At 38.5% G+C, this 144,179-nt stretch overlaps 1 protein-coding gene across 1 annotated transcript; it reads right to left on the minus strand.

The window, feature by feature from the left end:
- Positions 1-127,886: 127,886 nt before the first annotated feature.
- LOC149234769 (uncharacterized) lies at positions 127,887-129,179 on the minus strand. The gene has a single exon (XM_089368376.1). The coding sequence runs from the start codon at positions 129,177-129,179 to the stop codon at positions 127,887-127,889; it is 1,293 nt and encodes a 430-aa protein (XP_089224502.1).
- Positions 129,180-144,179: the final 15,000 nt, after the last annotated feature.

The following is a 144,179-nucleotide window of genomic DNA, read 5'->3' on the forward strand; positions in this document are numbered from 1 at the left end:
ATTCTATTTTTTATGGAGCTTCATCTCACAAAGCTATGCCCCGCATCCTTTCGTTATGCAAGTTCGGAAACGACTAATCCTACGAGTTTAAAGGGTTAGACCTACAGGTTTAAAGGGAGGACCTAAAAATTTAAAAAATAAATAGCCGCCCCTTGCTTGCACTCCGAAAGGTTTGCATGCCCCCAGGTATAAAACAGAGTTTCAAGGTTACCCCTACTTTAGTCCGGCAAAACAATTGTTTTACCGAGAGAGGCCTACCTCTTTCAGGTTACCCAAAGATTGCTCCATTCGCGGCCACGAATAAAACACTTCCTCGGCGATGTCTACCGAAATAGACAAAGGTGAGCGACGATGCCCGCCAACTCACATAACTTTGACAAAAGAATCTTATTCTAGAACAACCCCTCTTCCACTCACGGACGGGGTACAGACTAGTCATATTCTCCCGTGGAAACCTACCCTATACCCAAAGTTTTCCTGCCGAAGCAAGCCAGGACGCATGCCCCCTGGGTTCCAGTCATATCCTCCCGGATTACTCGCGCTCATCAGGAGGACGGACCGTGGGTTGAGACATTTCTTGCGTGAAGAGACCATTTAGGGATGGTATATGACTATTTGCGATGCGTGATCCGGGAAATGAAAGCTGGTCCACGAGCTTGACCACTCTTCCTTCGTGCGGAAAACACATTACTCTAAAGAGTGAGGAGACGATGGCTCCCATGCAATATATATAGTCTCGTCCAAGGAGTAGGTTATAATCCAAGGGTCCTTGAACGACCATCACGTTCATTTGAACGGTCTTCCCTTTCAATGTTATGGGCACATTGGGGAGGATCCCTAAAGGTCGACTGGTTCCTTTATCAAAGCCTGATAGATTTCTCATTTCAGGCAAAAGCGCTGGCGAACCAAGCGCTTTCCAAGCAATAGAGGAAAGGATACTCACAGATGCCCCCTCATCAATGATAGTGCCAGCCATTACCATTCGGTATATTTGAACGATAATTCTGAATGGTATGCTTGCTGGCAACCGGGGTCTGCCTAGTTGGTTCCAGTCGAAGGACACAACCAGGTTGCTTGGTTGTGGGACCGAATAGACTGCCGGGTATGACTCTGACGAAGTTCCTTCCTGCGATAAAGGAATGGGCACATTACCCCCTTGTTCGTCGGAGTCTGTGTTGATGAAGAGAATTTGGACGGTGTCGTCTTTATTCTCCTCTATGATGGTATCATTCGAAGATAGAACCTCTGAAGGCAAAACCGGGTTAACTGCCGCCTCAACCTTTTGACTTTCGTCAGGTATGGATTCAGACGGTTCATCTTCAATGATAGGTGCTTCGGCTGACCACCTGAGAGGGCCAACCGGGTTCTCAACTGGTGAAGGACTTGGCAGGAGTTTTTGATATCCAGGAGGAAGTTGCGCTCGTAAAATCGGGCGATCTTCCAAAACTCTTTTAGCCTCGTCTAAGAAGGGACAACGGTGGATGGCATGATTGCCTTCACACAGTTTGCAGGGAAATCTAGCTTTCCCTCTTTGTCCTGTGACTTCACTTTCACTAGTTGACGGTGAGCTGTCAACATGGCTATCAGAGGTTGACGCCACCGAATTGTGCAAACGGGGAGACCAGTCCCTTAGTATCCGAGGGATGCAGGGACAATCTCTGTGGAAGTGGTCTCCCTTGCATATGACACATGGCGATTTAGGCCTAGTCAGTGTTGTGTGTGGATTTTTGTCAGACGCCACTTGTTTTCCCCCAGTCGCTTTTGGCTCCTTCTTCTTCTTCTCTTTCTTCTTCTTTTCCTTCTTCTCCTTAGGAACTTGGTTTTTTGTTTTACCAGTTCCGTTAAGCGAAGAGGAAGGAGGAGAGGAAGAATTAGATGAAGTAGAAGGCTGGTGGGCGACTCTGGTCTGGTCTAACCATTGATTCGGCTGTTCAGGAATAGTGGTGTTCTAAACGACATTGGTTGAGAAGAGCCAGACCGGCAAGCCAATTGTCAGTCCTGGAAGCGACAATGTGGCCATATGAGGCGCACCAACATCTCCCCAAGAGGAGAAGGGACTAGGATTTCCACCAAGGGGAATTCCTTGGTTGGTGTGCTCCATTTTCTCAACCTAAAGATCAACGCAAGAATAGGGGTGATTGTTCCGTTTAAAATAAATTTTAACGACGCTTTGGACACAACTTGCTTTTTCAATTTTAAAGAGTCGAGAAAAAGCTAAAGATGACTCTATTCTCCTTCGATGTTTTAACGAGCCCGAAGTGACAAATGCTCGGATGGACTTTTTCTGTTATAGAGTCTGAAAAAGGCCAAAAGGAACTGCTCTGGAGTTCTAGGTAGAGGGTGTGCCAAACTTTTCGCAAAACCGCAGAATACTTTTTAGGGTACGGGCGGTCGATCTTCCTGAATGCTGTGTTCAGTGCATTGCGATCAGTAGGGCGGCCGACACGGCTTCCTAAGGATAAAGGTTTTATGCCTATAGGGGTCTCCCAATATATACGCGACGGTACGTGGGAGCACAATCCGTACTGGCGCTATCGTCCCTCAGGAGGAATCACCCACCATCAACGAGATCGACAGTCACCAGGCTTTACGACGCCAGAACACGTCTCTAGCCTAGACCTCTATGTTTTGCGTTATGTTGCAAAGCGTTGTTAAGTTCGTTCAATTTATTTTAGGTTGATCTTTTTAGAAGTTTGCCTTTTGGGGTTCACCACGAGATGTATGATGCAATTCCTAAATGAAGTCTAAAGATGATAAGCAAGCTTTATATCTTTTCAACTATGAAAATCCTAGCTACAAAGGGAAAAGAAAGACACCATCTTTTCTCAAAGAGCATTCAGCACACTCTAATGCACTTTTCCTAAATCAATCATGCAAACTATCAAAATGCAAATGCACAATGCAGGTGTTTGTTTTCCGCTTTCTTAGTATTGATGCCTACAAAGAAAGCTTTTTGTACAACTTTGAATTTGCTTTTAAATGACAAATACAAACAAGTTTACTTTTTCGAAATCAGAGAGGGTAGAAGAGATTACAACACTTAATGATTTTCGAAATGAATACTTGTTTCGACACTTAAAAGAGACAAACTCAAACCAAAAGCAAAAGTAAATATATAATCAACTGTAAACAGCCAATGAACTCTCTCCTAAGATCACAATCAGCAGATCTGAATCAAGGGATACAGGATGACTATTTCACTCATGCAAAGGAAAACTGCAAATGACGCCACAAACACATAAAAACACTCACAGTCTTTTTGTACAAAAGGAGGCGGAATTTAAGCAGAGAAAAGGAGTTATCAGGCTGGTACCTATGCTGGTTACAAGCTGCAAAAATCAGAGATCAAAACAAGGAAAAAGAGAGCAGAGAACCCCAGTTGCACAAGGCCCAACTGGATCAGCGCAACCTCAACACAGGGGTTTTGACATTCAGCGCAGGTAGCCTTCACGGGACCTGCGTTGAAATGCAGAACCTCTTCACAGGGTCTGCGCTGAAGGAGAAACGAGAGTTTCTCACTGGGTTCTGGGTCACAGTTTGCTATTTAATCCACAGTTTCAGGCCAAATAAAAGCAACAAGCAAGGTACAAGCAAAGGGATGCTTTGAGGAAGTACTAAGATCTATCACAAAGGATCATCAAATCATTGTGAGTCCATTGTTCAGATCATAGACAAATCCAGTGATTGGATCAAAGCAGCAACTGTCTACTTTGCACCTGAGAATAGCAGATGCAGTTCGATTGTTGTTGTTGAGTCTATGAAACAAACAATGATGGAAACACAAATAAAATGACTAAACAGATCTCCCCAGCGGAGTCGCCAATTTGTTGTGGGGAAAAATGCCTATGCAGGACGATCCTATCCACCTAAGGTGTGACAGTGCCTTAGCAACAAACAGAGACAGCTATTCTAGTATTCTTCCTTTATGAATTAAGAATGAAGAGAGAAGGATGGACTAACCGGTGTCTTCCGTTTGTCCCTCGATCCGGTTTCTCTTCTCTTTGGGAGTTCCCAGCTACTTGCCTTCTCGCTCGCCCAGCTTCAAGAGGTTTCTGCAAGATCACAAGAAGAGAACACTACACAAAGACATAGATTCATATTCATAACTAGTTCAGGATTAGAAATAAACTAAACATACTAATGCAATCATACATCAAAGATACACCAGTATATAGGAGAAACCAAGATAGCTTTATTGATGAATAACAAGGTTCAGGAAGAGATACAACCCAGAGGGCTCCAATCCAGCATCTCCTTCCCAGCAAATGAAATTCCTATCTTCACCCCCTTCAAAGCATTAAGCACCCAATGATTCCAATCTCAAACCAACAGCAATTCTTTGCAATAACAAAATTCCAGCCTCTAGATCTCATGGAGGAGAGATCCATATATTGATGTTTGGAGAGAGGATGAGTCAGCTTGAGATTTGACTAGTGTCCTCTCCCTCTGTCAGTTCTTGATTCCACTTGGAGGTTCTTGCTTCCACTTGGAGATTGGGAACCTCTTACTCATCACTAGTCGAATTCACTGAGGCAAGTGTCATTGAGTAAGATTCTGGAAGCTTCCTGGGTCTTGACACCTCTTGGAATGAACTTGCCATTTGTCAACTCTCGCTCAGCGCACCCTGGTAGTGCTTCTACCTGCATTGCAGTGTAGGTAGCCAGTGTTGGCTTTGACATTCAGCGCAGACAGCTAGTGGAGCCACTGAATTGATCCTGAATTGGCTTGTTTTTGAGCAGTTTCTGGTGGAGAACTTCTGTGAATTACTGTGGTTTGTTAGCCTTGTTCCTCTAGGGGTAGGAACAACATGTTTAGGGACTTTGGATCCCTTAGATTATGGACATTTCATGCTCAATGTTGTAAGGCACAAAAATGTCTATAACAGAAAGGACTTGTCTCCTTATAACAATATGTTAAAGTTTGTAGAGGTGTACATACTTTGCCCCACTTTGGATTTGAACTCATGATATCTTAGAGGATGCATTTGACATATTAAAGGTGCATGCAATCATAATATCAAATTCATATTTAAACTAAATATGCATTATATTTATAAGGTGGAGTCTAATTCTTCTACATCTTTGTCTTTTTCACTAATATAGTTCCCTGTGAGATAACTATTTTTTGTACTTGAATGCATTTTTGAATGCATAAATGGATTCAAAACCTCCTTTAAAAAATCTTAGGGCATTCAAACTCTAAAAATTTAACAACTCAAATATACTATTTCAACAATTTTTGGCTACATTTTAAACAAAAGTCATCAAAAAAATATACTTGAGAAAAAGAAAACCATGTACTCAAGAGATATGTTGACAATGCTATCACTTTAAATTTAACTCTTAGTAACATATAATAATTAAAAAATAAATTTGATGAAATGATGAAAGTCATCCTATTGCATGCACTCACTTATATAGGATGTGAGTAATACTGATTTCAAATTGCATTATTTTAACATTTAAAAAAAATAGGTATGCAAACTTTTGATATCAAGTGCATTTTATTGACAATGTTAATTGCATCGAAGTAGTTATATTGGAGTGGAAATAGAAATAGAAATACAAATTGATATAGAAATTGAAATTGAAATTGAGATTAAGACTATAATATGTTTCCTACCAAATGGCATGTGTACGTACTTTATTGAATAAAGTTGGTTGTTAACCTTGTTCACAATTACTTAAAATGTGTTTTCTAATATTTTTGGCCTTCATATGTTATGACATTGGGACTCGTGTACAGGTCATGGTTTTAAGAATAGAACTTTACCCTTTGCAAATCCACCAGTCAAGAACAAGTGCAAAGATATGAAGCCTCTAATTCTAAATTTAGAAGAATCATATGGTTCTTGTTATCTTTATTGTCTATATAGTAAAAACATATCAGAAGAACACGAATGAAAATTCTAGTTCTAAAATCACAACAATGTTGTGATTTGTGCTATTTGATGAGCCACGGTGTTGCAACAAGAATGTTGCAACTCCCAAGGCTACCAACTTTAATTATCAACCTGGGGTTCATAAAAAATTAAGAGGTATCAACACTATATGTGCAATATACAATGTGTCCTTCCTTTGATGTCATGATGTAATGGAGTGAATGTAATAAAATCAAATCCTAAACTAATTGAAGAAAATGAAATGCTCGAATTGGAAACCTTAACCTATTGCAAGAAAGAAAATACAAGGAAGGAAACCTATTCTAATTGCATAAGTAAATCTCATGAAGTAAATTTCAATCATTACATTTCAAAGGGTTTAGGTCCATTAATAGATTTCATTGGATGTGGAAATCATCATTGTATTATCCATTTCATAAATCTGTCCATTAGCCCAAATTACTAAAATGTTTTGCATGGGTAAGGAGGCAAGTACTAAGTAGTCTTTAGTCTTCCCTAATCATTTATTTAGAGACTAGGGGTCTTGATTCAACCCTAAGGGAGAATAACCAAACTTCTTGAGCGATCTGGGCAAGTATATACATGTTGGAATGCTACTACAGGAGATCCTGTAGTTACTATAGGACATTGCATATTTACTATAGGAAACTATAATTCACCGAATGACCAAAAAAATCAAATCCAATTTGGATGGGAAAAATTTTGTTATTTACTAGGATGTATTAGGTATTCATTCCAAGTGGAATCACTCAAAAATATCTCTGTTAACCCATGCTAAAAAATAGAAGAAAATTACTAGTCTAAAATGTAGAAATTCGAGAACTAGTGAGCTAGTAAATCTATAAAATGCCTAACCTAATCAAGTGAAAATTTAATGGGGTGATTTTTGTTATTAAATAGATTTTTTTTGTGATCTAATGCAAGTGAATTCAACTTAATTGAATCTCATTAGAATGCTCTAAAAAATAGTTGAAATTTACTGTTTTTTGCCACAAAGGACTTTTAGAAATCTAGATTTGGGAATAAGCTAACTAATCCAAGTAACTCAATGATTACTATGACCTTCCAAAGTTGTTCCAATGACGAAATGATTCTTGTGATCCTACAAAATAAATTAATTCAACCATTTAACTCAATCCTACAACAAGAAATCATTAATACTAAATGCAGAAATAGGAAAAAGACAAGAACAAGAGATGCATGTGAATAAGAAGTGAAAATAAGAAAAGTAAATGATACAAAAGGGATATGAGGTTCTTGGGATGGTCAAGCCCAAGGAAAATTAGAGTCCTATGGAGAAGACCAACATTTAGAAGCTGAACATGGTACAATCTTTATTATTTCCATCAATACAATTACATCCCTACAAAAAATGACAGTAGAGCTACAAAAATACAGGTTCTCTCCGCAAGAAGACTAGTACAAATCCACCCCTAGAGGAAAATTCGACTTGGTACTTATAAAAAATGATTAGGAAGAATTCCCCATGAAAGGAGGAAGATTTCCCCACAAAAATCCCTTAATTAGTGGATCTGGTTCCTAATACTAGGAATCCGCATTAAATGACAGGGAACACATTCCTAGATTTTCTCAATCATTGGAGCTCCAGAATCTGTGCAATTATTTCATAATATCTTCTTGATTTATTACTTAATATTGATCCTCCTGTAGTAGGGAGCAAGTCCCTAAATTATCTCCTCCTCCAAATCTTCATAATTTTCCCAATATTCCACAAAAATAAATAATATTAGGCACAAATATGCCATTATCCATAAACCTTCCTAATGAACATATTAAAGTTAAAAATACATTATCTAATGAAAAAAGAGAGGTTTAATGTGTTGAAGGATGGTCAGACACCCCTACTGAAAGTGTTTCTCACTCTGTGAGCAACTTAGTGACCTCATTGTGCTTCATTCATGGCTCTGGTGGCCTCTCTCTTATGCATTCCTCAGTCCTTTCTCTTAAGAATCTTGGTTGTAAGTTCTGCAAGGACAAGTACAAAAATGTAGTTGTTCTTTTCATGATTTTTTAACAGTATTCCAAGAAAAAAATATAACTTTCCTCTTTGCAAGTGAACTTCATTGGCTTGTATATCCATTTCATTCATATCCTCTCCCTTGAAACCTTCATTCCATTTTCACTCATTTTTCCAAAACTGTTTGTGCATAGAAAAATCATAGTGTTTGTTGAGACCATTACCCTACCTTCTTCCCCTTATTCAAGATGGGTTATTGAATATTTTTCAGTTTGGCAAGGTCTTCCACATACATTTCCAACCTCCTGTTGCCTTTTTCCACCATTTGGACACCTCTGAAACCTTCAAAATGCCTTTAGATGAGAACTAGGGCATCCTATAGTAATTCTTGTAGTAACTATAGGAAACCTTGTTGCAGCATGTTTAAACCTGTTTTGAGCATAAATGATAGTCTGAGCCTAGGGTATGCCCTCAACTTGACTTCCATGCCTTTCTCCCCTTTCTATAACATCTTTTAGGCATTGGACAAAAGCTATAATAGATTAGAGACCTCTTGGAAAGCCTCTTTTCATCACTGTAGTTTGAGCTCTATTTTGATGGTGAATGCCTTCTTGCCTTTTGTTACCTTATTCTTCTGTTTTGTGGCCTAGATGATTGCCTAATGGCCTTGGAGTTCTCTATTTTGATTAGGTCTCTCTTAGGCACTGTCATTTTGGGTTTTATCACAATTTGTTCCTTTCTTCCTTCTTGTAGCAGCATTTTGCCTTCCCGTAGCAGTCATTCCTTCTCTGTATGGGAGTGATGAGAAATGATGTAAAAGGTTTGGAGGATGATGCTAAGGCTTAGAGGGAGTAGTGTAGGTTTGTGAAAATGGAGAGGATGTGCTCTGTGTTTTTTTTTTCAAGAAATTTTCAATGTGAGACAAAGTGTAGGGTTTGTTCTTGAAAAATAATAATTTTTTTCTTATGAAATGGGACGGATGAATGATAGATAGAGAGTGGATGGAGGGCTTGGAGTGTCGTGGTGATTTGGCTTTTGCACAAATTTCCTCTTTTAATTGTTGTCCCCATTCCTCAAAATCATCACCCTTCCTAATTTGGTTTTTCCACATTGGATGAGTGAAGGAGTTAGTTGTATTAACTAGTTGAAGGTGGTTGAGACTGTTGATCCATCCTTAGCTTATAAAACCTCATATCTCATGCAATGACAACAAATTTATAACTATAATATTCTCAAGAGAAGAGGTCAAGAATATTGCATACATGTACCTGATGGTTATTAGAGAGGCATGCATGTTGCTACTGAGTTGATGATCGATCCATGGTCCTCTGGAGGTGATAATTTCCTTTGTTTTCTTCTCCATAGATCTTCATAACTTTGTGATTCTAAACCTCTATCTTCCAGTTACCATGAACAAACTATCTTAGTCAAATCCAACCTTCTTGGAGTGTTGGGCCCAACCATGGGTGATGTTCACCTTCCCAAACTTTTCACAACTATCATACCCCTTACCAACACTTCATTTCCCCTTCAATGCCTTCCTATAGCCTTCATCTAGTTTCCTGTAGAAAACCAGGACATCCTGTACTAACTACATGAAACCTTGTAGCAGTTTGTTTAAACCCATATCTCCCAAATGGTATACTGGATTGACCTGAAATATTCTGAGCATGTTCCCATCATCCTTATCCACCTCCCCATAAAAATCAATTGGCCAATGGATGCACGAATCTCGAGAAAAATGAAAAATGGTTGTAGGTGATGGAGGTCGATTTCTCGAAAACTACACACTGGAATTTTCTAAAATTTCTTGGGCATGTTACCATCATCCATATTCATCTCCCCATGAAAAAAATTTGCAAATGGATGCACAAATATCAAGAAAATTCAAAAATGGATGTAGGTGATGGAAGTCGATTTCTCGAAAACTGTACACTGGAATTTGTTGAAATTTCCTAGGCATATTACTATCATCCATATTAATCTTCCCCTAAAACAAATTGGAAAATGGATGCATGGTTTTCAAGATATGACAAAAATAATTTTCTTCTCTATTTATTTTTGTTTCCTATAGTAACTACAGGATCTTCCTGTAACATTTTAGGACAACAAGGAAAACGAGTGGTAAAATATTGGGAATGATGAATGGATGGTGGAAATAGATGAGGGTGATGGATTGGCATGGACTTGGTCCTTCTAAATCATCTGAGAAAAGGAGGAGAAATTCCAAGTTTGACTTCCTTTGACTAGGCTTTTGATCAACTTTTCTTTTGGTGGCTAACTTGTTTTTATTGCTTGCAGAGGTTGGAGAACACCTGCATTCACGAGAGAGAGATACATGGAGAAAAGATTTTTATTTTTTCTTCTTTTTTCTTTTAGGCCTACTAGCCACCTCAATGAGGTTTACAACTAGTGGGTCTGCTTAGGTGCCTCAAAGGAGGTTTTCACCTAGGATTTGTTTTTTCTTTTCTTTTTACTCTTTTTTCCAACCCGTTGACTGTCTCATGGAGGTTTTCAATCAACGAGCTAATCTTAGGCACCTCAAAGGAGGTTTTCACCTGAGATTTTATTTTTTCCTCTTATTTTTCATTTTTATTTTCTTTTCCTATCCTACTCTACTTGAAAAAACAAAATCATTTTCAAGTGTAGGAATACTTCCAATGGAGCCACTTGCATAACTGGATGATAGATAAAATCAAGTGTAGGCTCGAAACATATTCTTTGACGTGTACTTGAATGTGAGATACCAAATTCTTTGACTTTGATGATATCAAGTGCAGTTGAAGAAGAGAGTATTGCTACAACTTAGTGACTGTCTGGAACCATATTTCAATATGGTTGTGATGCCCCTAGTCCACTTACTGATTTGGATCATCTTGGATGTCATATTCTTCCAGGAAATTCAGATATTCTTCTTTTTGTTAATTATTCTCTTGAACACATAGAGGATCTGATGGTAAACATGAGGGAACTTTCCCAATCTCTGATTCTAATGTTTGGTCTTCATCAAGTGCAACCCATGATTCTTTGGTCTTCTCATTTGAATATTCTTTTTCTGCATGTTTTCCTTCAATGATATCAAGAGAAACTCTTTTTTTGTGATAATATTCCTGGGCTGAGATGAATACCATTTAGATCAAGGGGATATGTTTGCAAGTGTTGTACCTCAGCATTGTAAGTGGGCTAAGCTACTTCATTGTGTGGGTTCGGAAATGGTGGTACAGGTAGTTGAGTGGGAGTGGATATTTGAGATGGATGTGGTTGGGGTTGTGGTTGTGGTGTAGGTGGATGGTAGGGATAACACAGAGTTGAGTATGTAGGATATTGAGGAAAATATTGAGGATATTGTGGATGGATCCCATAAGTTCCTTGCCAACCTTGTTGCAAAGATTGGTTTTGGGGTTGAGATGGAAAAGGTTTCCAAGTAAAGGGCATGTTACAATTACTTTGAGATGGATGTGCATTAGCTCGAAATTGTGAATTAGGCTCTTGCATCATATCAGGTTGAATAGACTGCCATGGTCCTCTTCGAGCTACATAACATAGTTGCATTGGCAATTGACTTGCTCCATTGTCCTCTTGGTAAACTTCCTTCAACCTTGGTAATGAGGGGCAGTATTTAACATCACGTGATTCTGCATAGACAACACAAATATCAACATCATTTTTTCTCATTTTTTATTCTTAACATTTCTACTTGTTCACTTAGATTGCTAAAAATTTCTGTTTTAAAGTTATCAAACAAATTTCCAAGTTTAGCTTGACTTACCGATCTTCATGCTGATTGAATTACCCTTGCCCTTCCTCTTGATATGTGTTTGCATGTTTCACAAATTTCTTCAAATGATAATTGGTATACATCATCTTTACTCATGAGATCAAGGAGATCAATCCACTCATACCTAATTGTTTTAAGAGGGTTTCTATTATGTCGGATCCTAAATGATGTAGTTTTTCCCTCTTAACATTGTACATGAACCTCTCTATTAGATCCTCTAGAATCTCATATTCTTTTTTATTCATTATAAATATTTCTTCTTTAAGATCATGATCTTTATATTTTTCTAGAAATATATTTTGCATCTCACTCCATGATCTTATTGAATTAGTCCATAAACTCATGAACCATTTAAGAGCTCTATCCTTCAATGTTGCCAGAAACAATCTCAATTTTTGAGTGTTTAGTAAGTAACCATAATATCTACAAAGGATTTCAAATTCAAAGAGAAAGGTTTCCGGATCCTCTGACCTTAGACCATGAAATTTTGGAAGAAAAGATGGAGGGATGTTCTTCATGTGCACACTACCATCAGTATCTTGAATAGGAAATATGAGAGGATCTTCCTCATTGTCATCACCTCCATCCATTTCTTCTAAATTATTTGCCATCTCTTCTTCTTCTACATACAAAAGTGGATGGTTATGTGGCTCTTACTGCACCATGTGATCAAATAGGGGGTGGGTTGGTGTGGGAGAATTTTTTTGTTTTTATGATTGAATGAAAACACTAATGCGATGCACTTTTCTGTTTTTGAAATGAAATATGCCTAGTGAAAATCTTTTTTTTGTTTTTGAAAAATGTAAAAATAAATTAATCAACTAGGGAAGAAAACAATGCATACTTTGACACCTCCCCAGCAATGGTGCCAAAAAGTGATGAGCCTCGGTATTGCAACAAGAATGTTGCAACTCCCAAGGCTAGCAACTTTAATTATCAACCTAGAATTCGTACAATCTTAAGAGGTATAGACACTATATGTGCAACATACAATGTGTCCTTCCTTTTATGTCATGATGTAATGGAGTGAATATAATAAAATCAGATCCTAAACTAATTGTAGAAAACAAAATGCTCAAAATGGAAACCTTAACCTATTGCAAGAAAGAAAATACAAGGAAAGAAACATATTCTAATTACATAGAGTAAATCTCATGAATTAAATTTCAATCATTACATTTCAAAGATTTTAGGTCCATTAACAGAGTTCATTGGATGTGGGAATCATCATTGTATTATCCATTTCATAAATCTGTGCGTTAGCCCAAATCACTGAAATGTTTTGCATGTGTAAAGAGGCAAGTACTAAGTTCTCTTTAGTCCTCCCTAATCATTTATTTAGAGCATAGGTCTCTTTATTCAACCCTAAGGGACAATAACCAAGATTCTTGAGTGAATCTGGGCATGTATATACATGTTGGAAGGCTGCTACACGAGATCCTGTAGTTACTACAGGAAACTACAGATTTACTACAAGAAATTGTAATTCACCGAATGACCAAGAAAATCAAATCCAAATTTGATTGGACAATTTTTTTTATTGACTAGGATGTCTTAGGTCTCCATTAAAATTGGAATCACTCACAAATACCTCTGTTAAGCCATGCTAAAAAATAGCAGAAATTACTAGTCTAAAATCTAGAAATTCGAGAACTAGTGAGCTAGTTAATTTATCAAATGCCTAACCTAATCAAGTGCAAATGTAATGGGGTAATTTTTGTTATTAACTAGAATATTTTTTGACACAATTCAAGTGTAATCAACTAGATTTAATCTCTTTAGAATGCTCTTAAAAATAGCATAAATTTACGGTTATTTGCCACAAAGGACTTCTAGAAATCTAGATTCGGGAATAAGCAAACTAATCCAAGTAACTCAATGATTACTATGACCTTCCAAATCCATTCCAATTATTAAATGATGCTTGTGATCCTCCAAAATAACTTAATTCAACCATTTAGCTCAATCCTACAACAAGAAATCATTAATACTAATTGCAGAAATAGAAAAAAGGCAAGCACAAGAGATGCATGTGAATAAGACGTGAAAAGAAGAAAAGTAAATGATACAAAAAGGCTCTGAGTCTCCTAGGATGGCCAATCCCAAGGAAAATCAGAGTCCTATGGAAGATACCAAGATTTAGAAGCTGAACATGGCACCGACCTTCATTATTTCCATTAATACAATTACATCCCTGCAATAAATGATAGTGGAGATACAAAAATACGAGTTCTCTCCATAAGAGGACTAATAAAAATCCACCTCTAGAGGAAAATTTGACTTGGTACTTATACAAAATGTCTAAGAAGTATTCCCCATGAAAGGAGGAAGGTTTCCCCACCAAAATCCCTTAATTAGTGGATCTCATTCCCAATACTAGGAATCTTCATTAAATGACAGGGAACACATTCCTAGATTTTCTCAATCATTGGAGCCCCAGAATCTGTGTAATTATCTAAGAATATATTCTTGATTTATTATTTAATATTGATCCTCCTGTAGTAGGGAGAAAGTCCCTAAATTATCTCCTCCTCCAGAACTTCATAATCTGCCCATTTGTTGTTAAAGAAGGAAAGTTGTTGAGCGATATAATTTTAAAGGAGGGAGTAGTAATTGACCCCAAACGAGTATCTGCCATTGAAAAATTAACCTTACCTATAAATAAGAAGGAGATTCAAGCTTTTCAGGCAAGATTAATTTTCTAAGGAGGTTTATTCCAAATTATGCAGAGATTGTAAAATATATAACTGACATGCTCCAAAAGGACCATGAAGTCAAGTGGACTGCCTCTTCTAGGCATGCATTTGAACAAATAAAAAGGGCTATCTCTAAAGCTCCCACCTTAGCCAGGCCTGATTATACTAAGCCATTTAGTATTTTCTCTTTTGCCTCTGAAACAACCCTTGCTATCATTCTATTACAAAAAAATGAGGATTCCCATGACCAACCCATAGCCTTTTTCGGCAAGGTTATGAGAGATGTTGAGCTTAAGTATGAAATCATTGAGAAGCAAGCCTATGCCCTTATTCAAGCCCTGAAATCATTCAGAATGTATGTCTTACATTCACCTATTATTTCTTATGTCCCTAATAGTGCTTTGAAAATTGTCCTAACCCAACCAGACATTGATGAGAAAAGAGGTAGATGGATCACTCAAATTCTGGAGTTTGATCTAACTATCAAGACTACCAAGCTAGAAAAAGGTCAAGGATTAGCCAAGCTTCTAGCTGAATCCAACTGCAAAGTACTTTGAATCAATTCCGTTTTAGAAACTAAAGGGGAGAATCCACAAGAACCTTCCCTTCATCCTAAAGGGGAGAATCCACAAGCACCTTTCCTTCATCCTAAAGTGGAGAATCCACAAGAACCTTCCCTTCATCCTAAAGGGTAGAGTCCACAAGAACCTCTACATTCAAAGCAGATCAGTCCTATATACATTGATGAAAAATTCTTGTTGTCAAACTGGTATCACGATATTGTAAATTTCTTGATCCATTTTGAGTGTCTAGCATCATTCTCCAAAACCCAGTGTAAAACTCTTAAGTTAAAATCAGTCAAGTACTACATTATAAATGCAAATTTATACTAGAAAGATCCACTAAATATTTTGTTATTATGTTTAGCAGAATCAGAAACTAAAGGAATCATTGATCAGTTTCATACACGATTTTGTGGGGGACATTATGCTTGGAGAGAAACAGCATACAAGATTTTGAGGGGAGGATTTTATTGGCCCACATTGTTCTTACAAGTAAGGGAAAAGATCAGATGTTGTGTTCCTTGTCAAATGTTTGCTAGTAAACAAAAATTAGCAGATCTTCCACTAGTTCCATCAATAGTTTTAGCACCTTTTTCTCAATGGGGATTAGATTTTTTTGGAGATATTCACCCCACTTCAAGTAATCACCATAGATGGATCCTCCCTGCAACATACTACTTTACTAAATGGGTGGAAGCAATTCCAGTCAGAAATGCTACTGATTCAGTAGTAATTAAGTCTATTGAGGAGAATATCTTATCTAGATTTGGTTGTCGAACTCAAATTGTCACTGATAATGCAGCAGCTTTTTCTAGTGTTAAAATGATTGAATTTTGCCAGAAATATCAGATTATGTTACATCATTCAACTCCATACTACCCTCAAGGTAATGGCCTTGCAGAGTCATCAAACAAAAGTCTGGTAAAGGTAATCAAAAAGACTCTAGCTGATCATAAGAAGAGCTGGGATTCACATATGATTTATGTAGTATGGGAAAACAAAATTACTCCAAAGAGAGCAACTGGAAAATCTCCATTTCAGTTAGTCTATGGGAAAGATGCAATTTTCCCTACCAATTTGGCCTTCCCTATTTTAAAATTCCTGTAGGATTCAACAGATGAACCTGATGATTTTTCAAGAAGAAGAAATCAGATTATTGAACTTAATGAAAACAGAGATGAAGTTCAACACAAATTGAAGAAATATCATAATAAGATGAAGGCCCTATTTGACAGAAGAGCCAAGGAAAGGGACTTTAAGGAAGGTGATTTAGTTCTAAGATGGGATGCCAGGAGAGAAGAGAAAGGAAAGCATGGAAAATTTGACAATCTATGGTTTGGACCATTAGCAATCGCTGAAGTGAAGGGTAACAACACTTTTGTGCTGCAGAATCTTGAGGGGCTATATTCCACTTATCCTATAAATGGAAGGTTTCTCAAACATTACATTCAGTACAAAGAAGTCGAAATAGTTTTCACTGTAAATACTCTGGTTTTCTTTAACCTTACAAGATGTCAGTGTGATTTTCTTTACATCAAGGACTCCATAGCCTAAGGAGAAGGCACATGGATCTGCAGGTTCTCTGCATTCTACAGGAGAAAGCAGTCCCCATATGGAGCCAATGTTGTAGTATTTTTTGGTTTTGATAAGGTAGAAAAAAATAGTCAAAAAATAAAAAATATATTGAAAAAATGTTAAGTTAGGATATGGACATAACAATACTGAATAAAATGTTTTTGAAAATATCTTGATGACGATGTCCATATCAAAGAAAATGTTATGTTAGATGTCCTAAAAAATAAAGACAAAAAGAAAATGTTAGGTTAGAAAGAAAAGGAAACAAATAAACTCTGAAAGTGAGCAAGTCTAAATGCCACTACTATTTTTCTGCAAAATAATGGTTGTGTGCAGCTTATCATAAATGCCACAACCCATGACAATCAAATAGTTTAATCTTGACTGCTTCATGCTTTAAACTTGATGTTATAGTTAGAGAATAAAGATCTAGCCAAACTGTTTAATCTTGGCATATCAGTAGTTAGGTAGAGAATAATAAGGTGCTCATTAGTTTAATCTGAGCCCTTGGATGTTACAAGGTTAGAATTACATAGTTTTCTTTGTAAAATAAAAAGAAAGGAAAAGGGTTTGCTAGCTTAAATGCACCCATTAACTGAAGAAAAAATGATAGGATAAGCAAAGGGTAAGTAGAAGAAAGGTTATAGAAGTTTGATGATTGATTGGACAAAATGTACATTTATCATGTTTTACCATATGTTTCTATGTCCATGAGGAAATTACACAAAGCAAATGAAGGTCTACAAGATAAATTAATTAACTTCCCTCATCCTCATTCATACCTACATTTACTAATTTCCCCTTCCCACCTTCATACAATTCATATTCATCCATTTTCCATAAAAACCCCTTTCCTAAGGTCAAAATCCTTTTTGCCTAGGAAAAGTGAAAGCCCCATGTTAAATCCCCTTTTACCCAAAAACCCACAAAAAGATGTTTACCCTAAGTGTTGATATATATATGTAAAAAACAAATAACTCATAAAAAGCATTATACTTAGTCTATTTCCCCTTTCCATTCATATTTCATATTAACTCTAACTTATAGTATTAAACCCCTAAAAGTTCCATTTCCCGTATATATTAACTCCCTTTATTAAAATACTCCAAAAACATTCGTTTTATTATAAAAACTATGTATTTAATAAAACATCGCATCGGCGGATCGCAAGCCTTTCAACATGAATGCACTCTCCTCGCATTGTGATATGCGATTACGATGGACCCAGACCTGACGCAAAAATATTTCATATTTCATTGCCATTTCGCATCTGCCTCCATCACAAGTCCCAACTAAAGCATTACCCTCCGCCATTGTGATCTCTGATATGTGATGGGAACCCGGACCCAACGCAGTATTAACCATGATATATTTTCCACATCGCGTCTGGCCCCTATCGCATTCCTTTGTGATGGGCCTTTCCTTCGCTAAACTGCGATTGTGATATGCGATCAACCCAGACCCGATATCATTATCCGTCCGAATTCATATTATTTCAAGTCCACCATACCGTGTTTTGCGAAGAATTTCTTTGTTAAAAGGTTTTTATGATTTAAACGAAGAAATAACCTAAACCTCCATTTAACCGCTAATCTCAGTTTTAACCCATAATAAAGCCATTGCCGCCATAATTAATCATTGGGACCCTCCGCGCTGCTCTTTTGCTCCACCACCGTTCGATCAAATCCATTCAAATCTATTGACCCTCAACAATTTCGGGTTGGCTCTCTGTCCGAACATTACCCACCCGAAAAGAGGTATTCCACTGACCTCCCCTTGCTACGTGTCAAGCTCAAATTGTATCGGGTGACCCCTCTATTGGTACCATTCCATTACCATATTTTTCTTCTAGAAACACCATCATTTGTTTACCTTTTTCCTCCATAGGCCCCTTATATCCCTCGAAATTGATTAATTAATAGCATTATAGTTGTTAGTTTGCATTAAAGTTAATTTATGAATTCTTATGTTAGAAATTAGAAATTTTCAATAAAAAGATTACAGGAAGTCATAACATCCTATAAATGGTTTATCATCTGACACATGGCATGACAGGCAAGCCAAAGCAATGGATAGGAACGAGACATGGAATGTACATGCATGGTGAAAAATCGATTCTATAGCAAATCAAAAGCTCCTGGTTATGCGGTCCACGCTGGTCAAACCCCAGCCTTTTAGTTACAAAGGCAGTAAAAGCCATGGTTTCCCAAACCGGTTTCGTTTTGTTTTTTTGGAAATCGGTTTAGATTAGAAATGACCAAAAATCATTCCAATGTAAAAGCAAAAACATCTTCTTAATGAATGTACATTCGATTCAGATAGGGACAGGCAGATAAAGACTGTGTATTATTTTGTTTTCAAAGACAGTTACGATTATTATCTTTGTGCATCATTTGAGAACAGAACTTTTGTATGTGATTGCAATCTTCAGCACTTAAATATAGTCACGATTTTACTCTAGCAGTGTTTATGCGTTAACACTCTCACTGCTTGAGTTTACTTCAGTGTACCATTGAAACGTGGACGGGCCCTTCGTGGATTAGTATACTGTTAATTTCATTTCCTTAGCAGTTTTTGAATTTGAATAGAACGCATAGTGTTTAGTGTTATTTCCATGTTTATGATTTTGTCGATTTGATTAGAAATTCTCACAAATGGTATTTATGGTGATAGCTTGAAGATTTTATCGTTAGATCATTGAACCATATCTTGTAAGAGATTTGATCCATCGTTATATTTTAAAGCATCTCCATAGACTCTGTTTTTCATGCATTTAAACTTTAGTGTGCTTTTGATATTTTTTTATGAATGCTTAAGTGTTAACTAGACAGGGCTTTTGTGCATAGCATCCTTGTAAGAGGATTAAAATCTCAGTCTAGCAATACGCTGTATCCTTAGGACAGTTAGATAAGTTAGGTGATCTGAGTGTTAAGGTGAGAGGAAACATATTTTAACCTCCTGTAAAGGAGTGCTGCAACCTATCACAATAAACACTTAGTTAGGAATCCTTTATGTCTATAGAATGTAGACACATGCCTCGAAGTTTACTGACCCTGGTTGATAATAAATCTAGTCTAATATAGCACCCTATATTGGCCACTACATTTTGGTGTCGTTGCCAGGGAGGCGTAGTTAGAGGATTTCGAAAAAATCAAAAAAAAAAAAAAATTAAATAAACAAAAACAAGCAAAAACATAGATTTAATTTTTTAGAAGTCATGTTTACTTATGCCTAGATCTAGAGATAATAAAGGTAGATTCATAAAAACCCCCATCCAAAAACTAACCTACCATCATGAGCAGACCCTTTAGGAAACATTGAACACACAACATCAGCTAAGGAAGTCACCATACAAAAATTAGAGGATAAACAGAAATCAGGGCAAAGGCTCACACTCATCGAGAGGCAAATTCTATTAGCACACAAATCACAGAAGAAACATTTCCCTGAATCCCCTATAAAAGGAGAAAGTAGCACAGTAACTCAACAATCTTTCCTTGAACTTCTCTTTGAAACAAGTGACACTGAAAAGGAAATTAAATCAACAGAGGAACCTATCAAAATGGCTGAAGAAGGACATGGATCAGAAAGAGGGCCACCAAATCAAGGTCAAGAGGAAGAGTCAACCTTTAAATTTCCTATCCAAGAACCAGAAGAGGATGGCGAAATAAAAATGAAAAACATACCTCCATCTGTGCTACCAAACTTTTATGGCATGGCTTCAGAAGACCTAGATTAATTCTTGTTTGAGTTTGACATTGTATGTCGAACATATGGTTACACAGATGATGCCCATAGGCTTAGACTCTTCCCAGCAACATTAAAAGCATCAGCATTAAGATGGTTCATGGGGCTTGGTGAACATGCGATAACTGATTGGGATGGCATGAGAAGAATATTCCTAAAGAAATACCAACCTTATTGTAGATCGAAAGATTCCAAAGATGATATCTTTAGGATGAACCAACAAGAGGATGAAAATTTAGAGGAGTACTTAGAGCGGTTTGTTTACAATTTACAAAAATCAAAACACAGAACCATGCCTCTTGATCTTATTCGAACAATATTTTATAAGGGCATTCGAGAGGAATACTTAGGTGATCTTAATTTGATGGGGAAAGGTGATATTTCCACTTTACCTTTTGAAGAAATTGCTGAGTTATGTGAAAAGTATTCTAGGAGCAAAGCCAAAATTGGAAAGAGAACCATATCATCCAAAGCCACAAAATCTGCTTCAGCAAGTGTCACAAGGGCTGAAATAGGGAACCTGTTAGAAGAATTCAAAACAGATCTATTAAGTACCTTAGGAACTCAAATTGACACTCTAAAAGCTAAGAAGAGACAAGAAGAGGAAGATCAAATGATGGCTATCTTTTGTCCAAAATGCTAGAAGAAACATGCCTTAAAAGACTGCCCATTAGAAAACATTCAAGTTTGTGCCTTTTGTACTGAAAATCATGATATATTTCATTGCTCTAAAGTCAAGGTTTTGCATAATTGTAATGTGGCAGCTAACACAGATATGGAAAATGTGTATTACATGGGCGCAAAGAGACCATGGCAGCCAAAACCAGCACCTCAAGGTATGTTCCCAAACCAGAATTCGTGGAATGTACCCATGCCATGGCAACACCAAAATTACCCACAACAACAATGGAGACCATCTCAGCAATACTCTCAACAATATCACTCATATCCTCAACCATACCAACCATATTCGCAACCATATCAACAATATCATCAGCCATATTCGCCATATCCTCAATCATATCAGCAATATCCTCAGCAGCAAGTTGTTTAAACACATCAACCCCAACCCACTCAACAAGCATTGCCTGCTCGTCCACTAATAAATCCACCACAATTACAACTTCCATCTAACCCACAACCTCCTAGACCTACTCAAATCCCTGCTCAACTTGTACCAAATCCAAATAACAGAGCAGAGAGACCAGCCTACAATGTAGATGAGGGAACCTCATATCCCACATTACCCTTGCAAAATATCAATTTAAGGTCTGGTAAGATACTTCACAAAGAATCTCCAACAGTTGATAAACAAGAAGAAAACGAAGAAAATGAAAATGAAACTCCCATTCAAAGGAAATCAAATGATGACATCAAAAATAAACAAATGCAACCGTTGCATCCACCACCTTTTCTAGACCAATTGGTCCAAACAAAACTTCCCATGTCTATACCACAGTTTGATGCTTTAGATGAACTAAAGAATTTCTATATAAAAATTCCACTACTACAAGCCATAAAAGACATTCCCATATATACTAAAGCCATCAAAGTACTGTGCCTTAAAAAGCCTACTAGGAAAAGAGTTGATCCACAAACCATTCATGTTATTGGACATTTAGCTGGCCTTATGACAAACACCATTTCGATGGAAAAGTATGTTGATCCTGGTATTCCCAGAGTCACTACAATCATTAACAACATACATATTCCAAACACCTTAATTGATCTTGGGGCCGCAATAAATGTGATGACTCTTGAAACCATGAAAACACTCCAGCTCACAAATTTGCAGCACACAACAATTGTTCTAGAACTCGCTGATAGGTCTAAAGTGATTCCTGAAGGGATTTTGGAGGACATAATTGTTTCACTGGACTCTTGGGAGTATCCAGTGGACTTTTTAGTTCTTCAGCCAAAATCCAATTTAGGAGGACACCCTATCATCCTTGGTAGACCATGGTTAGCAACTGCTGATGCATTCATAGGATGTCGATCGGGTAATATGATCATTTCACGAGGAACTGAAAGAAAACAACTCACTCTTTACCCATCAGCACAATCACCAACAGTAGCACACAATTTATGGCTTGATGATAAATACAATGACAAAGAAGAAGTTCAATATGTTTTCAGCATCAACCAAATTTATGATTTTCAAGAACATAATAATGATGATTTGGTAGAGTTGTTCCTTTCTCACCCTGATGTTTCCGAAGATTTGAGAAATGACCAATACCATGCTGCAAATGAACTTTTGGCACAAAATTTTCAGGAAACATGCACCATTCAATCTTTGCAAACAACATTTCAGAACATTTTTCCTACCCAATCTATCACAAACACACAGAGCAAGACCATAGAGATTAGTCCAGGAAAAACTTTGAATATTGGCACTCACCTAGACTCATCTCAGGAGGAAAAATTGATTCAATTATTGAGAAAATACCAGAAGGCATTTGCTTGGGACTACACTGATATGCACAGAATCCACCTTGAAACATGCACTCACCATATTTATACACATAGTAATATCAAACCAGTGAGGCAACCGCAGAGACGAATGAATCCCATGCTTCAAGATATTGTTAGAGAGGAATTACAAAAACTGTTGAAAGTCAATTTTATCTATCATATCTCTGACAGTCAGTGGGTATCCCCATTGGTAGTAGTGCCCAAGAAAAATGGTAAGTGGTGGATTTGCGTTGAGTACCGACAATTGAACAAAGCAACCCTCAAAGATTATTTCCCACTACCATTTATTGACCAAGTGCTAGACACATTAGCTAGGAAATCATCATTCTCTTTTCTTGATGGTTTCAGTGGCTACAACCAAATCAAGATAGCCTTAGAGGACCAGAAAAAAACCACTTTTACTTGTCCCTGGGACACTTATGCTTATAATGTTTTGCCATTTGGACTTTCCAATGCTCCAGCTACATTTCAGAGAGCTGTATTAGCTATTTTTGCTGATTTAGTTCATTATTGTGTTGAAGTTTACATGGATGATTTTTCAGTGTATGGTGATTCATTTGAGCATGCATTAACGAATCTTGAAAAAGTTTTGAAGAGATGTATTGAAGCTAATCTGTCCCTGAGCAACGAAAAGTGTTCTATGATGTTAAATGAGGGGATAGTATTAGGCCACTATATTTCTTTTCAAGGCATTAAAGTTGATCCATCAAAAATCCATATCATTGTCAATTTGCCAATTTCGAAGACTCAAAAAGAGGTAAGAAGTTTCCTTGGGTATGCAAGCTATTACAGAAGGTTTATTGAACATTTTAGTAAAATAGCTTCACCTCTGTTTAAACTTCTAGAAAAAGATACACCTTTCAACTGGAATGAGAATTGTCAGCAAGCATTTGAAACACTCAAAGAAAAGTTATCAACCACACCAGTCTTAAAAGGACCTAACTGGAACCTACCATTTCACATCTTTACAGATGCATCTGATACTGCAGTAGGTGCTTCATTAGGCCAAAAAGAGAGTCTTGTCATTATGCCATCTATTTCATTAGCAAAAATCTAACACCTGCAGAATTAAAGTACACAGTCACAGAAAAAGAAATGCTTGCCATCATACATGTTGTGAATAAATTCCGACATTATATAACTGGTTATGAGGTTTTTGTACATACTGACCATTCTGCCATTAAGCATTTAATGAATAAACCAGTAACTAGTGGCAGAGTTACCAGATGGTTGTTATTATTACAGGAATTTAACATCACAATGTTAGATAGACCAGGTAAGGAGAGTCAGGTGGCAGATTTTCTTTCTAGACTGCAAAACCAAGGTGAGGTTGTTCCGGTTGAAGATTCTTTCCCAGATGAAAATTTATTTGCAATTTCAATAGTGAATCCTTGGTATGCTGACTTGGCCAATTATTTGTCCACGGGAAGAACACCTCCATACTTTACTCCAAAGGAAAAGAAGAGGCTATTCAAACAAAGTGCTCGATAATCATGGGTTAATGGCGATTTATTTTACACTGGATATGATATGATTATTAGACGATGTGTAAGAAATGATGAGATAATTGATATTTTAAAATCTTGCCATGATGAACCGTGTGGTGGGCATTTTGCAGCTGAACGAACAACATTCAAGATTCTTAGTCTTGGATACTACTGGCCATCTATTTTTAAGGATTCCAAGAAGTACGTGAAGAGTTGTGATAGCTATCAAAGAATGGGTAGGCCAACAGCTATAGATGAGATACCACTTCAGCCTCAAGTACACCAAGAGCCATTTGAAAAATGTGCTCTAGATTTCATAGGACCCATTAATCCAACTTCCAATGGCAAGAAGTACATCCTAGTATGTACTGATTACGTAACAAAATGGGTTGAAGCCAAAGCACTAGTCCGGGCAACTGAACAAACAGTGGTAAACTTCCTTTTTGAAGAGATTTTTGTAAGGTATGGAGTACCAAGGGAGATAGTGACTGATCAAGGTACTCAGTTTACTTCAAAGTTAGTTAAGGACATCACAAAAAAATATCAAATCAAGCACAGAAGAAGTACACCTTACCATCCACAGGCCAATGGCCAGGTGGAATCCACAAATAAAACTTTGGAAGGAATTATCACTAAGACCGTAGCAATGAACAGAAAGAATTGGGAAGAGAAGCTCAAAGATGCACTCTGGGCTTATAGAATCACGTGGAAGAATACTACAGGATTTACACCATATCAGTTGGTGTATGGCAAAGAGGTAATGCTTCCTATTGAGTTTCAAATACATACTTTTAAGATGGCTGCAGATTTGGGAATTGATCTTAATGAAGCACAACAAGAAAGAATTCAGTAGTTGAACCAGCTGGATGAAATGAGGTAGTAAGCAGAGGAGACAACACTCCTCATGCAAAAACAAAGGAAGCAGTGGCATGATGCACATATCAAGAAGAAACAGTTCAAAGAAGGAGACTGGGTTTTACGCTTTGACTCTAAATTCAGAGATCATAAAGCCAAATTTACCACACATTGGATGGGCCCCTACGAAATAGTTCAAGTTTATGACAATGGATCAGTCAAGCTTATTACCATTGATGGAGAAGGCCACCCGTTTATTGTCAATGGCCATCGCTTGAAACTTTACCATAGGCCCATCAGCAAGCAAAATTTTCTTCAAACTGTATCTCAGCAAAGGGAGGTTGAGATATTGCAGCCTTCATCTATAGTATCTCTAGCTTAGTTCATTTCATTTTAATTTAGAATTTTTTTTTTTAGAAAAAAAAAAAAACAAAAAAAACAAAACAAAAAAACAAAAACATTTTAATTAAAAAAAAAAAAAAACATAATAATGGTTTAGATGTGAAAACCAGACTTTGGCACACTCTAACCCAGAATTCTTACTTGAAAACCAATTCTTTGGCTGGTAAGAATTCCTTTTCTTTTTGTTTCCAGTTTGATTCATCGATTGAATAATGACTTGAGGACAAGTCAAACCTTTAGTGGGGGAGAAGCATCAGCATTTTTGTTTTTATCTCATCTCCTCATTGTAAATTCTCAAAGAGTTTGTTTCAGCACTTCAAAGAAGTTGTTTTTGTCTTTGTTCTAATCAGAGGGACCTGTTTAAGCACTATGCAGTGGGACCTATTCAGAAGACCATGTTACCAGCACCAACATTAGAGGGACCTGTTCAACAAACAATAAAAGGGACCTGTTAGAGACTGCTATCTCAAGTTACTTCAACAAAGCTTCAACAAAGTTTCAACAGAGATTCAAAGGTTGCTCGTCACCAGGGCTCCATCAAACACCAAAGATCAAGGAAGTTGCACACATATAGTTCTTTTCCAGATTTCAAAGAAGCTGCACAAACATTCTCCAGATCTCAGAGGGACCTGTTGTATCCAAATTCATCTCAGAGGGACCTATTATGGAGAACAAAGATTAGTCATATCTGAACAAGAAAGACCAGTCCTACCTATGCATGCCAACTCAACTCTTGATCAACCAATAAAAGTGTAATGTATTGTTGTAATTTTTATTTTTAACATTTAAATTCTTAGATTATTTTAGTGTTAAATGTGATGACTATGACTGCTTATGATCAATTTTAAAAACACCCACATATCCATCACCCTTGTCATATTCCTAATTCCTATCATTTCCCAACACTCTAGCCTATCCCCATACTCTTCCTATGATTTTTAAATCCTCTACTATACCACCCTTCCAACCTTGTTATTAACTCCTTATCGGCCATCAAAATTTACTATCGGTTCAACATCTCCCTATTCGGCCAAGTACCAATGAGCAAGGGACAGGTGGTGAACTATTGCAAAGCCAAATGTTACACGGTTTCATTCATTGTTTTTGAATCGGCTAAGTTATAACATGATTGTTCGACCAAGTCGACTCATGCAAACAACTATCCGTTATTATACTCCAGTACTCCATACATGCTTACGACGTTCTCATGATGGTACTCATACAACTCAGTACAGCTACTCCTCTGTCATTGAAATATGAATACGTTCTGTTATTATTATAGTGAATTGGGTCAAGTCGGTTGTTAAAATTCCATTTCATTCTCAGTTGTAAAAAGGGCATTCCATACTAGCAATTCAAGTGCTGTGATTTCAAAAACAAAGGTCGAGAACAGCAAGTTCTACGAAAGGAAAGCACAGTAATTGGGCTCACAAGTTTCCATCGCCGCCATAATTCAAGGACAATCATCCGGTCACTACTTAAGCCATTGAAGGAGCTGATCTCAAAGAACAGAGGGCGCCACCAGGTCAGTTGTGTGGAGCGAAAAGCAGAGGTAACAAACCAAAATACCCTTGTTAAATTAGTAAGCATAAATGAAGAGGGTTAGAGCAAGAGTTTCTCTGTCAAAATGACTAATAGAGTAGATCCAAACACATTGGATAGTTCTCAGTACCACGATGACTGTATTGCAATTTTAAGAGAAAAACAATGGCTACCCTTCTTGGAGAAGTTTAATGGGAGCAATGAAGAAGTAACTAAACAGTTTGCCTTTAAATTTAATGGGGAGAAAGCATTGATAGGCAATTTGTCATTTAGGATCTCAGAAGACACCATAGCACAATCCTTGGGGATCAGCCCGGAAGGAGAAAAATACTTCAAAACAAAACAATTCAAAGAAAAATCATGGACCCAATTCATGTCCAGGTCGAGGGTTTCATCTGTTAACTAGAAATATGTGAAGAATTAATATCTCCTCCACAATATTAAGAAGATAATTATGCAAGCCTATTCCTAAGGAGAAAATCATGGAGGATTTGGTTGGCATATCTTTTACTGCCTTTGTAACCAAAAGGCTGGGGTTTGACTAGCGTGGACCGCATAACCAAAATGTGTGGTCTAAAATGCGGATGCAAATTAGAGTTTAATTTAATGTCAACCCGGGAAGGTAAACTTAGAAGTTCTTATCTAAAATATATAGATCTAGAAAGATTCCTAATTTGTCCAAGATCTTAAAGTCCCCTTACAGGAACATATTCATTAAGATCTCTTTCAATAACTAATCAAGCCTAGATCTAACAATTGTTTGAGATCTATGATTCTCTTACAAGAACATATTCTACAAGATCTCTTCCAAAATTAGATCATCTAATTAGAACTTAAAAGTGGAAATGAAGTAAACCTAGATCTAATCATCGTATGCGATCTTATGGTTCTTTTACAAAAACACTTTCAAATAAGATCCTTCCAATATTATAACATTTAATAAAACTTGAAAGATGAAATCAAACAAAAACATAAAATAAATTATAAACAAATAAGCATGCAAGTGAGGCCATGGGGGCCCTCCATAACTCCACCAGCACACCACTTCAATGGAGACTCAGATGTAGAAGCAAAATTGAAGTATGATCCTTTATTTCAAAATTCTAAGATTACAAAAACTTCCAGATTACAAATGGAGGAGATTGTACTCCTATTTATACAATGGGATGAGTAACAAACTCATAATGATCATCCACTAATCTACTTTCCCATTATTACAAAATATGATCCCACAAATCTCTCAAGCATTTTTAACTACTTTCCCATTATTACAAAATATGATCCCTTTGAATCCTGCATAAATCTCTCACATATCTTGGATAAGATATGCCAACCAAATCCTCCATGATCTTCTCCTTAGGAATTGGATGAGATATGCCAACCAAATCCTCCATGATTTTCTCCTTAGGAATTGGATAAGATATGCCAACCAAATCCTCCATGCTTTTCTCCTTAGGAATAGGCTTGCATAATTATCTTCTTAATATGGTGGAGGAGATATTAATTCTTCACATATTTCCTGCACATGACATATACTTTAATGAAATTGAAGTATGATCCTCACAAAATTCATGCAGGTCTGAAAATAAAAAAATGGAACACTTGGAAACAAATTTTGAGGATCGATTTATCAAACATTTGGAGGATTCTATAAATGATGATTATCTTGTTTCAATAGCTTCAAGTTGGCATAACATATTTCTGTTGAATGCTTTTATATCACATACTAATATGCAAACCACAACAGATCTTTCTAATGCCAATCTTTTTGCCGATATTTCATCTAACCCAAATGGGGAGTATTACTTTTCATGGTTATTTTAAGAATGGATTGATTTTAATATCATGATTAAGTCAATTTCAACACTTTGATTGTCCTTAATATGTTTTATTTGGTATGAAACTTTTGCGTAAGAATCATGAAGGAAATGGCCATTTCTTCTTGAACACATTTATGTTTTCTTTCTGCCAAGTTTTTTTACAGGTTACAGGATAATCAAGTGATCATAAGGAGATTACATTGTGACGACAATTGGTCTTCCAAAGACTACAATTCATGAAAAATTCTAAAGACAAATCCAACTCCACAACCACTACCTTGCACCTCCCTTTTTGGAAGCACATGCAGCACTTGAATTGCTAGTATGGAACGCCCTTTTTACAACTGAGAATGAAATGGAGTTTTAACAACCGACTTGACCCAATTCACTATAATAATAACAGAACGTATTCATATTTCAATGACAGAGGAGTAGCTGTACTGAGTTGTATGAGTACCATAATATGGACCCAATTCATGTCCAGGTCGAGGGTTTCATCTGTTAACTGGAAGAAGGGTATCCCTAGGAGCTGGTTGATGCATCCATGGGACGAAATGGTGTATATCATTCAAAAATTTGTTACATGTGAGGGTCGTTACAGCATAGTCTTTTTATACCACATCAAACTCTTGTTACATTTAAAAGGGCAGTGCACCATTAGTTTACCATATTTCCTCTTGCAGAGCTTGACCAAGATGTCAAAAACTATCCAAAAGAAAAAGGGTAATGAAGATAAAAGTTTATGTCATTTTGGGTTAATTAAAATTCTAATTGAATTTGAATTACAGAGAAGGGGAAAAACATGGAAGGAATTTCTGGCTGCCAATCAAATCAAAGATGAAGAGGATGAGCAAGAACAGCAAGAGCACTCAGGATTTATGCTTGACATTGATGAAGAGATCCCTGTGTGCAAATAAAGCAATGTCCCTCCACCCAGTAGTAGTGTGAGGACGAGAAAGATGAGACAAGAGGCTGCCCAGAAAATGGAGCAAGATAAAATTTTCACTACATATACAAGAAGATCTAGGAGAGCACAAAAGACCCAGCCACAAGAAGATCAACCAGAATCAAATGCACATGCACCGATGGACATCGAGAGAAATGCTCACTCACAGCCTGGACCAGAAGCCGAAATGGAGGTTGAGAGCAACAATAGGCAAGGAAAAGAGTCACCACCTGCAATTAAGAAACAAAGAAGGCTGGAAAAGCAAATTGAAAGGTTAAAAGAAGAACTGATGGAGGCCAACATGCTGGAGAAAGTCATCAAGAAAGAGAATGAAATGCTGAGAGCACATAGTAAGGAGACTCAGCAGAAAAATGAAAAGTTGAAGGAGCAAATCAAAGAACTCAAGGTTGAACAAACTGACATTTGCAAGTGGGCAACCAAATGGTATACCCAAAAGAAAGCCCTCAAGGAGAAATACAAGAGTTTGAAACATGAGCTCCACATTCAGAAAGATGCCCAAGCTAAGAAGAACATAGATGCATTGTTAAAAGTAGCAGAGGTACAGGCAGGAATAGAGTATAGATGCAGCACATCAGGATTAGCATGAGGACATGCTAATTCATTGAGCTTGGGGAAGATGTTGGTACCATTCCATTACCATCTTTTTCTTCTAGAAACACCATCATTTGTTTACCTTTTTCCTCCATAGACCCCTTATATCCCTCGAAATTGATTAATTAATAGCATTATAGTTGTTAGTTTGCATTAAAGTTAATTTATGAATTTTATGTTAGAAATTAGGAATTTTCACCTTATTACAAGAAGTCATAACATCCTGTAAATGGTTTATCATCTGACACGTGGCATGACAGGCAAGCCAAAGCAATGGATAGGAACGAGACATGGAATGTACATGCATGGTGAAAAATCGATTCTACAACAAATCAAAAGCTCCTAGTTATGCGGTCCACACTGGTCAAACCCCAGCGTTTTGGTTACAAACGCAGTAAAAGCCATGGTTTCCCAAACCGGTTTCGTTTTGTTTTTTTGGAAATCGGTTTAGATTAGAAATGACCAAAAATCATTCCATTGTAAAAGCAGAAACATTTGCTTAATGAATGTACATTCGATTTAGATAGGGACAGGCAGATAAAGACTGCGTATTATTTTGTTTTCAAAGACAGTTACGATTATTATCTCTGTGCATCGTTTGAGAACAGAACTTTTGTATGTGATTGCAATCTTCAGCACTTAAATATAGTCACGATTTTACTCCATCAGTGTTTATGTGTTAATACTCTCGTTGCTTGAGTTTACTTCAGTGTACCATTGAAATGTGGACGGGCCCTTCGTGGATTGGTATACTGTTAATTTCATTTCCTTAGCAGTTTTTGAATTTGAATAGAACGCATAGTGTTTAGTGTTATTTCCATGTTTATGATTTTGTCGATTTGATTAGAAATTCTCACAAATGGTATTTATGGTGATAGCTTGAAGATTTTATCGTTAGATCATTGAACCATATCTTGTAAGAGATTTGATCCATCGTTATATTTTAAAGCATCTCCATAGACTCTGTTTTTCATGCATTTAAAATTTAGTGTGCTTTTGATTTTTTTTTATGAATGCTTAAGTGTTAACTAGACAGGGTTTTTGTGCATAGCATCCTTGTAAGAGGATTAAAATCTTAGTCTAGAAATACGTTGTATCCTTAGGACAGTTAGATAAGTTACGTGCTCTGAGTGTTAAGGTGAGAGGAAACATATTTTAACCTCCTGTAAAGGAGTGCTGCAACTTATCACAATAAACACTTAGTTAGGAATCCTTTATGTCTATAGACTGTAGACACATGCCTCGAAGTTTACTGACCCTGGTTGATAATAAATCTAGTCTAATCTAGCACCCTAGATTGGCCACTACACCCTCCCAAAACCGCCCATGCCTCATAAGCGATGTGATGAAAGCCAAAACCACCTCCCGCATAATGACAAAATGACCACTGTTCACTTTGCGCCATAATTCATAAAGTATACTGTTGTTCCATTTAAATGAAAAAAATCACCATTTTGCTTTGTTTCGCCTATTTTCGCAGTGAAGCCTCCATAAGCCTTTGCGACCACTAAAACTATTTTTTTACCTTGCGACATGCTCTGGACTCTTTCCAATATCATTTCAAGCTCAATAAATCCATTGATGTCCTCTTCTGTCACCTATGTTTCTTAACAATTTCTATGTTTTGCAGGTAAAAACTTCTGTTCCAGGCTTACAAAGAAAAAAATCTTGCATACAATTTGAAGACAAATACGAAGATCTTACTGTTAAAAAACACAGTAAAAACCTGAAATGCACAGTAAAGGTAAAAGAAACACAGTAAAGGTTACTCGGCAGGGTCAAAGGATATTCACAGAGTTTAAATAGTATCATATGAAAGATCAAATGAAGAAATCAACCAGCGTAGAGGATACAAAAAATCAAGCAGCTTAAAGGGAAAAATATCAAACAACAAAGCCAACACAACCTGAATAAAAGGGACAGCAAGAAGCAGTTCAATAGTTGCCCCTATCTTCTTGCATGAAGATCTTTCCTTTCATAGAATAAATATTAATCAGTTTTAGGATATTTTCTTAGTTTCATTATTGTATAAATAACTCCCTTCTCGAGTTGTTAAGGGTTTGAAGTTCAAAGTTTATTATTCATTGCTTGTTAAGTAGTGACTGTTCATTCTACTTTGAACCTGGTTGCACCTTTGAAGGAAGCTTTTATAGACACTTGATGTACTCAGTTTTTCTGGAACCTTAATACAAAGCAGAGGATTCTGATTTGGTTTTACACAATTTGTGTTATCCTGTAAGTTTTTCCAGTTATCAATCATTATGTTTTTCTTCATATGCTTATGACTTATAGAGATATCTAGGTAGGAATAATTGTGTCTCAATTTATTCCTATAAGCTCATGAAGTGATCATCTATTAAGAGAATGGATTAATGAACTATCTGTTTAGCTAGTCCCCTCTAATCAATAAATCATCAGCATACTTTGTAAGCTTAAGTATACTGCCTTGAATCTTTGGAACGTAGTTTAGAAGGTTTTCATACTTATGATTGTTCTGTTTTAAAGTTTGGAAACTATGATAATCATATTATTTTTAGTCTTCTTCTCACCACTATTTTGATCTATATCACTGTGTAAAGTTTTATAGCAGCCCTTTGCTAAGATATTAATATTATCCAAAGGATTAAGTATTTCAATTCTAAATCTGTCTTCATTCATTGGTCTTCCAAAACTAAAACCAAAAACCCCAAAACAATTATTTTAGATGCTCTGGCATTGGTAGCCGACCTACTACTATCTCAGAGGTACAACATATTCTATAGTATTTTTCGCAGTCTAATTTTTTTAGATGGTAGGAAAAAATTATTATATCTCACTTAGAAAACCAGTAATGCGAGCAATTATTATTGGTGGTGGTTAACCTAATGTAGGTTGATTCATTATTGTAATTTAAAGTAAGCAGATTTTCATTTTTATTAGATGTTTCTAGGTTTTGGTAAGTCCCAAGAATACAAATTCTAAACCAAATTGAAATAATTTTAAAACATACTCCAAACCCAATTTACTTTTTTTAAATTTATTTTTTAATTAAAATTTACAAATTAGAATATTTCAATTTTTTTTTTTTTTTACACGGAATCTTATCAAAGTGTCGTCCTCGAACATTCCAGTCCAACTTGCTTCTAGAATCACAAGTATTTTCTCATGTGACAAATTCACGGATTTTACGGAGAGCATAAGTTGCCATCTTTCATTGCTCATGTGACAAATTCATGGTTTGTACGGAGAGCATAAGTTACCATCTTCGTAAAAGGCGGTGCTGCTTTCCAACTTGAATATTTGGAAGTAACCAAATAGTTACGTCAACATTCATAAATTGGATGATCCAACACTACAAAGGACGTTTTACTTTAATCAATTGGCTTTGACATAACAACAACATGTGAACTCAGGGATTTTAGCAGTCAAATTAATTTATGTAATCTGTATGTGAATAGGAAGAACTCCTCCTCTTACCATAAGCTGAAATGATGAGTGCTATGAAATTGGAAATTGCGGGTCCACTTGCACAAACCTTGAGAAGACATGGACAAATGTTGTTGACATGGATAGAGAAGTTTTTATGGACTTAAAGAGACAATCAGGGATGGATCTGCAGAAGAAGAAGAGGGTGGCAAAGAAAAACAAAATGGTGAAACATAAGATAAAGTGCCTAAAAAAATATCAGAACAAATGATAAAAGGAGAATAAGAAGCAAACTAAAGAGATAACCTCCGTCCAATCCAAAAGAAATGAGCCCAAGCCTCTCCGAAGAAGCCAAGCACTAGGGGAGCCATGACTGAACAACTAAAAGAAGAATATGCCCTGCTTCAGGAAGGTAGAAATTTGCTACAGGAAGGCAGAAAGTTGCCACAGGAAAGTGTTGAACACCTATATAAAAAATCAGGGAGGCCACAAGGGCCATGAATGAGGCACAATGAGGTCACTAAGTTTCTCAGAGGATGATCAACACTTTCAATAGGGGGGTATGATGGGCCTCAAAATTAGACATAAATTAAGGCCCATCTAACCATCCTTCAACACATTAAACCTCTCTTTTTCTATTAAATAACATATTTTTAACTTTAATATATTCATTAGGAAGGTTTATGTATAGTTGCATATGTGTGCCTAATATTATTAATTTTTGTGGATTATTGTGAGAATATTGGGCAGATTATGGAGATTTGGAGGAAGAGATAATTTAGGAACTTCCTCCCTACTACATGAGGATCAATATTGAATAATAAATCAACAAGATATTTTGAAATTACTGCAGAAATTCTGGAGCTCCAATGATTGAGAAAATCTAGGGATGTGTTCCCTGTCATTTAATGCAGATTCCTAGTGTTGGGAATCAGACCCACTAATTAAGGGATTTTAGAGGAGAAAGATTCCTCCTTTCATGGGGAATGCTTCTTAATCATTTTGTATAAGTACCAAGTGGAATTTTCCTCTAGGGGTTGATTTTTCTTAGTCTTCTTATGGAGCGAACTCGTATTTTTGTAGCTCCACTTCCATTTCTTGCAGGGATGTAATTGTATTAATGGAAATAATGAAGATTGGTGTCATGTTTAGCTTCTAAATCTTGGTCTCCTTCATAGGACTCTGAGTTTCCTTAGGCTTGGCCATCCTAGGAGCCTCAAAATTGTATCGTTTACTTTTCTTCCTTTCACTTCTTATTCACATGCATCTCTTGTTCTTGTCTTTTTCTATTCCTGCACTTAGTATTGATGATTTCTTGTTGTAGGATTGGGTTAAATGGTTGAAGTAAGTTATTTTACAGGATAACAAGCATCATTTCATCCTTGGAACAAATTTGGAAGGTCATAGTAATCATTGAGCTACTTATATTATTTTGATTATTCCCAAATCTAAATTTCTGGAAATCCCTTGTGGCAAATAATAGTAAATTTCTGTTATTTTTAGAACATGCTAACAAGATTCAATCGAGTTGATTCCACTTGCATTAGATTAAAAAATAAATAAATTATAATTAATAAAAAAAATTACCCCATTGCATCTGCACTTTATTAGGTTATGCGTTTGATAGATTTACTAGCTCATTAGTTCTCGAATTTCTAGATTTTATACTAGTAATTTTCTGCTATTTTTTAACATGGGTTAACAAGGGTATTTTTGAGCGATTCCACTTGGAATGGAAACTTAAGACATCCTAGTCAATAAAAAAATTTGTCCCATCCAATTTGGATTTGATTTTCTTGGTCATTTCGGTGAATTATAACATCTTGTAGCATCATGTAATTTCCTGTAGCACTCTTTCAACGTGTATATACTTGCCCAGATTTGCTCAAAAAGATTGGTTTTCATCCCTTACGGTTGAATCATGATCCCCAGGCTCTAAATCATTGGTTGAGAAGGAATGAAAACCACTTAGGACTTGTCTTTTTAGTTAATATATTTTACTTTATGCAATTAGAATAGTTTTTCCCTGTAATTTCTTTCTTGCAATAGGTTAAGGTTTTCATTTCGAGCATTTCATTTTCTGCAATTAGTTTAGGATTTGATTTCATTACATTCACTCCATTACATCATGACAACGAAGGAAGGACACACTATATGTTGCACACATAGTGTCAATATCTCTTAAGTGTAGGAATTTACAGGGTAAGTTCCTCAGAAAGAACACCAAAAGGACACCACTCACAACCAGATCACAGATCAATACACCAGTATTTTTGATGTGGTTAAAACCCTCAAAGAGGGAAACAGTCCACGGCCTGCGCCAACGTGGCTACTAAAGCAATTTATTAATCAAAGAATGAAAATTTACATAAGCTTCTCTCATGCACGGATTACACGAACAATGACCCTCCATGCTCTTTAAATAGAACTCATGGACCAATCGGGTGTCAAGCCATGGATCACGTGTCGGTAATACCGAGGAGACAGTGAACCGTCGGATCACTACATATCGTGACCATCGGATTTTAAGTTACAAAATGTACAACGGTAAAGAAACACACTTTACCTAACTCTATACTAGACCAAGTTGAACTTAACTATTTCCTATGTGTCGGAATATCCTAACATCCCCCCTTAAGAACAACTTGGGATAGGATTGAAGGATTTACAAATATGACACAATAGGAGAAGGAAGGAGGCACTAGAGCCTATCCCCCCTTAGTGACAACTTCCTGAACTCCAAGCATATATCGAAGTTTAGTGAACTTTGCCTCTGTGAGAGCCTTTGTGAAGATGTCTGCAACCTGATCATCTGTTGAACAATATTGCACTTCAAGAACATGGTCATGAATGAGATTTCTAATGAAGTGCATGTGTAGTTCAATGTGTTTGCTGCACTGATGCTGGACTGGATCTTTGCATAGCTGAATGGCACTTTGATTATCACACCAAAGTGTGGTTGGATGTTGCTGCTCAAAGCCAAACTCTGATAGGATCTGACGAAGCCACAAGGCTTCCTTACTAGCTTCCACGGCACCACGATACTCTGCTTCTGCTGACGAAAGAGAAATGGCAGCCTGTTTCTTACAAGCCCATGTAATAGGTCCTGAACCAAGAGTGAAGACATAACCGGCAGTAGACTTCCGATCATCAGGGTCACCAGCCCAATCAGAATCAGTGAAACCAACTAATAGAGGAGCTGCTTTGGCACTGTAATGAATCCCAAACTGTACTGTACCTCGAACATAACGAAGTATTCTTTTGGCTGCTTTCCAATGACTTTCACGGGGGTTTTGCATAAAACGAGCAACAAGGCCAACAGCAAAGGAAAGGTCAGGACGAGTATGGGTTAAATACAAGAGTTTTCCTACAAGTTGACGGTATAAGGTAGCATCAACTTCAGGAGAAGTACAAGAGACTGAAAGTTTGACTCCAGACTGAAAGGGAGAAGGGGTTGGCTTACAGTCTTCCATGTGAAAATGACGAAGAATATCACAAGCATACTTGGACTGGGAAAGGGAAATACCCTCCTTGGATTGCAAGACTTGAAGACCGAGAAAATAGTGTAAGTGTCCTAAGTCTGTCATTTCAAATTTCTTTTTAAGGCTGGACTTCACATGGTTTATAAGGTTGGGATCACTACCAGTAAGAATAAGATCATCAACATAAAGAACAAGGATGATAAGAGAGTTGCCCACTTTCTTGGTGTAGACAGTATTGTCAGAATAACACCTAGAAAAGCCAGATTCTAAAAGAAAGCTATCCATTTTGGCATACCAAGCCCGAGGAGCTTGCTTGAGACCATAAAGGGATTTCTTAAGTCGAAATACAAGGCTGGAGTCTGTTTGGATGAAGCCAATGGGTTGTTCCATATAGATTTCTTCATGCAAGTCCCCATGCAAGAAGGCAGATTTAACATCCATCTGATGGACTTCCCATTTTAAAGAGGCAGCAAGGGAAAGAACAAGGCGGATAGAGTTCATTTTGGCAACAGGGGAGAAGGTTTCAGTGTAGTCAATGCCTTCAACCTGTGAAAAGACCTTAGCAACAAGACGAGCTTTATGTTTATCAACTTTCCCATCTGGTCCATACTTGGTTCTGTAAACCCATTTACATCTAACAAGTTTGCGTCCCTTTGGTAGAGGAACAAGATCCCATGTATCATTTGCCAACAATGAATGATATTCTTCATTCATAGCTGCTTCCCAATGTGGATGGCCTGAAGCTTCTGCAAAAGTGTCAAGATCATGATTTACTGGAGCTTGAGCCAGTAAAGAAGAGGCTCTTTCAAACTGAGAACGTGTACGTCGCTGATCTGTAGGATCACCGGCAAGATCACCTGCTGCATCCCGAGTAGCACGGACCCATCTTGGAAGTTGAGGATCCTGAGAAGGTCGGGGAGGATTGTCATCCTCACTTTCATCATCTGAAGAAGAAATGTTTTCAAAAGTAGAAGAGATAGGAAGAGGTGGCACATCCGCCGGACTAGGCTCGCAGGCCGATTTATTTTCATCAAATTTTACATCTCTTCTAATGATAACATTTTTGGACTTAAATGGAATAAGTCTATAACCTTTTACATCTTCAGAATATCCAACAAAAGTACATTTCTCACTCTTAGGTTCTAAAGCTTTATGCTTTTCATCTGGAATATGGGCCCATGCTTCACTTCCAAAAACACGAAAGTGACTTACATCTGGTTTAATGGAACTCCAAGCTTCTTCTGGAGTGATATTCTTTAGAACCTTAGTAGGAGTGCGATTGATTATATAATTTGCACAATTAATTGCTTCGGCCCAAAAACTAAGACTGAGTCCTTTAGATTGCAGCATACAATTAGCCATTTCCTTTAAGGTGCGATTTTTCCTTTCAGCTACACCATTTTTTTGTGGAGTGTATGGAACAGTATGTTGCATTTGAATTCCATTTTCGGTGCAAAAGTTGATGAATGTGTTTTTAACATATTCTCCACCATTATCAGTTCTTAGCTTAAGAATTTGATGTCCAGATTGTTTTTCAACAAAGGCTTTGAAGGCCAAAAAAGTGTTAAATACTTCGCTCTTGAGTTTTAAGAAGTATACCCAAGTGCGTCTGGAGAAATCATCAATGAAAGTTAAGAAATACTTGCAGCCAGAGAATGAAGCAACAGGAAGTGGACCACATAAATCACTGTGCACAAGCTGTAAAGGGGCTGAGGCGTGCCAAGAGGCACGTTTTTCAAAACTGTCCCGATGATGTTTTCCGAGTACACATCCGAAACAAACACCATCTCTGCAAGATACCATAGGAAGACCTGTCACCATATTTTCTTTACATAGATGCTGAAGGGAGCGATAGTTTAAGTGACCAAATCGCTCATGCCAAAGTTTGCTCACTTCATCATTATGAGCAACAAATACTGAGGGAAGATTTGATGACCCAAAGTTGTGAAACTTATACAACCTTGTGGAATCATCAGCAATACCAGTAGCTAGAATCTGTTTAGGATCTCTCAGATCCTTGATTACAACATCATGAGGTGAAAATTCAACAATTTTACCTTCACCTGAATGAGTTATCTGATATACAGATAGAAGGTTGCAGGATAAGGTTGGAACACATAATACATCATTAAACTGACCATTGTCTAGATGAACAGTTCCAGTCCCTACAACATTAAGAGATCTATCATCACCAACATATATATTTTTGGTGTTACAATCATTTAAAGAAGAAAACATGGCTTGGTTTTTGGCCATGTGATAAGAGGCTCCAGAATCAATGAGCCACTCATGAGAATGAGAAGAAGAAGATACATTTAATGCATAACCAGACTGAGATGATTGACAACGACATGCAGAAAGTGCCATTCCTGAAGATGAAGTTGAAGTTGAAGTTGAAGAATGCTCCACATGGATGTTATGTTTCTTCATTGCGGCTTCCAAGGCTTCCATCTTCTTAAAGCATTTAGATTCTAAGTGGCCATCTCGATTACAAAAGTTACAATGTCTATCAGTCTTCTTCCATTTGTTTTTATTGGTCTTATCATTTTGCTGAAATGATCTTTCATTTTGAGGCTGAGTTTGCTTAGGACCCTTGTTTGGTTTAGGACCATTCTTTTTAGGATATGACTTCTTAGGATTCTTTGAATTTGGTTGCTGCTGGGCGGCTAACGCTTTCTTGGAAGAGTTTCCAAGATTAAGAAGACCAAGGTGTAAGAGTTTTTCTTGTTCTCTTATTAAAGAATCACAAAAAGAGTCAAAAGAAGGGGCCTTGTAGTCTTTTCCTTGACAAATGAAAGCTTCCCTTGTAGAATGGAAGGTGGAAACAAATACAGAGTAGGCTGGTCCCAACTTAGTAAGGATGGAATAAATAAGGTTACTATCTTCTTTCTTAACCTTAACACCTTCCAAGAGATATCTAAGGGTCTTGAATTTGGACAAGAAATCTTCAATGCAAGAAAAATTATTAGGATCCAATGTAAGCAACTCATTTTCAAGTTGATGGGCTCTAATTTCATTTTTAATCCCAAAAACTTTAGTGATTTGTTCCAATGCTTCATGAGGAGTTTCAAGTTCTGCAATATGGAATCTAAGATCAGGAGAAATAGACATCCCTATCAAACCATGTGCTTGATCTTGTCTATTTTCCTATTTTGCAGCCTTGTCTTCATCTTTTGGTTTCTTCTCTTGGCCTGTAGCTATTCTGTAGAGACCTTTACTTCTAAGAAAATCTTCCATGTAGGCTATCCATTGGAAGTAGTTAGTGCTGTCAAGAATGACTTGGCATGGACTTTCCATTTTTTTTTTAAAACTGAAGCTGAAGATGCTGAAAGTAAGTGTTCCAATGGATAGATCTCGAAAAATTAGGCTGTTTTAAAAAAAACGGCTCTGAAAAAGGCTTCCAGATGAAGAAGTTATGGCTTTTTGAAAAAAACAAATTGTTGAAGTTGCCGGCAAAGTGCGCGAATGTGCGGGAATGAAAAAATCCGCCCCCACAAAATGGAGACTTGAACCCAAGACCTCTACTCTCTTAAAATAGATTTGAACCAATTGATCTATACAAAAAATTTGAGAGCGAGAGAGAGAGAGAGAGAGGGGGGGGGGGGGGCCTTGGTTTGCGTGCTTGCCTTGAGAAAGCTCTTTTTCCCTACAAAACACAAAACACAAAACCCAACACGGACATGCAAAGAAAACGAACCTTATGGCTCGAAGTTAGCTTTAGCCAAAAAACTAGATATTTTCAAAAATGAACCTTGCGGCTCAAAGTTAGCTTTAGCCGAAAAACTAAATATTTTTCTCAATGTTTCTGATTTTCCGAGATCACACTAAGGTGCAGGGAAAAGAGCATACGCATGAGAAAAATCCTTCCTTTCTGTTTCTGATTTGCCCAGATCGCACAGAGTCGCAAGGCAAAGAGCATACGCAGAAATGAGAGGTATAGATCCGGTTAAAAAAAGCTAAATAAACCGAAACCGAAATAAGCAGAGAGAAAATAACAATAAACTGTAGATAAACACTGTATACCTCCAGATCTTAAAAATGACGCAGATAGGGCTACCGGAAACCTTTTCGCGTGAAACGAAAGGGGTTCCTCACTGGAACAGATACTCCGAACATAACAGAGCAGTCCTCTCAGCCCGAAAGCAGTCAGAAACAGTAGATCTAGGAAACGACAGCCGCATGCAGTTCTACCGGCTTCAGATTTGGATCACCAACAGACGCGGCCCTCAAATAGCTCTGATACCATGTAGGAATTTACAGGGTAAGTTCCTCAGAAAGAAAACCAAAAGGACACCGCTCACAACCAGATCACAGATCAATACACCAGTATTTTTGACGTGGTTAAAACCCTCAAAGAGGGAAACAGTCCACGGCATGCGCCAACATGGCTACTACAGGCAATTTATTAATCAAAGAATGAAAATTTACATAAGCTTCTCTCATGCACGGATTACACGAACAATGACCCTCCATGCGCTTTAAATAGAACTCATGGACCAATCGGGTGTCAAGCCACGGATCAAGTGTCGGTAATACCGAGGAGAGAGTGAACCGTCGGATTGTAAGTTACAAAATGTACAACGGTAAAGAAACACACTTTACCTAACTCTATACTAGACCAAGTTGAACTTAACTATTTCCTATGTGTCAGAATATCCTAACATTAAGTTTGTATGAATCTAGGGTTGATAATTAAAGTTGGTAGCCTTGGGAGTTGCAACATTCTTGATGCAATACTGAGGGTCATCAATCGAATTTTGCTTCCATTTTAAACATGGACTAATTCATGACACTCGAACCAAGTTGATCTTTTCTAGATACTTTCTTTGATTGATTATATGTTTCTCCCCAATATTCTAAACTTCGTTCAAATTTTTTCTCTACATTCAAACCCCCATCTTCTCCAAATATCCCTAGCTTGCTATTCAAAGCCTCCATGAGGAGGTTTACATTGCAGTTGATATCTGCAACTTGTTGTTCCAACCGCATAAACCTCACCTCTACAGGATCACAAGGTTCGTTTACAAATTTGTCGGCCATGATTAGGGTTTTATGATTTTTAGCCCCACCGATCTAGATCCATGCAATCTCCACAAAATACCCAAAGAAACCTTCTCTAATACCAAATGATCCATAAACTGTCGTGGATGTTCCACTGGACAGTTCATCATTACAAATTTGATAATAATCTGTTAAAATTATGAATTTGAACACTATTACAATTTTATTAAACTTCTAGATATGTAAATTTAACTGTAATTAGTGCATGGATGCGAATGAAAATTATGCAGAAAAGTAGAGAACGACAAAATAATCTCACACATATACATAAGACAAAATATGCTCTGGAAAACTTGTTCGAGAGAAAACCCAGCTGGAAGGTGAGACCACTTCCCTCTCTTTCTCTGTCTAGAAATGTGGCTGCATGTACAAAGAAGTAATGCTTGTGGCTCATGGGTTGGTACAATGCACAAATCCTCTATGTATGCTCTACCTCCTATCTTTGCTAGCTATATTTTTTCAACTATGGAACAAAATGCTCTCGAAAGAATGGAATGTCTCTTCCTCTTAGTGGCCTGATTATAACAAAACCCGATAGCTTACTAGTGTTTAAGTTTGACTACATCAACTCTTAACTAGAGTTACAATATAGTCTCTTCTAGAGTCATTTACATGAAAAGCATGTGGCTAGCCCCTTTTCCATAAATAATGGGGGCTGACGCGGTATCCTCCCGAACTATAGGTGTGAAAACAGGAAGGTCAACTTCTCAGTGACATAACTTTTGCATACAAACCCCGATTGACGCGCTTCTTGTGTTCTTCGAAAGATCTATGTGTAGAATATCATTAAAATGTGTGGGGCTAAAGAGACAACTTTGTACCCAAAAAACGTCGTTTGATGCCTCAAAATGCTTCCAGAAGGTTTCAGAGCCCATTTTGCCAAATTGGGCCCCATCGGTAAAAATGGTCCCTTGAGCTTATTCCTCCATTTTTTCCACTCAGAATTCATCAAGATGGATGACAAACAATATAATGATCCAATCTAAATCACGAACAAATATTTCTTCTTTAGAAAATGACATGCGAGCTTGGTCGTAAGGTGGTGCAACATGAAGGTTGCAGTGTAGTTTCTTAGCGCATTATATAGCGAGCTTGTCATCTCTTTGGTCTCCTTGTCATGTGTTGGTCTGCATAGTGATTCTTAGCTCACTCATTCAGGAACTTGTCATATTATTTGGTCTTCTTTCCTTGGGACAATAACTGGTTGCATTGATATAGACTTGGCCTCTTTTTCTAGTGTAAGGATCGCAAAATTTTGTATGGTCATAAATTGGTTTTTTTGGGTAGACTCTTTGTGGTTTGAAAGTTGGCAACATTATTTTTATTTTGAAACATGTTTGTTGTCTTTGCGTAAGTGTGTAGGGAAATTATACAAGCCAATTCTAGCCTAGGCCCTTATGTAATAAGGAGTATGCAAGTCTTTAGTTAATTTATGGCCATTGAAATATGGGGTATGAAAGTCTTTAGTTAATTTCTGGCAATTGGGACTTTATTGGTCTGGTCGACGTATACAACATGTTGAGGGCGGTTCGAATTCTCCATGGATACTTTGGAAATTCATGTAAATTTGTTTTTTAGTAATATCAAATGTTAATTAAAAAAAATTAATATAGTTATTCATTGTTTACAGTTTTTTTACTTCATGTCGCTCTGTCCAAGGTGGACCCCTTTCACGGGCTTCGAATTTTCATGCGGTTTCTTTCTCCATAGCTTGGGCATCCCCACAAAAACGGATGTGTGGACTGAACCATGGGAATCAAACAAAATTTAACAAACATGATAGAAAGATAATACACAGAGTGGTAAAATTCTAATAATTTATAAAAATTTTGTGTGGTAAAAATAAGATGATTTGTTTAAGAAACCTATTAAGAATTTTAATATGAAAGAAAAATTTTACAATCATATTTACAAACTCTTCCATGTTATTGGTTTTGATAAAAATGAAGTAAGTTATAACTATAGCAAAATTAATTTTTTTAATGAATATTATTTATTCTTGTCATATCTCCCCACAATAATTATGTGAAAAATAAAAAAATAAAAAAAATACAAAACTAAAGTTTTTACCCGGCGATTTAACCCAGGAAACATTTCCTTTGGTTTTCCCCTTGTCTCACACCAGCTACATTTACTGCGCCACCTCAGCTACATACGGATCTGGATTACTCTTGGGTTAACTTAAATGTGGACGAGTACTGTGACAGCACCTCTCACACTGCTATTAATTGGCAACTCACCCGGAGCTTGACACCTCATCCACCACCTCGAGGTTGGCCCAAAATCATCTACGGGTATTAACTATGTTGCGTTGTTGATTTGATTGAACCTGCAGCGATACACTTTCCTCGGGATTCCTAATCGAATTGAGGGTGGAAAACCCCACCCATTCCATTGAACAGCTAGCTTTGATCCATATGACTTTTCAGTCTCATACCACCGGGTTTGGTGCTCATTCGACTCATTTGGCCTATGCTCTCGGTTGTGGTTCTATTGTTTGCGAGTTTAACAGGTTTGGGGTCTTCTCTGTATCACCTTACAGGGCGATGCTCCTGTGGAGACTCGGCAGATCCTTCCTACCAGATAGGTCTGGTTGTTTCCCGGATTCTCTTTACTTTTATTCCTGGTTTTGTTTCAATCTATATTCTCCTGTTGTCTCATGAACTGTTACTAATTTCCTATTCGGCTCTCGCTATCTGTAGGTTCTGTCATGCCACAAATATGTTCCGCAGCCGATGGTGGTGAGTTGGCTCCTTCTCCAGGCATGGCGCGCGTTGTTCCTCTCGGGTAAGTCCACTCTTTCGTGTCTCTTTTTGTTTTGGACTAAGGGTGAAGATCTTCAGTTATTTTCAAGTGACTATCTGCCCCTTTCCTCTTGTCAGGTTGGGTTGCCAGCCCTCGCTTGAGAAGGGTTTCCGCTCTGGCTCTTCTCTTCTGGAGGCTACTCCCTACAGTTTACAACCCAGTACAGGGTTTTCATTTGCATGCATCCTGTTCAAAGTTTTACTGTTTTAGTCTGGTTTTCTTTTCCAATTTCCATGGCTTACTAGCCTGGACAGAGGTCTTGTAAAATTATTATGCCAACATCGCCTCAGCTTGAGGTTGTATGGTTTGTGAACCGTTATTTATCTCCCTGTACACGTATGGATAAGTTTTGTGACCTTCGGTCGAGTGATAGCCAGCTGATTCCCTGGCTATGAGTATTTATTTTCTGAATTTTGCTATGTGGACTATCATTCGGCTCCTGGACTTGGCTACGGTCATTTCTCTTGTCTTTATTTCTGTTATATATATATATATATATATATATATATATATATATATATATATATATGTAATCATGGAGGTTTACTCAGAGGAATGTATGCACATATAATTTATCTGGTTATTTTCACGCTGTGTTTGATTCTACACTGATTGGATAATGGATTTTAGCACTCGTCATATCTATATGCATTTCTGTTTGATAACATTCTAGATAGTTCCCGAAATGGAAGGATAATTCCCTTTCGCCTTTACAGTTTATCACTTATTTGAATCTACGTAGGGTCCTTGTTTTGGTTAAAGAATGACTTAAAAGCTATCGTTGTTTCATTATTCTGTCTGTTCATTATATAATTCTAATCACAGATATTACTCACCAACTTATTTGTTCGACTCGACTACCAGTTCGGTACGCCACAGACCTCCCCTGCTATGAGTGTTTATTTTCTGAATTTGCTATGTGGACTATCATTCGGCTCCTGGACTTGGCTACGGTCATTGCTCTTGTCTTTATTTCTGTTATATATATATATATAATCATGGGGTTTACTCAGAGGAATGTATGCACATATAATTTATCTGGTTATTCTCTCGCCGTGTTTGATTCTACTCTGTTTGGATAATGGATTTTAGCATTCGTCATGTCTATATGCTTTTCTGTTTGATAACATTCTAGTTAGTTCCCGAAATGGAAGGATAATTCCCTTTCGCCTTTACAGTTTATCACTTATTTGAATCTACGTAGGGTCCTTGTTTTGGTTAAAGAATGACTTAAAAGCTATCGTTGTTTCATTATTCTGTCTGTTCATTATATAATTATAATCACAGAAATTACTCACCAACTTATTTGTTTGACTCGGCTACCAGTTCGGTACGCCACAGACCTCCCCTGCCAGTGCCTTAGGGTAAAAGTTCATAGCGTTATTAACACCGTTTACCCTGAGTAAATCTTCATGAAATATGTTTACACCCCTAGGCATTTTTCCTGGGCATTGAGTTGGTTTACTGTTCCTTATATACATCCCTATTTACATATTCAAGTATGTATATAACTCAAGGGTTTGAATCTGGTGGGTTAACAACCGAGTTCTTAACCGTTATAAATATATTCCTGGGTACTGTGATCCTAATTTCTTGCTGAAAGTAAAGGTTACAACGATGACAACCTACATCAAGTCTTATGTTTGTTCTTTTAAGGGGTTATAACGGAGTTCTGGAACCCGCCTAATCTTACTGTTCATATAATTTTGCAAGGACCATGGTCCTTATATGTATTTTCTTATTTTTCTTCTTTAAACAGTTGATGAGGATTGTCATAGCTTAGTACTGTGTATCAATTAGTCCTTGAATAATGCAGATAGCAGCAATTGTTAAATGAATTTGTTTTTCCCCCAGTCTTAGTGGTGTCTACTATTATTATTATTACACTGTCTCAGTTCTTTTTTTTAAGTCATAGCTACACAGGAATTTCCTGTTTCCAATTTTCAGACGACACAGACTTACTTATTCACAACAGTTAGAATTTTCCATACCTGTCTATTCGAAGTGTCAGAAATACTGCAACAGAACTGCTCACCTCTGCTCCCTGTGTTGTGGTGATCCTCGTAGTCCTACAGAAGCAGAACCTTCTCTTGTCTGTCGCTTCTAATTTGCCACCCAACCTCGAGATTCGTCTTTCGGGACCAGAATCTCTCCCTCGTGCTCTCTTGCAGGCCACTGCCCTCAGCAAGAAATTCTGCACCTAGTGCTAGACTATCTGGTCCTCACCAGACTTAGTCGCTTTTCTTTTTCTTTTCCTCTGCCTATCCCAATAGCACAGAGCCTTCCCTTTTCCCTCTTCTATTTTCCTTTCTCTCTCTCTGTCTGTCCCAACAGCATAGAGCCTTCCCTTTTTTTTTTTTCCTGGAAACCTTTCCAGTCAGGGAAAAAAACAGTTAGGGTTGGGAATCATGGCAACTGTCTTGCCTCTAACTTCCCCCTTGAGAAGTGGCCAGTTTCTTTATAATAAAAAAAACCTTTTCTTTAAAAAAAATCCTCTTTAAAAGAAGAGAACTAATATTATTTAAATTCAAACGATAATGTTGTCAATCCAGTTCATCATTTACCACAGTAAAATTAAATAGTTACATTTAACCTGGGGCATTACATCTCCCCCTCCTGAAATTGGACATCGTCCCGATGTCCGTTGACCAGAAACAGCTCCGGATAAGCTTTCTTCATGAGCTCCTCATCTTCCCAAGTGGCCTCATCAGGCCCAAAGTGCTGCCATTGCACTTTAACTTGGGTAATAGCTCGCTTCCGCAATTGTACTTCTCTCCGGTCGAGGATGCTCAGCGGCTCGACCAAGACTTCTCCTTCCGGTTCGACCTGCACATGCAATATTCTAAATCAGTTTCTTTTAAAGGAAACTTTTAGACTGATCTACTAGAATAATCCTTACCTATATATCCTGCCATCGGATCACATGTTTAGGATCATAAACGTATTTTTTTAACACAGAGACATGGAAGACATTGTGGACCCGGATGTGACTTGGCAGGGTGAGCTGGTAAGCCACTGGCCCAATTCTCGCCAAGACTTGGAATGGTCCACAATATCGGGGTGCCAATTTGGCACACCCGCTCCATTGCAGTGTACTCTTTCTGGCTTGGATCCTCACATAAACATGGTCACCGACTTGGTATTCTTTGAACCTCCTCTTCCAGTCAGCAAAGCTCTTTTTCCTATCCTGGGCAGCTTTTAAATTAGAGCGTACCCTTTTCACCATATCCTCCATTTCCTTAAGAATTTCTGGCCCTAATATTAATTTGTCTTCAGGCCCACCCCAGCTTGAGGGTGTGCGGAATTTCTGTCGGTATAAGACCTCAAAGGGACTCATTTGTAATGAGGAATGATACTGTTGTTGTATGCAAATCCAACCAAGTGCAAATACTCCTCCCACTGCGTCGGTTGCTGCATTACATATGCTCTTAACATGTCTTCTACCACCTAGTTCACTCGCTCTGTTTGTCCGTCGGTCTGGGGGTGGTACGTTGTACTGAAGTTCAGCTGTGTCCCCAATTCTGCAAATAATGTCTTCCAAAAGGCCGATGTGAATTTCACGTCACGGTCTGAAATTATTGTCTTCGAGAGTCCATGCAGTTTAAACACATTCTGCATGAAGATATGGGCAATCTGTACAGCTCTGTAGGTGGATTGCACAGGTATAAAATGTGCTGCTTTACTCAACTTGTCTACCACCACCATAATAGAGTCGTTATTCTTCTTTGTCTTAGGCAGCCCTGTTATAAAATCCATGGAAATGGTTTCCCACTTCCATTCTGGAATGGGTAGTGGTTGCAATAACCCCGCTGGATGTTGATGCTCTGCTTTAATTTGTTGGCACTCCAAACACCGTGCTAAATACTCAGCTACATTCTTCTTCATACCTGGCCAATAGTACTCTTTTCGAAGCGCAGTGATCATTTTCTGATACCCTGGGTGTCCAACATAGTGACTGATGTGAAATTCGTCCAAAATCAGATTTTTAAGACTATTTTGACTAGGTACATATAGCCTCTTTTTATAATACAACATTCCAGCATTATCTACCTCATATCCTTGCTGATTCTTCTCGCTGGTAAACTGTTGTACTTGCTGTTTTGTTTGCTGGTATTCAACATCTTGTTCTGCTGCCTTTTTTATCATTTCCTCGAAGGGACTTTTCCATTTGCTGAAGGAAATTTCATACAAACATTGTACCTTCCGACTTAAGGCATCAACCACCCGATTTTCTCTCCCCTTCAGGTGTTTGATATCGAAGTCAAAACCACTTAGGAAATCTACCCACCGTGCTTGTCTCGCGTTTAAAGTGGGCTGGCTAAAATAATTGGTCAGACTGTGGTGGTCTGTCAGTAATAAAAATTTCCTCCCCATGAGATAATGTCGCCACATCTTCAAGGCGTGTATAACAGCTGCCAACTCTAAGTCATAGGCAGTATATTTCTGCTCATGTTCTTTTAGTTTCCTTGACTCATAAGCTATTACTTTCCCTTCTTGCATCAACACACCTCCCACGCCCTCTTTGCTAGCGTCAGTGCACACCACATAGTCCTTATTAGGATCAGCTATGCTCAGAATGGGTTCGGTGGTAAGCAGATGCTTAAGCTGTTCAAAACTTCTTTGACACTCTGGGGTCCATTTGAATGCTCTTCCTTTTTTCTGTAGGGAGGTGATAGGATACACTACCCTTGAGAAACCTTCCACAAAGCATCTATAATAACCGGCTAACCCCATAAAGGACCTGATGTCTACTACATCTTTCGGTACGGGCCATTCCATTATGGTCCTTATCTTTTCAGGGTCCACTGCAATTCCTTTTTTTGTGATTATATGGCCTAAATACTATATTTCTTCCTTGAAGAAATCACACTTGCTGAACTTAGCATATAACTGGTGTTCTCGGAGGGTTTGTAGCACCAATCTAAGGTGCTCCTTGTGCTCTTCCATGGTACGGGAGTATATCAGTATATCATCGATAAATATCAACACAAATTTGTTCATTAAGCACATGAAAGTTGCAAGGGCATTAGTTAACCCAAAGGGTAGCACCACAAACTTGTAATGCCCATACCTTGTTCTAAAAGTTGTTTTAGCTATGTCTTCCTCCTTAATCCTGATCTGGTGATAACCTAATCGCAAATCGATCTTGGAGAATACTGTTGCACCCTTCACTTGATCAAAAAGCTCATCAATCTGAGGTAGAGGATACTTTTTTTTGACTGTCAGTTTGTTCAGCTGGCGATAATCTATACACATGCGAAGGGTCCCATCTTTTTTCTTAACGAATAACACTGGAGCTCCCCACGGAGACACACTGGGGCGGATATAGTTTTTGTCTAACAGCTCTTGTAGCTGCATTTTTAACTCTGTCAACTCAGGTACACTCATTCTATAGGGTGCTCGAGATACCGGTGCTGCCCCTGGTATCAATTCGATAGTAAAGTCTATATCCCTCTTAGGCGACAGTCCGGGAATCTCTTCTGGGAATACATCCGAAAACTCTTGTATTACAGGGATGTTATCCAACGTGGCTGTTTTATCCTTCGAGTCAACATAGCCCACTTGGATGGCGTAAATCTGACACCCCTTCCTAATGCATTTTGCTAACTGGGATGCAGTTATTGGCCGAACCTGCACTAGCCGCTTAATTCCTTGCATCTCTTGCCTAACTCCGAGTTCATCCCTATAATATATAATCTTAGTTTTGCAATCAACCAATGACCAGTGCTTTTCTAACCAGTCCATACCGATCAGAACATCATATGAACCAAGGGGGAGCACATTTAAATCTGCCATTACTGGTTGTCCTGCTATCTGTAGAGAACAGTTATTGATTTTTGCAAGTACTCGCCTCTTGGCTCCTGTCGCCAGCTGTACTAGCCATGGATTCTTGAATTTAACAGGTTGCAGTTTACAATGCTCTACAACCTTAGGACTAATATAACTTAATGTGGCTCCAGGATCAATTAAAACAGCTACAGTAAGGTCTGAGATTTTACCTTCGAATTCCACCATGGTCGGCTGGTATTCCGCCTGACGGTCGTCCAGGGCTGCATTAATCCTCGGTATGCTACGTCCTACATCGCCGACTGTCGATGCTTCATGAATTTGGGATAGTTGTTCAGTTCCCTTTCGCTGCGGACAGTTTTTGACGTAGTGAGGCCCTCCGCAACCCCAACACTGTACTGGGGGTCTTGCTGTCCCTTCGCTGTCCAATCTGGCAGGCTGTTCGCTGACTCTGGACTCGCTGGTTGGCTTGGTTTTGAATGAGTTTTTCTGTATAGATCTGTTGTTCTGCCCCTTGCCAATTCCCTTGCTTCCACTATTGTGATTTCCTTTACTGTTCCCAGCTGACTTATTACCTCTTTTATCATTCCATCTTTTACCTGGAACTTCCCCTTTCTGTTTACTCTGCTGGTAACAAATCCTGGCTTTACGTATGGCTTCGTCCATTGTCTTGGGATTGTCAAACTCAATCCTTTCTCACATATACAGGGGTAAACTGCTGACAAATCTTTGCACCTTAGCTTTTTCCTCTCTAATATAAGGCACATAACGAAGCAAGGAAGTAAAACGGGTGATAAATTCGTCTATGGTCTGCTGTCCCAACCGCAAGTCATGGAATTCCTTTGCCTTTTCGTCGTAAAAACGCTCAGTCAGGTATCTTTCTTTGAAGTACCTTTGAAATTTCTCCCAGGTTATGGTCTGTTCACTTACTCCCTTTACGATCTTAACTTCTTCCCACCACAGGGTGGCTTTTCCCTGCAGTTGGTAAATGGCCAACTGTGCCTTAAGATTATGATCGTATTCGTACAGCTGGAAGTATTTGTTCATATTTATCAACCATGCCTCAGCTGCTTCCTCCTGTTCCCCGTCGAAGTGTGGCGGTTTAATCTTCTGGAATTCCCCTTGCAACTCTATTCATTGCCTCTTTGAAGTCTGTTGTTCAGATGTATTATCAGATCATTCCTCCCTCTCTTCTGACCCTTCAGGTTCTGTATGACGGTTCTGTTCTTCCGACATTCTCTACTGTTCCACACTAGGATTAGCTGGCGGCTGGTTCTGTCTGTCAGACAAGCTTTTTATAATTCTTTCTTGTTCCATCGTTAGTCATGCATTATCTTCACGTAACCGGGCCATTTCATTTTTCAACTCCTGCACCGTCTCCAAAATAGCCTGGTTTGTATTGCGAGCTTCCTCTCCGAGCTGTACCCATAGCTCAAGATTACTCTCAGGGCCAGGTACAGGTCCCTGACCCATCGCATATCTGCATGACGCACTGTCCCCTCTTCTCATGTTGTCAGTCTTCTGGTTCCCTATCTATAACATGGGAAAAGTAAATCAACACTTTAACTTCTTCTTTTTTTGAACTGCTCAACTAGGGACAAAATAAATGATAAGAGCTACTCTTTGTTTTAAAAAAAAAAAATCAATTTGTTGTATGTATTGTTTTGATTTCAATGTCACTGTCAATTTCAATTTTAATTTCAGTTCCCAGAGGCCTTAGTTTTGTAACTGGGCTCTGATACCATATGTCATATCTCCCCACAATAATTATGTGAAAAATAAAAAAATAATAGAACTAAATTTTTTACCAAGCGATTTAACCCAGGCAACATTTCCTTTGGTTTTCACCTTGTCTCACACCGGCTACATTTACTGTGCCACCTTAGCTACATACGGAACTGGATTACTCTTGGGTTAACTTAAATGTGGACGAGTACTGTGACAAAACCTCTCACACTGCTATTAATTGGCAACTCACCCGGAGCTTGAAACCTCATCCACCACCTCGAGGTTGGCCCAAAATCATCTACGAGTGTTAACTATGCTATGTTGTCGATTTGATTGAACCTGTAGCGATACACTTTCCTCGGGATTCCTAATCGAATCGAGGGTGGAAAACCCCATCCATTCCATCGAACGGCTAGCTTTGCTCCATATGACCTTTCAGTCTCATACCACCGGGTTTGGTGCTCATTCGACTCATTTGGCCTATGCTCTCGGTTGTGGTTCTACTGTTTGCGAGTTTAGCAGGTTTGGGGTCTTCTCTGTATCACCTTACAGGGCGATCCTCTTATGGAGATTCGACAGATCCTTCCTACCAGACAGGTCTGGTTGTTTCCCGCATTCTCTTTACTTTTATTCCTGGTTTTGATTAAATCTATATTCTCCTGTTGTCTCATGAACTGATACTAATTTCCTATTCGGCTCTTTCTGTCTGTAGGTTCTGTCATGCCGCAAATATATTCCACAGCTGATGGTGGTGAGTTGGCTCCTTCTCCAGGTATGGCGCACGCGTTGTTCCTCTCGGGTAAGTCCACTCTTCCGTGTCTCTTTTTGTTTTGGACTAAGGGTGAAGATCTCCGGTTATTTTCAAGCAACTATCTGCCCCTTTCCACTTGTCAGGTTGGGTTGCCAGCCCTCACTTGAGAGGGGGTTTTCGCTCTGGCTCTTCTCTTCTGGAGGCTACCCCCTACAGTTTACAACCCAGTACAAGGTTTTCATTTGCATTCATCCTGTTCAAAGTTTTATTGTTTTAGTCTGGTTTTCGTTTCCAATTTCCATGGCTTACTAGCCTGGACAGAGGTTTTGTAAAATTATTATGCCAACATCACCTCAGCTAGAGGTTGTATGGTTTGTGAACCGTTATTTATCTCTCTGTACATGTATGGATAAGTTCTGTGACCTTCGGTCGAGTGATAGCCAGCTGCTTCCCTGGCTATGAGTGTTTATTTTCTGAATTTGCTATGTGGACTATCATTCAGCATCCTGGACTTGGCTACGGTCATTGCTCTTTTCTTTATTTCTGTTATCTATATATATATATATATATATATATATATATATATATATATATATATATATATATATATATATATATCTATATATATATATATATATATATATATATATAATCATGGGGTTTACTCAGAGGAATGTATGCACATATAATTTATCTGGTTATTCTCTCGCCGTGTTTGATTCTACTCTGTTTGGATAATGGATTTTAGTATTCGTCATGTCTATATCCGCGAGATGATACGGGAAGGATACGGCCTTTGCAGCATCACTCATACAGAGGATTTTTATCATGAACCTACTCACATATTCTATATATTTTTGGTAGTCTAATTTTATTTTTTAATGTGTAGGAAAAGTTATCATATTTTAGTTTTTTGTAAAAAATTTCTGGTGTTGGAAATGCAGAGAGGAGAAACACAATAATTTCAATTTTATCAAATCAATTCATTGTTGTTGGATTTACGAATTCACATTTCACTTTGCAGTCATCATCCACATGTGTTTCATCACAGTGGGATTCACCATCATCTACTCCGTCCACATTACAGTGGAATCCACATTTATATGCTCTTGCTCTGCTTCACATAGAGACTCCTTCTTCTCTCTCTGCAATAATTATTGCATCTTCTTCATCCATATGCATGCTTGCATAATGGGTTTCAATTTTATGGTCTTGACAACCATCATCCACTTTTGAGTGGAATTATCCAAGCTCTGCTGTCCTCTCAGAGTTTTTCTCATCTACTCTGAGATCTACGACTGACTTCTTTGCTTGTGACATAACCTGTTGCTGCATGTCACTCGCCTTTGTGCCAAACTCTGCTTTGAGGATCTTCCATGCTTCCTTGGAAGTTGTAGCTTTTCCTACCTTGCACAAACACTTTTCATCTAATGTCTGTTTTATAAAATTCAATGCTAAAGCATCGCATACTTCATCATATGGGTTATTAGACTCGTATTCAATTAACTCTTTAGCTCAAAGAAAAGTTAACATTTTGATAACCATGATCAAAATATTTACCTATAAACATAGGAGGTTGTAGCAAATCAAAGCTACACCAATCACCCTCAATTTCTTCTTTGTCTTTTTCTAGACTTCTTAGTTCCTCGGTTGCGGCTTGAACCTCTCTAAACATGGCAACAATCTTTGCCTCTTCTTTTCGATTCTTTTTCTTAATCTTCTTCAATTGTGTTTTGCGACCCATGACTGATGTATTTTCTCAGTCTTATAACTTATTTCTTGATTGCATGAGTCTATCTTCAATATCTCCCCCAAAAAAATATATAATTTTTAATATGCGTCCCCATAAGGCACAATCTTCACCCAAAAAATTGTCATACTTAACAAAACAAACAAGGAAAATTTGTAGATTGTCGAACTTTGCAAAACCTTAAACTCCTTTTCCAAATAAAAAAACTTTCAACAAAACCCTTTTTATAAAAAACCATTTTTCAAAACCTTTATGCTTCAAAACCCTTTATAACTCCTTATGTAAAAACTTTACAATTTTTTTTTCATAAAGCCTCTTTATCCTTTATGAACCCCTTCTAATAAAAAATCATTTATATCAAAACCTTTTATAACACATTCACTTTAAATCCCTTTTAATATGCTTTTAGAACTTCGAACCTTCACCTTTAGACTTGTCCACTATGTCTTGTTGACTTCTCATGCGTGGGTGTCGTCACTTTTCTTAAGATAAATTGAATGACCCCCATGACTTTCATGCTCGATAATTTTCATGGGCTAACCACGATATGACTTTCTCAATAAAAGCTTCAAAATTTCATAAGTTTTGTGCGATTAATGTGACAACTTCATTGTGGCTTTATGAGGCAACCCACAGATCGCGACTCCAGTGGTTGCTCGGGATGGTGGCCATGACATCTAAAAAATTTCTACTCTCTTCACACAGTGAGACATGATGCAACTCTACAAACTGCGGCTACAGTGGATGCTCTTTTTGGACTATCCTCGGATCTTGTCACTTAACTTTTCAAATCTCATTGTGATACCAATTTGTTGGAAAGGCAGAGAGGAGAAACACAATAGTTTCAACTTCACCAATTCCATTAGCTGCGGCTAGATTCACAAATTCACATCTCACTTTGCAGTGATCATCCACATGTGTCTCATCATAGCGTGATTCACCATCATCTGCTCCATCCACATTACAGTGGAGTCCTTGAGCATTTATATGCTCTTGTTATGCTTCACATACAAAGGCTTTGCTTCCTCAAACCTTGTTCGGATACCAATTTGTTGGAAAGGAAGAGGAGGAAAGACACAAAATTTAACACACACAAATCATAGGAGTTGTTGCTCTTCTCTATTGATCACACAAAACTTGATTATTACAATGAACCCGATAAAGGGTATTTTAACCTTTTCGACTAGCGACTTGCCTAAAATAACTTGACATGCACACACTTACTAAATTCAACCTTTCCAAATATTGAAAGTGAACTCAAACTGTTAATATTGAACTTGCCTTAACTCATAATGACTCAACTCGACTCAGAGTCTAAATATGGACTGCACTCCATGCGGGAGTAATTATTATTTCCAACACTTCCTCTTAATTATGACCGTATGACTCAACATAACTCAAACATGACATAAATTGACTCAACATGACTTGACATGACTTGGCAAAATATTATCTCTTCTTAACTCCATTGTTGAAAAATGGTTTCAATGCATTCATATTTGGCTTCAAAAACATCTATGTCCTTTCCTGCATCATGATCATCATATTCTCTTTTAGTTGGATTGTTATCCTGTTTACATGCACATTCAAAATCAATGTTAAAAATATCTTGTTTATGCTCTTCAGTTAGAGCTTTTTGCTCTACCTCTTCCTTCTCTACCTTATCTTCCACTCCTTTACAAACCTTTGCTGCTGCAAACATGTTGTCTTCCACTTGGCTTCTAGACACAAGTGGCCTTCTCTCACCAAATAACAACATATCAATAAGATCTTTTTGTTGCATCATGTGCAACCACTAATTATCAGTTAATGGTTCTTCATCAAATTTAACATCAACAATTCCAATTGTTGGGTGCACCAAACTACTTGCTCCTCTATTGATAGCTTTAATTATTCCAAACTCAGTTGTTGCTTGTTCACACAATGCTTCTTGAGGAGTTTTAACTGCTTCATATCTTACTGCAACAGTGGTAGCTTCAACCTTTAGAAATTCCTATTGGCCACCTAAGTTTATATTTCCTTTTAGCAATGGCCACACTACTCCGAACAATCAATCGACCACAAGGGTTGAAACCCTATTCCTCTCTTTACAGCGAGAGTTAAAACTAAAAAATTGATGGCTCAAGTCTTAGTTACAGCTGTGGCTGTTGTGCTTCTTTCCACGTCAACTTCTCCCAACAACTTTGCAGGATAGTGCTCATTCACACACTCAACGACGAAACAACTTTCGACTCTTATCACTCACATAGTATGGTTATGCAAGTTGCGACTGCAGATTCTCACTCTTCCTCAAACCTTGTTGCGATACCAATTTGTTGGAAAGGCAGAGGAGGAAAGACACAAAATTTAACACACACAAATGAAAGGAGTTGTTGCTCTTCTCTATTGATCACACAAAGCTTGATTATTACAATGAACTTGGTGAAGGGTATTTAAACTTTTTCAACTAGTGACTCACCTAAAGTAACTTGACATGCACACACTTACTAAATTCAACCTTTCCAAATATAGAGTGAACTCAAACTGCTAATATTGGACTCGACTTAACTCACATTGTCTCAACTAGGACTCTAAACTCGGACTCTAAATCTGGACTGCACTCCATCCAAGAGTAATTATTATTTCCAACAAGTGGGAGTAATCATTATTGGTTGTTATTCGCTTTCACTCTTGTTAGATACCTCTGGTATTGGGACGTGGGATGTTACTCTATTTCTTTACGTCAAAGAAGCACGAGCTCTTAGCCAAGTTTTAGGACATACTCCATATCCAATTTACTTTAACTTTTTTTAACAAAAAGTTAAACCTATTATTTATACATGAAAGTGTTTTTGGATTTATTTTCTTATTAAATTTGTTCAAAATTTAAATAATTTGAATGTTCCACCTTTTTCTTCAAAACACTAAATCTTATAAAAGTGTCATCCTAGCACGTTCCGGTCCAACTTGCTTCTAGAATCACAAGGATTTGTTCATGTGACAGATTCACGGTTTGTACGGAGAGCATAAGTTTCCATCTTTCCTTGCTTGCCAGCTTCAATATTTGGAAGTAACTTGTAATATCCCCAGGATTTTGTAAATATTTTATTTACCATAGTTAAAAGGAAAAGAAACAAACTGATGGATGATGGTATTATATGTTGTATAAATTGACATTTTATTATTAGTAAATAAAAAGAAATGAGTTCCTGGTCACGGGAATATCATGTAACTTCTGAGGAGGGAAGTTATGTTCTTTTCTTTCTTTTTTTTTAAATAAAAATAAAAAGAAACAGTTGCAAATCCTAACTGCCTTCCCCTCCACCGTGGGTGACTTCCGAGGAAAAGGAAGGAAAGGGGAAAACTGTGCGGTAGAGGACCGACAGTGAGCAGGAGAAAGGAAGCTTGCCAAGTCTGGTGATGACCAGATGGTAAGGGCGCAGAGCGCAACCAATTGTCAAAGACTGTTTGTCTTTGAGTGAGCCAGGGGGGAGATTGGTCTCGAAGGACAGTCTCATGGTCGGGTGGATGGCTAACTGCAGAAAGCAGAGGTGATTTATTCTTGGAATTACTTTTGGACAGAAAAACCAGGTACGAAGTGTTAACCTGAATTTCATTAATATTTATAGTGAACTGAAGGATTTCTTTCTGTAAACCAGTCTTAACAGAGGACTTCAATTAATAGTTGTATTAAACTGGAAGTTAACTTCTGTGAGTTAGTCTCATCAGAGGTCATTAATTAGAGTCAAAGTGAACCCGAGGGTTTATACATTGGGGTCATGAGATGATAGCGGGATGGCAATAGGTACAGGGTTTACCTTAGCATAGAGTCATAATAACATCCCTCTGTTTCTTTATCTAATTAAAAGTGGTACACGGGTTTTGCATTAGCCAACGTAGTGTTTCCACAAGTGTAGATACAGACAAAGAAAACTCTGTGGTAAGGAATGTACACCGATATCTAGAAACAGTGCCATGCAATGGAAACCAATCAGAAAAGAAACTGTCCGCATTAATAATTACGTTAAAACAGTGTAGCAAGAAACTATGCATGACATAGAAAGATCAGGAAGGATAGTAATTATTCTTATTTTGAAACTATTTCACACGCAACATTGAATGACAACTGACGTTTCTCATAACCAAAGACAAATTCTGTGAATGATATAAACAAAGACCTACTGCGAGATAAAGCCATGATGCGCTATAGCCAGGGCTGAGCTACAGTGCTGTGGGACAGCCATTCAGGAGCAGCATCTGAGCCTGGTTAGGCTAGACAAAAATCCTTAGGTACGGCCAGGTTTCATACCCTGGTATTCCAAACCCTTAAGTAAGGTATTTTAAGCAACAAAACCCTAAGGAACCAAATAAAGAACCTAGCAGAGTGTTATTATGCCTGTGGCAGTAAGCGGGTCCGAGACCGAAACCAAATACAAGATACATTCACAAAATTGTGCATTATAGACAGATAATAAATCACAGATATAAAGTCTACAGCTGGTCGAACCCGACATCCATGGAAGAAAACTTCACATTCCATCTATCATAAATATATCCTCAGAGCATGCGGTATAAGAACAGTAAAAGAATAAACGTCAATATTTGAATTCAACACTAGCGTATTTTAGTTTACATTCCAATAGCAAGAGGGAAGCATGCCGCAACATGGCTATGCACAGCCGTGCCATAGCCCCAAGGGCCGAGTCATGAACTAAAACTATGGCTTAATGCCAAATTCCTATAACAAAGGAAACAAAACTACACACGTAGAACCCGAGCTCGGCCTCATGAACTTCCATTCAAACTCGACAGGGTCACAGTCGAGGAATACCCCTTTGCTAACCTTCCATCTATAAATGAATGAAGACTTTTCATTCGAGGGCTCGGCCGAAGGAAATGTGCATACCTGGAACCCTGGACCCTGTGCAAGGAGGGTTTTCCTTAAATTAGAATAGGCGTCCAACCTGATGCCAAACAAACCAGGACATGAAAACAAAGAGACTGCGTCAGTATTGTGAAATAGAAAAATTGTGACAGTTTAGAAGAGGGAAGACAACTGCAATGAGTCAAAAATTTTACCTGAGTAGGGTGGAGTTGTCGTGTGCCAGACCAGCTCCTTCAGAGCTGCAACAGACTATCACCCTCGAGACCTGAACTCTACAAACAACGGAAGGCGGAACAAGGTCACGGTTAATGCGGAACGAGGGCGGTGCTAACCTGGAAAATCACATAGAACAATGTCACCGTAAAGTTTGTTCACCTGAAGGGAGTAGTAGACCCGGAATCGCCAGCAGTGAAACCAGAACTGAGAAGTTGACACTTCGGGCGGCATGGGTTGAGCCTACCAGAGTTGGCTCCGCGAGGAGCAACCTTTCCAAATGAGCTCCACCACCCTAGACCGAGGCATAGGTTGAAATCCGCAAGTCTACGACAGCCGTTGGATAGCAAGGAGAGATCCCCACCGTCGATGATGGCGGGACTACCCACGACGCTGGGACTCAATCTGCCAGCCACGTACAGGACGGACAGCCAGAGTTAATGGCACCTTATCCATGCCATGTGAAGGCGGAAGAGTTACCAGACGTTCTGATGCCGCGTGGACAGCATTTGCATGTCACCCAAGCGGCAAGTAAATGAGCCTCGAAACTTTTACGTTGGGACTGGGAAAAAATCCATAACCGCATACAAACATGTGCCAAAATTAAACATTAGGATTTCCAATGATGTATAGAGTTATGTCAATGAGTCATGTGAGCTGGTGAGGGTAATACATACCATAAAAAAAAATTGTTTTACCCGAGTCGGAGTCATTACAATTGGTATCAGAGCCCAGTTTCAAAAATTGTGGCCTTTGGGAAGTATATCTTCATATTAAAATAAGCAAGGACAGATAAAAGTAACAGCATTTTATTCCAGTTCAATTTTACGAGTTATGTTGTTTTTAAAAAAAAAAACAGTTAAAGCATTAATCATCCTTCTGTCACTTTCCTTAGGTTGAGTACAGGGAAACAACAGACTACCAAGATGAGAAGAGCAGACAATGTCTCACACAGGTTTCCGGTGGGTCAAGGGCCTGTAACAGGTCCTGAAAATAACCCAGAATTATGGGTACAACTTGGGGAAGAGGCCCGCAATACGAATCTCGCAATACTTGAGACTGTACAGGAGTTGAAGAATGAAATGGCCCGTCTACGTGAAGATAATGCAAGGTTAACTTTAGAACAGGAAAGGATTATAAAAAGCCTATCTGACAAGCAAAACCAGCAACCACTGAATCCAAGTGCTGAGCAGCAAAGGGAGTCTGAGGAGCGGGGTCACCATACAGGACCCGAAGGGACAGAAGGAAGGGAGGAGGAACAAGAGGAACGGTCTGATAATGCTTCCGAGCAGCACACCTCCAAAAGGCAACGGATAGAGTTGCAAGGGGAATTCCGCAAGATTAAACCACCGCATTTTGATGGAGAATTGGAGGAAGCTGCTGAAGCATGGTTGATTAATATGAATAAATATTTCCAGCTATACGAGTATGACCACAACCTCAAAGCACGGTTGGCCATTTTCCAATTGCAGGGAAAAGCCACCCTGTGGTGGGAAGAAGTTAAAATTGTAAAAGGAGTAAGCGAGCAGAATATTACCTGGGAAAAATTTCAGAGGTACTTTAAAGAAAGATACTTGACTGAGCGTTTCTATGATGAGAAGGCTAGGGAATTCCATGACTTGCGGTTGGGACAACAAACTATGGATGAATTTATTACTCGCTTTACTTCCTTACTGCGTTATGTGCCTTATATTCGAGAGGAAAAGGCAAAAGTACAGAGGTTTGTCAGTAGTTTACCCCTGAGCATGAGGGAAAGAATCGAGTTTGACAATCCAAAGACCATGGATGAAGTAATACGTAAAGCCAGGATCTGTTACCAGCAAAGTAAACAAAAGGGAGAAATTTCGGGTAAGAAATGGAATGATAAGAGAAGCAGCAAAATGACTGTAAACAATAAAGGGAATCGTGGTAGTAGTAACAAGAGTTTCGCCAAGGGACAGAACAACAAAAATTTACAGAAGAATTCGCTTAGATCAAAGCCTGCTAATGAGTCCAGAATCAGCGAACAACCAAGGAAGATGGATAGTGATGGGACAGCAAGACCTCCGGTGCAATGTTGGGGCTGCGGTGGGCCTCACTACGTTAAAAACTACCCACAGCGAAAGGGGACCGAACAGGTTTCCCAAATCCACGAAGCATCTACAGTCGGTGATGTAGGACGCAACCTACCAAGAATTAATGCGGCCCTGGAAGATCGTCAGGCGGAGTACCAGCCGACCATGGTGGAATTCGAAGGTAAAATCTCAGACCTTACTGTAACTGTTTTAATTGACCCCGGAGCCACATTAAGTTACATTAGTCCTAAGATTGTGGAGCATTGTAAATTGCAAACTGTTAAATTTAGGAACCCATGGTTAGTACAGCTGGCTACAGGGGCCAAGCGAAGAGTACTTGCTAAGGTCGATAACTGCCCCTTACAGATAGCAGGACAGTCAATAAAGGCAGAATTGAATGTACTTCCCCTTGGTTCTTATGATGTCCTTATTGGTATGGATTGGCTAGAAAAACATTGGTCCCTAGTCAACTACAAAACAAAGACTATCTATTACAGAGATGAACTTGGAGTGAAGCAGGAGCTGCAGGGGATTAAGCGATCAGTGCAGATTCGGCCAATAACTGCCTCTCAATTAGCGAAATGCATTAGAAAGGGGTGTCAGATGTATGCCATCCAAGTGGGCTATGCTAACACGAAAGATAAAACAACCACTTTGGACAACATCCCTGTGATACAAGAATTTGCTGATGTGTTTCCAGAGGAGATTCCCGGACTGCCACCTAAGAGAGATATAGATTTTACTATCGAGTTGGTACCAGGGGCAGCACCGGTATCCCGAGCACCCTACAGAATGAGTACACCTGAGTTGACTGAGTTAAAAATGCAGTTACAGGAACTGCTAGACAAAAATTACATTCGCCCCAGTGTGTCTCCTTGGGGGGCTCCAGTGTTGTTTGTTAAGAAAAAGGATGGGACCCTTCGCATGTGCATAGATTATCGTCAGTTGAATAAATTGACCATCAAAAACAAGTATCCTTTACCCCGGATCGATGAACTCTTTGATCAAGTGAAAGGAGCAACAATATTTTCCAAGATCGATTTGCGATCAGGTTATCACCAAATCCGGATTAAGGAGGAAGACATAGCCAAGACTGCCTTTAGAACAAGGTATGGACATTACGAGTTTGTGGTGCTACCCTTTGGGTTAACTAATGCCCCAGTGACTTTTATGTGTTTAATGAACAACATATTTCATCAATATTTGGACAGATTTGTGCTGATCTTTATTGATGATATACTGATATATTCCCGCACCATGGAAGAGCACAAGGAGCACCTCAGATTAGTGCTGCAAACCCTCCGGGAACACCAGTTATATGCCAAGTTCAGCAAGTGTGACTTCTTCAAGGAAGAAATACAGTACTTGGGCCATATAATCACGAAGGAAGGGATCGCAGTAGATCCCGAAAAGATAAGGACTATAATGGAATGGCCAGTACCAAAGGACGTGGCAGACATCAGATCCTTCATGGGATTAGCCGGTTATTACAGACGATTTGTGGAGGGATTCTCAAGAGTAGCGTATCCTATCACTTCCTTACAGAAAAAAGGAAGAGCCTTTAGATGGACCCCGGAATGTCAAAAAAGTTTTGAGCAGCTTAAGCACCTGCTCACCACCGCCCCCATTTTAAGCATAGCTGATCCTAACAAAGAGTATGTGGTGTGCACTGACGCAAGCAAAGAAGGTGTAGGAGGTGTGTTGATGCAGGAAGGGAAGGTAATTGCTTACGAATCTAGGAAACTGAAGGAACATGAGCAGAAATATTCTGCCTATGATTTGGAATTGGCAGCCGTCATTCACGCCCTGAAAATGTGGCGACATTACCTTATGGGAAGAAAATTTTTATTATTAACAGACCACCACAGTCTAACCAATTATTTCAGTCAACCCACCCTAAATGCTAGGCAAGCACGGTGGGTGGATTTCCTAGGTGGTTTTGATTTCGAGATCAAACATTTGAAAGGAAAAGAGAACCGGGTGGCAGACGCTTTAAGTCGAAAATTACAAAGTTTATATGAAATTTCATCCAGCGAGTGGAAAAGCCCCTTTGCAGAGATGATTCAAAGGGCAGCAGAGCAGGATATGGTGTATCAGCAAATAAGACAGCAAGTACAACACTCTACCAGCAAAGGAAAACAACAGGATTACACTGTGGATACTGCTGGAATGTTGTATTACAAGGAAAGACTGTATGTGCCTAATCAAAACAGCATTCAGAATCTAATTTTGGATGAATTTCATAGAAGTCATTATGCTGGGCACCCGGGATATCAGAAAATGGTCACAGCACTTCGGAAAGAATACTATTGGCCGGGTATGAAGAAGAATGTGGCTGAGTATTTGGCACGGTGTTTGGAGTGCCAGCAAATTAAGGCAGAACATCAACACCCGGCGGGGTTGTTGCAACCATTACCCATTCCGGAATGGAAGTGGGAAACCATTTCTATGGACTTTATAACAGGGCTGCCTAAGACAAGGAAGAATAACGATTCTATCATGGTGGTGGTAGACAAATTGAGTAAAGCAGCGCATTTTATACCTGTGCAGTCCACCTACAAGGCGGTACAGATTGCCCATATTTTTATGCAAAACATATTTAGATTGCATGGGCTACCAAGGACAATAATTTCGGACCGTGATGTGAAATTCACATCAGTTTTCTGGAAAACATTATTTACGGAATTAGGGACACAGCTGAATTTCAGTACAGCATATCACCCCCAGACCGACGGACAAACAGAGCGAGTAAACCAGGTGGTGGAAGACATGTTAAGGGCATATGTGATGCAACAACCCACTAAGTGGGAGGAGTATTTGCACTTGGTTGAATTTGCATACAATAACGGCTATCATACCTCACTACAAATGAGCCCCTTTGAGGTTTTGTACGGGCGGAAGTGTCGCACCCCCTCAAGCTGGGGTGGACCAGAAGACAAATTAATGTTAGGGCTGGAAATGCTCAAGGAAATGGAGGATATGGTAAAAAAGGTACGGTCTAACTTAAAAGCTGCTCAGGATAGGCAAAAGAACTTTGCTGACCGGAAGAGGAGGTTTAAAGAATACCAAGTCGGTGATCATGTGTATGTGAGGATTCAAGCAAAAAGGAGTACATTGCAATGGAGCGGGTGTGCCAAGTTGGCACCTCGATATTGTGGGCCATTCCAGGTCTTAGCAAGAATTGGGCCGGTGGCTTACCAGCTCGCCTTGCCAAGTCACATACGAGTCCACAATGTCTTCCATGTCTCCGTATTAAAAAAATATGTGTATGATCCTAAACATGTAATCAGGTGGCAGGATATACAGGTGAGAATTATTTCCGGTAGACCAGCCTAAAGATTTTCTTTTAAAAGAAACTAATTTAGGATGTTGCATGTTGCAGGTCGAACCGGAAGGAGAAATCCTGGTCGAGCCGTTGAACATTCTCGACTGGAGAGAAGTACTGCTGCAGAAGCGAGCTATTACCCAAGTTAAAGTGCAGTGGCAACACTTTGGGCCTGATGAGGCCACTTGGGAGGATGAAGAATTCATGAAACAGGCTTACCCAAAGCTGTTTATAACTGAAGGACATCGGGACGATGTCCAACTTCAAAGGGGGGAGATGTAATATCCCCAGGATTTTGTAAATATTTTATTTACCATAGTTAAAAGGAAAAGAAACAAACTGATGGATGATGGTATTATATGCTGTATAAATTGACATTTTATTATTAGTAAATAAAAAGAAATGAGTTCCTGATCACGGGAATATCTTTTTTTTTTCTCAGTAAAACTATGCTATTATATTATATTATGTACAGATAAACATTACAGACAGAAAAACATGTTGCCCAAGGCCGACTGTGGCACTGTGGGTTGGCTTCTTGCAGCTCCCAAATAGCCCTTACAGGGGCGACGTTTCCCTCCGGAGTTGCAACCAGTACATCAAAACACATAATAGTTTTCATTCCAGACCATGAACACCCACGCAGGGGCTTTGAAGCAAAAACTGCCCTCACAGGGGTGACCAACTAGCTGAAACAAAGCATATAGAAACCTGGACACGAACCTTAAAAACTCAGACATAAACATGTGACTTATCCCATACCCAGACACAGATAGCGAACGAGACAGAAGACTTAAACAGAACCTGAACAAAAAGATGGTCGACACAGCCTGCCGCGGAGTGCTACTCCTCAGGCTTCTCCTCAATGATTGGAACCCATCCATAATACTCAGGGACGCCTTCCCCTTCTTCCTCTGCAGCGTTCTTGGAGGACGACGCTTCCGGCTTCTGAGATTGGGCGGGAGCCTGCTCCGGAGCTCCTCCCGTTCTTTCCTCATCAATTGCCGGATGTTCAGCGAATGGCGTTGCCCTGCTGCCCTCACCGTCTTCATTTTCCTTGGTATCCTTAATGAATAGGACGGAGAGGTGAGCACTAATGCTTCCAAGAGTAAAAACAGCAGTGCCAAATGCTGGAAGGGAGGGTGGTTCTGAGTTGGGGCCGCCCGCGTCCATGAATTGGGAAGCCTGCATGTGGGTAGCCCCGGCTCTTCTGTGACAGTAGCAACAGCAGCAATGGTGGTGGGAATCCGCTGCTGGATGGCGTGAGGAGCTCCCTCGACCAGAGCCGCGTCTACATGGCATTCTTTCCCTTGGCTTGACCATTTTGGCAGAGGAGCTGGCGGTGAAGAACAGAGCTTCAATCGCTGGAAGCCCCTGCTCGAGTCTCCTCCCAACGCAGCGAAGTATTCTCTCCTCGCCTCTTGGCAATAACACAATGTAACCCGCAACTCTGTCACCAGGGGGGACAGGCGCGAAATATTCCTTAGCAGCCGCAACACCTGTAACATCCACAGCGTCTGCCAGAAGGAGGAAATTGCCCAAACCAGCCTGCGCAGCGAGCCTCTCACTCTGAGTATGGTTCGTCCCCATGCCCATCTCAAATTTAACCAACTCGACATTCTCTTGAACCTTGGGCGCCATAAATGCGCTCTGCAACTGCTACAGTTCACCTTAGGTTTCATTGAAGACTCTGAGCTAATGCCTCGGTATTTAATACCTCGGCGGCGTTCTGTGTGTCCTCCCTTATATCACCTCGAGGCGGCACATGTTGGCCATGTGGCCTCCTTTCCTCTGCCGTGCGAACACCCGCATCCGGGGAGTCTGCATCTTTTTGGATGAGGCTTTTACAATCCTGGGCTTGGAGATGATTTTGTATGATGTCCGTGGTTCCTGAAAGAAGGACCTGGTCATTTTCTACCCCAATATTGGCCAAGAGATCAGCTATCTTATTGCCCTCTCTTCTTATGTGATTAAAGGAGACGGCTCTGTTATTGCGCAGATACTGTTCCATGATGTTTAGCCTCGCTTCTAATCTCCAGCTTGTGGCAATTTTCCTGGCTTGGGAGCCCATCTGAATGTGGGTGGCCATATTGATGAGAAGCTGGGAATCCCCTTCCACAATCAGGGGTTGGAGACTGAGATTTTCCGCTAGTAAGAGACCTTGCCAGAGGCCCTCTAGTTCAGCGGAGTTGTTGGTGTCCCACCCCATGTTTCCAAAGTAGATCTGTAGAGGAGTGCCAACATGGTTCCTCAGAATTCCTCCGAATCCAGCAGCTCCCGGATTGCCTTTGGAAGCCCCATCAAAGTTGAGTTTGAAGGAGTTAATAGGGGGGGCTTTCCAGCAGCTGTTGTCCTTGATGTTGCTATCAGAAGGGCGAGGCTTGAAACCTTCTTGTGGCAGCCTGATCACGGGAATATCATGTAACTTCTAAGGAGGGAATTTATGTTCTTTTCTTTCTTTTTTTTAAATAAAAATAAAAAGAAACAGTTGCAAATCCTAACTGCCTTCCCCTCCACCGTGGGTGACTTCCGAGGAAAAGGAAGGAAAGGGGAAAATTGTGCGGTAGAGGACCGATAGTGAGCAGGAGAAAGGAAGCTTGCCAAGTCTGGTGATGACCAAATGGTAAGGGTGCAGAGCGCAAACAATTGTCAAAGACTGTTTGTCTTTGAGTGAACCAGGGGGGAGATTGGTCTCGAAGGACAGTCTCATGGTTGGGTGGATGGCTAACTACAAAAAGCAGAGGTGACTTATTCTTGGAATTACTTATTGGACAAAAAACCAGGTACAAAGTGTTAACCTGAATTTCATTAATATTTACAGTGAACTGAAGGATTTCTTTCTGTAAACCAGTCTTATCAGAGGACTTCAATTAATAGTTGTATTAAACTGGAAGTTAACTTCTATGAGTTAGTTTCATCATGTCAGGCCAGGCAGTAACTCCATAAAACAAAAACTGATTCGTATATTATTCCATAGGTAGGTCATTGTTATATACAATAGGGAGTGATTGTTCAGTTCATCTCCCGATGACTGTTCAAATTCCTAATTTAATTATTTACATAAAATTCACCCAATCATGAAGATTAGGTGTCAATATTCCCCCCCTTAATCTGAAGGGATGTTGGTGAGTCCAAGCATCATTCTGAACCGTTCACGCTTTTCCCTTCCAAGTGCTTTGGTGAAGATGTCTGCAATTTTCTCATTTGTGGAACAATGACGGAGATGGATTGTTTTGGCCTCAACATGATGTCGAATCAGATTATATTTAGTATTTGTATGCTTCGTTCGATCATGGAACTTTGGGTTCTTGGCCAACTTTATTGCAGAGGTGTTTTCAATCATGAGTGGAGTTGATTGTACTTGTTTTACCTGCAAATCTTCAAGAATTTTCTTGAGCCACACAATTTCTTTTGTTGCTTCAGCTGTTGCCACATATTCTGCTTCTGTTGTGGAATCTACTGGAACTGATTGTTTGCGTGATCTCCAGGAGAGAGCTCCTGATCCAAGACTCATAGCATATCCTGAAGTTGATACCCTAGTTTCTTTGTCTCCATCGAAGTCTGAATCAGAGTATCCAATCAAACTGAAGTCGTCCACCTGTGTATACTTGATTCCAAAGTCTTTAGCTCCCTTCAAGTACCTTAGAACTCTTTTAGCAGCAGACCAATGTCCCTCACAAGGCTTTTGCATAAACCTGGAGAGGATTACAACAGCAAACAAAATGTCTGGTCTGGTTGTAGTTAGGTAGTTGAGACTTCCTACAAGCTGTCTATACTTTGTTGCATCCTCAAATTCTTTTCCTTCAATAGATGTGAGCTTTAAGTTTTGTTCCATTGGAGTAGTGAGAGGGTTGCACTCTATCATGCCAAACCTGTTCAACAAATCTCCAATGTATTTCTTTTGAGAAAGAAATATGGACTTTGGATGTTGGGTTACTTCAATGCCAAGATAGTAATGAACATAACCCAAATCAGTCATTTCAAAACTTTTCCCCAATTCCTTCTTTATGGATACAATGTAACTTTCATTGTTCCCTGTCATCAAAAGATCATCTACATATACCACGAGATATACAACTGTTTTTCCAACTTTCTTGAAAAATAAAGTTGCATCATCAAGATCAAAATGTTTGAAATTGAGTTTCAGAAGATGCTCAGTTAGTTTTTCATACCAGGCTCGCAGTGCTTGTTTGAGGCCATACAAGGACTTCACAAGTTTGCATACTTTATGTTCATGTCCTTTCACAGCAAATCCTTCAGGTTGGGACATAAAAACATTCTCTTTTAGATCTCCATTTAAGAAGGCAGTTTTTACATCCATTTGATGGACTTTCCAACCGTTCTGAGCTGCTAGTGCAAAGAGTGTCCGGATGGTAGCCCATTTTTCCGTGGGGGAAAAAGTCTCCTCATAATAGACCCCTTCCTTCTGTGCAAAACCTTTTGCCACAAGCCTAGCTTTGTGCTTGTTAAGTGAGCAATCAACTTTATACTTGTTCTTGTAGACCCACTTGCAACCAATTGGTTTGGTTCCAAATGGAGGATCAACCAGCTTCCAAGTGTCGTTCTTTATGAGGGCATCATACTCCTTTTGCATCGCTTCTTTCCATTCATCATGAGAAGCAGCTTCTTTGAAGAAGTTGGTTCAAAATCTGTAGACAAGTTCAATTCACAATCATAAGAAACATCCATATCAACAGGTGAATTAGAGTCATCTACATCACCTCCAATTTGTCAGTTTGAATTTCTGGTTCCTGTTTTTCCAATTTCATCAGGATGAACACTTTCAAGTGTCTTCGTCAGCCACTTTGGGGGACCTTTCTAAGATGGTCTAGGCTGCTCTATTGATTGAGTTGGGACTAAATCAAGATTGAGTCTCCCAATTCTATCAATTACATCACTTAAAGCATCATCTGTGGTTCGAGTTTCATGCGGGGGAGAGTGTTCTTCAGAAGAAGATTCCACATGTTGATCTAGAATAGGAATCCCCCCTTCAAGATGTGGAATCTGATTATCAAATTTTTGAAATGATTTTGTTTTTGCGAATCTATCCAAGTGATCAAGTTGCCACTCAACAACATTGTCAGATTTGGATGATTCAAGAAAAATTACATCTCTAGATACAACAAACTTTTTATTTACTTCATCATAGAGGCGGTATGCTTTGGCGGTGTTTGAATACCCCAAGAAGATACACTTACGACTTCTAGCACAAAGTTTGTTTCTATGAACCTTTGGTATCAAAGCATAACAGGTGGAACCAAATACCCTGAGATGTTTTACCGAAGGAACATGTCCATACCACAATTCATAAGGAGTCTTGTTTCTTATAGCATAGATGGACATCTATTCTTTATATATGCATCACATATAACAGCATCAGCCCAAAACATTATCTTTACATTTTTGAAGAAAATCATGGATCGTACCATATTCAAGATTGTTCTATTCATTCTTTCAGCTACACCATTCTGTTGGGGATTATAAGGCACAGTTGTTTGATGTTTGATCCCATGTTGGCGAAGATAGTTTTCAAATTCATTTGATGTATATTCTTTTCCATTATCAGTGCGAATAGAACCAATATTAGATTGTGCATCATTTTCAATCCATTTATGAAAATTCTTGAATTTTTGAAAAGCATCAGATTTGTTCTTCAATAAATAAACCCAACACATTCTGGTGTAGTCATCAATAAATGTCATGATATATTTATTTCCATTTGCAGAAGGAACAGGCATTGGACCACATAAATCTGAATGAATGAGTTCAAGCTTCCTATGTGCTCTTGAATGTGAATCATGAAAAGATTGTTTGCTATGCTTTCCTAGAATGCAAGCATCACATTGCTTAAGTTTCCTAGGAATTGTAGGCAAACCAGCAACACCATTTTTCTTCAATAAGCGGAGACTGTCATAGTTTAAATTTCCAAATCTAGCATGCCATAATAAACTTGATGGAAGTGTACCTTCTTCATGATGAGAAGTATATGAGAAATGTTGTGCATGAGCAGAGGTTCCTTGCAGTTTGAGAAGCCTTTCTTCTTCTATTCCCCTCATGACAAGTGAGTGGTCAGATGCTTTTCTTACCTCAAGCTTGCCATCAAACATATGAATGGAGTGACCTTGCTGGCGGATGTGGACCAAGGACAACAAGTTTCTCTTGAGCTGTGGAAGATATAGAACATGATCCAGAAGAAAGTCTGGAAGACCAGGCAGTTTAAGCCTGATTGTGCCAAGCCCCGATGGCTTGATTTTTGATTGATCTGCAAAGTATACTGCTCCATCAACATTGTCAGTGAAATCTTCAAAAAAATCTTTTCTATGATTCATGTGGCAAGTTGCTCCTGAATCAAGCAACCAATCATTTTTCCATGAAGCAAGTGAAGCATTAAACAAATCTTCATTTACTCCAATGTTACATTGTGCCTCAACATAGTGAGCGGATTCAGGTGCTTTACCTTTGTCTGTATCATCAGTTTTACATTTCTATTGGTTTCTTTTCTGCTCAATTTTGTCCCATGGTAGCTTGCATGTAGAGGCATCATGTGATCCATTTCTTGTGCAGCGAATGCAGTGCAGATCTGCCTTTTCTCCTTGAGAATGTCTACCCCCCCTGCCTCTAAAATATCTTCCTCTTCCTCTTCGTCCACCTCTTCCTCTTGTAGAATCTTGAGCAGGATGCTTTTCTTTATGAGCAAGGCACACAGTCTCTTCAGAAGATTCATGGGTTGTCTTCTTTCCAAAAGCTTTCTCTCTTTCAGCAAACTTTTTCACAAGAGAGTCAAAGGTTATATCTTTGAGATTTCCATTTGCTTGCAAAGACTCAAGATAATTGGAATAAGTAGGATAAAGTGCCTTGAGAGAAGCAATAAGAGGGATATCCAGCTCAACCTTAGTGGAATTGATATCATGCATTATAGACTTTACTTCAGATGCAAGAGCAAGAGGATCATTATTTTGCAGTTCAAGAATGAAGAGTTTAATCATGAGTTGAACAACTTCAAGTGCAGAATGTGAGTCATAGAGTTCTTTCAGCTTTTGTAAGGCTTCAAAGGTAGTGGAATATGACGAAATATGGCGACTCACCTCTTCATTTACAGATGTTGCAATTAATGCATAAGCTTTGTTGTTCTTGTTTTCCCAAATGACGAGCTCTTTGTCTGAGGTAGGATGTACTGGGTCATTGTCTCCTTCTCCAACACACACTCCTTTCCACAACTCATTGAAGATGAGGGTGTGTTTTATCATCCGGGACCATTCAGGATAGTTCTCCTTGCTAGTGAGAACTATTCCTACCATGGATATGATTGAATGCATTCTGTAAAAAACTTTTGCTGATAGAAAAAAATACTTCTGCCAATATACAGTAAAATGTACTCAAAAGGGCATTCTCAAAGGGTATTATTGTCCACTAAGACTTCTAAGATAAGGTTTTCATGTACCCATTGAATCACTGTCATCACAACTTCAATACACAGAGAGAAAATGACTTTCAAAATGTATACGGCTACCAATAAAAACATTCAATGTATATGCAGTATACGGCCTCTTTTAAAAAGGGCTCAACGCATTATGGATGTTCTGCCTCCACCAAATATTCTGCTACAAAATTTGTTTTATTTTTTTTTTCGTTCAAATGTATGCTTTCAACTGTTAGGCCACCCATTAGATTGAATAGGTTTGTAGAACATCATCAAAACTATTACATACAAAATCCTTATGTAGCACAGCGTACTCAATTTATTCTTAGGTTCACCTAATAACCACCTTCCAAATGTTTGTATCTGGCTTACTGCTGTATCCTTTTCACATAATAATGCAAACTAGAGCGACAAGTAATAGATACACCTATTCATACTTTAAAAAAGCCAGCCTATAAATAACCAACTGCTCATATTCATCCTTGAAGACCGACAACCCCGCAAGCAAGTCTGCCACCAACATTTTCAGATATCAAAGCCGGCGTTTAATTATTTGAAACCAGGCAGGCAGTGTTCAAATATTATTTGAAAGGATATATCATGCAGCGTTCAAATATTATAACAGGCAAACCAGCTGTTTTTCTAGCAGATCGAGCTCTCTATTTATCAATGTTTTGCGCTGGAATAAAATAACTAAACAACAGAAATTCGACCTTTGAGTGGAGCGCAAGCATCCATAAAGAAGATCACACTGACAGGGCCTTACAGAATTTTTTTTTCGAGGTCTCACCTTCGTCTCGGGCACTGAATACGTATTTGAGGTTCTCTTCACTTCTTGTCATTGTCACATTTGAGCTTCAGTCCTGCGATGGCTGAAAACAGAGGTTCCCGAAAATGGAACTCCAATATGATAAGCATCGTGGGTAAGCCAAAGTCAGACCAGCGTTATGGAATATGGACAGACCAGCGTCAGACCGGCGTTTAATTATGGAATATGGACAGACCAGCGTTATGGACAAAGGCAGCGCTGGTGCGCCAGAAAGCGTTATGTCAGGACAGGGGCAACGCTGGTGCGCCAAAGAGAATTATGGACATATGCGTTATGTGGAAGAGGCAGGAAAGAGGAGTTACAGGAGAATAAGAGCTAAAACAAGGAGCTGGCTCTGATACCATGTCAGGCCAGGCAGTAACTCCACAAAACAAAAACTGATTCGTATATTATTCCATAGGTAGGTCATTGTTATTTACAATAAGGAGTGACTATTCAGTTCATCTCCCGATGACTGTTCACATTCATAATTTAATTATTTACATAAAATTCACCCAATCATGAAGATTAGGTGTCAACACATCAGAGGTCATTAATTAGAGTCATAGTGAACTCGAGGGTTTATACATTGGGGTCGTGAGATGATAGCGGGATAGCGATAGGTACAGGGTTTACCTTTGTATAGAGTCATAATAACATCCCCTTGTTTCTTTATCTAATTAAATGTGGTATACGGGTTTTTCAATAGCCAACATAGGGTTTCCACAAGTGTCGATACATACAAAGAAAACTTCGTGGTAAGGAATGTACACCGAAATCTAGAAACAGTGCCATGAAATGGAAACCAATCAGAAAAGAAACTGTCCGCATTAATAATTACGTTAAAACAGTGTAGCAAGAAACTGTGCATGACATAGAAAGATCAGGAAGGGTAGTAATTATTCTTATTTTGAAACTATTTCACACGCAACATTGAATGACAACTGACGTTTCTCAGAACCAAAGACAAATTCTGTGAATGATATAAACAAAGACCTACTGCGAGATAAAGCCACGATGTGTTGTAGCCAGGGCTGAGTGATGAGCCCCAATTTTTGGTACAATTTGGGCTCATTTGGCCTACTTACCTTGCTCAACCATTCATCTTTTATCACTTATGCATTCATTTCTTAGTATATTCGTGTTGTTTGTAGGAAGAAGGGCAGGCATTATATCTATGTGGCTAATACATGATGATTTCAGGTTTTTGGCATTAAAGAGAGCAAGAGACCACGCAAATGGAGACAAGGAGACAGCAAAGGTGACATTGCGGGTTCATAGGGAGGTTTTCCACAGTCTTGATGACCTTCCTCGTGATTTTCACCTTAACTCCGAGCTCCAACAGCTCTCCCCACCGAGCTTAAAGGCAGCCAACACGTTCTACAGGATCAGCAGTTTACAGCAGTTTGACTTTCAGTTGGACAGCCAAGATCCACGAATGGAGGAAGCCAGCTTGATCTTCATTGTGTATAAATATGAAGGTCGTAGCCTTTGATAGGAGCTTTTTGAACTTTTGAACTGATATTGTAATTTCTGAGCACGAGCTACAGCTCGGTGTTTGTTTTTGTAAGCCAGTTTTGGCATGACATTAGACTCTTGATTATGAATAAAGGCAAGCAGATTTGGATCTAATTCTGAGCTTTTAAGGGAGCTATAGCTCTCAGGTTAGGGCCCAACCTGAGAGCAATAGACCTCCTCTTCGTTTTATTGTTACTTGTTTCCTTGCAGCACTTTATTTCCTCTGTTTTGATATGCATTTAGAATCTACAGTCTGCTGATTTGATTTCTTGTATGTGATTGAGTAGGATTCATTTACAGTTCAAGTTCTTTCAGTTGCGTAGATTAGAGTAGGAGGATTGTAATTCATTAGAGCTCAAAAAACGTTGATAGTGCACTCGCTGCCATCTTTGTCTAGAGATTGGGGGTGTGGGATGTACCAACCACCAAAAACGCAGTCTTATGCTTTCATGCAAGCTGCCACATAGTCATTGCAATCATAGATCCTTCCATGCATTTTTCTCTAGAGCCATACTTCTTCATTCTAACTCCATGCACGACTTCTCTTCACGATTTACATTGCTGTTCATTGGTTAAATAGCACAGGTAGCACAGGTTAATGAACTCTCGTTTTTGGTGCAAGACATAAGCAATTTGTTTTATTTACACTGCTCAGTATCATCCCATTTCCTTCTTCTTCTTCTTAACCCCGCCTAAAGCCACCTACTCGACCTCTGTTCAGCTCGTTTACCTTCCAACTCTTCCACTGCCCACGTAGCTCCATTTTCTTGACCTTTCGTTGCTGCCATCCTTCTATCCACCAACCAACTTCGTGCACTCTTTCTCCATCTTATTTCTCTGCCCCTGAGTCATCACAAGCTCCATCTCCATCTTACCTGTCCACCCATACCGCTCCATCACTTCACCATCACCAAAAACTCCCACGGTAGAACATCCTGTAGAAGTTAGCAGACTTCCTGTAGAATTCCTGAGTTTCCTGTAGGATCCCCTGCAGACATCCTGTAGAAGCCTGCAAACTCGGTTGCTGAGCACCTGAACGTTGTAGACTTCTGTGGACTGATGCTAGGGATCCTCTGGGACCTCTCCTAGCCCTCCTGACCTTTCCCAAGCTTTCTCTCCCTTCGCACCACCTCTGCACAGCCAAACCCTAATAAGAAACAAAATCATAATCACTCCATCCACTTAAGCAAAAATACAAAAACAATGTTCTTTTCAATGGAAGTAGTTTGAGTTCATGCATTTCACATCACTAGAGGTAATGGCATCATTTTTAGACCTTTGCACTCTCACTATTGCATCATAGAGGTTAAACTAGTCAGATTAGGGTTTACTAGGGTTTCCATGTTTTGGTTGGCTTTCAGCTCATTTTTGCAAAATAGATTAATTTCCTTTGAGATAGCCTTCGTCCATCATTTAGAAAGCTTCTTCTGAGAGCATATAGAAGTTGGCTTGAGCCCTAGCGGACTTGTGTCAGCTGACCAAGTGACAGCTGCGACAAGAGCTAGTACTTGTGCATACAGCACCGTCGCTTCCAAGTTTGTACGAACTACCGGGTTGATAAAATTAGAGATAGGAAGCTCCAGGAGTTGTAGCATTATTGCTACAATACTGGAGCCCACCACTGAGCTACAGTGCCGTGGGATAGCCATTCGGGAGCAGCATCTGAGCCTAGTTAGGCCAGACAGCAATCCTTAGGTGCAGCCAGGTCTCATACCCTGGTATTACAAATCCTTAAGTAAGGTATTTTAAGCAACAAAACCCTAAGGAACAAATAAAGAACCTAGCAGAGTGTTATTATGCCTGTGGCAGTAAGCGGGTCCGAGACCAAAACCAAATACAAGATACATTCACAAAACTGTGCATTATAGACAGATAATAAATCATAGATATAAAGTCTACAGCTGGTCGAACCCGACATCCATGGAAGAAAACTTCACATTCCATCTATCACAAATATATCCTCAAAGCATGCAGTATAGGAACAGTAAAAGAATAAACGTCAATATCTGAATTCACACCAGCGTATTTTAGTTTACATTACAGTAGCAAGAGAGAAGCATGCCACAGCATGACTATGTACAGTCGTGCCATAATTCCAAGGGTCGGGTCAGGAACTAAAACTATGGCTTAATGCCAAAATTCCTATAACAAAGGAAATAAAACTATACATGTAAAACCCGAGCTCGGCCTCATGAACTTCCATACAACTCGACAGAGTCACAGTCGAAGAATACCCCTTTGCTAACCTTCCATCTATTAATAAATGAAGACTTTCCATTCGAGGGCTCGGCCGAAGGAAATGTGCATACCTGGAACCCTGGACCCTGTGCAAGGAGGGTTTTCCTTAAATTAGAATAGGCATCCAACCTGTAGCCAAACAACCAGGGCATGAAACAAAACAAAGAGACTGCGTCAGTATGGTGAAATAGGAAAAATTGTGATAGTTTAGAAGAGGGAAGACAATGGCAATGAGTCGGAAGTTTTACCTGAGTAGGGTGGAGCCGTCGTGTGCCAGACCAGTCCTTCAGAGTTACAACAGACTATCACCCTCGAGACCAGAACTCTACAAACAAAGGAAGGTAGGACGAGGTCATGGTTAACGCAGAACAAGGGCTGTGCTAGCCTGGAAAATCACATAGAACAATTTCACCGCAAAATTTATTTACCTGAAGGGAGCAGTAGACCCAAAATTCGCCAGCAGTGAAACCAGAACTGAGAAGTCGGCACTTCGGGCGGCATGGGATGAGCTTACCAGAGCTGGCTCCGTGAGGAGCTACCTTTCCAAATGAGCTCCACCACCCTAGACCGAGGCATAGGTTGAAATCCACAAGTCTATGACAGTCGTTGGATAGCAAGGAGAGATCTCCACCGTCGATAATGGCAGGACTACCCATGGCCCTGGGACTCAATTTTCCAGCCACGTACAGGACGGACAGACAGATTAATGGCACCTCATCCATGCCGTGAAGGCAGAAGAGTTACCAGGCATTCTGATGCTGCGTGGACAGCATTTGCATGTCACCCAAGCGGCAAGTAAATGAGCCTCGAGACTTTCATGTTGGGAATGGGAAAAAAACCAAAACCGCATACCAACATGTGCCAAAAATTAAACATTAGGATTTCCAATGATGTGTAGGATTACGTCAATGAGTCATGTGAGCTGATGAGGGTAATTCATACCTTACAAAATTTTTGTTTTACCCGAGTCGGAGTCATTACATAACTAAATAGTCACGTCAACTTTCATAAATTGGGCAGTCCAACACTACAAAGGACATTTTACTTTAATCATTTGGCTTTGAGGTAACAACAGCGTGTTGACTCAGGTTTTTTAGCTGTCAACTTAATTTATGTAATCTATATGTGAAAAAGAGAGCGTTGGCTTTCTATCCGAAGGTGAGTTGAAACAATCACAATTGTTGAGTGAAAGTAGTAGCATGTACATAGATTATCTGACATCTATATTTTTGGAACTTTGTTTTATATGCATTTCTGGCTATTTACCACGTAAAAGTATGTCTTTATTTGGTAATACCTACTTCAATGCCACTAAAATGCGGTACTAAATACTTGCTCCAATGTTTTTTTGTTTTTAATTATGAGCATGGGTAGGCTTATGTTTGCGATCCAGGAGATTGAGTCAATGGGACTGTCATTATGCTACTATATCTACAAGCCATGCAAAATGGATAAATGGCATTTTGAAACCTAAACCTGGACTGGTATTTATATTGATGGTTCCCTATTTTGATTGGGAAACACCCTTATTTTGATGGACAAACACCTTTCAATGCAAACATCAACTATTTATCACAAAGGATTTTGATGATATAGACAACTTTCCACCAATAAGAATCGAAATTGGCATAAGTTCATACAACGTTCATAAATCATACTCACATATGGACGTCCTTTTTAAATGATTTTAGGAATTTTTATTTTTATTGTTTATATAGCTAATAGTTTTATTCAGAATTTCATACTAGTTGAGCCGAGAGGCTTATCCTACAGTCTAGTATGAATGGATGTGTAAATTTTTTTCATTTGTTCGTGCCCCTTTAAAATAAAAATTAAGAATTATATTCTAAATAGAAAAATAATTTTGATTATAATTAAAAAAAAAAAATGAATATGTTGAAAATTTCAGATTTTTAAATCTTATACTTTTCACAGATATTTCAACAAGAGATTTAAATAAAGTATTTGAAAATCTATGTTAACTAATTTATAAAAAAATAAGTTTTATGATTAAAATTTTTATTTGGTCATATATATACTCTATTTAGCATTCAAAAATACAATTTAAACAATGAAAAATAACACAATGTATTTTTCACTCTAAAAAAAGTTTTCACGCGAAGAAATTTGATCCCTCTTGACTCATGTTACATCCGTACTTAAGATGGATCTACGTTGGTTTTTAGATCCATATGTTGTTTCTCTGCTTGTCGAAAGCTTGTTAGATCCATATGTTGTTTCTCTAGTTGTAGAAAGTTGCCTTTTTGTTGTTGCTTGGTCCTTATGGCCAGGACTTATTTGTGCATTTTGTTGTTGGCAACTGATGCTTGGTCCTTAGGGCCAGGACTTATTTGTGCATTTGAAATAGAAAAAGAGGCTATATTACATAAAAATACTATTAGAAAAACCATGAGTTGTCAAAACCTAGAGCCCAAAAATCTTGTCTTAACTCAAACATAACTCAAACATGTCTTAACTTGACTCAACATGACTTGACATGACTTAACTATGTATGCTAGGCTTACAATAGAAATTGACTCAATCATCACTCAAACATACATGCCTGTTGGTCTATGTCTTAGCTAAGTTTAAAATGACTTAACTTTTACAATTTTGCATTTTCTTTTTCTCTACTTCCATATTCTATATCATCAAAATTACTTTATTCTCTATTACGTGTTCTTGCCATAGGTTCCATATTGCTTTACTTGTTGCTACTGCAATGTTTCTTGGACTTGTCTTGAATTTGCTTTGAGTCGGTTTTCTATAGCTTCCTCTTCAAGGATTCGTTCAACTATGGACTGCTGCCACAACTCTTCATCTTCAAACTGCCTTCTTCGCGTTGTTCCTTGCGCTTCATATTCATGAATTTTTTTCTGCCATATTTCTTGATAGCAAAATCTTATCTCTTCTTAACTCCATTGCTAAAAAATGGTTTCAATGCATTCATCTTTATCTTCAAAAACATCCATGTCCTTTCTTGCATCATGTTCATCATATTTTCTTTTAGCTGGATTGTTATCCTTTTACTTGCACACTCAAAATCAATGTTAAAAATATATTCTTTATGCTCTTCAGTGAGAGCTTCTTGCTTTACCTCTTCCTTCTCTGCCTTATCTTCCACTCTTTTACAAACCTTTGTTGCTGCAAACATGTTGTCTTCCACTTGGCTTCTAGACACAAGTTGGCTTCTCTCACCAAATAACAACATATCAATAAGAGTTTTTTATTGCATCATGTGCAACTACTAATTATCAATTAATGGTTCTTCATCAAATTTAACATCAACAATTCCAATTGTTGGGTCCACCAAACTACTTGTTCCTCTATTGATAGCTTTAACTATGCCAAACTCAGTTGTTTCTTGTTCACATAACGCTTCATGAGGAGTTTTAACTGCTTCATATCTTACTGCAACAGTGGTAGCTTCAACCTTTAGAAATTCATATTGGCCACTTGAGTTTATATTTCCTTTTAGAAATGGCCACACTACTCCGAACAATCAATCGACCATAAGGGTTGTGATCCTATTCCTCTCTTTACGGCGGAAATTAAAACTGAAAAACTGATGGCTTGAGTCTTGGTTACAGCTATGGTTGTTGTGCTTCTTCCCACATCACCTTCTCCCAACAACTTGGCAGGATAGTGCTCATTCACACACTCAACGACGAAACAACTTTCGACTCTTATTACTCACATAGTATGGTTATGCAAGTTGCGACTGCAGATTCTCACTCTTCCTCAAACCTTGTTGCGATACCAATTTGTTGGAAAGACAGAGGAGGAAAGACACAAAATTTAACACACACAAATCATAGGAGTTGTTGCTCTTCTCTATTGATCACACAAAACTTGATTATTACAATGAACTCAGTGAAGGTATTTAAACCTTTTCAACTAGCGACTCGCCTAAAATAACTTGACATGCACATTCTTACTAAATTCAACCTTTCCAAATATAGAGTGAACTCAAACTGCTAATATTGGACTCGACTTAACTCACATTGTCTCAACTAGGACTCTAAATCTGGACTGCACTCCATCCAAGAGTAATTATTATGTCCAACAAGTGGGAGTAATCATTATTGGTTGTTATTCGCTTTCACTCTTGTTAGATACCTCTGGTCTTGGGACATGGGACGTCACTCTATTTCTTTACGTCAAAGAAGCACGAGCTCTTAGCCAAATTTTAAGACATACTCCAGATCCAATTTACTTTAACTTTTTTTTACAAAAAGTTAAACCTATTATTTATACATGAAAGTGTTTTTGGATTTATTTTCTTATTAAATTTGTTCAAAATTTAAATAATTTGAATGTTCCATTTTTTTTTTGAAAACACCGAATCTTATCAAAGTGTCGTCCTAGCACGTTCCGGTCCAACTTGCTTCTAGAATCACAAGGATTTGCTCATGTGACAAATTCACGGTTTGTACGGAGAGCATAAGTTCCCATCTTTCCTTGCTTGCCAGCTTCAATATTTGGAAGTAACTAAATAGTCACGTCAACTTTCATAAATTGGGCGGTCCAACACTACAAAGGACGTTTTACTTTAATCATTTGGCTTTGAGGTAACAACAGCGTGTTGACTCGGGGTTTTTAGCTGTCAACTTAATTTATGTAATCTGTATATGAAAAAGAGAGCGTTGGCTTTCTATCCGAAGGTGAGTTGAAACAATCACAATTGTTGAGTGAAAGTAGTAGCATGTACATAGGTTATCTGACATTTATATTTTTGGAACTTTTTGTTTTATATGCGTTTCTGGCTATTTACCACGTAAAAGTATGTCTTTATTTGGTAATACCTACTTCAATGCCACTAAAATGCGTATGTCTTTATTTGGTAATACCTACTTCAATGCCACTAAAATGCGGTACTGAATACCTGCTCCAATGTTTTTTGTTTTTTATTATGATAATGGGTAGGCTTATGTTTGCTATCCGAGATTGAGTCGGTGGGACTGTCATTATGCTACTATATCTACAAGCCATGCAAAATGGATAAACTAAACCTGGACTGCTCTTTATATTGATGGTTCCCTATTTTGATCGACAAACACCCTTATTTTGATGGACAAACACCTTTCAATGCAAACATCAATTGTTTCTTTTTTTCAAGAAAGAAAAAGCGTAATATATTATATAAGGAGTATAATGATCGTAATATATTGGCAGGCAGGAAGCTGCAAAAGAGATGGATAACGGATAAAAAATCTGTGACAAAAAATCCTGATAAAGAGGAAAGAGATCCCCGAAAAACATAACACCGATGATCGTTCATAAAGACAGTCAATCTCTGTAGACGGGGCCTCATAAACAAAATTTTGCAATACATACAGTTGAGAACTTAGATCCTCCTTGGGGGATACAACAAAATACCAAGAAGGCGATTGATCTAAATAGAAATGGGAACAGCAAGGTCAAAATAGACAAAACATCCATGACACTAGCAAGATGAATTAAGCTTCAGGAAAAGAGAATTTTGTGATAGGGATCACTTGCTTGTCTGAAATTACCTTCATGTGCCAAATACCTGGAGCTGAAAGCAGACCATCCTTTGATAAACTGTCAGCCTGCTTGTTCTGTAACCTGTAAATGTGTTGAATGGAACATCCTATCATCCTGTCCCAAAGAAACACAATCTTGTTCATCCAGCCTGCCAGTTGAGGATTGCTAATATGGATCTTTCCCGGGACAAAATCAACCATTAATTTGGAGTCCCCAAAAATTGAGACGGACTGAATATTAAAGGAGAGACAGAAAGAGAGAAGCCCAGCTAGAGCCATCACCTCCGCTTTACATCCAGATCCTTTTCCACCATTCGACGAAATAAGAAAGTGAGAATTTTCATCCATGATGATATGGATTCCGCAGCCACAGGAGTTTTTTTTGAGCCGCTCCATCAAAGAAAGCTCTCGAGTAACAGTGATGAAAATGATCATCCAAGTTGGGGGTCAATCTTTTTTCCTTGGGAGGCTTCTCAGGTAAGGAATCAAGGAAAAAATATATGCTTTGGATGATTCCCAAGAAAGGCTCTTTATCACAAAGGATTATGATGATATAGGCAACTTTCCACCAATAAGAATCGAAATGGCAATAAGTTCATACAATGTTCTTAAATCATACTCACATATGGAAGTCCATTTTTAAACAATTTTAGGAATTTTTATTTTTATTATTCATATAGCTAATCATTTTATTCAGAATTTCATACTAGTTGAGCTGAGAGGCTTATTCTACAACCTAGTATGAGGGGATGTGTAAATTTTTTTGTCTCTTCATGCCCCTTTAAAATAAAAATTAAGAATTATATTCTAAATAGAAAAATAATTTCGGTTATAATTAAAAAAAATTGAATATGTTGAAAATTTTGGGATTTTTAAATCTTATACTTTTCAAAAAAATTTCAACAAGAGACTTAAATAAACTATTTGAAAATCTATGTTAATTAATTTATAAAAAAATAAGTTTTATGGTTAAACTTTTTATTTGGTCATATATATACTCTATTTAGCATTCAAAAATACAATTTAAACAATGAAAAATAACACATTGTATTTTGCACTCTAAAAAAGTTTGCACGTGAAGAAATTTGATCCCTCTTGACTCATGTTACATCCGTACTTAAAATGGATCTACATTGGTTGTTAGATCCATATGTTGTTTCTCTAGTTTTCGAAAGCTGCATTTTTGCTGCCGCTTGGTCCTTATGGCCAAGACTTATTTGTGCATTTGGTTGTTGGCAACTGCCTAGTCCTTAGGGCTAGGACTTATTTGTGCATTTAAAATGGAAAAAGAGGCTATATTACATAAAAAATACTACTAGCAAAACCATGAGTTGTCAAAACCTATAGCCCAAAAATCGGTAAGGGTAAATTGATTCTATGATCTCAATTTTACATGAACCACCATAACAATATTTATAAGCATTATTTTATTATAATTTTATTTTAAATAATTTGACCTCTCCAATTTTATTTTTTATTTTTAATCTAACCAGTCAAAATGTTTACATAACATTACAGCATCTCTTCCATACATGTCTGGAGTGGAGAGTGCCTTTAGGCACAATTATTAACGAGCCTAGATCCATCTTAACTCTAAATCTACCAAGCCTCAAGAGAGATCAATTGTTTTTCATTTTAAAAGAGGTTTGCACCTGAAGAGATTTTATCCCTCTGGACGCTTGGTAGTCCCAGAGTTAAGATGGATCTAAGATGGTAGAACATTTAATCCCTCTTGGCGCTTGGTAGTTCGAGAGTTAAAATGGTAGAAAATTTGATTCCCTTGGTAGATTTGGAGTTAAAATTAAATATCATCATAGGCTTGGATGTAGATTCAAAGTTAATATGAATCAAACTACAGAAAATTTGATCCCTCGGGCCTTTGTAGATTCAGAATTATGTTAAGATACATCTAAGTTGGTATGTATATATATATATATATATATATATATATATATAGATATATATAATTTATTTATTTATTATTACATAAAAATATTATGGGAAAATTAAGTTGTCAAAACTTGAGCCAAAAAACTACTAAGATTAAGTTGACTATTTTACTTCAATTTATTTTAATCATTAATTTTATTTTTATTTTTCTAACTTTTATTTTTAATTTGTCTACTCCTATATTGATACAAACATATGGTTACAGAGAGGCAGAGGCCTCGAGAGTTCTAGCCCATGAGACGGCATGCTTACAAAAATCGCTTGAGAAATTGACCAGAAGACCTGCATAATGACTTGCTTTGAGACTTGATATAATTGGAAACTGTAACTGAAGACCGGGACAGATTGATAGGAACCAATCAAAACTTAGTACAGCGCAGCCGCTACATGATCGGAATCTGACCCATAAACAGATTGAACCAAGACAGTGACCAAAAAAACAGGAGAATGCCGCCCACGCAGGGGAAACCGGCAAGTCAAAAATTGAAAAAGACCTGATTCTGAGAACTAAAAACATGAAATGACTATATATCTAGAAGGGATTGAGCGTCTTCTTTCAGCAGTTGAACAAAACCAGAAGGTGCAGACCTGTTCAGTCTTCATGCGAGGTTGGAGGCGATTCTTCAACAATGCGGCAACCGAATTGGTCTGGGTCTTCAAACTCAGAGGGTTGGCCCTCTTTACTTGAAGGACCACCACCTGCAGGAGCGCTCAGACCGGCATGGATGGTCGAATCCAGTGTTGCAGAGCCACCTGGGTCCTTTCTTTTAGTAGTCGCAATCTGCGAAGATTCATTCTGGTCTTCCATCCTCGGTTCCAAAGGAGACCCCGAACCCACAGTGTTCTCACACAACTCTACGGTGACTGACGCAATGAAGGAGGAATTGCCTAGAGTGCAGGGGAAGCGGAAGTGAGCTGTGTGAGAATTGGAATGGTGAGAGCGCACTTCGGTGATGAACTGCCCTCGTCCCCTGCCACGACCACTTCTGGTCACAGGATATCTATCAAAGCAGAAATCCAAAGCCTCAGACGAAGGGTCCGAGGTTGTGGAGGAAGGCTGGCGGGAGACACGGCCTTGGGAGCTGCCTCTTCTGCAGCTCATCCTTGAGCGCACTCTGGGCATTTTGAAGTATGCTGGAGGAGCGGAACAAACAGCCGTAGAGGGGACTGAGAGGGGGCGATAGAGGAAGATGCAAAAAAGATTATTTGAAGCATGAAAGCCCTGATAAGTATCAACGCCTTGATACAGAGGCAGACAATACCCTGGACTATCTCGAGAGCGAGGAACTTCAACCTTGCTGAACCAGCATGAGCGCAAGGGAGGAGCAAGAGTGAATAACAAGCAGAGCGTCATTGCCGATAAACTTACATACTGGCAAGAGGGAAGGAGTTGCGTTAATGCAGCATTAAAGTTGATGGTCTGAAACATTAACTCTTTCCTCATGTGATGCCGACTGGCGATGGTGATGAGCCACGCGCCCATCCTCCACGCCGCCTTTGCACTGCCTATACACCCACATCCCGGGTTTATTTTTCTAGCTTGATATAACAAAAGATTACAATATCTCTTCCATACTAGATTTGAAAGTACAACTTAAAGCAATAAATTAATTGTATTTAAATATATTAATGTTTATTTAAAAGTTTGAAGATGAAATTAGTAATAATAAATAGTATAATTTTTTTTTCTTAAAAATATTAAGTTTGTTTAAAAAAAAATTACATAATTTGGAAAATTGATATGTGATAATATTTATTTTCTATTAAGTTAATTGGTTTCCAGAACTTTTTATTTTTATTTTTATTTTTTTAATAAATATAATTTATTAAATCTTTTAATAAAATGTAAAATTAATTTACATTATATATAATTTTTATTTTTACAATAAATAATTTATTATTATTATTTATTTTTTTATTTATAATATAAAATAATACAAAATTAATACTATAAATTTTAGAATTAAAAAAATATTATAATATTATGTTATTTTCATTTTAATTTTCAATTATAAAAATAGAGATAGATTAAAACTAATATTATTATTTTTCACAGATAATATCCTATACTTCATAAATAATTTAAAATGAGAACTACGATGTCATTCAACCCAATATTTCTAAAGATGAGATGATACGCGAAGTATATGGCCTTTGCAGCTTCACTCATACAGAAGATTTTATATCATGGCCCTGCTCACATATTTTATAATATTTTTTTATGTTTTCTTATGTTGTATGAGTTTTTGGTATGTGAGTATTTATGATCGGAAACGATTAGAAGTTTTTCCTAAATTTCCAAGAAATTTCAAAGTTGAGAGTTGGATTAATATAATTAAAATTTAATATATATTAAAAATAAAAATAAAATAATTTATTAATTTTTATCCAAAATTTATTAATTAAATTTTGTTTTGCAGATTTTATCTTGCAATAAAATATGTAAAACATTCAATTTTGAAACACTGCCAGAAAAAATCAAAATATTAATCCATCAATAATTTGTCAATAAAATTCCTTGCCAACAAATGCAACAGTATTTTATATTCAACTTCGAAATTCAGGTTTGGAAATCTATGAAATGAAACCGAGTAACACGCTACTCAGCATCATTATCATTTGTTGAATCTTATCATTAAAATATCATTTGTTGAATCTTATCATTAAAACTTCAAGATACACTTCAAGAAAGTAGAATTATTTGTAATTGTTGAACTTCAAGATTTGCAACAGAAGCTTCCAAGGAATGATTAGCAACTGTCTATATTTTGTTGAAACCTTTGTTAAATCTCCACCTCTCTGTCACTTTACAGAGCCCATGCAGTGCATCCCTGACCTGTCATGCATCACTTAGAAAATAAACAAATGGTACCTTATCTGCTCAAAATAGGTACCGAAAGACGTAAATCTGCTCAAAATAGGCACTCGAAAATTGTTGTAGTGAAGCTTCACAAAAGCTCCAAAGTACACTTTGAAGCTCTTCGATTTTGGAACGTTTCCTACCAGCTCCCAAGCTCCAATCCCTGGGAGGGCGTGCTCTCCAATCCCTGGGAGTGGTACCCGTGTTACTATGATATTTTCCGTAGTCTAATTTCCTACCAGCTCCCAAGCTCCAATCCCTGGGAGCGCGTGCTCTCCAATCCCTGGGAGTGGTACTCGTGTTACTATGATATTTTCAGTAGTCTAATTTTATTTTTTAAACAGTGGGAAATTTTATCATATCTCACTTTTTTGTAAAATTAGTAATGGGAGTAATCATTATTGGTTGTTATCGTAAATGTGGGCTAACCCATTATTGTAATTTAAACTATACCACTCCTCACTTTTTTGTAAAATTAGTAGTGGGAGTAATCATTATTGGTTGTTATCCGTAACTGTACACTAATTCATTATTGTAATTCAAATTAAACAATCATTATTGGTTGTTATCCGTAACTGTACACTAATTCATTATTGTAATTCAAATTAAACTATAGCACTCGGAAATTATTAATGTAGGCTTTAGATGCTTCCCAAAATTACTAATGTAAATTTTCATCCCTACTAAATGCTTATGGATCTTGGGATGTTAATTTGTTTCCTTACTTTAAAAGGAATAAGAACTTAACCAAACAAAAATAATATTAAGACATACTCCCTAGCCAATTTACTTTACTACTCTAATTTAAGAGTGTTTTTAGATTTATTTTCTAATTCAAAATTTACATGATTTGATTCTTCCCCTTTTGTTTTTTTTGAAAACACTGAATCTTATCAAAGTGTCGTCCTAGCACGTTCGGTCCAACTTGCTTGTAGAATCACAAGGATTTGCTCATGTGACAAATTCACGGTTTGTACGGAAAGCATAAGTTCCATATCGTCGTAAAAGGCGGTGCTGCTTGCCAGCTTCAATATTTGGAAGCAACTAAATAGTCATCTCAACTTTCATAAATTGGACGGTCCAGCACTACAAAGGGCTTTAATCAATTGGCTTTGAGGTAACAGCAGTGTGTGGACTCGGGGATTTTAGCTGTCAAAATAATTGATGTAATCTGTATGTGAAAAAGAGAGGCTCGGCTTTCTATATGAAGGTGAGGTGAACCCATCAGAATTGATGAGTGAAAGTAGTAGCATGTAGATAGATTATCTGCCATCTTTATTTTTGGAACTTTGTTTTATATGCGTTTCTGGGTATTTGCCACGTAAAAGTATGTCTTTATTGGGTACCAAAATGCGATACAGAATACCTGCTTCAATGCCACCAAAATGCGGTACTGAATACCTGCTCAATGTTTTTTTTTTTGTTGTTTATTATGAGAATGGGTAGGCTCAGGTTCGCCATTCACGAGGTTGATTGAGTCGGTGGGATTGTCATTATAGTTCTGTATCTACCGGCCTAAATGACATTCCGAAACTCCTTGTATTGATTGGTCTCTAGATTGATAGATGGATACCAATACAGACATCCACTTCCTCCTAACTTGATAGATTAAATAGACTAAATAGATCTTGCTTCAATGTTTATCACAAAGGATTCTTATGATAGAGGCAATTTTCCACCCATGAAAATCGAAATGGACATAAGTTCATATAACGTTCCTAAATCATACTGACATCTCGAAGTCCATTTTTAAATGGTTTTAGGAATTTTTATGTTCATTGTTCTCCTCACATGATAGGTAATATATTTTATTCAGAATTTCATACTAGTTTTTCTGGTTGTAGGTAATATATTTTATTCAGAATTTCATACTAGTTTTTCTGGTTGTTTATAGCTTTTTCGCTGCTTCATGTTTGGATAATTATTTTGATGTTTTTTTATATAGGGGGGAAATTTATCATAATTCAGTTGTCAAACTAGCACCCAGGACAATCATCTCTCGTTGCTAACCGCGAATGCAGGCTGACTCATCACCCTTATTGAAGGAAAACCACGCCACTTCAAATAACCCGCTGGTGGTCCGTAAGTGGGTAGGCTTTCACTCCTTCAAGATGCTTCTGGGTCTTGGATCTTGGGCCTTTACCCTATTTCCTTACCTCCGAAAAAGACAAGCTCTTAGCCAAACATAAGGCCATACTCGAGGCCCTGAGTCCCACGACTTATTTGGGCATTTGAAATGGAAAAAAAAATGATATATATATATAATAGGTTTTAAGTTAGTTAGTTTTTGTTGTTGTTTTTTTTATAATTATCTAATTTTGTGTGAGGTTAAGGTTTTTAATGACTTGAAGTCTCTATAACTCAAATAATTCAGGGTTAAATATTTTTTTTAAATATAAGATTTTTTAAGTATTTAAAGGTTTAAAATTTTAATACATTTGGTTAGATTGAAACATTTTTATTTCCATAAGTATTGAGACAAATCAAATGTCTCAAAGTGCAAATTTCGTTTTTGAATGCAAAACTAAAAAAAAAAAAAGTTTGCATCTCAAGAGATTTTATCCCACTTGGTAGTTGATAAGTCCGAAATTAAGATGGACCTAGGCATATAGGTTCGTTACACATATATATAGCCCAAAGACAAATTACAAAGGCTAATCACAAAGGAGCCTTCATGCATTCAAATAGGTTATATTACATAAAAATACTGTTGGCAAAATTAGTTTATTATAATTTTATTTTAAATAATTTGACATCTCCAATTTTATTTATTAATTTTTTAAATTTTAATTTAACCTCAAAATGTTTACATAACATTACAACATCTCTTCCATACTGGACTGGGGACTTAGTTTCAGCACAATTATTAACCAATTTAGATCCATAACTCTAAATCTACCAAGAGGGATAGAAATTATAATCCCTCTTAGCTCTTGATAGATTCAAAATTAAAATACATCTAAATTAGTAAAATACATATAATTTCTTATTACATAAAAATATTATGAAAACACATAAAATATCAAAACTAAAAGCGACTAAAAATAAATTAATTATTTTACTTTACTTTAATTTAATTATTAATTATTAATTATTAATTTTAAACCAACAAAAAAATTATAACCACTCTTTCATACTCAACTCCTCTCAAAACAATGAATTAATTTGATAATTTTATTTAAATATATTGATGTTTATTTAAAAATTTGGAAATAAAATTAGTAATAATGAATATCATAATATTTTTTTCCTTAAAAACATGTGGAGCCGGTTAAAAAAATTTACATTAATCGGAAAATTAATATTACATGATATTTTTATTTTCTATTAAATTTCTAAAAATTTAAGGCTTTTTTTAATAAAATGTAAAATTAATTTACATTAATATGGCAGATTCATGAGATTTACAAGGTGAGCACTTATAATTTTTCTTTTTACAATAAATATCACTTAATAGATTTTTCTTCATTATTAATTTTGTTGTTTATAATATAAAAAATAACAATTAATATTGTAATTTTTAAAATAAAAAATAAAAAATTATAATATTATGTGGTTTTTATTGTTATTTTCAATTATAAAAATAAAGATAGATTACAAATAATATTATTATTTTTCACATAATAATATCATATAGTTAATTGCCTCAAAGAGACATTGTAAACACATAAACGTAAAGTAAGTATGGGATAAAGTAAGTGTGTGATAGATCTCAGATAAAAACGTAAATGTAAACATAAAACATAAATATAAATAGGTAAACATTTAACATGTAATGTTTAACATTTAACATTTAAATTTAATGTTGGTCTTATTTAAAAATCAATCTGATTATTATTATGTATAAACACAATATAAATTTAAAATATGAAGAGGTTTATGAACACTAAAAAAGAGGTATGGTAAATAAATAAAACTTTTTTTTATACTTACTCCATAGGTATGGTAAATAAATAAAAATAGAAATAAATTATAGGTATGGTAAATAAATAAAACCTACTCCATAAACAGCGTTATATATACAAAAACTGGAAAAACATGTTTTATTAAGGTGAAACCTATGAGACAAATTATTATTAATACCATGGGCCAAATACCATATTTATAAAAGATGTATAAAGAAGTGCGGTAAATAAATAAAAATATATCAAATAGGATTAGAAATCAACATGTAATTATATAATATGTCTATGAGCCAAATACCATGGACCAAATTGTTATTAATACCATGCAAAAAAAACATTATTAGCCCTAATATTAATATTAAAAGAATATTATTATTATTATTATTATTATTATTATTATTATTAAATATAAGATTCATATTAATATATTATAATATTAATATTATTAAATTTAATAACTTTGGATTAATACAATATTAAATTTGTTATAGTATAATATATACTAATATATCATGATATATATATTAACTCTAGATATATATGGGAGAGAAGATCAAATACATAGAGTGATAGAGGTGGAGAGATAGGGGGAGTGTTACACAACATTTTGTCATTGTCCTTGTACTCCCCGTCCACGATCTTGGAGGACCTCTACAGTGAACCCTACATGCTTTCCCATCATGAAGAAACTCCCAGTATGTCCCTCTTCATGAGTAGAATAATTCCCCTTTGCATCATTTCCCAAGAATATTCCTTTTATCCTAGTTTACAAGACCAGTGCTACTGACCAGTTTCCTCCTCGCGCCGATTTGTAGAGATTAAAACTAGCCCTAGTGTCGTACGGAGTGACTGAGCCCTTTTCCAGTCGCGCCGATCCTCTTTTGGCAAGTTTTTTAAATATGGAGTCGAAGCTTCCAACTCTAGAAGCTTCGTAACGAAAGTCTGGTAGATGGTTGGGTTGGATGGAGCCGAGGAAGTTAGTTTGGGCTCCTTTCCCCTATTAGGATGGAACAAACTCAAGAGATAAGACCTTCTCCCATGATGAGAGGAACCATCTCCCATCCATCCAAGCTATATAAACCTCTCTTTTCTCAAGCTAAATTAGTTTTGGAATGAGTTTGAATGATCAGCAAGACACCTATAGCTTGTAGCTTTCTAGAGTATCTTTGAGGGAGAATAGTGTGTTTTGGTTTGGTTTGAGACTAGAGGGAAGAGGCCTTAAAACTTCCATTGTTGGGGCTATCCATGAGATGCTAGCAGAAGTGTGGGAACCCGGATACATCGGAGGAGACCAGCAACGTCAAGGCATTGGTTGTAATCTTTTTTAGATTTATATGAATACAACTATTGATTGGTTTCCTACATGAAGTATTATTTTACATCTTTATGGCTTAATGTTCCTTGACCTATTAAGTAGGCTGAATACAATACTATATTCTTTCACGTTTGTTGATGTTGTTTGTTTGCTTGTTTAAGGTATTCAAAGGAAGGAAACGAAAGATCACTCGAGTGAGGAAGCAGGGTCATCACCAAGCGAAATAGCGTTCTAAGAGATAGGCCCTCTTCATTGATTCTAACTTAAGGAGATTTTCCATAGATTATTTGTTTGTGGCTAGACCAACTCTCTCGGGCTAGAGGAATTGTTTGTGTTCGCACTAAGAATTTACCTGCACCACAAATTGGAAACTCCACTGGGGAAGCCAATTCTTCTGTTTGATTGATTGTCATTTTATGGTTTTGTGTGAACTTTTGTAGTCTCATCGTTTCCCTTTAGTGTTCTCCGCTTTGCCTGTTTTATTGCTCTGAGCCTAAAATTCACAGTGGCAAGTTTGATTTTAGCATTTGAAAATTTTATTTTTTTCCTTGAATCCTCGATCAACGCATTTATTTTTCTGACAGTCACGCCGATCAGATCAAGTTTCTAAAAAACAATCGTGTTGATCCCCTTCTGGCGCTTGTTGTCAGTTAGGCAGTTGCACCGATTCCTGTAGGTGAAGATCAGGGTTTCCCCTAGATCATAGCCAGTGTGTCTTTCCCTTCTGATTTCTGTCTCTTAGCTTGTTTTGATTGTGTTCTCCCTGACTGGAAAGCTCTTTTAGCTTGGTTTGTATGCTTGTTTGATTTGCATTTTCTTCACTTGGTTTCTTGAGTTCTTGGATGGTGTATAACCCTAGGGCATCTAGGTCATCACCCATTCACCTGTTTGCATGCTCAGCAAGTCAAGTCGATAGTCAAAGTTGCTCCTTGCATTTCGTTTGATTAGTCTTTTTGTTTCTTTGATTTTCATTTAACAAGTTTGAAAAGTTTTGTTTGTTGTTTGAGCGTCTCTTTTTAGGCATAGATCACATTGCTCATCTTGTTTTTGGTTGAGTCTTTACTTCGTTGGTTTGAAAGGAATTCTCTTTTGTGCTGTGCATTTGCTTGTGATTGATTGTATTGGAAATGTTCCATTGAAGTGTGAAGTGTTTGTGAAAGATTCATTCAATCATTTCATTGAAAAATACATAATTCTAGTTTGCTGAATCAATATGTTACATTAGTTATCATCATCGAAGACTAGAGTTGCATCATCATTTGCATTGGAGAATAAATGAATTCTCTTTACTAGTGAAAGGACTACTTGAAGTGCGTTTGATAGGAAAGATACTGAAAAGTTCATTTTGCTTTCAATTGCTTGTTTTGTTGCATTTGAGTGTGTTTCCTACTCTCATTAGTGTAGACAATTCATCAAATTGAAAGGGTCTTGTCTCATTTAACTGCATATAGGTGTTTTTCTGGTCACACTGATAAGGCCTAAAAATCGAGACATAATTTCAAGATAAAATCTAAAATGTATTCAATTAACCTAAGGCGCATTTGAAATCGAACAATCACATTTAGAACCTTCTAAATGTGATCGTTCGGTTTCAAATGCGCCTTGGTCTAGGCTAGAGATGTGTTCCGGCATCTTTAAACCTAACAACTGTCATTCGCTTTGGCACTAGACAACATTAGTACGGACTTGTGCTCCCCATACCATCGCGTATATAAAGGGATACCCCACTAGGTTGCAATCCTTTATCCATAGGAAGCTGATTCTGCTGCCTTGTAAACGTGATACACCAAACACAACATTCGGGGAGATTGCCTGCCCGTACTTCTCGGTTCGCCGGAAGGTATTATGCAGTTCACGATTACCTTGTAATCCTTTTTTCCTATATCATCCTGAGTAGTCATTTTGATCTTTTTGACTCCCTAAATATAAAAGATCACCCGAGCGTTTGTCCTTTTGAGCTCGTTTCAAACCGAAAGTGATAGAGTCACCTTTGCTTCTTTCTTGACTCTTAAAACATGAAAGAGCACTAGTTTGTTTTTGCGTCTTAACAATTTGTTGCCCACAATCATATAACATCCCTGTTAGTCTTTTGCTAGACCACATCGTGAGTACACCTTTAAATAAATTTTAAAGCCTTGAAATCATTCTCTTTTCTGGTTATTTGAGACAAAATCATCCTAGTTGAACCAATTTGTTCTCCTAGTTACTCTTCCTCTCCTCTGTTTGAAATATTGTTTGAGAAGCCTTTTCCTGAATTGCCACAGTCGCCTGAAGACCAAGGTGTTGAGCTTGGAATTTTTCAAAGTATTCAACCTTTGTCATCTTGTCCTCCCCCTTCAGATACTGGGTCACTTTCTGACATTGGCACGGAATCTCAGGATAATCTTATCCAAACTCCCGAGAGTCCGCTGACTTCTGAAGGTCAGCTTGGATTGGTTGTTTATCCTCTGAATCCTTTGTTCGATCCTGTTGTGATATCACCTCAGCGTCTGTACAGTCTGTACAATCAGCCGAGTATTCCTTTGGAATTATCCCCTCAAACATATTCGGTCGTCCGTCGTCGCCTATTTTCGCCCATGGTATCAGACTGCGAAATCCCAGTCTCCTCTCCATGTCACTCGGGGGTTTCCACTCCACGCACAGTCGACGAGCAAGAATATCCTTTCCCTCTTGAAGGTTTCCCTTACACAGGAAGCATTCTGACCAGTGTTCATCCTGAGTTACCGCGTAATTACGTGACTTTAGCTCAGTTGGTTTCAGGCACACCTACTACCTCATCGCTATATCACAACCCTATTTGGGCATCTGGCGCTATACCTACCTCAGGTCCATTCATTCATAACCCAACCTCCCAACACACGGTGCTTTCTGCAGTCACTTCAATCTCGATGCAAACCACCATTCCAAATCCTCTTGTTTCGTCAGTTCAAGTAACCCGTCCGGTTCAACCAACGATCTCGAGTCATGTCTCTGTCAGTTCTTCGATCCCTCTAGTGAGTGGACAAGCTATGCCACTGCCTGCGGGGAAAATTCTGAATGTTTCTATGATTTCAGGTACAACTAATGTGAGTGGTTCACAAGCTCACATGGTTGGAATGAACCAACCCTCTTCAGGTGCCATTCTAAACCTTGTTGGTCCTGCTAGATCAAGCAATGTCCAGTACCAACAACCGAACCCTGTTGGTCTGTCTGGGTCAAGTAACATCTAGTGACAATAGCTTAATATGGCTCAGGTTCAGTACCAACCTCCTGATGTTCCATATGGTTCACAAGCGATGGTTAATCTGCCCTACATCCCTTAGCCTGGACCTTATTTCTATCCTGGTCCATCCGTCTCGCCTAGTGGGTATGGCCAGATACAGTTTGGGAACTTTCAAGGTGTCATTCCGGGAACTATTCAAGTATCTTTGCAGCAGCAAGGACAACTCCTGCAATAGCAAGGGCAACCTTCGTTACAACAAGGGCCATCCATGCAGCAACAAGGCTAGATCATGTCGCAGCAAGGACAACTGCAACAACTGCAGGGGAAACCCTCACAATAGTTGTAGCAAACCATGCAGCCGCAAGTGCAGTATGTGCCACAATCCTCCTAACCTATGCCTTTGCAAGGTCAACCTCTGCAGCCGTAAGGACAACCTTTAAAACCACAAGGTCGGCCCTTGCAATAACAAGGTCAACCCAGGACGCAACAACCCTTATACTCATATCAACAGGGTTAACCCTTGCAAGGGCAAGGCTAAGGTAAAGTACTGTAGCAGTAGGCGCAAAATACTTATGTCCAAGGGCAACAGGTTCAGCCTCCTTTTGTCTAAGGACAACAAGTCCAAAATCCTTATGTCCAAGGATAGCAAGTGCAGAATCCTTACATCTAAGGGCAGTAGATCCAAAACCCTTTTGCCCAGGGGTAACAGGTATAAAACCCTTATGCTCAGGGATATCAGGTGCAAAATCCATATGTCCAAGGCCAGCAGGCTCAACAACCTGTTAACCCGTATGTTTCTTATCAACAACTTATGGCTGGACAGTTTCAAGGCTTTCAAGGTCAAAATCCTCCCTATGGGCAAGATAACCTACAGTGGGGGAAAAATAAAATGCCATGGGGACAAAATCCTTACCAACAGGGATAGGCCCCGCGAGTTTGGCCTCCTTATCGACCTCAAATGTCTTTCAATACCCAATTGTCGTTCTTGGCTACACTGGAATTGCCAAATGTGTCTAGACTCACGAATGACCCAATTCTTCATTCACCATAGTGTCCTCCAGTTCCGCCCAAGATTCTGAGTGATTGTGTGAAGTTTGAAGGAAAATCGAAAGAGGATCCACAAGCCCACATGATGACATATCACCTCTGGGGCTCCTTGAATTCCTACGTTGATGATTCCATTCGTCTTTGACTTTTCCAATGAACTCTTACAGGTGTTGCAGCCAAATGGTATATCGAGCTACCTCGAAATATTTATCATGACTTTAACACTCTCGCCATGGACTTTCTCACACATTTCCAGTTGTTGGTTCGCTATGAAAAGACACCCATCTACTAATGTCGCTCAAGAAAGACACTGCGACCCACATCTCTGATCACATCCATGAATGGATACTTTGGCACTGTCTGATTAAGTTTGAGATTGCTGATCAGTTGTTGATCGAGTGGTTCACCAAATCATTTGTCAACAAAATTGTTAAGGACATTGCTATAGGTGGATGCATCACTGAGGAACAATCCATCATGCGTGCCTAGTATCTAGACCTCATCTAATCACAATCCTACAGGTTATATGATGTGTTACCCGATGCGCCCAGACCATCATCTCATCTGACAACATATATGTCTCTGGATACACCTCCTGTTGATGGAGTAATTGGTTCAGTGACTTAGACCCCTGCAAAATCTTCTTCCAAATAGAAGTCAGTCTCCAATACTAGTCCCAATGATTCCTCTCACAATTCATCCGACCCTGGTAAAACCTTGGAGGTGCACATTGTCCAGTCTACCACAACGGATAAATCCTCTAAAGGTAAGAAGAAAGGTAAAGGAAAGGGTAAAGCTGATGCCCCAAAACAGGGTCCTCCTAAGTCATCTGTTGGTGATGCTTCCCAACGGAAGCCCAAATATCCATGCCTCATCTGTGAGGAGGATCACTATACTAAGGATTGTCCAAATGGTCCAAAGTTAGTCGTTTGCTCAAAGGGACCCCAGCTATCCTAAAAGAGCCTTTTCCATCCCAGTAGACCCAAATGGTAGACCAGCCTCAGTCATTCACTTCCTCTGGTTCACAAGTGTTCATGATCAGTACACCAATTAACGTGGCTACCAAGTCAAAATATTATCAAACTCCTACCCCAATAGCAAGGAAAGAGAAAGAAGGCACCCCTTCTCCTTTTTCCTCATATAGTTCTAGTCCTCTCCATATAGAGCGACCTAATCCTGATTCCGCCATTCGACCACCTTCTCGAGGTGTGCTATGAAAGTCCTCGTACAATCCCAACGCTCGAGCCGCTTAGCATTATAACGTTGTTGAAGATTTGGCTCAAGCGCCATCAGCATGTCTGCTCTCGAGGTCTTTCAAATCTGTCCTTCTCAGCGGAAATTGTTATTGTTGGATATTAGGGGTATTGATCCAGCTAACACTAATCTCATCTGTTTTGACTCGGAAAACCACGTTCCGCATTTACCTCATCAGATTTCCTTTCTCATTCAGGTAATCATAAATGAGAAAACCATTCATAAGACCGTCATCAATGAAGGTGCTTCTACCTACATCATGTATGTCACTTGCTGGAAGGCAATTGGTTCTCCTACTCTGAACCAGTCCCCTAACACTTTGGAAGCTTTTGACGGACGTGATTCACGACCATTCAGTGTCCTTCCCAACCTTGTCATTAATTTAGAGGGAAAGATAGTACACGTTGAAGTAGAGATCATTGACACTAATCTTAACTACAATCTTCTACTCGGACGGAGCTGGACCCATGCCATGCATGATGTAGCCTCCTCACTTTTTCATGTGATTCGTTTTCCCCACCAAGGAAAGATACTCACAGTCAACCAACTGTCCTTCTTTGCCTCTTCCTCTTCTTATGGCAATGTTCCATATGTCAAGCACACCGGTGCTCCTTATGAGAGTGTGGGGTCAGGACTCTTTAAAGATCATGCCTTGATGGGTATTTTTCTCCTCCCACCTCCTCATGTTGCCTTTATCAACATGATTTTGGTCAAGTCTGATCCTTGGGTCATTCCTTCACCAGATACATGGGGTGAAGTTATGCCGTTAAGTCCCACCGAAATTAATTAAGTGGAAATTGTTTCTGCTTCACCTTCGATATCATCTTATCATCTTGTTTCGAGAACATCTCTCGATGCGTATTGTCAATCCCTGTGGCTTGGTTCTTCAGAATCTCTCGATCCCTTAGCCGAGACTTTTCTTTCTGACGAGAGTATCATGGAAGTAATGTCTCTGAAGGAAGTACCTTGGAACGACACTCATCATCATTCCTCATTCTTGCCTAGCCTGATGGTCATGTCTATGTGTCTTGAGAAGTTCTCTTCTCCGCTACCTATTGACATGTCAGTTTCTCCTAACATTGTCAAGATTTTTCAACTAGGGGCACCTTTATCTCTTTATAGATTCAGGTTTTTTCTCCCTCCTCGAGTTTTTACCGAATGCCCATTATTACAATGGTGTTGTCATCTTATGACTCATAACCCTCCCTCACCCAGGGGGCATGAGGGAACAAATTTATATGAGTTCTACTCTATCATTTGGACGATTCAATGCTTACTGGTCATGACAATGGTACAACTCCGTTTTTCATCTGTGTTGATTGATTATGAGGGCAATCCCTTAGACAAGCCCCAGAATGGGATTTATCTCAAAAGTAATATGGTTAGGTCATATTGCATGGTTACTTTTGTACAATAGTGTTTTATTCATTTATGTACAGTGTGGCTTGGTGTGTTATTTTGCAAGAAGCTTTCATGCTTATTATGTTTCTGCCTTCTTTGCAGATGTCGGTGTCTCCTCACATCGATTTCGATGATGGTGCTTTCCATAGTACTAGGAATCTATCATTTGCGGCAAGGGCCATTTATGACCCCCATGGTGAGTTGATTGATCTTCAAGGTATTTGTCTAGGTCGAACAACTAATAACATCGCTGAGTATAACGCAGTTATCAAATTATTGTCAGAAGCTATCACTCTTGACATTCAGGAATTGGTTGTCAACCTTGATTCATAGCTTGTCAGCCTTCAACTCAACAACCAATATTCTGTCAGAAACCCTCAAATATTGAGAATGTATCTACATATTCGTCTACTGGAGAGAAATTGTGATTACATTACATATCATCATATTCCTAGATGCACGAACACATTAACAGATGCATTATCTAATTATGTGTTGGATAGACATTTGCGAAACATGTAAAAACCCAAAACAAAAAACATTTGTACCATAGTAAGCAAGGAAGTATAACACGCAAACACACACACATATATGTCGATAATGTTTGTCATACATAAAAACCCCAAAAAAATATGTGTGTTCAAATACATCAGTGGCTCGCAGGCCTAAAAAATGTGGAATGTTGGATCTATGCACTAATGATGCTCATGGTAGCATGTAACTACTCGCACTACACGAGTCATCAGTCGGCAGATCCGTTCTAATACCCCCAACATATGCCTCTGATATTGGCATGGGACATCACCCATCTGGGCATACTATTATCAGGAAAACTAATGTCCATTCAGAGCTGCTAGTCCCACTAAGACGGATAGCTATCTTAGAAACAAACAAACTAAAGTTACTTGTGTTTTTCTTTATGAGAGATAGATGAGAGAAAAGCAGAGAGTACCAACCTCAGTATTTCACTAGTCTCCTTGCTCGTTTCCTCCCTCCCTTGATAGAGCTTTCACCACTCCTTTCTCACTTGTCCTGCTTCAAAGAACACCTGTAGAGTCAAGGCAGCATAATACCATCAAAGCATAGAGATCTATAACCATAAACAATGTAGGATCAGATGTACATTAACCATATAAATGCATATACAAATACAAGATTCAGAGATATACAAGCATATGGAGGAAAACTCAAATAACTTTATTGATAGAAGTAGTAGAAGAGAGGATTACAACCAAGCTATTTGATCCAACATCATCCTCCCAGCATGAAAGCCCTCTTCACCTCATACAAAGAAAGATCACCCAACAATGTCTTCAAAGAGAAACCAATAGCACTTCCTTGCAAATTACAAAATTCCAGCCTCTGGATCTCTAGGATGAGGGATCCATATATAGATGTTTGCAGGAGAGTGAGTCAACTTCTGGGATTTTGATTAGTGTCATTTCGCTGATATTTCTTGGTTCCACTTGGAGATTTCATGATCTCTTACTCATCCCTGGGCGAATTCAGAGAGGCAAGTGTCATATGAGAAGTTTCTAGAAGATTCTTTGGTTTCCACCTAGCAAATTGCTTCTGCCATTTGTTTGCTCTCGCTCATCACACCCTGCAGAAGGGCTTTCCAGTATGCATCGCACCCCCCGTGTGTAATAGGTGAGATGCATCGCACCCTATGCATGAAGCAGTCTGTATGGTCTAGTTTTGACCAGTTCTAAGCAATTTGTTCAAGGAGAACTTATGGGAAATGATGTAATCAGCTGACCTTGTTCCTTTAGGGTATGAAACAACACTCTTAGGGGTTTAGAAGCCCTTGGTTTATGGACATATGTGATTGGGGTTACAGTGCCCAAATATGTCTATAACAGTTGCGCCCTAAAGCATGAGGTCGTAAATCTTCTGATGTCGGGTGAAATGCTTTATAATGAGGATCTGAGGTTTTTTGAACTGGAAGGTGACCTGTAATAAGATACAATACAATACATTATCTTCATAATATTTTCATGATCTATCTGAGGTGGGCATTCCCATGCTCAGCTTTATAAATTCATTTTCATGTACATAAGACAGACAATCGTTTGTGTGGCAGACTGATGATTCTGGTAGATCCATCATCCCTTAGTTTGGATGATTATCTGTGCAACTGTGATGTACATTTGATGTCGTTATTTTCCTAAATATATCGCAGCACAGATGGATGAAACTAGATCCGGGGTCTTCAAACTCATTCAATCTTCGCCCGAAGTACAAGTCGATCCATGTGAAAAGATGTTCTGGTGTCGAACATGGAAATACATCGCCTGATTACCAGCCAATGATGTAATATGTTAACAGGTGCAAGAGGAATCACTGATAATGATGATGACCCTCAAGGTACTACAACACAATTCACGTGGTGTGAATACATGAGTTGATGTCGAACACCACGCAAAATCTTTCGGTCAAAGGCCATTGATGTAAACTTGTCGCCGGAAGTGAGAAACTTGCCATTGAGGCATGCAAGCTTCAAAGTACTGAAAGGGTTGTGTTATAGACATTTTTCGGCACTGCAACCCCAATCATACATGTCCATAAACCAAGGGCTCCAAAGTCTCTAAAAGTGTTGCTTCACACCCTAAAGGAACAAGGTCAGCTGATTACATCATCTCCCAGAAGTTCTCCATGAAGAACTACTCATAAATGGTTAAAACTGGACCACACTGATTGCTCAGTGCTGAGGGTGAGATGCATTGCACCTACTACACACGGGAGGTGCAATGCATACTGAAAAGTCCTTCTATAGGGTGCGATGAACGAGAATAGACAAGTGGCAGAGACAGTTTGCGAGGTGGATGATCATGGAATCTTCCAGAAACTTCTCCTGTGACACTTGCCTCTCAGAATCACCCAAGGATGAGTAAGATATCAATGAGATCTCCAAGTGGAAGAAAGAACTATCAGAGAGAAGACACTAATCAAAATCCCAGAAGCTGACTCAACTCCCTGCAATCATCTATATATGGATCCCTCATTCCAAAGATCCAGAGGTTGGAGGCTGGAATTTTGTATCTTGTAAGGAAGTGTTGTTGGTTTCTTGGTGGAACATCATAGTGTTGGGTGATCTAAGCTTTTCATGAGGTGAAAGAAGGGATTTAATGCTGGAGGATGACGCTGGGTTAGAACAATTGGTTGTAATCCTCTTTGCTTATTCTTGATATTAATAAAGCTATTCAAGTTTTCTTCCACATTCTTGTATGTTTGATTATATATGCATTTGTGTGGTCAATATATATATGGTCCTATATTGTTTATGATTGTAGATCTATGTTCTTCGATAGTATTATGCTGCTTTGATTCCACAGGTGCTCTTTGAAGCTGGGTAGACAAAGGAGAAGCAGCAAGGATCTGTCAGAAGGGAGAGGAACCGAGCAAGGAACCAAGCGCAAGACTGAGGTTGGTGTCCTTCATTCCTCTCTTATCTACTTCTCATAAAGGAAAACGAAAGTAGTTTTAGTTTGTTTGTTTCTAAGATAGCTACCAGTCTTAGTGGGACTAGCAACTCCAAGTGGACACTAGATTTCCCCATAACAGGTTGCTCAAAAGTCAAAGTACTAAAAGGGTTGTCAATGCCAATCACATAACCTTTGACGAGGGAATCCTTTTCCAGTCCAAATCCATTTTCCTAAACGGACAGGGGTATCAGACTATTCATATTCCTACGCGGAAACCTACCTTATAACTGGGGTTTTCCTGCCGAAGCAGACCAAGGCGCATGCCTCCTGGGTTTCAGTCACAATCACCGAATCACTCGTGCTCATTAGGTGGACGGACTAGAGATTGATGGGACATTCCTTGTGTGAAAAGACCAATTAGGGATGGCATTTGACTAGTAGCTGTGTTTGAAACGGGGAATTAAAGCTAGTCTACGAGCTGGACCACTCTGCCTTCATGCGAGAAACACATCACTTGAAAGAGTGAGGAAACAATAGCTCCCATGCTATAAATGTAGTCACACCCAAGGAGTAGATTGTAATCTAGAGGTCCTTGGACAACCATCACGTTTAGATGAACGGTATTCCTTCTCAAAGTTATAAGCAAATTTGGAAGGATCCCTAACGGTCGACTGGTTCCTTTGTTGAAGCCTGTCAGATTTTGAATCTGAGGTAGAAGCAATGGCGAACCAAGTGCTTTCCAAGTAGTTGAGGAAAGGATACTCATAGAAACCCCTTCATCTATGATAGTACCAACCAAGATCATTATGTAAGCTTGTACTATGATTCAGAATGGTACATTAGATGGTAGGCGGGGTCTGCCTAGTAGATTCCAATCGAAGGAAACCACTAGATTGCTTGGAGGAGGGACCGAATAAATGCCCGGATAAATCTCTGACGAACTTCCTCCCTGCGGTAAAGGAATGGGTAGATTTCCCCCATGTTCATCGGATTCTGTGTTAACGAAAAGAATTTTAACGATGTCGTTCTAATTCTCTTTGGTGATAGTATCATATGAAGGTAGACCTTCTGAAGACAAGATTGGGTTGACTGTCATCTCGACCTGTTGAGTTTGGTCCGGTGCAGACTTAGAGGGTCTATCTTCAACGATAGGTGCTTCTACCGACAACAACGGTGTGTCAGTCAGATTTTCACCTAGTGATGGACACGGTAAGAGTTTCTTGTATCTAGGAGGAAGTCACTGTGGTGAAGCAAGACGGTTATCCAAGACTCTTTTAGCTTCGTCTAGTAAAGGACAACAGTGGAGGGGATGATCACCTTCACACAGTCTACAAGGAAATTTAGATCTTCCTTTTTGTCCATTGGCTTCGTTTTCACTAGTTGATGGTGTGCTCTCAACATGCTCGTCAGAGGTTGAAGACATCAGATTGTGCAAGCGGGGAGACCAGTTCCTCAAGATCTGTGGGATGCATGGACAATCTCAATGATAGTGGTCTCCCTTGCAAATGACACATGGAGATTTAGGTCTGGAAAGTGCAGTGTCTGGATTTTCGTCAGATGATGCATGGTTTCCCCCTTTCGCCATTGGCTTCTTCTTCTTCTTCTCCTTCCGTTTTTTCTTCTTCTCAGTTACTTGGTTACTAGCTTCACCAAGCGAAGAGGAAGAAGGAGAGGGAGAAACAAATGAAGTAGAAGGTTGGGGGGTAACTCTAGTATCATTTGGTTGCTGTTTTGATTGCTCGGGAATTACGGTGTTTTGAACGACAAAGGTCGAGAAAACCCATAGCGGCAGGCCAATTATGAATCCTGGAAGGGACAATGTAGCCATATGTGGAGCACCAACATCTCCCCAAGAAGAGAAAGGACTAGGATTTACCCCAAGGGGAAATCCTTGATTGGTGGACTTCATTTTCTCAACCTAAGACCAACGAGGGAACAATGATGTTATTCCGATTAAAATAAATTTTATGACGCTTTGACACAACTTGCTTTTTCAATTTTTAAGAGTCGAGAAAAATCTAAAGATGACTCTAGTCGCCTTCGATTTTTAATGAGCCTGAAGTGACAAGTGCTCAGATGGACCTTTTCTTTTAAGGAGTATGAAAAGGAATGAAAGTGACTACTCTAGAAATCTAGACAGAGGGATTACCAAACCAATCGCAAAACTGTAGAATACTTTTTACGGTACGGCAGCCAATCTTCCCGAATGTCGTGTTCAGTGCATTGCGATTGATAGGGCGACAGACACGACTTCCTAAGGATAAAGGATGTAGCCTATTGTGGTCTCCCAATATATACTCAATGGTACGTGGGAACACAAGCCCGTACTGGCACTTGTCGTCTCAAAGAGGAGGAATCACCCAACCTACGATGAAAGCGATAATTACCAGGCTTTACGACGCCGAAATACGTCTCTAACCTAGACTTCTAAATGTTGTGCATTAGGTTCCAAAGCGTTTTTCTATTCATTGAGGCTTATTTTACAATTGATCTTTCTTAAGAAGTTTGCCTTTAAGGTTCACCACGTGATGTACATATACAATTCCTAAATATGCAATCTAATATGATAAACAATCGTTTACTTTCTTTTTGCAATGAAAATCCTAGCTACTAAGGAAAGAGAAACGAAATTCTTTCAACATAGAGCAGAGAGCACACACTAAATGCACTTTTCCTAAATCAATTTTAGCATGTAGTCTAAATGCAAATGCACATGCATGTATTGTTTTTCAGTTTCCTTAATGTGAGAATGATAAAAAGAAAACTAAGTACAGATCTGAATTATTTTCTTTCAAAGCAATAGTACTAACAATTTTCTCTTCAAAAAGCGAAAGGACAACACTTTGCGATTTTGAATTAAAATTGCTTTCAACACTTGAAATACTAATAATTTCAAATCAAATATGATGGAAAAAGTGTAATCAACTATCTAAAAGAGGAATGCTTTACGACACTCTTTTTCTTGACTGAAAATGACACTTGCGACACTTTCAAATCAAAAGACGACAGTTCGATTAAGCTACTATTTGCAAAGGAGAATTGTAAATGATGAAAAATACATAAAGAAACATTCGCAATTCCTTTTGATGGAGGTTGAAATAATGCAAAGGAAGATGGTTTCAATAGTGATGTAATGATCATAGACAGCAAAACTTCTAAATAAAGCTGAAGACAATGGAGAAAAAACCAAAATCTGGAGGCAGAAACAGTCTTAGTCAATCATCGCACCTGTAACACAGGGAAACAGGGATGCATCTCACCTGCAACACACGAGAGGTGCAATGCATCCAGATTTCCAATGAGAGACAGTGCAATGGTCCAGGGACGAGACTGAGCTTGGTTTTCACTCACAGTTTTAGCTAAGTTCAGGGATTTAGGCTGAGCTAATGATTGTCAGTAAACACAAAGTATAGGGGTTGTTCTAATGAGGTTATTTGAGCTACCACCAAGGCACTTAGGATGTTTGCAAGTTAGATGTTCAATTCATAAACCAACCCGGAGATTGACTGAAGCAACGTTGATCTACTTTGCAGTTGCATAGCAAAAGCAATTCGAAGGCTAGCTGGCTTAACTTCAGGCTCCCTCTATGGTTTATAAAGCAAGCAACAGTAACAAAACAAACAAACTATTTGCTCCCCAGCGGAGTCACCATTTTGTTATCGGGAAAACTAGTGTCCATTCAGAGCTACTAGTCCCACTAAGATGGGTAGCTATATTAGAAACAAACTAACTAAAGTTACTTGTGTTTTCCTTTATGAGAGATAGATGAGAGAGAAGTAGAGAGTACCAACCTCAGTCTTTCGCTAGTCTCCTTACTCGTTTCCTCCCTCCCTTGATAGAGCTTTCACCACTCCTTTCTCACTTGTCCCGCTTCAAAAAACACCTGTAGAGTCAAGGCAACAAAATAACATCAAAGAATAGAGATATATAACCATAAAAAATGTAGGATCAGAGGTACATTAACCATATAAATGCATATACAAATACAAGATTCAAAGATATACAAGCATATGGAGGAAAACTCAAATAGATTTATTGATAAAAGTAGTAGAAGAGAGGATTACAACCAAACTGTCTGATCCAGCATCATCCTCCTAGCATGAAAGCCCTCTTCACCTCATACAAAGCAAGATCACCCAACAATGTCTTCAAAGAGAAACCAACAGCTCTTCCTTGCCAATTACAAAATTCCAGCCTCCAGATCTCTAGGATGAGGTACCCATATATAGATGTTTACAGGAGAGTGAGTCAGCTTTCAGGATTTTTATTAGTGTCATTTCACTAATAGTTCTTGGTTCCACTTGGAGATTTCATGATCTCTTACTCATCCCTAGGCGAATTCAGAGAGGCAAGTGTCATATGAGCAGTTTCTAGAAGATTATTTGGGTTTCCACCTAGCAAACTGCTTCTGCCATGTGTCTGCTCTCACTCATCGCACCCTATAGAAGGGCTTTCCAATATGCATCGCATCCCCCGTGTGTAATAGGTGAGATGCATCACACCCTATGCATGGAGCAGTCTGTATGGTCCAATTTTGACCAGTTCTGAGCAGTCTTTTCAAGGAGAACTTCTGGGAAATGATGTAATTAGCTGACCTTGTTCCTTTAGGGTATGAAACAACACTTTTAGGGGTTTAGAAGCCCTTGGTTTATGGACATATGTGATTGGGGTTGCAGTGCCCAGATATGTCTATAACACATACTCTAGGATATCATGGGTCAATCCCTCAAGGTTCAGCGCGATCTCCTCCTCATTTTTGCTTCCTTCCTAATAAGGAGCGACATTAAACTGCCAAGCAATGCACCTGGAAATCGGGGACATCCCGGCAGGACGGTCTGGTCCAACATTTGCATTCATAAAATCGAAATGTCATGAATACATATATTTCAAAAACAACAAAAAACAAAGAATAAAATTGTTTGTTTTTACCTCCATCATCATAATCCTCCCCCTCTAGGAGCAACATATTCGGATCACCGTGGAAGTCGGTACCGTTGTAGGGCCAATCCTCCACTACGATCAGCTGTCACCGTAGCCACAAGAAGAAGGCAGTCTTATAGGACATCTGTTGGCCCCCAGTAATCCTGGGCATCAACGCACTCCAATGGACCATCCATGGGTCTCATGGCAATGGCGATTCCACCTCAGCCAGCTGGTAGTGAAACAGCGGAACCCGCTCCAGGAAGAAGGTCACTAGAACAGACCCATAGCATAATTGCTTCAGGTTTCCCACCTTAGCTTTTGATAGCTGATGCTTTGTGTTGACCTTCATAGCTTCTGCCCAGTTGAAGATAGTGGGCGTTGTATAGTCGATAGCATACTGAAACTTCAACTTGTTGGTTTCATGCTATGCTTGAGCCCCAGCCACTCTGTTTATGGTCAACAATAACACTCTCAACACAAGATCCCAAATAGTCATGATCTCGATCTTGCCACTTTTTGATTTGAGTGCTTCTGGGCAGTGTTCTATGAGTAGCATGGTCAGACTTGCCCCAATAGGCCTAGACCCATATAGATTGACTAGCTCCCCTCTTCGGGATAGTCCTATGGTGAAATAAATGTTTGAAATTTCCAACTCCAGTTCTTGATCATGGATCATGAAAACTTCTCGATTCACATCCCAGAGAGTGATCAGATAGCGTAGCAATTCGGGTTGAGCTCGTATACCTAGTGTAAGGAAGAATTTGAGTTGCCCACAGTTCCTCAGAGCATTCAAGAAATTTGGGTCTACCATTTCTTGAGTGTCAATGTCCTCATGCTCACGTTCCTTCCAATCCACCATTTTTCACGATTTTTTCCTTGCAAAAACCATATAATCAAGTCAATAAACATCTTTGGCCAGAGAAATTTGGATTCAATCGGATAAATTCTGCAAAAAACTTGAAAAAAAAAAATTCACGACACCGACGCGACTGTTTTAAAAATAGTAGCTCCAATGGTGTGCTTGATAGTTTCAATAACCCCCGATCGGCGTGATTCTGTGCCTAGAAATCGCACTGACCGAGGGAAATTTTTTTTTGTCAAAATCTCCTCAAAAAATCCAAAAAATGGTTAAAAACAGGTAAAATAAGCATGAAAATGGAGCTTAAGGTCTTGGCTCTTACCTGCAACTGACAGCTCGATGAATGGCCTCCCAGATCTCCCGCAATCTGCTCCTAAAAAACTAGGGCACAAGTGGGTAAAAAGCTCTTCACACAAAGGTAAAATGGTAAATGGTAAAAAATAATTACTTTTTCCTCCTTTTATTCATTTTTCATGAAATATTAGGGTTTTTAAAGTATTTTTGACCTATTTTTCCTCAAAAGCTGGATAATGCATTTACCTTTTGTGCAGTGACAGGTGATGGGTTATCGATGATGGTACTAGAGTCATGTTTAAGCTCTTTTCTTGACTCATAAAACTCAAATGAAAAGATCGCCAAGTATTTTTCCCTTTTTGACTCGTAAAAGAGAATAAAAATGGGGGGTTCGCTTTCAAGCTCTTTTTCGACTCTTTAAACATGAAAAGATTGTCGAGCTCTTGTCGTTTTGAACTCGTTAAAGGCTGTAAAACATCGTTCACCCAGTATACATTTACCCCTTTTTTAGGCTGGGATGAACTATTTATGAAAAAGGTAATCCTTGACTAAAATGGTCAAACGATTCTCTCAAGTATCGTTTTCTACCTTTTCGTGCACGAGAGACACAAATATATGAAAAGGGACTATGTGGAGTTTTCTTTTCTGTGTCTTTTTCAAACTCTCTAAACATGAAAAATATGTCGAGTTACACCTTTGTCAAACTTGTCAAAGCATTAAACGACATTGGATTTATCTCCATGACGAACATGAGCTTCTCCTTCCTAGGGCTCATTAAACCTACTAGGTCGGATTTGTCCGAAGGATGAACTTACAATGCAAGCACATGCTATCCCCTTCAAGCTTGCGATAAAAAATAATTGGGGTACCTGCCAGAAATGGTGGGGGAAAATTGGAAATCCTATCAGTTGTTTCAACAAATCACTCTTGAACATGACACTGTCTGCTTCGTATCGGGTTGGGATATCCTCCTTTTCATCATTGACCTTCTTGGGTTGGGCCATTCATTTTTGCCTTCCATTTGATCTCTGCCATGTCATCATGACCACCGATCATATGGATCCCAAAGCTACCAAACTCTATAGTTGTGTCACTGATATGTTCAAGGGTTAGTCCTTCTACAGTTACACTTACTCCTGATTCTCTGTATCATCTGAAATCATTGCATCCCTTTTTCTCGTGTCAATGATGTGGGATACATCATGGCCCTCCTTCGACACGATCACTTCCTTTTGACTTCAGCTTATTATCCAAGAATATGGCCGAGAGACTCCCTTCCAGTACCTTAGAGCTTGCATGCCCTAATGGCAAGTTCTTCGCACTCGACAACAAGTTCACATCATTAGCCTTCGATCAAGTGATTTCACGAGTGTTCGACTTCAGTTCCTTTATTCACATTCCGTGAACTATGCTACTGGTACCTTGAGAGCCATTGTCATTATTGGTGGTTTCTCTCACGCTTGTTAACGGTTCACATCATTGACCGGTAATCAAGTGACTTTCTAGCATGTTCGACTTCAACACATTCATTCACATGTTAGGATTTGTACTTTGATCGGGTCGTTTGGAGCGCAAGACCTTGGGCTCAGATTACACCAATCCAGGTTGCAAGGTGATGTGACATGATCATATTGATATACATGTCTCTTTCAGATGGATGGCTGCAACCATACCATGAGTTGTTATATGTGATCCTTCTCATTATTGGATGGTTGCGACCATACCTTAGTTTCATTATGATCCTCTCTATTGGATGGTTGTGCCCATGCCTTGGATCCATTTACATGATCATTCTCTGGATGGCTGCGTCCATACCATGATTCATGTATCATTTGTCATATTTTTTAGTGATGTACATGTATCTATGCTTGCTTTCAAGTTTTCCGATGATGAACTCTAGTTCCCCGCATCCGCTTGTAAACCATTTCACCATCACTCTAGTTCAACCTTCACGCTTTAGGGGGCATCTGTTACACAACATTTTTTCACTGTCCCTATACTGCCCATCCAAAATCCCGGAGGGCCTCTACAGTGAACCCTACATGCTTTCCCATCATGAAGAAACTCCCAATATGTCCCTCTTCATGAGAAGAATAATTCCCCTTTGCATCATTTCCCAAGAATCTTCCATTTATCCTAGTCTACAAGACCGGCACTACTGATCAGTTTCCTCCTCGCGCCAATTTGCAGAGATTAAAACTAGCCCTAACGTTGTACGAAGTGACTGAGTCCTTTTCTAGTCGTGTCAATCCTCTTTTGGCAAGTTTTTTAAATATGGAGTCAAAGCTTCCAGCTCTAGAAGCATCATAATGGAAGTCTGGTAGATGGTTGGGCTGGATGGAGCGAAGGAAGTCAGTTTGCGCTTCTTTCCCCTATTAGGATGGAAAAAGCTCAAGAGATAAGATCTTCTCCCATGATGATAGGAACCATCTCCCATCCATCCAAGCTATAAAAACCTCTCTTTTCCCAAGCTAAACTAGTTTTGGAGTGAGTTTGAACGATCAGCAAGACAACTATAGCTTGTAGCTTTCTAGAGTATGTTTGATGGATAATAGTGTGTTTTGGTTTGGTTTGAGACTAGAGGGAATAGGCCTTAAAACTTCCATTGTTGGGGCTATCCATGAGATGCTAGCAGAAGTGTGGAAACCCGTATACATTGGAGGAGACCAGAAACGTCAAGGCATTGGTTGTGATCTCTTTCAGATTTATATTAATACAACAATTGATTGATTTCCTACATGAAGTATTATTTTACATCTTTATGGCTTGATGTTCCTTAACCTGTTAAGTAGGCTGAATACAATATTGTATGCTTTCACATTTGTTGTTGTTTGTTTGCTTGTTTCAGGTATTCGAAGGAAGGAAACGAAAGATAACTAGAGTGAGGAAGAAGGATCATCACCAAGCGGAATAGCACTATAAGAGGTAGACCCTCTTAATTGATTCTAGATTAAGGAGATTTTCCATAGATTGTTTGTTTATGGCTAGACCCACTCTCTCATGCTAAAGGAATTGTTTGTGTCCGCATTGAGAATTCACCTGCACCACAGGGAGTGACAAGATAAACTTAAGGAAAGGGGAGAGGACGAATGAAGAGAGAGAGAGAGAGAGAGAGAGAGAGAGAGGAGTGAGGGAGGTAGAGAAGGGTAAGAGAGGGAGAGGGAGACATAAATATGGAGGTGGGACAAAGAGAAGGAGAGGGGGGGAAATAGTGAGAGGATTAGAGGGTAGAGAGAGAGAGAGGTGGGGGAAGAGAGAGGGAGTTAGGAGAGAAAGGGAGGGAGAGGAAGGATGAGAGAGAGGACTTGAGAGAGAGGAGGAGAGAGGGAGGGATAGAGAGATGGAGTTGGAGGGGGAGAGAGGGAGGGAAGAAGAAAGACATAGAGAGTGAAAAGTGGAGAGAGAGAGGGAGTGACAAGGGAGAGATGGAGAGAGAGTGTGTGTGTTTAGGGGTGAGATAAAGAGACAAAGAAAGAGAGATGGAGACAAGGGGGGAGAGAAGGAGAGAGAAGGATAAAGGGAGGGATATAGTAACACAATTGGAGAGAGAGAGAGTGATGGGGAAGAGAGGGGATTGGAGGGAAAAGAGAGAAAGCGGGGGGGGGAGATAGAAGGAGGAAGGAGAGAAAGGGAGAGAGAGGAAGAGAGTGATGGGGGAAGAGAGAGGATTGGAGAGAGAGAGAGAGAGAGAGAGAGAGAGAGAGAGAGAGAGAGAGAGTGGTGGGGAAGAGAGGGGATTGGAGGGAAAAGAGGGGGGGGGGGGAGATAGAGGGAGGCAAGAGAGAAAGGGAGAGAGAGGAAGAGCGTGATGGGGGAAGAGAGAGGATTGGAGAGAGAGAGAGAGAGGACTTGAAAGATAGGAGTAGAAATGTAGGTATAGAGAGATGAAATTGGAGGGAGAGAGAGGAAGGGAATAAGAAAGATAGAGAGAGTGAGAAGTGGAGAGAGAGAGGGAGTGACAAGGGAGAGGTGGAGAGAGAGTGTATGTTTGGGGGTAAGGATAACGAAACAAAGAAGGAGAGATGGAGAGAAGGGGGGTGAGAAGGAGAGAGAGAGAGGCATATAGTAACAGAGTTGGAGGGTGAAGAGAGAGAGAGATAAAGAGAGGTGGGAAAGAAAGGAAGAGAGAGAGGATGTGAGATAGAGGAGAGAGGTAGGGAAAGAGAGATGGTTATGGAGGGGGAGAGAGAGGGAGGTAAGAAGAAAGACATAGAGAGAGAAGGGTGGAGAGAGAGAGAGAGGGAATGATAAGGAAGATGGAGAGAGAGGGAGAGAGGACAACAAGAGGGAAGAGAGATAGAAGTGGGGGAGAGGGAGAGAGAGAGAGAGGGAGAGGAGGAGGGAGTGATAGATAGACGTATTGGAGAAAGAGAGTGTATGTTTTGGAGGTGATGTAGAGAGACAGAGGGAGATAGAGATATAGATGGAAGGTGAAGAGAGGGAAGAAAAGAGAGATGAAAACAAGGAGGGAGGCACAGAGAGACTAATGGATATGGACTGAGATAATGTGTGAGTTTTGGGGGTGAGATAGAGAGAAAAATAAGGAGGCATGGAGGGATATATAGATATAGATGGAGGGGGGAGAGAGGGAAGAAGATTTCTTTCACTAGATTAATTGATTTCAGTTTAGATGGTGATTTCTAATCCTATTTGATTTCTTGCACTAGATGCATTGATTTTAGTGTAGACGTTGATTTCTAATGATATTTGATTACTTGCACTAGATGCATTGATTTCAATGTAGATGATTTCTAATCCTATTTGATTTTTTTCCGAGGAAAATAGAGTTCATAATTTCTATTAAAAAGAAATAATAGAGATTACATGTTGTTGATGCCAAGGCATATGCAGTAGTGTGGCTTTACCACTGTTCAAAAATTTACAAATAAAAACGTCCTGTAGGTGTCACTGAGGATACGGTGGATCTGTATCCGACAAAATATGTAACTTCTAATCCTATTTGATTGCTTGCACTAAATGCATTTATTTCATTGTAGATGGTGATTTCTAATCATGTTTGATTGCTTACACTAGATGCATTAATTTCAACGTAGATGTTGACTTCTAAATATATTTGATTGGTTGCACTAGATGCATTGATTTAAATGTAGATGATTTCTAATCCTATTTGATTTCTTGCACTAAATGCATTGATTTCAGTGTAGATAGTGATTTATAATCCTATTTGATTGCTTGCACTAGATGCATTGATTTCAGTGTGGATGTTGGTTTCTAATCCTATTTTCTTACTTGCATTAGATGCATTGATATGAGTCTAGATGTTGATTTCTAATCCTATTTGATTACTTGCATTAGATGCATTTATTTCAATGTAGATGTTGTTTTCTAATCTTATTTGATTCCTTGCATTAGATGCATTGATTTCAGTGTAGATGTTGATTTTTGATTTGATGTAATTGGATGTATGATGGTACATCAAATTTTAAAGTGATTGGATTAACACGGTGCATTGATTTCAGTGTAAGAAATTTTTTTATTGAAAATGTACATAGATTTTTGTGTTATAGTAATTCAACCTATTAATATTAGAGAGCAAGAGAGACAAGGTATGATTTTTACTACAACAATTCAAGCTAAAGATTTAAATGGTTTACGATTTCAACTGTCCTTTTCATATAATTGATATGAAAAGATGACAAAACTAACAAGGGTGACAATAAGAATATTACACAAAAATAGTTTGAGATTGATCACAATGAAGACTATTTGTAATTGACAACATTATTATTATTCACATTTTCTATCATTAAACACTATTACATTGTCACTTTGCATTTAAAATTTTTATTTCATCATTTTTCATCATTAAAGTTATTAACAATATTTATCATCTCAACAAACTGAGGTAACTAAGCAAATTTAAAATTAAAATGACCAGATAAATCTCAGACATATTTAACATATTTAAAATGATTATATTAATATTAGATGTATTTACATATTATTGATAAAATTAATCATATGTTTGATAGAATTTCTTTTCCTGCACATGACTAAAACCAACCTAGATCCATCTTAACTCTGGATCTATCAAGCATCAAGAGGGATCAAATCTCTCAAGGTGCAAACCTTTCCTCAAGTTTTGCACTCAAAAAGGAGGTTTGCACCTCGAGAGATTTGATCCCTCTCGATGCTTGATAGATCCAGAATTAAGATGGATCTAGGCTGGTAAATAATTTAGAATGAGAGCTACTATGTCATTCAACCTAGTATTTCTAAAGATTTTCGGAGTTTCTCAAGTAGTTAAATGGATTACGTAAGAAAATTTAAGTAGATGGAGTAATTAAATGGATTAGGTAAAGTAATAATGATGAGTATTATAACTTTCATCTTATGGTTCTAAAAATATGTATAAGTTTTACTTTACTTTACAAATAATTTATATAATTATATTAATTTAAAAATCATATTTTATTTTCCTAGGTGGTATAGGCATTTGTGCTAGCCATTGTAGTAGTTGTTAGTAGATGTTAGTATGATGAGTATTGAGGTGAGACATGACAATGGTGGTGGTATAGGCATTTGTGCTAACCACTCTAGCAGTTGTCAATATGTTGAGTATTGAATTCACGGGTGGCATGGCCACCTTCATGGATACAATCACATGCAAACTAAATTGATCTGGAAACTTTACGGGGAGGCTAAATTCTAATGCCAAGGGATATGGGGAAAGGTTTTTTGAACTGTCAGTTTGGGGGTTTCTTGCCCCCAACCTCTGTTGATAGACCAATGGTTTTTCCATGGAACCTCGAAGTGGTAGGTTCAGTGGAGAGTCTGTTATGGAGAAAGAACATTGTGAACAAGAAATAACGTATACCTGGACATCAGTCTGGGGGTATAAAATACCTACTTCAATGCCACCAAAATGCGGTGTTGGCTACTTGCTCCAATGTTTTGTTTTTAATTATGAAAATAGTTAAGCTTGTGTTTATGATCTAAAACACTGAGTTAGTGGAAATGTCTTTATACTCTTAAGTTTAATATAATTGTCAACAAGACATGCTAAATGAATAAATATAATTTCAAACCTAAATCCCTATATTAATTAACAAACACCTTCCAATGTAGACATCCAATCTTTCTCCTAAACTGATAGACTAAATACCTACTTCACTTTTTATGAAAAAGGATTATGATGATATAGGCAACTTCCCACCAATGAGGACCGAAATGGACATAAGTTCATACAACGTTTCTAAATCATATCACTGATAGACTAAATACCTACTTCACTTTTTATGAAAAAGGATTATGATGATATAGGCAACTTCCCACCAATGAGGACCGAAATGGACATAAGTTCATACAACGTTTCTAAATCATATCACTTATGGAAGTCAATTTTTAAATGATTTTTGAAATTTTTATGTATATTGTTCTCTTGACATGATAGGTAATAATTTTACTCAAAATTAGTTAACGAGTTTCTTTGGCTGTCGAGAGAAATTTCATTGCTCCATGCTTCATGAGAAATGAGTGTGATGACTTATTTATACATTTGAAATGGGAAAAAGAGTTATATATATATATATATATATATATATATATATATTATTGGCAGTTTAATTATTCTAGGTTTTTCAGTTTTTTTTTCTTTCAAATATCTTTATATAATTTTCAGTAAAATTATGATTTTTAATTGTTTAATGAGATTTTTTTGAACTCATAAATAATTCAGTTTTAAATATTTTATATATATATATATATATATATAGATATATATATATATATAATTAAGATTTTTTAAATATCTAATTATATCTTTTGAATTTAAAGTCAATATTTTTTAGGTATTTGATTATATCTTTTGAATCTAAAGTCAATATTTTTCAAGTATTTGTGATCCAGGTGGATATTGTGGCCACCCTCCTATTCCACCTAGACCTTTAGTCGGTTTCATCTATTTCCTTGATTATAGAAGCATTTACTATTTTTAGCAGTTTTTTGGGTCATGAACTTTCAGAGCTATTTGACCCCCTAAACGATGTTTCTTTGAGGTCCGTAGTAGGTCCATAGCCAATTTATAGGGCATGGTGCAAATCCTTTATTACTCAGAGAGATATTTCTAAGGAGGTAGCATACGCACCAAACAGAGATCATATGACCACGTTACGACCCCGGGAACTTGGTTTCCCAACTTATTCCAACGGGGCCCACAAACTCTTGGCGTTCCATCTCCTGGGGTTAGGGTTTTGGTTGTTTAGGGTTTTCCCTTGTTTTTCAATAATAAAAAGTCCCTTAAGCCTCATTGTAACACAATTCATAGGTATCTAGCCACCACATCTCTTCTCAGAGATAAGCTACCATCGCCTAAGCTAATTTATTTCTATTATGTATGTAAGCATATTTCAATTCTTTAATATTAATGAAATGAAGTTTTATTTCTGCTGCATCTATGTGTTTATGTTTGTATCTATATTCTGTTACATTCTTGTATAAGTCTGGATCAATTTGATTATATCTTTTGAATCTGAAGTCTTTTTAATTGGTTGAAAATTGAGACATAGTTAAAGGTTTAAAATGGGAAACATTTGGTTAGAGTGAAACTATTTCTTACAAATCAACTTAATTTCAGATTTATCAAGTATCGAGACAGATCCAATTCCTCAAAGTACAAATTTCTTTTTTGAATGAAAAACTTGCGGAAAGGTTTGTACCTCGAGAATTTAAAAGAAATGACAGTCAGAGACTGACATGCAATGTCTGACTCATAAATTTTGGAGAAATTTGGGCAATTGGTCGCAGATCTTGGTCACACTAGGAGCCGCAAGAAGCAGTATCTCTAAGCGTTATTATTGTAATGGAAGATTATAACCTTGATGTGAGAATACTAATGGAGAGTTAAACTGATCAATATAGTATATTTGCACTTTGTTGATGTTAAACATGAGCATCGAAACATGTGATTACATAAGGAGAGGATGGACGTCCAACTGACCCACATCAAGCATCACATTATGTGTATTGCCACGTCCTCTGCCCCTTCAAGCTCTAGTGATTAGGATTTTGCACCAGTAAACTCTTATAATTGACTGCATCTAGATGGTTTCTGTTAGCTCCTTTTCTTAGGATCCGCTCATAGACTCTTTGATGGTGTTTTTGAAATTAACATCCTTAGAGTTTTTCTCTTGTTATTCTATTGACAAATGGTAAAAAATACATGGTTTCTCATTGGGTAGGTTGAGACCATATAGAGTAATGATGAATGTCAGTAAATGGGTGAACTATGTAATGGTGTTTTGGTTGATGTGAGGTAGTAAAATCCAACGCAAAAAAATAATATTAAAAAGAAAAGAAAAAACATATTTATACTTAAAAAAATAATAATAAAATAAAATTTGTTTTTTGTTATTGTTGTTAATTTATGAGGTAATTTGAATATGTGGATTTTTCACAATAAGTGTTTTAACAATAAACCTATTCAGTGTCCAAAAATTTAAAATAAAATGCTTTCATAAAAATTGTAAAATCGAAATGTTAAAACCCTCTAAAATTATTAATATGTGTAATATTAATTTATTTTTTTCTATGTATAAAAAAAATAATTATAGCCCTAAGGGTTAGCTCAGATGGTTGAGTTCCCGTTGTTAAAATCACCTTGTTAAGGGGAGGTCACAGTGTCAATTCTCCTTGATACCCTCAGGGTTAGGCTCTACTAACACGTTCGTGGGAAGTGATCCCTTCGGGTGCATCTTCCTAGATATTTCCTCAGAAGAAAAAATAAAAATATTTATAAAATAATTTTTTTATATATTATTTATTTTAAAACATTTATAATTTTTTTTTGTTAACCTTGGTAGATCCTCCTTTTTCATAGATTATAAGTCAAATTTACACCACATAAATTGTCTAGGTGGCCTCAACTTGCACAGTGGGAAACCAAGTCTGTTGGCCACCTATCCGCATTGTATGCCATCCAGTAACAATAAATTTTCAGTCTTTCTATCCAAGCTATATAAGTCTCAGATTCTTGTCCATACTCTAGAGATCTACATCCATATATATTTGCATAAGGAAATGTAAAAGCTATCCGCATATATAAACAAGACCATTAAAAGAAGGCTTGCTAAGCTTGTTGTTCAGTGGAATTTGATTCCATAGGCGTTGGGTCTTTGGCATTTGTCCCCGACATCTCGGTCTGGACCAAGATACAAGGCATGTGCCTCTTAATTCTCCCAAGTCGAATATCATGTCTGTGCAGTTGAACTGCACTTTTTGGAATACCCATTTGTAATTCGACATGCCTTGGACAGTGACAACCATGCCCAACAAAATTTGCTCCATAGCCTTACCCAATAGGATCTTCATCAACCAATACAGGTAGATGGTTTTCTTGAATTGAGTGAGTCTTCCCCTTGTGTTTCCAGGGTCCAGGACAAGGGTTCTCCAATCCTCCATTTCCATGTTCATCTCACTCTCCTGTTTCACTTCCTCTTCCCAATCCTCTAACAGTTTGCAGATTTCCTCATTTGTGCCTTCACGATAAGCTACTGTCACTTCACTAATTAACCTTTCCACAGATTTCCTGCCTAAGCGACCCTCATACGAGCCTGGTTCTGTGTCATTCCTGGTCATTTGGGGCCTCCTTCCATGACCACAGGTTTTTGAACTATGTGCCATGGTTTCTCTAGCTCAACCCTATTCATTGCAACAAATCGTTAACCAGTTACAATTTAACGTAATACACTAGGGGGCTTGCACACAAGTGTTAGAAATATAGCGCACCAACTCGCCTTCATCATATCTTCCCTTATCAGTGGCAGTTCCTGGCCCTTCGGGGTCGTAGGTCATTTCCCCAGATGGGGCCAACCCACAACCAACACCAACAGGTATTCTTGGCCTCAGACACCTCCTCTCAACCTCAATCTGGTTAGCTTCCGCTCCCCGGTTCTGGGTTGGTAAGCGCTTCCATTTTCCAGCTTGCAGCCGACCTAGGTTAACATACCCTTTCCCCTTTGCCCAAGATGCAAAAGGAGGACCCAAACCGATCATCCACCCATCCCTAAGCCCCATGATGCCGCCATTGCCACTCTGCCCTCCATAGCCAGTGCCACTCCCTTGCCAGACTTCCTGCCCATAATTCTCGACCTTCTCCCTTGTGCTGAGGTTTCTACCCTCCTCCCTGCGTCTACACATGGACCTAAAGAAAAGGTTTCTACCTAGAATGCAGATGGACTGGCCAACTCTACCCCTAGGGTCTGTCTTCCTAGCTTTATTGGTCGGACTCCTACGAACTACACAACTAGGCCCTCTGTCCAAAGTCACCAGAATTCCCATGCGGGAAAGGAGAACTTCAAAGCAAATAGAAATGGAAAGAATACCAAATGGGTACGAGAGAGACACTGAACCAAGCACATGCCACCACCCTATGCCCCCAGCTCTTCCAACGCTGCTCAATTTTGCAATTCTCACCCATAATTCCTCCCCTCTCCCTGAAACAAAAACCAGAGTAGGTCAACATTACGAGAGCAGAGAGATATCTAAGTACATACCCATTAACCTCCACACACGGTTGATATTCTTGAAGTTGTTGATGGTGTCACAGAGCCCGTCCATTACACCAGTCTCCCTGTCCGCCAATGATCCGAACAACACCAACCTTCCCTCCTTCACTGCTACTAAAACCAACATTGTCTTTACTCCCGCTGCCACCTTTCCCATATTCACTGCATGCCATCATGCAAGGGGCCACCACACCCATCGCCTAGAGTGTGTGGGGGGTAGTGGTATTGTACTCTGAGGTACTGACCATTACTCCCTTGTTTGAGTGCTCAACTGTTGGCTCACACCTCAATCGGGGTAAAACATTTATAATTTTTATAATTATTTATTTTAAAATATTTATAAATTTAGCCCATGGGGCATAGAGCAGACGGTGACATGGTGTTATGTTAAGGCACTTCGTGGTGTAAAGGTCATCGGTTCCAAACTCCGTGAGCAAAAATCCAGCCATGCTAAGGGCTAGTGTGGCTCAAGGTAGGTGTGATTCCTTAGTGTTTTGGACGTCTTAGATACTGCTCGGTCACAACTACTCAAACCATGCTAGTCATCTCAATACTCACTTAACCTAGCAAATATATATATATATATATATATATATATATATATATATATATATATATATATATATATATCTTATTTTTAGTTTTATATTAAGCATAATATATTAATTTTTTTATAATATTAATTTTATCATTTATAATATAAAAATTATAAAAATAATTATACAAAATTTTTCTAACATTTCAAAATAAGGTGAGGCAAATTAAGAGATAAATAATATTGTTTTCACAAATTTCATTGTTATAAATGAACACAAATAAGTAAAATGAGAATATTAATGTCCATAAACTAATAATGTAACATGTGTTACGTAGTATCTAGTGCCTTCCACTTAATTTAAATATAGCTAATTGGAGTTGAATTGTTGACAACTAGTGTTGATCAATTAAATCCTTCATAAAAAAATAGAAATGAAAGTGAATATGTTGTGCTAAAATGGTGTGCTTTTTGGTGAGCACCCTACCTCATTAGTTGTAATGAAGCTTTACAACTTTATTACTTTGGCGTTGTTTCCTTCAAATTGATATGGAGAAATTTAGTTTCAACTGAATGAGATGTCAATTGAAACTTGTTTTGCACAACCATTTGTCTTCTACAAAGTTCATGTGCATTGTACATGATCGAGATAGTGTTGAATGCAATTAAGGCAGGGGAATATGGAACAAAACTGTTATTGATATCTCTCAAATGAAATCATGTTTTCAACAAGACTGTTTTCTTTTGCAGAAAAAAAAGGTGTTGTGATGATCTATAATTTGTGTTTTAACAACTATCTTTTTATTTATGCTTGGGAGGACTACAACTTCATCATGTCCAATATATCACCCCGATATTGGCGGGGAATTGAACCGGTGACTTCACATCAAGGAGTGCCTTAAGAGAGCACCTGATCACCATCTATCCAAGACCCATGGACAATTTAACAACTAAATTATAACTAGCACAGTTATATAAATTAAATCACTAGTAACTATAGATAGATATCAAAAAACTTAGTTTCTAATAAAAATACTTAGTTTCTAAAACATTTCATATTGTAAAAATTTTAAAAATGATTAATAAAATTAAATATTAAAATAAATTAAATATATCATGAGCCCTTTTCAAATATTTTCCAAATATTATACGTTTGTCTATGATTTGTGATTTAGTATTAAATTGGTTGAATTTTACGCATTCACTTTGAATAAAACCAAGAATAAAGTTGCAGTAGATTAAACTACTTTAAAAAAATTCACACATTAACTTTTTGCATGGTAATTGAGACCAAGCTTATGTTTTTGGTTCAAGGAAAGAAGGTAAAAAAGAAAAAATAACAAACGAATTGAAATAGACGAGAAATTGAAGACTAACCTCTCAAGAAATGTCGATAACAGTGACTTGAAGCTGAATCTGGAACTTCAAAGTGAGATCGTGGTAATACCCCCATAACTGTGCACTGGTAGAATTAGTTTGGATCCCATACCCCAACATCTGCACCATAAAATTTGAATCGCCTTAAATGAAATGAAGAGCTCCAGTGCATTGCATTGGATTTTCCGCTAGTCAAGTGTACATCTCGGCTAGAGTTTCAAATCCTTTGACCTGCGAGAACATATACATGCAACCACAAACAAACAAAAGGAGAAAAAAATCTTTTTGAAATATTCAATTCAAAAAGATCAGTTTCTTGAAATCTTGATATACCTTCCAAGCAAGAATTATAAAAACTATATTTAGATCAAACAAATCCAACAAAATTAGGAAAGAAATGCTCACAAGGTTCTAAAATCTAATTGTTTTTACTATATTCATTGAAATGGAAGCTATACTTTTTTTTTTTTTCTCGGCAAATGCTAATTCTATTAACTGTAAAATAAAGTAAAAATACAAGGGGTTGAGTCTTCGGGAATTATCATTCGAGAGCACTCAGAACATCAAAAACTATCCTATGTGAAGGATAACCAGTTACATAAGCAAGAGTGCAGATATAGACATCAGGAATTAACCAAGATAACATGAAGAAGAGGTGATATAACCATTTGTCTAGAGCGCATGACCATAGAGCTAGACTAAGACATTGCCCAAAATTCCAGAGGATATTTACATTGCCGCATATCATGGAGAGAAGTAAGACTGCCTGTCTAAAGAGGCTGAACCAAAACTGCGTCCATAACCGCCTGAACTTGTTCATATTAGTCATCCGCAAAACTGGAATGGAATGGGCCGAGATGGCCTCAAATTGTTGTGTCCTCATTCTGAGGCTCCTCCACCACCGGGCAAGCATTATCCTCCCATTCATCATCATGACCAACATTTTCGTCGCCTGGGTGCCTCAACAGGGGACACGAGTCACTAACATTATCTTCCCCGTTCCTCTGGCCAGCGGCATCTGGAGGCAGAGAGGTGCTAGGAGTGTCGCTCCTTTCAAGCCTCTCCCCCTTACCTTTCTCCAGGCTTTCCCCTACCATTACCTGCATGTTGCTCTGACTACCGGCCTCTTTGAAAGCCCCCTGAGGAGGCTCAGACATCATACGCACCCTAATTGGAGGCGGAGATTCTTCTTTAGAGAAGAGAATAGTGATATTGGTAGTGATTACAGGCCTATTAAGATTGCTTTGAAAAGTAAAATGATTGGTCTGAAACCCATGATACGGAGAAGGTTTGCGAGCAGGATTCATAGAGCGGGCTGCCTGTGGTCTGCCATGCCCTCCATGACTCCCCCCGAAACGGCTTCTCATACTATGGCATACCATGATGAGGAGATTAAGGAGAGGCAGATACAAGAGAGAAGTTATACAACACAGGAAATCGGAGGCAGATACAAGAGAGTAGTTATATAGCACAGGAAACGACTTTAGACAAAGACAGCAGGCCAGTAAGTGCGGGGAGAGCGGCACAGGTTGAATGGCAGGGGCATTTGAGAGCTGACCAATGATTCCAGAGACAAATCTGCTATCGAAACACACAACTATCCCAAGCCTGAGATAAACAGAGAACGGAATGCACACAGAGAATTTACCTTTGTTTTCAGAGACCAGCCTGCCCCACAGACCCGCATCCAGCTTCGGCCAGAGACAAGAAGGTGGAACGCTAGCAGTGGGAAGGATAGCCCAGAACGCCATGGTTATAATAGCCAACACCTTACCTTGGACGAGGCGAGCAGTAAATACATGGAGCATGCCAAATATTTTTCTCTGCAGAATATCTATCAAGAACCGTAAGAGCTTCTGGATTGTCACACTCATGAACGAAATGAACTTCTAGATTATCGCGCTGGTATACATCTGGCAGTACCAAGCGCATCTGTCTATCCGATCAATCATTAAGTCCCATTTATGTCACCCGCATCTAGGTGTGCTCCTCCTTCCTTATACATTTCATTCTTCACAAGGTTTTTATAGTCCAAGAGTTGTGACTCAGAGGCTATCCTGGAAAGTGATCCAGCATGAAGGTTCAACCCACATTCCACTCCAATGTTAGCAAGTAAGTTCGCGACTTTATTTCTTTCCCTGCGAATGTGCTTCAGAGTAACCGCTCTATGATAGGAGAGCCAACATTCTATGAGTTCTAGCCTTTTGGCCATCCTCCAGCTATTGCTCACTTTGCAAGAGGGAGTTCCTTGCAGGATTTTGGAGATCATGTTTATAATGATCTGAGAATCACCCTCTATTATAAGCGGAAAGAATCCTTTACTTTGTGCAAGAATAAGGCCTTGCCAAAGACCTTCCAATTCTGCTGAGTTGTTGGTATCCCATCCTTTTGAACCTAAAAAGTTTAAGACAGGTATACCCTTATGATCTCTGAAGATCCCGCCAAAGCCTGAATTGCCTGGATTGCCTTTCGAGGCACCATCGAAGTTGAGCTGGTACATATGCATTGGGGGAGGCAACCATTTGTCAGGTGAATGATTTTTCAGAGGCTATGATCCTTTGATAATCTGTTCTTGCTTCAAATGAAGGTTCCAATTGGCCCATATGGATTGTTCTTGGGGGTTATTTGGAAGGTCCTCCTTGTACCAGGTCTTGAGAGAAATGGTTTCTTCAATGTTTTGGAAAATTATTTTCCATATATTCTCCAGAGGCGCAGAGTGATCCTTGAAAATTCTACTATTTCTCTCCTTCCATATGGCCCACAAAAGAAATCCCGGAATGAGCTTCCATAGGAAATTTAAAATCTTTCTTTGATAAGGAGTCCGCTCCCAGTTGTGCACTGTGGTAATGATGTCTCCATGAATTCTTCCTTCCCTTTGGCATCGGAAACTAACATTTTCCCATAGCTTTTGCACTGTATGGCAGGAAAGCATGAGATGCTTTATGGTTTCCTCCTCTTGTTTGCAATTGGGGCATATTGAGGGCCCATGAAAATTCCTCTTCCTTAGATTGTCCCAAGTGAGAATCTTGTTATGACATAGCAGCCAAAGAAAGGTGGAGATTTTTGGCCATAAAGAGGGGTCCCAGAATTTGCTCCAGATAGGATCTATCACTAAATGTTCTTTGATAATGAGATTATAAGCCTCTCTCGTATTGAATGTGCCTTTTTCTTCATATCCCCATCTAAGGATATCCTTTTCCTCGGGGGGTTGGATTCTCCTTTTCTTTAATTCTGTGTCTATCATTTGTTGAACTTGTGGCGTTCCTTGTCTTAAGAACTGATCTGCCTTGAGCCATTCCCTGTACTCTTGGGTCGATGAGAGCTTCCAGAAGTTTTTAAAATTGTCATGTGCTTGCATATTCTGCTACGGTGGTTGCATATGAGAAAATTGATCCTTTAATTTAGGCATCTGCTGCCATGAATCTTCCCAAAACCGAGCAGTGTCTCCATTCTTCACTTCCCAAAAGTTGTGCTGCTGAATGAGACTTCTATGCTGCTTGGCCAAGTTCCATATAAGGGAGCCCATGCTAACTTCTGAAATTATAACTCATTCCTCCATTGGACAATGGATTGCATACTTGGCTGTCTATTAAGAAGCCCAGGGGGTGAGAAGTGCAGTCAGCTAGTTCCACCATATTCGAGTGCCCATGATTTCGTTACTGTGAGAAGGATCCCTTAATCCAATACCACCCCCATTCTTTGGGAGACAAGCTGTTTCCCATTTGACAAGAGCCCACTTACGCCTGAGACCGTTGCTGCCCCATAGGAAGGATCTTTGGAGCAACTTGATTTCTTTGAGCACCCATTTGGGCGCTGCCAGGATGGAGAAGAGGTAAAGTGGCATGGCCTAAAGAACTGCTTTTATGAGTACTAGCCGACTCGCCATATTCAGAGATCTGTGAGTCCAAGAGGAAAGACGAGTCTCCAGTTTTTCCAAGAGGACCTTCCATGAGGAGTGCTTAAGGGCCGAGGCAATCAGAGGAGCACCTAAATATTTGGATGGAAGGTTAGCAATGGAGAAGCCCAATATTCGAGCTATGGTAGCTTGAGTTGTAGTCGGGGTATGGAAAAAGAAAATCTGAGATTTGGATTTATTGATAGAAGTTCCAGAGGCTTCCGAGAAGTCCGACAGAAGAGAATTGAGCTGGCGAGCTTCCTGGACAGAGGGATGCCCAAAAAGCATGGTGTCATCAACAAACTGCTGGTGAGTGTAAGCTGAAGAGTTGTGAAAAGACAAGCCTCTGAGGTGTTGGGATTGCTGAGCAAGCTTAATACTCCTGCCTAATCCTTCAGCCATAATGACGAATAGGAAAGGGGAGAGAGGGTCTCCCTGTCTAATGCCCCGGGAAGGATGAAAAGGGGGGGAGGGAATGCCATTGACCAAGATAGAAAAAATTGAGGAGGAGATGAGGCTCATAACCCATCTTACCCATGGGGGAGCAAAGCCAAAAGCGATTAAAACTTTTTTAATGTATAGCCAGCTTAGACTGTCAAAAGCCTTCGATAGATCTAGTTTGAGGAGCATACCTGGCTTCTTGGATTGCTTCAAGGAATGAATTATTTCATGAGTTAGGATTATACCATCAGTAATTTTCCTGCCTTCAACGTATCCAGATTGCTCAGGCGAGATTATGAGAGGAAGCAGCAATTTGAGCCTGGAAGCGATGACCTTGGAGACTATCTTGTAGATTATATTGCACAGAGCAATAGGTCTATATTTTTCGGGCTTGCTAGGCAGATCTACCTTGGGAACAAGGGCGATGAATGTGGCATTCACCCCGGGAAACATCCATCTTAAGGATCATGATTCCTCCACCACCTGCCAAACTTCTAACTTGATCAAATCCCAGAAGTTGTGAAAAAAGTTGGAAGTGAATCCATCCGGGCCAAGGGCTTTTCCTACTTTCAGCTAATGAACTGCTAATTCCACCTCCTGTAATTCAACGAGTTTGAGAAAAAGTTGGTTATGCTCCTCTGAAATAATTTTAGGAATTTTTGAGTAATTTTGTCAATGGCTCTCGATCTGTCTACATTTGGCTCTCTATGCATTTGCTTGAAATAGGGTAGGAGTTCACCTTCAATCTCCTCATGCGCTTCCACCTTGACTCCCTGTTCATTCTTAAGGTGAGTTATGTTATTATTCATTCTGCGTTGGATTGTGGTACTATGAAAAAAATTTGTGTTTTTCTCTCCGTCTTTGAGCCATCTGATTCTAGATTTTTGTCTCCATAACGTTTCTTCCTGCTTAGCCCTTTCTGTGATTTGCATCTCCAGAACTTTTTCCCATTCTAACATATCATCTGATCGGCCTTCATCTATAATCCTTTGTTGCAGTTGCTTCATTTCTAGCTCAAGGGCGCTCCGAGCTTGAAAAATATTACCAAAAGAATTATGATTCCATCGTTTGATCTTGCTTTTAAAATGCTTTAGCTTCTGCTGAAATTGAAACATATTTGATCCTGTTGGGGATGTGAAATTGTTCCATTTTGAGACGATTAGATCATGGAAATCCAGATGAGACATCCAGAACTCCTCAAAGCGGAACGGTCTCCGGGTCAGGTTGCCAGGACGCGACCATTGAAGGGAGATGGGCCAGTGATCAGATCCCGACAGAGGCAGGATGGAAGCTGCAAAGTCTCCACCGATATGAATAGCATTGTCTGAAAGCAAGAATATGTACAGACGAGAAGCGACCTGTTGTGACCATGTTCTCTTGTTGCTCCAAGTGTATAGACCATTATTGAAAGGTAGGTCCATGAGCCTGTTATTCTGAATGAAGTCTTTTATAGGTTTTCCTTCCTGACTCCCTCTACACCTTCCACCCCTCTTCTCTTCCAGTCTAGTAATCATGTTAAAGTCTCCTCCAGAAATCCATAAAGGATGCACCCTGTCATGGTTGATTGCAGAGAGTGTGTTGAGGATTTCTGCTTTATGTAGTGCCTCTTGGGGGAAATATACATTGGTTAAGAGCCCGTGTATATTTGTCCCAATGATGTGAAATATTGCTTGGATGAAGTTCTTGTTTGCATGGATATTGTCTAGTCTGATAACTCGAGAGTCCCAAAGGATTGCCAGGCCTCCAGAAGCCCCCTCAGCATCCACTGCCGCGTTGAGACTCCCTGGCCAGATTTTTGCTGCAATTCTTTCCACAATAGATGAATTGCATTTAGTTTCTTGCAAGAAAAGGATTTGAGGTTTTTCTTGTCCCATCATGTTTTTAAGACTTCTTCTTTTCCCTGGGCCATCAAGCCCTCTTATGTTCCAAGATATTAACTTCATTGGGAAGGATTGTGATCAGAGTTGTAGTACTTAGTTAGCTTGGAGTACCCGCCTGACTCCACTAGCATTGCACCTATCCTGATTGTTCGCTGGAGGTCTGTTTTCCTTCCATGCTTTTTGATGTCTTTAGTAATGAATTTTCCATCCCAGGGACCGCCAATCTGAATTCCTAAAGATTTTTGCCGTTGTGCTCGATTTAGGACCTCCTCCAACTTCTCAAGTTGTTTCTCAAGAATATTTTCAAAATTGTTTGTATTGCAAGCCTGTTCTAGGCCTGGGATATCTAGTTCCCTAATTTCTATAGCCGTTGTTTCCTCTTCCATAATCTGAGCATCATTGAATTCCTCATATGGCTCTTCTGCTAACCTGGAATTTGAGTTTAAGTTGTCCACGTCCATTCCTTGTGTATTCCATATTGGGGTTTTTTGCTTCTCTGAGGTAGAAGCCCCTTTGAACATGGGTTCTGCTTGGGGCTGTTTGGGATCTACCTGCTTCGAAGGTTTGTCCTTCATCATCTCTGTCTCTGTGGTGGCAGGAGTTTCCGAGCTTGGATCATTTTGGCGAGCTAAAGCTTCAAAGTTGTTCCTTGTTGAAGGCTTGGAGGAACTGGCTGGAGGCGTTCTAGCATTTGAGGCCTGTTTCTTGTGATTTTTTCTGCAATTGGTTACCTTGGTAAAACTGTCTGCTCCTCATGAATCTGATCCTGAAGCAGGGGCAGGTTTTGAACTAAAGGACAGTCCTTGAACAAATGTCCCAAGGCATGGCAGCTTCAACATCTAAATGGTACATGTTCGTAATCAATCAACTGAACCCATTCAATATCATCATGAGAAACACTTACCACATCCGGGAGTGCCTGGTTGAGGTTCATGTAGATGCATATTCGAGCGAAGGAGGTGTATTTGCGGATTTTTGTTTCCTCTGCTACCATGATAAATTTGCCTAGAACATTTCCAATCGCTTGTAGGGATTCTTCCTCCCAATACTCCACGGGAAGAGAGTATAGTCGGATCCAAACTGGAGCTCAACTGAGATCCTCCTTATCAGGGTTGAAACGCTCTACCCATCCTCTGAGATGCAGCCCAACAGCGTTGAAGAAGTAAGGCCCTCCATCCAGCACTCTGTTCCTGTCCTCCAGGCAGTTGAAAATGGCAGTGAAGAAACCTTTTGGTCCTAGCTGCAGGGTTATATGTCCCTTTGGGTTCCATTTCGCGGCAATCCAACCCCTCAACGCCTTCTCAGTCGGCCAAAGCCCAATGAACTTACCTATTAAAGCATGGTCTCTCATGTACTGAATCTGTGCATTGATCCTGTGTCCTGGGAGTTCTACCCTCGGACGCACAAAGGCTACAGGTTTGCATGTTGCCGAGCTGACCTTGGGTTGAGTTTTATCGTCTTGTTTTGCCTGTTGTGGGTCCAAATCCCCATTGTCTTCACTCTGATGTACTAGTTTATCGCTTTCTCGATTCCTTTGCCGTGTAGCTTCGTCTTGTGGGGGAGGCACATCGCCCTCCCCCTGAGGGGGGTCCATGGAGAGCTGAACCCTCTGGCAGGAGGCCAAAATTCATGATTCCGTCAGAGTTTGCAGGGCTTCGATTGTCTGTAGCGACCTGCCGTTGCAGAAAATGTTAAAACCCTAGCGTACAGAGCTCGCGCTCCCTCTTTCACCACCGAAACCTTATATGGAAGCTATAGTTGTTACTTTCATGGAAAGAAACTTATAGAAAGGTGAAGGGAAAAAAATAAAGTCAAAATAAAAATTAACAAGAAAAAAAAACTATGATTAATGGAATTGAAATTGAAAATAGAGGAAAATAACAATAGAAATAGATTAAAAAAAAGTATAAGTCAAATTAGAAAGTTAATAAAATTGATATATATATATATATATATATAGAGAGAGAGAGAGAGAGAGAGAGAGAGAGAGAGAGAGAGAGAGAGATGGAAAATGTTTTTTAATTATTTTTTTTCTTTAAAATTTGTCATCTTAAATTGAAAATATGGAGAAATAATTATAACTCATGAAAATGAAAATAATAGAAAAAGAAATAAAAAGAAATAAAAAAGAAATAAAACTAAAAAGAAAAAGAAAAATGGAAGTTATTAAACAACACCTAAGACCTCGACCAATCACCTTACAAATAAATAAATTTAAATAATAATAATAAATAAATAAAACGAATTCCCAATGTTAAATTGTGGATAAGCGGTAATTTTTTTTGGTTAAAGACAAATTAATAAGCAGTAAAATACAAAACTGAATGAGTAATACCATGCTACAATAATGTCATTAAGTGAACACAAATACGTAAAATGACAATATTAACGTCCCTAAACTAATAATGTTACATGGATCAATTTTGAAATTATTTTAAAATGTTTATTTAATTGATTGTTTAACTTGAATTCTTTTATATAATATATACTATAAACAAATTGGTTAAAAAGTTATATTCAACATTGATTAGGTGTAGACGGAATGACTTTTTCACTAGAATCCGACGACAAGTAAGATTGTGATTTTTTGTTGTTTAAAATACATTTTTGAATGTATAATTGGATTCAACACCCTAAGAAACCACTGGGGCACTCGAATTCTACAAATTAAACAACTTAAACTCAAGTTTTTAAAAATATTTGTCATATTTTGATTGAAATTAACTAGAAAAATGCTCTGAAAAAAGACAATTTCATTTATATGTTAGATTACACCCGTTGATTATTACCAACACCATTATTATTATTATAAAATTAATATTTAATATTTTATTAAATATTACTCATCATAAATTTATAAAAAAAAAAATATTGTGTGTGTGATTAGAGGAATACTCGTGTGACATGCGCCATTTTCATGCTCATGTAACATGGGGTCAATTTCAACCGCTATACTCGTGTGACATGGTGTCAATTCCAACCACTACCACTATAACCTCTAAGTGCCTATATATGCCCCTTCCACAGACAGAGGAAAGTCAAAATATTTGAACTTCGAATCTCTTGGTACGTAACACTTCATTTTTAAAACACTTGCCATTTGAACGGCCCCAAAAACTAAAATCTTAAAAAACATAATTTAGCCCGTATGTGGCATAAAAACTTAAAGAATTAACACCCTAAGAGAACACATTGCAATAGATCAAACGAGAATGGAGAAATCCAAAAAAAAAAAAAGGGATTACCTAAGATGTGCTTGGGTACCCTTTGAAATTATTTTAACCAACTACAAATAATGAAGTACTAGACCATTTTCGAAAGGAACAGAGAAAGGTTGTGGTTGTAGGCCAGAATTATCTTAGTGCAGAGTAGGGTGTTGGTAAGCAGGAAAAACAAAAGGACAAAATGAATTCGAAATGGGGTAGTCTACCCTATCTCCCCCAAACCCTAATCTCTTTAGTCATTAGATCCTTTCATTTAATCTCAACCGTGCATCTAAAAACCCATGTGATGACCCTGTGGCATTGAGGGATGGAGGTGCACCATAGAGCCATGTAATAAGGCCATGGGTCCCAACCCTCATAACGGAGCCATGTTCCAGTGATGAGGTGGACCAACTAAACTCGCCAGGAAGTGGAACAACTAAACTCACTTATTCGTAATAGAAACCCTAGTCTAGAATGATAGGTAGTATACCCATATATGAAGTTGAAAGAAAGGTTGTACTCATACACATAATCATGGAGATTAACATACAAATCTTAGAACCCTTCGCATGATACATATTGAAATATTATTGCATACACTATACCATCCATGTACACTTCTATAGGTTTCTAGTGTAGTAAAATATAATGATACATTATCCATAATGTCAGAAGTCTTATAGTAGAAAGACATGCTTGGAATTATTTGATTATTCTTACTATTATACATAATCCTTTTATAAATTTATAAAGTTTTTATTATGTGAATGGATTGTAAGTAATTCATTATAATGGCTATAAAGTTAATCATTCATTTTGGATGGTTAGATTATATATGATAAAAAAAAAAAATAGAAAACTGTTTAATTTGATAAATAATATAATTTTTTAAGAAAAGCATTAATGAAAGGGAAATTATTTATATGCACAATTTAGGCAGGTAGTTAGGGTACTTTTTAACCATTTAAATCTATTGCACAATAATATGTTAGCTCAAGGTTTATAGAAAATAATCATGATACTATTGTTGAATGGTACTTTTGTAGTGGCTATAATGTTAATCATTCAAATGAAGAGACAAATTTTATAGGTGATATTATTTTTCTGCGAGTATGATTATGAGTTAAATTAACATCGATTGGTTAATTTATTTAAATTATATAATGTGTGGAATTAGATTAATTAATTAATGTTAATTAATTAATCCATATTAGAATGAGACTAATTAATAAATTAGGATTTTTATGACCTTAATGTTAAGTTTTATTAGGGCTATATTGTTCTTTGCTTTGATAATTGCATTTCTTCATTAACACGTTACATTTACCCCATAACATCATAACATTATTCAGATTTACATTATTATTTGGCAACATATGCAATTATATAGAAAGAAAAATATCATCATCATCAATGTAGCAGAACATAAAGGAACAATAGAAGAAAAATTGATCCAAATAGAAAATTGCATCAACCCATGGTATTCATCCACCCACGTTATTCATCCACTCATGGTATTGTAATTGACATCCACCCATGGTATTCATTCACCCATGGTATTGTGACATCCACCCATGGTATTCATTCACCATGGAATTGACCCGTGGTACTATGACATCCACCCGTGGTATTCATTCACCCATGGAATTCACTCGTGGTATTGTAACTAGAAAAGACTATAAGTAACAAGTCACATTTTTGTAAAATGATAGATTGTCCGCCACAATGTAGCCTTTATAGTTATTATCGATTTTAATAAAAAGTTTCTTTGTGGTTTTATTTACTGTGTGTTCTGTCATTTTCTTTCTAGCAATACAATTTTTCAAATCTTGGGGGCCTCACCCACAAGATCCATTTCAATCTTTTAGATCTTGGGGGTTCCCCCCAAGATCCGGATCAGTGGTATCAGAGCAGGTTATGATTCCATGGGAATGAGGGTTTGATGCATATTTCATTTTCAAAATTTTCAGCAATATTCAACAAACTTTAGGCATGTGCTACGTCCTCCATAGAACATATACTTGGGCCAAGCAATTTTTTTTTTTTTCATTTTTTTTGCAGGAATGTTTTTGGGTGGAGAATTTGAAGATCAGATATGAAATGTCTTGTGAAAAATTTACAAAAAAGAATAATAGACCTGGATTCCTTGCGAGAAAATACCCAAATTCAAAAAAAAAATCGGCCGAATCGGAGTCCGGATGAGGGAGATATCGCTGATTTAAAATCAGCTATGTTGCAGAAATGTTTCTGACGGCAATTCGTGGATGGCGGCTCTCCTATATATTTTTTGCAATTTTGGTGCAGAATTTTAGAAAATTGATTGTATATCTGAGCTCCTCTCGAAAAATTTCTCCATTTCAAAAAAAATGGGTCGAATTGGAGTTTGTATGTGGGAGATATCGCTGATTTAAAATCAGCGATTTTTTTAGAACTTTTGTTACGTTAGAAAAGTTGCACCGCGAATATGAGATTCTAGATTATCTAGATAAGTATTTCCAACACATGAGAAGATGCAAAATGGTCCTTCTGTTTCCAAAAACAGGTTATAATAAATATTTTGAGTTATATTGATCAAGTTATGTCTATTTTAACTCTCGAGTAGCATTCGGAGCGGGTTCCCTTTGGAGACGTACCCTCCCACCCCGCTTTAGTGGGCACCTGCTTCACATTCATCAGTCTCAGCATAGCAGCATTCGGCTTGGGTTCTTTGGAGACGTACCCTCACACCCCAGACTATGTAGGCACCTACTACTTCATCAACAACCAACATCACGATTATGGCTCAACCGCACAAAATCCTTGTCATCAAAGTCCATTTTCTAGGTCGCACACTGTTAGCATCACAGTTGGTCACAAGAATTACAAGGTATCTTTATCTTCGGATCTTTGTTTGTCATAGTTATGGGTCATCCACAAACCCACACTTCATCGAAGTCCATTTTCTAGGGCGAACACTGTCAGTATCATAGTTGGTCACAAGCATTACAGGGTATCTCTATCTTCAGATCTTCATTCATCACGGTTATGGGTCATCCACAAACCCACACTTCATCGAAGTCCATTTGCAAGGCCACACACTGTCAGTATCACAATTGATCACAAGCACTACAGGGTATATCTATCCTCGGATCTTTGTTTATCATGGTTATGGGTTAACCACATAAAACCCTTCTCTTCAATGGCTCTTCATATTCAACAAAGGTTTCGCAGGAGGGAACTTAACGCAATGGGGACCATTTCTTCTTAAAGATGGAGGAATGATCCAAATAAAAAATGGCATCAACCCATGGTATTCATCCACCCATGTTATTCATCCACCCATGGAATTTACCAATGGTATTGTAAGTGACATCCACCCCTGGTATTTATTCACCCATGGTATTTGCCCATGGTATTGTGACATCCATACATGGTATTCATTCACCCATGGAATTGACCCGTGGTATTGTGACATCCACCCATGGTATTCATTCACCCATGGAATTGGCCCCTCGTATTGTAACTGAAAAACACTATAAGTAATAAGTCGCATTTTTGTAAAAGAACAGATTGTCCGACACAATGTAGCCTTTATAGTTATTATCGGTTTTAATAAAATGTTTCTTTGTGGTTTTATTTACTGTATGTTATGTCATTTTCTTTCTAGCATTGCAATTCTTCAAATCTTGGGGGCCTCCCCCAGAAGATCCACTTCAATCTTTTAGATCTTGGGGGCCTCCCCCAAGATCCAGATCAAAAGCATTCACACATAGAGACACCAGGATTGGTCAGAGACCAGGAAAAAACCCACTATGGGGAAAACCCTTTCAAATTCTTCTTATTAGATTGTCATTGAATGATTCATCAAAATAGAGTACAATGATCCATATCTTCATTCATAAAACTATTCATAAAAAATAACTGCAACAACCATGAAATGAACCCAACAATGCTTATACTCAAAATTTTCATTCTAAAGCTTGTAATGAATTGTCATTGTTTGTGCTCAACTGTCGAACAATGCGGTCACTGAGTGAAATCTTCGTACAACTAAAATTCCACCATTTAGGTCTCGGTCACAAGGAGGAGGAATCATGTGTGCGATTAGGAAGCTTTCGGTCGCTCTCTGGAGCCTACAAGCGAGCGACTGCAGTGTACAACTGAGATTATGAAACCCTAGATGTTATTTGCACAGAGGACAAGTTGTGCATGTGACTAGGATGGTTCGGTCGCACAGATGAGCCTGGTAGATAGAAACTACAATCGATATCTCTCTGTCTTGTGCCTGTGACTGAGGGCCAAAACCTTATCAGACCTTTCAATTTCATCTTTGAGTGCACCTATTCCTCCGTGGACGAGCCTCAGGCCTGTACGAACCAAAAACTAAGATACAAGAGTGTATCATGATGATATTCAAATGAGATAGAGGTCACTTGAATTTATAGGCTTCCAAGGGTGTCCACTTTGCTTTAGAGCTAACCTTATCAAATATGCACATGTGGGATTTTCTTCATAAGTACACTTTCCCTTATCTATTTTGAGTGATCTTTAGGTCGATTTTGGTTCTCTTGAAAAGATGAATTCAATGCAATCATCATCTCCATCAAATGAGCTATCCAAAGTGGAATTTCACTGCAGTTTCATATTTTAACACTCCCTCTCAACTAGGGAGAATTCCACCTGCATCATGTCATGAATATCTTGTCTCTATAGAATTTTTCTACAAATCAGCTAGCTCTAATACCAGGTAGAATTTTCTCTACAAGTCAGCTAGCTCACTAATATCATGTAGAAATTTCATTTGCAGATCCAACTGATATATGCAATGTACTAAAGCATAATACTAGATCTACATCTACCATAAACTTAGCAGAAGCTTAATTGAACATGAGCAACATCAATAAGAACACATATAACTGATAAGAAGGAATCAATCACACATGACATAGAAGAATTTACCTGGGGAAAGCACCTGCCTAAAACCCCATCTCTGTATTATCATACAAGTGGAAATATAGTCCAGATTACACAAAGCCTTAGCTCGGAAGCTATCCAACTCTCAATACAATCCCTCCGCTGCTCATAGACAGTCAAAGGCTTCTCACAAACCTTCTCCTATGCCCTCCAAGCCTCTTATTTCCTTGTGCAGTTTCCTTGGGGTCCAATGATGTCACATGTGTGAATTGGCCTCTTCACACACTCACTAACCTTTGATCTAACTGCACAAACCTGAAGGAGATAAATCCTTATCATGGATGAGCTTCCTTGATAGAAAAAATATTCATCCAACTGATAGTACATTGTCCCTTCTCTGATCTCAATTGGGTCTCTGACAGAACTGACATGCATCAGTTATCCATGAGGGAATACTCAGTTATCTGAAAATAATAGTTGTCACATGCATGCAAGCATCAACAAACTATATCTCATTAATTTAACAACTTGTTAAATTAATCTAACTGAACTTGACTAAGTTAAACTAAGTCAATTGATCCTTTCAATATAGAACTCATCCTTAATTCCTGAATCAGTGGAGCAAATCAAGGACACATTCCGCAATCAGTGGAGAAATTATTGCATGTTCTCACAAAGACTTCAAGTTTGATTTTTCTTAACTAATTAACTCATGGAGAATTAATTAATTAATATTCAAACTGCTGGTAAGACCAAATTTGAATTTTACTTCCTATTTTAGACTAGGGGCTGTCTAAAAATAGGAATCCAACTTGAACTACTAAAAATAGAACTTTTATTTTTAGCACTTCCCTTTTTCATTCCCTGTTGCCCAATCCAGCACTGATGCCAAACTGTTATTTTTAGCAATGCTATTTTTAGAACTTCTATTTTTAGCAATTTCTTGTTGCCAATTTTCAACAGTCTCAAGTATCATATCGAGTTTCAAGTATCTCATCATCACGTATCCTCACTGATCATCTCAGTTCATCTCTTGCTTATTCCTTCTCATCTCTTGATTATCCTTGCTCGTATGCTGAATATTCTCAAATCTAAAAGAATAAGAATTTGACATCGGAGGGGAGCTCAATCTACCAACCTTTATCCATCAGGGAGCCACTGCTACCACCCAGAATCTCTGCTAGTGGGGAGCTAAATGCTACCAACCGAGAAACATTAGTGGGGAGCTAAATCTATGATCCACAACAACATCAGAGAGCTTAACACAATATGGAACAACATCAGAGAGCATATCATTAGGGATAACATCTGAACCTAGAACCATATTAGGGAGCATATCTCAATCCAAAATCTCATGGGGGAGCTAAACATCTACGGCCCCATATCAAGCAATAGGTGAAATATGGGAGCTACTCTCAACCCATCCTATTGCCTACTGATCTTCCCAATAATGACCCTTAATAGTCATGTTGTAGAACACCTGCATCATAATCAACTTGGGTTGTACACCTTATCCGAACTTAAACAAGAACAAAACAAATTACAGATATAACCATAAATACAGAGATGCAGCAAAAATAACACTTCATTTCATTAATATCAAATACTAAAATATGTTTACAAACAGAATGAAAATAAGACTAGATCGGGTGATGATATCTTATCTTTGAGAAGAGATGTGGCGGCTACATGCTTCTAAATTGTGTGACAATGAGGCTCAAGGACCTATTTATTATTGAAAAACATGAGAAAACCCTAAAAAACCAAAACCATAACCCCAGGAGATGTAACGCCAAGAGTTTGTGGGCCCTGTTAACTCTGCTATAATCCAGCAATTTGAGGAAAAAATGCAGGCCAGATCTTGTTGTTTATGCTCATAGAAGATTTGCACCAGCCATCATTCTTATTCTCCTTCACTCTTTTTATACTCTCATAAGCCTTTGTCATCTCTGTTTTACTCCAAATTCGGCATAAATCCATTTTTGTTTAGCCCCCAGGCGCTAAGGTTTTAAAGCACATATAACCACGCGCCTTAGCAAAGTCCCTTGCCCGCGATTTTCCCTGTCACATCAGTCCCACCAAATGTGTGTGTGCAACCTCTACCATTCGATCATCTACGGCACGATCCGACGGCATTCGCGCTTCACGTTCTTGTAACCTGCATGCTCGTTAACTAGCGGGGAAAGCGGTTTCCCGCCGGTCCCATCCGCCACGCGTCGCTGTTATATTGGATCGTGCGGCCATGTACATTTACCGCTTCCCTCCGATAAGCGGTGTGGAGAATACTGCCTGCCAACAAAACCGCCCTCCCCGCTCGCTAACCCTCGAGAAACTTCCTCGCCCGATGACTGTTGGATCTCCCTGCCCGAGATCCAACGGCCCGCGATCTCCCCGCTCACGTACCTCTCGATACTCCTTATCAAACGATCTCCGCCGTCGATACATGTGATTTGATGGCTCATAATCATTCTATCCCGCGTCCTCCCAATGCCTCCCGCCAAGAGATCTCAGCCATCCGTCTGTTCCATCCAACGGCTAATATTTATTCCCTGACCTCCATTCATTCCCCATGCAGGCTTCGTGTTTTTTGGCCTGTCCTGTGCTTCTGAAGGAAGAAGGCGATCACCTACCAGCACTCTGTGCAGTTAATTTTCAACCACCGCATTCAACAAGTAGCATGGCCGAAGGACGAGAAGGACATGCCTTGAGCAGTTAAACGCATTTATCAGTTATGGAATGTCTTCCATATTGCACTCCACCTATTTAGAAAGGACAACCGAACACCAGAGAATGTCAAATTCACTTATTGAAGTAATCAAATTGTATCAGAGACCCGTTTTAGATGATTAATGTGGTTGGTGGTCCATTATGACCCCTCCACGCATAGGATAGCAGAGCATTTTGTAATGAAACACTATATATACTTAGAATACAGATGGAAGGAGGGTTGATGGTTGTTGTTTTGATTTAAGGTTCAACTTCTGGAGACTGTAACTACTGTGATACCTGCAGTATCTGGTCTTCATTTTCAGCTAATACAAGCTTCTTTTGCTGTTAATTTCTCACTTTCCATTTCTACTTTGTTCTAGGTTGTGTTATGTATTTTTCATGTGCTCTTGATGTTTAGCATCAGAGGGGCTGTCATCCCACCTCTGTGTTAGAATCTAGTATGTATCATTGAATGTGCTATGCAGGTTTCTATTTACTTAGTGCCAGAGAGCTGTCATCCTGTCTGTGCATTAAGAAATAGATTTGCAGACCTCTTTACTTGTTGCAGCCAGCCATCACATGGTCTTGTGAATCTGCTAGTGTAGTCAGTATTCTCCATGTCCACTTAATCCTCAAACTATGAGTAATTGGTGGTCTAAAGCCTTGTAGTCTGGGGGTGTTCACCCATGTCTGGGGTGAAGCATAGTAGAAGTGGTTATCTGGCTTGAATATGCATCATACCTTCCATTCATCCATTTCCAACATTTTTTTGAGTTTGTAATGTTCCCGAGCATCTTCGAGATACAACCTAGGAGAGTTTCTTGGGGTGATAACAGGCCCCATTGGGGTTAGTTGGCTAACCAACTTCCTGGGGTCATAACTTGTCCATGTTATATTCGTTTGGCGATTACGATACCTTGTTGGGAAGGTATCTCTGATTACTACAGCATTTTCCGCAGGGCCCAACCTATGGCTAAGGGCCTGCAACGGACCTAAATAAAGTAATGTTTAGGGGGTCAAAACTGCTTCGGAAGTTCAGGACTCGAAAAAATGCTAAAAATAGTAAATGTTGAAATAAACAAGGAAATAGATGAAACCAACTGGATGTCTAAGTGGAATAGGTTAGTGGCCACCAATATCCACCTGGATCATTCCTCCACCCTTAGGAAGTAATGGTTCCATTGCGTGCAGAGCTCCATGAGGTGAGGAAATTTTTGTTGAAGCTGGTCCCTGGTGAGCCACTTGCCTTGGTGCAAGAGTTGGCCAACTTTGACAAACCGATATAGTTGGATCTTCTACTGGCAAGTGTTCTTGACCTGCGTGTAAATAATACGATCAATTGTGGATTGTTCCATGCAGTCTGGGTTTAATTCTGTTGGTGTGAGTTGTTCTGCAATGTTTGATCTATCCAGTAATGGTGGAAAGTATGGCCGAAGGCGGTCCACATTAAACATTGGGTGCAGGCCAAGGAATGGGGGAATGCTAAGCTCAAAACCATTGTCTTCCACAACCTTGGTAATGGTGTAAGGACCATATCAAAGTGGTCTGAGCTTCTGATGGGCTTCGGTGAGGCACTCTTTCTGCAAATACAACTAAACTTTGTCGCCCACCTAAAACTTGTGTGGCACCCGATGTTGATCATGTCTTTTAATGTACTTGGCATTTGAATTCTCCTAGATGTCGTGAACCTGCTGGCATATGTGTTGGACGCGTTCAATAAATCTGGTCGCTTTATCAGCCTCAGACAATAAATGTGTGGATTATGTCTATGTAATCACGTGACGCATGGCAACATATCTCGGACACAATGGTTGAAATCCTAAAACCACTTGAAAGGGACTATGACCAGCAGAGCAATGGAGATATATATTATAACTGTGATGCACATATGGAAGACTCTCATCCCAGGTTCGAGAATGCTTGGAGTTGTACATGCGGAGTATGTGCACCATCATCCTATTGATGACCTTCGTTTGGCCATCAGTTTGGGGATGGAAGGAAGTCGACTTGGTGACATTGGTGTCTAATAGTGTACAAAGGCTTGACTAGAATTTTCTCAGGAACCTGCTATCCCGATCTGATATAGTGGTCTGCGAGATCCCAAAATGTACCCATACTCGTTGAAAGAAGAGTTTGGCAGTCCTCTACAAAAAATATTCTCATCCATGTCCGAGTTGCTTTCAACTTGGTTGTTTGAATCCGTAGACATGAGATTTTTCTTCTTATTATCTTTCTTGTTGTTCTACGAGTTTAGCTTTGGATGCAACTTCCAACAATTTTCCTCTATATGGCCATCAAAGTTGTAGTAGTTGCTTGTATATTAGCACTCGTGTGTTGTGGAAATCATATTTTTATCTTTCCCCTTTTTTGTTTCTTCTTCCCCTCCTTAGAAGCTTCTTGTTTCTCCTTCTGCTTCGATCCACTTGATTGCACTCTTTTCAAGCCTATGTTCTCTAGGTATTGTGCCTGTAGACAACATCACTTGCTCACACACATGGCGGTGTAGACCCCCCAAATAATTGAGGAGTATATCTAGGTTCTTTGGAGAGATACCCAATATTATAACCATCTTCCTGAATTTCTGCACGATTTGGCCCGACTTTTGCCTGAAGTAATTCCACTGGTCCTCCACGTACCCAATGGGATAAAACTGTGACTTAATGAGGATTTTGAAATCTTCGCATTTAGTAACTAGAGGTTCTCCCACCAAATCAGTGCATGGCCCTTCAATTTCAGCCTCACAAATGAGATTTTATGTCCTTCCTCAATCTGATGGATGCTGAAATAAAATTCTAGCTGTTGCAACTAATGGTTAAGCTCCAGAGCATCGACCTCACCATGATATGGATTTATATCGACTTTTGCTTCCATTTTAAACAGGGACTGATTCACAACACTAGAACCGGGTTGATCTTTTCCAGATACTTTCTTCGATTGATTCTTCGTTTCTCGCTGATCTTTTGATCCACGTTTAGATTTGTCATTTCCTTTCAAACCCCATCTTCTCCAAATATCCCTAGCTTGCTATTCAAGGCCGCCATGAGGAGGTTTACATTGTGGTTTATATCTGCAACTTGTTGTTCCAACCGTGTAAACCTCACCTTTGCAAGATCACGAGGTTCGTTTACAGATTCGGCGACCATAATGAGAGTTTATGATTTTCAGCCTCGTTGATCTAGATCCTTGCAATCTCCATAAAGTACCCAAAGAAAAATTCCCTGATATCAAATAATCCGTAAACTGTCATGGATATTCTATTGGACAGTTCATCATAACAGATCTGATAATACTATATTAAAGTTCTAAATTTTAATACTATTACAATTTATTAAACTTTTAGATTTGTAAATTTAGCTGTAATTAGTGCATGCATGTGAATGGAAATTATGCAAAAAAGTAGAGAATGACAAAATAAATGCATACACACACATAAGATAAAATATGCTCTGGTAAACTTTTTTGGGAGATAACCCAGCTAGAAGGTGAGGCCGCTTCAGTCTCTTTCTTTGTCTGGAAATGTAGTTACATGTACAAAGAAATAATGCATGTGGCTCATGGGCTGCTACAGTGCACAAATCCTCTGTGTGTGCTCTACCTCATATCTCTCCTAGCTATCTTTGCTCAACCATGAACAAAATTCTCTCGAAAGAATAAATGCCTCTTCCTCTTAGTGGTTTGGTTATAACACAACCCGATAGCCTACTAGCGATTAAGTTTGACTACATCAACTCTTAACTAGAGTTGCAATATAAACTTTTCTAGAGTCTTGTATATCAAAAACATGTGGCTAGCCCATTTTTCATAAATAATGGGGCCTGATGCAGTATCCTCCCAAACTATAGGTGTGAAACAAGAAGGTTAACTTATGAGTGGCATAACTTTTGCATACGAACTCTGGTTAACGTTCTTCTTGTGTTGTTGGAAATATGTCTGTGTGTAGAATAGCATGAAAATGTGTGGCGCCAAAGCAACAAAGGTTTACCCCCCAAAAAATGTCGTTTGATGCCTCAAAATGCTCATGGAAGGTTTCAGACACCATTTCGCCAAACTGGGTCCTAATGGTAAAAACGGTCTCGCGAGCTGATTCCTCCACTTTTTCCACTCCAAATGCATCGAGATGAATGACAAACAATATAATGATCCAATACAAATCACCAACAAAATATTTCTTCTTCGGAAAATGACTAGC

The sequence above is a fragment of the Pinus tabuliformis genome, chromosome 8 (assembly GCF_031772625.1).
Source record: "Pinus tabuliformis cultivar Carrire ecotype Pingquan chromosome 8, CPIR1, whole genome shotgun sequence".
NCBI lineage: Eukaryota > Viridiplantae > Streptophyta > Pinopsida > Pinales > Pinaceae > Pinus > Pinus tabuliformis.

Excerpts from the sequence above, each read along its gene's own strand:
- LOC149234769 (XM_089368376.1), bottom strand. The coding sequence starts at position 129,179 with ATGATGGGACAAGAAAAACCTCAAATCCTTTTCTTGCAAGAAACTAAA.